This window comes from Triturus cristatus, chromosome 3_1 (genome assembly GCF_964204655.1).
Source record: "Triturus cristatus chromosome 3_1, aTriCri1.1, whole genome shotgun sequence".
Classification (NCBI taxonomy): Eukaryota; Metazoa; Chordata; class Amphibia; order Caudata; family Salamandridae; genus Triturus; species Triturus cristatus.
The window spans coordinates 758,994,415-759,138,593 of NC_140583.1; the positions used below are offsets into that span (position 1 = coordinate 758,994,415).

The 144,179-nt window shown below is 44.7% G+C and overlaps 1 protein-coding gene across 2 annotated transcripts; it reads right to left on the reverse strand.

Moving 5' to 3' along the window:
• Positions 1-25,265: 25,265 nt before the first annotated feature.
• On the reverse strand, positions 25,266-99,430 carry DUSP8 (dual specificity phosphatase 8). 2 transcript variants are annotated; one of them, XM_085644923.1, is made up of 7 exons: positions 99,179-99,430; positions 85,175-85,565; positions 73,115-73,253; positions 32,394-32,560; positions 30,410-30,569; positions 29,547-29,670; positions 25,266-27,572 (listed from the first exon to the last, which is right to left on the reverse strand). In XM_085644923.1, exons 2-7 carry the CDS (start codon positions 85,403-85,405, stop codon positions 26,534-26,536), a joined length of 1,860 nt encoding a protein of 619 aa, XP_085501049.1. In that variant the 5' UTR covers positions 85,406-85,565; positions 99,179-99,430; the 3' UTR covers positions 25,266-26,533. The 2 variants fall into 2 exon arrangements, with proteins under 2 accessions (XP_085501049.1, XP_085501050.1); XM_085644924.1 differs by lacking the exons at positions 73,115-73,253; positions 85,175-85,565; positions 99,179-99,430 and adding an exon at positions 38,627-39,137.
• Between the last annotated feature and the right edge of the window lie 44,749 nt (positions 99,431-144,179).

Sequence of the window (144,179 nt, forward strand, 5' to 3'; positions counted from 1 at the left end):
GTCTTTTGATGATCTTACAATGTTACTTCTGATACAAAGTGATCTGAACTCACATAAACTATATTTAAGACAAACTTGTCTGGGACCCAGGATAAAAGGATGCTCAGAGGAAAGACCCTCATTTTTCTGAGCATCATTGTTTCTCTAATATTGACATTTGTTTTTCTTAGGACAATTCTTTATAAAATGTGTGTCACAACCACATTGCAAACAGAGATTCTTAGACCTACAATATTTTTTTTCTTCTTTTAATTATTATCAGCCTATGGTTCCAAACTGCATGTAGTCTTGGGATAATGTTCTACTTTTCTCAGATGGCGGTTCAAAATGGGGTCTATTCTATTCCTGAATTAATTTAATTTTTTCACTATCCAATGGATCTATGATCCACTTATAATGCTAAATCTATCAATTCATCACAACCATTAGGTCTATGTGGCACCTGAGATAGCATATCCTTCAAATCCTCACTGAGTCCATTGTAAAAAGAGTACCTCTCTTTTCTTTGGGCCATCTTGTTTCTAAACCTAAGCATTGAAACTGTGCTAAATAAGTCAGCAAATCATTTTTACCCGTTTTTTTCCCAATAATTACACTTACATAAATTGGGCAACAGATTGTCTATCAAACATTCACTGGAGTTCTGCCTTAAATCATTACACATCATATAAAAATGGACTGTTGAAAGAAACTAAAGGTAATGACCAAGAAACAACACCCCTAGTCAAAATCGACAACATAAACTCCATTTTGAATTCAGGAGTAGTAAATGCCGCTGGGTGGGACAAAAAATGCAAACCACATTGATTAATAAATTACCTTAAACTTTAGGGTCTCCAGAAAAGCGTTCAAGAGCTGCTAATGGTTTTTGGGTCATACTGGACACCGCTGTTCTAACTGCAGTGGTCATAAGACAAACTTAAAATGCATTAGTTGGCGCTGAGGAAATATTCACAGACTGTGATACAGATGAATTGGATAAATTAACTCCCTCATTTGGTAGGGGATTTGGAACTGTTTGTAATTGATCTAAGATGGAGGAAAAATGTCTGATAACTGTTGACGTAAAGTTTGATTTCTGGTTCAAGGCTCAGCCACAGCATTTTGAAGAGTATTACTAGATATTCCAATTTTACTCAAGGAACAAGCATTTGGATTCTTGACACCCGGGAAGTGGTGTCCAGGATGGGTTTCCCAATCTGTCAGACTCACGGTTTCACAACAGGGATGCCTGGATTTCGATAATGCTCTGTCTTGCCCACCTTGTTCTCTAAAGAGGCTAAAAAGCCACTCTTGAGATCACAGGTGGAAAAGAGACTACAAGTCATTGTGTAACACCCTCTCTTGGACTTGGCATGGATTCCTCTCATGTGTTCAAGTCCTGAAGAAAGTAAACAAACAATATTTAATATCTAGTCTGCTGAACTCTCTTGGACTTGGCATGGATTCCTCTCATGTGTTCAAGTCCTGAAGAAAGTAAACAAACAATATTTAATATCTAGTCTGCTGAACTGAAATATCTAAAATACTGTGTATGATCTACCTTTTAGAGAAGGGTAACACACTCCAGCTACGTGAGCTTGTGAATAAAAATGGTTAGCCTGCAACATATAATATGAACTGTTAGTCTAAGGTCTAACTGTGGTGTGATAATATATGCATGTGGAAATTAATCAATCAACTACCCTGGATAATACTGAATGCAGTTCAAAATATGTTCAGAAACCAAATCAATTACATGATTCAATATCTATAGAAGGAATGGGTGATTACCACTCTGCAAATAAAAACGTATCTTTAGTTCAACAAAATCAGTTATGAAACAATAGCACCTTTGATGAAATGTCCTCAGCGAAAGCAAGATATAAGCAGAGAAAATGGGCTTTGGGAAGCAAGGATCATCATGGTAAGTGCCTTGTTATACTAGAGTTCAAACATGGCCGCCACATTCTAGTTCACATTTGTTATCGTTTGGAATGTAATTTCCACTATGTGGCCACATTTTTGGACAGATACATTAGACATTAACCATTTAGGCTTCTATCTTAGAGATACAGAAAGTTACTTAAATGTGCATTCAATATTAAACATGTGAATTCAATATTTACAATATAAAATTCCGAATGAATAAGTGTAAGAAACCTTAAATGTACCTGGATTGGCCTCCTTGATAAATCCTCTTCTATTCCGCCCCAAGTATTGTAAATAGCGTTGATGTCCTCATGTGTCCAGCAGAACTGACAAGTCAGCATGGTCCATTCTAATCTCTCTGGTTTCTCTTATCCCATTCTCCTGTCCCTATTTCTACCACTGGCCCTCACATTCTTGTGGATGGGGTCAATAGTGGAGGAGATGAGTGATGGAAGAGTGCATCACTCTCATTGGATCCAAAATACAATATTAATGCTTTCTGGCAGCTTCCAGGAGATATTGAAATCGATGATGGCACTTTGGGTGAGACTTCCAAGGGATAGAATAGGAGTGTGATAACTGTCACATTATGCAAACAACACCTAGTTTTGAGTTCAATGGAAGCTACAGCTTTGAACTACAGGGTCAGGGTTCTTTCTACATAAAAGGTACTGTACAAGGTGAGGGGGAGTCTGCGACACACATATAGTACATAAAGACAGTCCAATGATCGGAATGAATGCATCTCTGCTGCTAAGGAGGGATTTCACATGTAGGGTTCCACTGCCTTATTCATTTAAGATGGCAGTGTATCCGGTTGGGCTTGAGAGTCAGGCATCATAATCTCAATATAAGGTATGATATAGATGCAGATCTCTCCCACCGTGGGCCAGGCAGCAGTCTCTTCTGCTACAGCTAACCCCTGTGGCAGGGCCGGAAGATGGTTTTCCAATATGCAATCACCTTCCTTTATCTTGTGGGCAAAAGAGCCGTAGAATGCCATGGGTCCTGCCATCAAAGACCATGAGATCCACTTTACTCTCGGGGGACAAAGAGAGGCCGGGCAATGGAGCAGGACCGAGGGGGAAGAGTATATCCAAACTGAATGAATGGCCAGGGAAGCAAATTATCCTACATAAGGAAGGGATCCACTCAGTGTGTGGGAAGCTGGGGACGTAACAGGATAGAAACTCACTAAGCTCTTCTTTCCTGCAGCGTGAATGGGAGGTAACTTGCCAGGATTAAGACAAAAACAGTGAGACAACTCTTCTTTCCAGCAGCATGAATGGGAGGTATCTTGCCAGGATTAAGACAAAAACAGTGAGACAGAGACCAGTTGGTTGGAAGGTGTGAAGTACTTGTCAATTGGGGATGGGGCATTGTAGGCAAGGGTGGAACATTCAGGGCACAGGCAGGCTCCCCTGGAACCAGTTCAGGAAACATTCAATAAGGAATTGTTTTAAGCACTTAAAGGGGAGTCTAAGCGAAGAGGCTGTGGTAAGAGACAGACGCCTTGCACTTATTGTTGGTTGTTTGGTGCCTGCTGCCGCTAATACTCATTAACTATTTGGCATCCCTTGTTCTTTGTAGCTTTCTCTCTATCATCAGGGTCGGCTCCACTGCAATGGCAGAGGAATGTTGCCCCACTGGCTCAGAGCCAGCAGGTGAAAAATAAAACAATATTATACTATTGTTATATTTCTCATTTGCGGGCTCCGAGCCAGTGTGTGCAGGGAGCGGCGGGGCCAGGGCATGGAAGGAGGGAGTCTGGTGAATTATTAACGTCCTCCGTGCTACCCGTGTCCCTTCCACCCACCCCGCCACCTCTTCATTGTGTCGGCCACTATTGCCTTTCATCTATTTCAGTTTCCTTTGCACTTCTGTGATATTACCTGTCCTATTTCCATCCGGCATTCTTACAAGTAGATTTTTCTTCTGGGTGGTGACATGTGCTGTTACCTCAATGCTCACCTTTCCTGTATTAGAATTCCTGGTACAATCTGAGACAGCCAGAGAGGCCTAATGAAAGGGCACCTGTTCGCTAGGCCTGACCACCAGGAGCAAAATGAGCCAAAGATTATCAGAATTAGCCAAAGGTGTCAAAGATATGCCACTTTAAGCATATGCCCTGCTTGAAGAAAAGAAACTCAAAAAGTGAGGGTGGACCTGGATTGGGATGACACAAAAACACAAGAGAACTAAAAAATTGTGATCTATGTATGAAGGTATATTCATACTCGCAGCCCCACACAAGTGTCCATCAAGTAAGTGCATTAGTGTAATACACTCTTCGTTAAAAGCAATACAGAATGCAGGATGACTGGATGAAAACGAAAGTAAAAACAGTAAAAAAGATAATTGGATAAAGAGATGGTGGGATGCCTCACCTAGCTAGATGATAGCGCATGCTTCTTAAGGTTTCCTCTGCTCATGATACCTCAATTGATGGTATCCTGTGAAGTGGGGGATATAACAAACCGTAGTGACAAACGTAACCAGTGGACCCACCATAGTGACGTAAGGTTAAGTAGGTCCCAACCGGGGTAGTCAGGCGTCCACAGAATCACCCAAACTCCAGTGCAGTAAGCGCATGTATCTGAAGACCAGCGCTAGGGCACAGGTAACCAATGGCCAGGTTGGGACCTACTTAACCTTACGTCACTATGGTGGGTCCACTGGTTACTTTTGTCACTACGGAGGTATCATGAGCAGAGAAAACCTTATGAAGCATGCGCTATCATCTAGCTAGGTGAGGCATCCTACCATCTCATTAACCAATTGTCTTTTTTACTGTTTTTACTTTCGTTTTCATCCAGTCATCCTGCATTTTCATTGCTTTTAACGAAGTGTGCATTACACTAATGCACTTACTTGATGGACACTTGTGTGGGGCTGTGAGTATGAATGTACCTTCATACATAGATCACAATTTTTTAGTTCTCTTGTGTTTTTGTGTCATTCCAATCCAGGTTACCACTAGATCTGGCGGGACTACATGCTCGCACAAAAGAATAGTGGTAGGTAGGAACTCCTCCACCCACCACCATGTGTAGGTAGTTATTGTTTATTTGTCCTGATGAAATGCAGAGTATAAACTTTGAACTCATTGCGTGAAACATGTCGACCACTTGTCTAGAGTTGAGTATTGCTCCACTGGACCATTAAGCCAGCACGCAGCCACTCTTTTGTATTTTTAATTAAGGTGGATAACCATCCCATTAAAATTTGTTTTTTGGATGGTCCAACCTTTTTTAATATATCACTCACCCACGTCACATCTACACCTTCACCTAGGGCCCTCACACCCACGGCACCATACGGCAGGAACAGAAGATCTCCGCTAAAGAGCCTTTTTATGGGTGCCCGTCGGGTATTGCACCGACGAGCAGCGATTCCATATGATGAAGCAGGACACCTAGCTTGCTGGGAGTGTGAGGACTCTAGTTCCGACAAGGAGGATTCCCCTCCTGTGGCCTTTTCACTTGTTGTCCATCCACTTGGGGAACAGCGTACCTTTCTTTCTGTAAATTAACTCAGAGCATCTTCTCCCCAAAAGGAGCTATTACTAGCAACCAATGCTGAATGAATGAACAGTTCTTGTGCTACTCTGCAGTGACCCTCAGTGGTACCCTTAAACCACAGATACAAGAATGGTTGCAGATAAGAGTGGGAAGGCCTTTCACAAATTACCAGAAAGAAGGGAGAAAGATTGACATCCTAAACTAACTGAAACAGTGCCTGGCACTTTCAGGAGGTAACCTAAGGAGGATTACGGGTACAAGCAGTTGAGCACCTAGTGAAATAGGACTAGATAAAGACAGGGTCAGGTCCGTGAAGGGCACAGTAATAGAAAGTCCAAACAGTTCTTCCACTAGTGAAAATGAACCGGTATGGAGAAAAATGATCATGAATAATTGTTTGATTAGATTACTTGAATTTGTAGTAAAGAGATCTCTGAAGAAATCAGACAGTCTGAGAAGAGTGCTATTCCAGTGAGGTAGACTAAAGCTTAAACTAAAAGGCGTACGTACACCAAGAAAACATTGAAAGCACTCCACTGATTCCCTTCAACCTCCAAGATTAAGTTCAAGGCCATATGCACCACACAAAGGACATTCAAGAACACCGGCCAAAGATAGCCTCTTCTTGTTTTCTGTTTAAACTTATATTATGCCTTCATCGGTGTGAACATATAAACACTGATAAACATCTGCACAACCACAAACTAAAATTCAAAGAAAGAAAAGTGAGTGAGAATGAGTATTTTTTTCTCTTTCTGAAGGGGCCAACCCAATGCAGTTTTGTAATATAAGGTACCAACAAGAAGGAATAGTCAAAAATTGTTCTGCTTGAGTTGCGTTGTTTAGGGATGTCACTAAAATACTGTTTCTTCTTCCTTTTTTTCCTCCAGTTTTGTTTGCTTGGATTGAGGATGCAGGGTTTAGAATCATACTTTAAGTCTGAGATAATTAGTTTATACACTGCAGAGAATCTGGGAATATTAAAATCATATGTGATCTTTCGGCAATGTTTAATTCTGATTGGTGAACTGCCTGGCTCATAAGAATCCTGGCCAATACGAGCTATCAAATTGTACATCAAAAACAGAATGGGCAAAACCCTTTGACACATTAAATCCTTTTTCAACAAGCAAGTATTGATAGGAAGTCACCTGCCAAACCCCCCAGACTTTAATCATTTTATGTAAGGTAGCTGTAGTGACAGGTCCCTATAAAGAGTGCTGTCACCATGGACAACGGATAGTTGTGAAAACCTAAAAAAGACTTTACACATATCCACAAACTTAATAGCTAGAAGGGGTCCCATTGTTATGAGTGATACCTTTTTACTCAATTGCACTTTACTGCTGGGGTTTCAGAACCCATAGTTACAAAGTTAACAACAGAATTCCAAGTCCTAGAATACAATGTGATATCTGTTCAAATGTCAGTACTTACTTAAAGTGAGTCATTTGCCATAGGGGACTCTTGGCAGCCATGGATGTCCACAAAACACCGGCACCACCTTAATGTGGCCAGGCAAAGAGTGCAGAAAAGCAGTGTTGAGCATGCTTAAAGCATTACGTTTCAGGTGCCATAGAATGCAGGACTACAAACTAATCTGGTGTAATTTAAAATGTTTAAACATTTCATAAAGATATTATGCTGTTAGCAGGGTTGACACTCCTAAAATGTCATAATATTTAGTAAGAAGTAGGTGAAGGATTCAGGTGTGGGTCATGGAGCCCGGAGAGCTTAGCGCCCTCCAGGATCGGTGGACTGGACCGTACGACATTGTGGAGAAGAGAGGTCAGACCACTTAAGTTGTCGACCTCAAGACCCCCCCAACAACCCCATCGGGTGTTCCACATCAACCGCCTGAAGCCGCACCATGAGCGATCAGAGCTTGCTCTCCTTATGGTGACGGATGGGAGCGAGGAGGAAGAGAACGAGCCTCTTCCGGACCTTCTGGCAGCCCAAGAGAAGGATGGATCGGTGGAGGGAGTGGTCCTCTCCCCATCCTTGACCCCTGAGCAACAGAGGGACTGCCGTCAGGTCTTGGAGCAGTACGCTTCGTTGTTCTCCCTCACTCCTGGGATCACGCATCTGTGTACCCATGACGTGGACACAGGGGACAGCCCACCCGTGAAAACCAAGTCTTACCAGCTGTCCGACAAGATCAAGACCAGCATCCAGAGTGAGGTGGCCAAGATGTTGGAGCTGGGGGTGATTGAGCCTGCCTGCAGCCCTTGGGCTAGTCCGGTGGTGTTGGTGCTGAAAGCGGCCCCACCGGGAACCACACCGGAACTTTGGTTCTGTGTAGATTATCGTGGCTTGAACTCCGTGACCAAGACGGATGCTCAACCGATCCCTAGGGCGGATGAGCTTATTGACCGACTGGGAGCAGCTCGGTATCTGAGTACCATCGACCTGACGTCAGGATATTGCAGATTGCCATGGCGGACGGAGCCAAGGAGAAAACTGCGTTCTCCACCCCGAGGGCCACTTTCAATTTCATGTGATGCCCTTCGGGCTAAAGAATGCTCCGGCCACTTTCCAGCGGTTGGTCAACCAGGTGCTTTCTGGCCTACCTGGACGACATAGCTGTCTTCAGCAGCAGCTGGGAGGACCATCTGGAGCACCTCCAGGAAGTGCTACAGGCTCTACAACGGGCTGGCCTGACCATCAAGGCTAGCAAGTGCCAGATTGGACAGGCATCTGTCGTCTACCTGGGACACCTGGTGGGCGGGGGTAAGGTGCAACCCCTTCAGGCCAAAATTGAGACCATCTTGGCCTGGGAGCCCCCCAAAACCCAAACGGAGGTCCAGGCTTTTCTCGGCCTCACGGGTTTCTACCGCCGGTTTGTCAAGGGGTTTGGAACCATCGTGGCCCCCCTGACTGAGTTGACCTCTAAAAGCAACCCCGTAAAGTCATCTGGACGACTACCTGTCAAGAGGCATTTGACACCCTTAAGCATGCGTTGTGCACTGCTCCGGTGCTCAGAACTCCAGATTTCAACAAGGAATTCATCGTGCAGACAGACGCCTCTGAGCATGGCATTGGAGCTGTGCTCTCTCAACTGAATGAGGAAGGCCAAGACCAGCCAGTGGCCTTTATCTCCTGAAGGCTACTCCCCTGGGAACAGCGGTGGAGTACGATAGAAAGCGAAGCCTTCGCCGTGGTTTGGGCCCTGAAGAAGTTGAGGCCATATCTTTTTGGCTCTCACTTCCTCATTCAGACTGACCACCGACCCCTTCGCTGGCTCATGCAAATGAGAGGCGAAAACCCCAAATTGTTGAGGTGGTCCATTTCCCTCCAGGGGATGGACTTTCGGGTGGAACATCGACCCGGAGTAGACCACACCAACGGTCTCTCTCGGTTCTTCCGCCTTAGTGATGAGAACTCCCTAGAGGTTGCGTAGCTCTCCCCACTTTCGGCGGGGGGGGGGGGGGACGCATGTTAGACCTGTCAGCCCTAGGGTGGTCTTACCCCGGTTTTTTTGCCCTTGTCGCCTCATTTTTGCCGCCATCTTTTTGTTGGCCCTAGATCTCTGGGCGCCTTACCACTGCCAAACAGTGCTGAGGTGCAGGTGCTCTCTCCGAATAACATGGCTGCCACAGACCCCTGCTACTGCGGAATGGCCATTGCATACACACACTAGTGGTTAGGAGCAGGCTGGGACATCTTGATACAGTATCTTTACCATCCCGCCTTTTTGTCCCCTAGACAGTTATGTGGAAGCTCCTGGAACCTTCCAGCCCAGGGAGGGGTTATGCTTTGCCGCCTTTACAGGAGGGTCGCCTGACCTGGGGGTATAAGAGGAAAGGAGGGAAACTGAACTAGTTAGTTGGGGCACCACTGGACCTGGGGGAACCTCTGCCGGAACGTAGGTGGTTGGGCCTAGGGGAGAAACCTACACTACTGGGACTGACTGAGTCTAGGCCCTGCTGTACCAAAGTTAGATGAGGGACTCTGCCTGCCTGCTGATCTTGCCTGGTGAGGGGGAAACCCAGGGGACCATCTCCAGTGTGCTGCAGGGACCCACCCTGCCTCTGATGCCTGCCAACTCAACCCCCTTCCCCCCTTCAAAAGATGGCAACTGAGACCTGCCAACGCCCTGCCCCCTGAGAAGTGCTGTACTGAGGACGTGGTATGGTTGTGGGGAACTGCGGGAGAATCCACAGGTAAAGCGCTGTACTCACCTAGCGCTGCCCTGCCAGAACTGTGTCCTTGGGAAATAATTTGCCTGCTGTCGAGCGCTGTGCCACCTCACAGCGCTACTTCTCTGCCCCATCGCTGAATTGCCGCTGTGTCCCCATAGCGCTTTGGTAATGAGACTGTGCCCCCTCGGTGGTCTACACCACCTGTGCTGCCCCGTATTGTGCCCTACTAGCGCTAATCGCCATGATCACCGCCGCAGCGCAGGTACCTGCGATCCCGCGCCGTGACTGAAACGTGCCTTAATCGCCGGAATCACCGCCGTGGCCCAGGTGCCGTGAAGATCGGAGCGCGGCCCGCGCTTGAAGCCTGGGCGGGAAGCCCCCGAGGCGCTACCCCTGAACGCGCCGTAGGCCTAGGAGTCACCGCCACTGCGCCGGAGTAGGCCGTGCTGGGCCCCATCACGTGATGGGGTGCCGGCCCCATCACGTGATGGGGTGCCGGCCGCGTCACCGACCGCACCCCCTCTCGAGTCGCGCACCTATTGGCGGGTGTAGCCGTGCCCCCAGAAGGCCATGACCTGATTGTCCCCCGGGCTCTGAGGCGAGGAGGGAGCCCGGAGGCCGCAGCAACAGCGAGGGAAGGCCTGGAGCCAGTGGAGAACACCCGCGCGGGGGCTCCAAGGAGAGCGGGAGCCCCCGGTCTTCCCCCCAAGCCGGGACAGGACTGTGAGGGCCTGCCGAGGCCCAAAGCCCACAGGTAACCCCCCCTGGGAGGAGGAGGAAGGAGGGCGACGACCACCAGGGTCAGCGGGGCTGCTGAGGAGAGGCCTGCATGATAGTGGCAGCCCCGCGTCCGCCCCCCTCCCCTCCAGGGTATTGCAACCGGGCCTCGGGCCCCATTTAAGCCATACTATCCCACTGCTGGGGCTAGGGGGAATACGAGACTGCCAGGAGGGTGTAGTAAGGATTATTCCCGCGATGGTCATGTGAATGAGTTAACTGATACCTGGAAACCACCTACCATGGTCATTTGAATGAAGTAACTGTTACCCTGAAAATTACCTGTGATTACCTGTTGAACTACTCGAATGAATTTACGCCTGTTTTGAGCCACAATGAATTCTAAGTTGCCCTGAGATTTCCTGCACTATTCCCCTAAATGAAGTTACGCCCGTGTTGGGGCTAGGACGAGCTGCTTGTGGCCAAAAGGTTAATGGTGCTGTTCACTTGAATGAACTAATACCTGTTTTGATCTGAATAAATTAATTGTTGCCCTGCAATTCACTGATTCACGTATCTGAATGAATTGTTTGTTGCTCTATGATTATCTGATGTAGCTACCCGGATGAATTTACTGCTGCCTTGCAAAGTATCCGTATCATTCCTGAAATGAACTGGTTGGCAATGACATGTGATAGCTAAAAGATCTTGTTTTATCAAACCACTTGGTGTCGTGTCCTTCATTGTGTGCGCATGGCTGAATCCGTGTGAGTGAGTGCTGCACAACCGCTTTACACATTGCCTTCGGGTGCCTTCCTACCTCGCGCCAAGCTACCACGTCGGAATTGGTGACCCCAGTTCTAACAGATTCCAAACTGTGACTAGGAATTTATTTAAAAATTAGAATTTACCAGTCTTACCTATTTAATCCATTAATAGTCCTGTAAACCAGACATAGTCCTGACATGATAAGTCTGAGAGATAATGAAATGTCAGAGTGAACAATGAGATGTGAGTGAGAATTCAATGCACACATTTTCTATGATTAAATATGTGCTTTATAACAATTGCTGCAAAAAACAGCATGCTTCTGTAAACACTTGAAAAGAGTGTTTGCCTGTTTTGGGAGTTACAACACAAAAAGATGGTGGACAGGATGTTGAACATTGTCAAACATTCACCCTTAGTCACAGATCTGGGTTTAATCCATTGTTATTTTGTTCGCCACACCATTCCAGTTTGTACCCAGCCATATGCAAATCAGCTTTGACCACAGCCCGAACTGCCAGGCAAGGTCTTCCCTGGAGCGTAAAACAAGCATCCTGGGATTGGTTTCGGTCAGGCTATCTTGAAACCGGTGGTGTATGGTGTCTGGAGTTCCTGCATTTCATAAGTAATTGGAGCTAACGGTACCTTAGCAGCTACACAAACTGATGAGCTCTATGTAGCTCTGATACATGTCTGGAACAGTCAATCACAAAATAAACGCCTCCAAAATCTGGAATGTTATTCCCCCTGAGATAAGGAGTGACCCCTCAATAAGAAGTTTTAAAAAGTATGTGAAACATTTAGGGACGGACTAAGAAAGAAAATAGTCCTGGACACCAAAATAAAAGTGGCCCACATTAGTAAAGTAGATCGCTAATAAAAGTGGCCCACATATGCAAATTGGAGCAGTTTTGTACTTCTAAAGACATGCCATATAAGTGTTTTTTAAAGTATGGAAGACTGCATGGATTTGAGCTTGCTACAGGCAATGTTTGTTTTAATATCATGGGAAATAACAGTAAAAAGCTCATAATCCAGCAGACTATGAAATAAGCCAACAAACAGCCAGAAAACCACACTACATACCGACCTGTCTGGCCAGCCCCTCAGGCAGTGCATGATAGACCAATAGGACCATCTGACCTTGGAAACATCTGCTATACCATCACAATTTACAGTTGTAATTTGGTCCATCTCTCTGGAATCACCCTGATGACAACATTTATATCTAGCTGTAATATATATTCACCTACAGAAGCGATAGCGAAGCCCAGATCCGTGAAACACCAGCTTTATTTTAATTCAAGGTGGCAACATTTCCTTCTCTTTTCCCTGACACGTTTCGGCTGCCATGTTCACAGGTGAGCTAGATCATAGTGCATAATCTTGAGGGCCTTAAAGCCAAATTCACACGTGACCTTACTTAGCAGCATACATCATCCACAATGCACTTGTGGTGTAAGTATGTTATGTGAAATTGTAATGTTCATAAACATCCTGCTCAAATGGCATCAAAAACATCACAATAAAAAAAGACATTGTCTAAGTGCACGTAATTTCATTGTAAAAAACAGTCACGTGTTGCAAAGGAGGCTTCATTTTATAATTGCAGACTTGCTTATTCTGTTGTTAAAAGCATATTTTATTTAAAGCACAGGTTTCTCAGGAATGGCAAAAGGAGAAATTTCCCCTCTTGTCTCGCTTTCTCACCTCCGTGCTGCTGCTACCAGGAAGCTTCTATAGTGTTGCAAGCGGGGCGAACAGGACATGTTCCTCAAATTTAATCCATACACAAACTTTCCACATTTGATGGGAGCGCCCATCTCTGCAGGGCAGCTTTGTTTGAAAAGGCATGGAGCGTCCTGTCATTCAAATCACCAATAGAAGAGATATCGAAGCCCTAGACTGTAGTTAGTTATAGTGAGGACCAAAGTTTCCATAGGAAAAGCGTTTTTTGTTTTGCCCTTAACTTTGGCGGAACTTGACAAATTTCCACAGACTTTTCACAAAACTTCCCCTTTTTGGTTCAGCTGCTGTGTTGAAAGTTTCGGGGTGATCTGTCAAGCGGGTCCCAAAATGCGTTAATTCCTATGTTTTGTCTATGGGGATTTTTCATTTTTTGAACACGACTACAGTCTGTACTGCTGAATGGAATTACACCAAATGTGGCAGAAAGCTAGATTTTGGTTGAGAAAGCATGCTTTTTGTGATTTGGTGTAAATCCGTTCAGTAGTTTCAGAGAAATTAAAGTTAAAAAAATATAGAAATCTGGTGATGTGAGTCCCTCCAGTGGACTCGAGGATTCTAGTGAAATTTGATTGGCTGCCAACACTTTAACTTCAGCCAGCCATCTTGGCACTCGGCTTGAAGCCGAGTCCCAGAAAATAAGTAGAAAATAAAGAAAAGGGGGTAGGGTAGGAATACCCTGACCCCCAGATATGGCGTGGGGGTCACACAGGGACCCTGCCCTGCTTTAGAAGCGTGTTTGTTTTTTTAATTATGCCGTAGACTCAAGGGTACATGGGCGAATCTGGTACAAAATACATTTTTGTTTAATGACGTGCGGGCTCCCGCATCTTATTTTAAAGCCCCCGGGTGGGCCAAATCCTAGAGGAATGAAGGAGGGGAGCTCATAGGGCCCACCTCTTGGGTTTATGCAAAGCCGCGGGGTCCACCACCTCCTCAGAGTTGTAAACAATAAAAATGCGGGGGGCCCACTCGCTCCCGCCCCTGGGACCGACACCTCCCCGGGGCACAAACTATTTTTTTTAAAACAATGTGGGGGAGGCCCTGCTGCCAGCCCCGGGACCACCACATCACCGGGGCAAAAATAAATAATAATTTGTGGGGGGCTATAGACCCCACACAGACCCAGGGACTGCCACCTTCCTGGGGCACAAACACAATAATGAAGGAGGTCCGTTGCGGCCACCCACCTCCCTGGGGCTTGTGGAACTCTACATGGCCCTAGGGACCACCACTACCCAGGGCTGGCTGCAGCAATGTCCCGGGGTGCCCACCTCCGGGACATTGCAGTTTGCTATGGCTGGGCGGGAACACCGCTCCCACTAAGCCATAGCAAACAAGTGCTCTGTTTTCAGCAAGCAAGAGCACAAAATGCTCTTGCTTGCTGAAAGCAGAGCATATGTCTGCTTCCCTGCCTGCTGTGAAGTGAGCAGGGAAACAGACACATTGTTTTGGGATCCAGCAATCTGTATGTTAGCAGCTCCCTGGACCCTAAAGCAAGGCCGGATCCCGCAGCAGGCGGGGAGCAAGCAGGGACTGTGGGGGCCTTGAGGCCCCCGGCCTTTTAAATGTGGGTACCCACACTACAGGCAGAGCCCCAGGGAATGAGATTCCCAGTGACAAAAACTGGCCTGAGAGGGGGGCTCGCGCTGCCCTCCTCCCAATTCACTTATATATATATATATATATATATATTATCGGTACAGGACTCAGACGGTTGGATTGCCTGAGCCTAAAATGGCCCGGGAGGGTGAGCGCCGAGCTCCCCTCCCTTTGAAATATATATTGTTTTTGTAAAAGGCTGGACCCCGGGGGGATGAAGTCCCCTGGGCTGAAATCAGCTCTGGAGGCATCCCCCCAAACTTTTTTTCATTAAAAAAAAGGGAAGGCCGCGAGGACTGGGGTTCCCCGGGGCTCAAAATAGTCCAGGCAAAGGGGGCTATGCGGCCTCGTTCCTAAAAAAAAGAATGTTTTTAAAAAAAGAGGCCCCGCCCTTTGAAGCAGAACTCAGGTAGATCATCCTGCCACGTTGACCATAAGAAGCTGGGATAAGATGGCTTTTTCAGGTGGATGATATCTTATATAACTAGCACCTATATGATGGTTCAAAGGTAATCTATGGCAGGCATCTACAGGACTACCCACCTGCCATCTTGACCCTAAGCTAAGGATAAACCACACTCTCAATCAAGGGCTCTCTTCGATGATGTTGAACGTTATCTCATGTGTTTTTCATTCTAGTTCTCATTCTGCAGTGAATTATCTAAACTTGTGGTGCATCAGTGCTCCATATTGGTGTGGTTCACTGATGAATGGGGAGGCAATGCCTTTATTACCGACAATCTCCATTAGTTTGGATCTCTCACTATGTACACAGTATGTGGTATTTGTGCAGTGCAAAACGGGCAGAAGTGCAGTGGAGCGGTTTATATGGGCAAAAGGAAAGAAAATTGATTGGCGGGTTATCTGATCAGTGACAAAGGAAATGGACTATTAATTAGTTGCGATGTATGATAATATAAATAGGTAATTCAGCTTTACTAAACAGAAGCAGAGATACAGTGTACCTGATGGTTATGGGGATGCTGCTCCAGATCCTGGGTACATAAAAGGAAAAGGCCTGTGAGCATTTATTTATTTTTTTGCAGTTGTTTCTTGTCTGATGGTGTCCTAGCTGCATGTTAGCTTGTCAGCGAAGCAAGTGTGTATGCCGGCTGTGAAGACTTTGTAGATGATGAAATTGGTTTTGGTGTTTGTGCAGTGCAACAAGTGTCATTCCATCAGGGTGGCATGATGTGTATATATTTCTTCAAGCCCTTGAAGAGATGTACTGTGACATATAGGATGCCTTTAAGAGTGTCACTGTGGAGTCTTGGAGGTTGTGGAGCAGGGTGCTGCCACTATTCAGAGTACAAGTGAATAAACAGCAGTTCTGAAGTTTCCTTCTGGGAGAAAGTTTTACTTTTTTTAGTAGAGAAACGTGTAGCCGGGCTGTCTAGATTTACTTACCACTGTCCCATTAGGGCAATGTCAGCGTCTGGGTGACTTGGAATTCGGGAAAAGGTAGGTGCAGGACATCCAGGTCTGGAGGAGGAACAGTCGGTGTTTGAGGCACTTGAAGTCTGGAGTAGAGGAGACTTTCAAGTAGAGTTGAATGTCATTGGCATATAAATGAATTTTGATTAAGCCTAGGCAGAGCTCACGGAGTTGTACTACATAGAAATGCATGGAGTTACTGCAAAAACTCCATGAAATTCCACAGAGTTCCGTGCGCTGGCAGAGTAACTTGCATCAATAGAGGCCTTCCTTGCTTGGTCTCTTGGTGCATCTGTGCGTGCAACACTCCCCCCCCCTGCTTATTAAGGCCTCCTGACTTTACCTCCTTCACCTAGTGTGTAGAGACGGCTATCCACTGCGGTGCAGCCCGGCCGCCGGTCTCTCCTAGCCTCAACTGCCTTCCTGTTACTGCAGGCTGCATACACTCCGCTGAATATAGGGAGAAGCCTGAGCCTATGCTGCTCTGTCTCGGATTCAATGCGGGAGCCACAGCTAGCTTAGTGCAGCAGTTAACCCCAACTCTAAGGACAGCAAGAACTGCAGTGCGCATGTCGTATTGCATGATGGCATGCCTGACCCTATCATGGGATTTCATCAGGAAAGACTAGCCTTCACACAATACGACTTGCGCACAGCAGTTCTTGCTGTCCTTTGAGTTGGGGTTAGCTGCTGCACTAATCTCACTTCTGCATTGAATCCGGCCGGAGCAGCAGAGGCTCAGGCTTCTACCTATTCAGTGGAATGTGTGCAGCCAGCAGGAAGGCAGTGGTAGCTAGTATAGACTGGCGGACGGGCTGCGCCTCCGTGGATAGCCACCATGTGGGAGGTAAGTTCAAGACTCCTAGTCTGTGGCACTGGTAAACTCTGCTCTGCTGCGAGTGAGGAGTTTTTGCAAACTTCGCACTCCAAACGGAGTGCGGAGTTCTACACATACTCCGCTGGGGGAGCGGAGTTAACCGCCCAACCTTAATTTTGATGCTATTATCAATGAGTTGAGCCCCAATGGGCTCTATGTAGTGCCTGAAGATTAGAGTCAAGACATCACACCCTCCTTCCCTGTACTTTCTCTGTATAGGTTTGCCAAGAGGATCTTGAGAACATAAAGGAATGTATTTTTGGTAGGTGATCCTTCATGGATCCTAAGTAACACGGGGAGTGGTAGACCAAAATAGTTCTCCTGCCTGAGGAGGTAAACTCACCTTAAACCAGTAATGACCCCAACAAGAGAAGAGATGCCCTTCAAAGCTAAGCCATCGAGACTTACAAGAATGGCAGTGTGGATTTCTGGCCATTAACAGCAGAGCGATGTTTGTCTAAAAGGCTTGAAAGGGAGCTCCCTGATGAGAAAATTAAAGTCACACAGTCAATTCAAAGAGAAGTAGGAAAACACAGAGACTGCACACGTTGAAACTGGTGCGGGTCATTTTTATTTGTTTACAACACCTTGGTCTGAAATTCAAAAGGAAAGAGTGAAGAAGGGATAAAGGCCTATGGATTCCATAGGATACAGCTGATTCTAAGGGGAGAAGATTAAACAAGGGTAAATACCTATGGATTCCATAGGATGAATTTGGTTCTAATGCTGGAGAAAATGATGCTAAAAGAGAAAAATCTATGGATTCCATAGGATGCAGGAAGTTCTAGTGGAAAATAGGAAGAAATTCTGGATAAAAGCCTATGGATTCCATAGGAGGCAAATTGTTCTAAGGGAGGTAGAAAGGTTAAGTGAGGCTAAAAACCCATGGATTCCATAGGATTCAGGTGGTTTTATTGGAGGGGGGAGGGTGCAAGGATAAAAACCCATGGATTCCATAGGATTGGGTAGCTCGAAAGGTTCATATTGAAAGGTAATGGGAAGGTACAAATCTAAAGATTCCGTAGGTTCAGAGAGAATGATAAAGATGTGGTAAGAAATCAGTACTGATATGTTTGGGTCGGGATAATTTATGATGTGGAACAAACCGGGGCAGGATGTTAATCAAGGCTCGGCTGGCTGCAGGAGGCTGGATTTGCCTTCTTGGGATGTGTTCCCTGAAACACACCTTTTAAGGACTTAGAGTAGGCTCTCAAAGATGATGACTGGCAGGACCACCATTTGAGGTGAGCAGCTGGAGTGTCCCCAGAGACCTGAACTCGAGTACTCACAATCCTTACTGACGGGTATCTTACATAATGAGAAGTGCAGACTACCCACAGGCAGGTTTTCTCAGACACGCACTGTGGGGTTGGTTACGTGGCACAGGAATTTAGTGACTGAGAGCCAGAAGCTGCCTGCGGTAGAGAATTCTGAGGAGTGAGGAGAACACATTTCAAACAAATAAAGGGATTCCAATCATGCACTGCCGTTCCCCCTAACATGGATAAACATTCCAATAATTGGGGGTCAATTCAGAAGCATGGCTCCAGGTTCTCAGTTTTAGTGGGGGGCTCTGGTTCTGTGTGTTCCAGCACGTCACAAAGGGAAGTGGACACGTCTCCTTGTGTAAAAAACTGCTGTGCTCATAAGATACTGATGGTGTTCTAGTTCAGTGCATCGTTACAGCAAAAGAAGCACTAGAAACACCGCCGAGTTGTGATGGACATGCAAGGCTTGTCCAAGCTGTGCTTATTTCGCTGAAATTAGCTTGTGATGTTTTGATAGGGGTATTTCTTTTTGTCGGACGGAGTTAACTTTCAATAGTTCACATAGAGAACCAGCCTTTCAGCTTTAGTCCACAATCCCATGAGGACTCCATTGCCTTGCAGCCAGCCTGCACAAATGTTCAAGGGATGCACCAGGGGCCTGGGTAAGAGATCACCAAAGGAATGAGGGGGCGTGCAGCAAACAAAACAACAACAAAAACCGTACAAATAGGCATTTCACATCACAGGCATCAATAATTAACAATAAATAATTGAAGTTCATAGAATGACAATAAAACATAAAAATGTGCTTCGTCTTCTTGGATGCTAAAGGGAAAAGGCTGGAGCTGTCCTTCACTGCTGCCGTCACCTGGCTCCACAAGTAAGGTATCTGGGGTACATGCGAGGGTTCGCACTGCACGCTGGGGTGGCCCCTCTCATCCGAGCTCTGCGGGGCCTAGGGGTATGCTATTGTATCATGCTCATCATGGGGACGCTCCTTAGCCCAGCGAGCTGCTGGTCCTGGTTTTCAAACTGCTCTTATACAAATCAGATAGCTTAGGTGACATTAACATAGGCACCGCAGTCTATAAGATCATCAGAAGGCATTTTTGGATTGGGAACTTACTGGACTCATTCATAAAGTGGGCATGCCATGCCTAACTGAATTGAAGTGTTGATTTAAAAACCTGAGCTGCACCAGATACTCACACAGTAACTGGCGTCATAAGGACACTCTGCCAAATGCTATCTAGTAGCACATCCCAATATTATCCAGTTAGTGTCATTGGTAACACAAGCGGGCATGTGACAGGACAACAATGAGGCAGTGTGGATTTCCCTGCTCGAAACCGCAATGGCAGACCGGGGCAGGGAAAACAAACAGCGTAGGAGGAAACATCATGTACGTCACGGCCGTTGTGTGTTTTTTTTTTTTTTAAACAACGTCCGCTTTTGGCAGTTGTTTCAGAAAAACAAACACTGATGCTGAGCAAGACCATAGAAACATGGTGTAGGCTTAGAATTCTCCTCTGCCGTACATCTGTCGGTGGAAGCACTGTAGCCGGGCAGGTGTCGGTCTCTATGGCATGTGGTCCTCTACCAAGGGAGCAGAGGTCAAATCCTTTGCTGACTGGGTGGGCTGGCAGCTACCTTCCAAAGAATAAAAAAAGTACAAGCATTGGCAAAGCTAATAGGTCGGGCTTATGAATGCACAGTCAAGCCAGACCTAAAAGCCATGTATCTTAACGACTGCCTCCTTCCATCTGTGCTGCTGCCAGAGAAAAATACCAGAAATGATCACGTTTTCTAGATGCTTTATTAGCATTATAATGGCATGTGTGTGCCCCTGAAAGTTCAAGCTCACGCAGCTGGCTAAATAAACAGAATGATCACAACTATTTGGAGGGCAAGCACTTATGTGGAAGCACACAACTTCCGCCCAATCAAAATATGAACTCCTGGCTCTCAACATGTGGGGGGAGCCAAAGCCCCTCTATTGGCGGTTCTCACATTTTTGTCTGGTGTCAGCTGCACTGTCAAGCCAGAACATAATGAGGTTCGAGTACATTGGGTGTAAGTGGCTGGTTAGAATTAGTGAAGTGCGACACAATAGTATTGTAGCAATGTGACTGGAAGAGGTAGGACATTGGTGCAGGACAGGTTGAAGCACTGAGCTCATTTGGACTGAATTCGCTCTGAAAACAAATTTCGATAGATTCTAAATTATAACCATAGGAGACCTGGAAGTAAAAAAAAAAAAAAGGAATTATGGTCCGATGATTACGATCTCTAAAGTGTCTGCATTTACTTATATATGGCTCTAGTTGAATTGCAAACTGTCCTGGAAGATGCATATTAATCTAGCTACGATAAAACTTGTACCATGGTTGTACCTTTGCCTTCCCCAAAAGGAATGGATTTACTGAGGTACCATCAATGGGAAAGATCTAACATGTGAAGGCAATTCCAACCATCAGTTATGTCGAAGGAGTTTTGGGTTATAAAGCTGACCGAATCCAAATGGCTGCAAACAGACATTTAAAGAGAATTTTAGTTGTCTAGAACTCCGCTGCAAATTATATTATCTAACTACAAAAATGGGACTAACATTTAAATTAGATCTAGCACCGCTCCCCTCTACCTATGTCTTTCAGTATGAAAGAGTCCAACTGCTACTCTGATTAGGACTTTTTAATGGGACGTTTTTTGTCCTGGAAAACGTGCAGATCATTCCTTGGTGTGACCAGATTATTAGCGGTTTTAATAAAATAGACTGCTTAAGCATTTTTGTGTCCCTAGATAAACTCACGCTTCTTGTGGGCAACCTGTTTAGGTATGGAAGTCTGAAGAATCAAACGAGCTCACAAAACGCAAAGCAAAGGCTTACGTGCCCTTGGCTACTACAAGTAGTATGAACTATTATCGGTTGCAGGTGTAGTATCAGTAGAAATAAGCTATTGTGACTAGATTTTGATCGAGCCTCTTCACTGGAAAGCTGGTTTCACAAAATGTAGGGCACCCAGGAGCACGCTCCTTTACGTCTGTGTGATGACATACACAGCAAGACTAAGCTATATGATGCATTCTTCTGATATTTCTATACGACACTCGAAAAGGAAACAGTTACATCCAGGACGAATGGATGGGGAGATTCAAAGCTGTTGAGCTGCATTAATTTCTCTAAAATGCTACCTACGTTCCTGTCATGTGTTTGGAGAGCTCTTGGTAATGCTGTACTGAGAATAAGACAATGCCTGAAACCTGCCCTCTAGCTATGTGATCAATTGCATTTCATTAATATAATTTACTGTAGGTCTATTATAGGTCTATTTATTTATGCATGGTTATTTTCAGGATTCTTTTGACCAAAATAAACTATTTTATGATGGCGATAATAAAGTTGAAGCACTCTGACAGGGTGCGACGAGGCTGTATGACTGGTTGAAGCTCGGAAAGTCTGACTGGCTTTAGTCAGCACAGTGTGACTCTATGTTTATGGCAGTATGACTGGGTATGGATTGCAGATGGACTGGGTGGTTTTGGGCACCGTGACTGGGTAACAAAAGGAGGAAGTTTTCTGCTTTTTCAACCTCCAAAAAGTGAGACTTCAAACACTAATTGTTTCGATCCCACAAGAAAGCAGTCTTGGAATCTCATACCCCCACTTCTGTAGGGTGGTGTTGCTTAAGGAGCAAACTCCAGTTGTCAATGGGTGACCACCTGCTCTAAATCCATCTAGAAATTGGAGGGGAGGGCGATTGAACAGAGTGTAGGGCTAGAATCTGACATCAGTTACAAGTGAAACCCCTATAAGCAACTTAAAATCTGATCACCAATTTTTATACATTTTGAGTGCTCTTAATAGCACAAGATGTTGTTGGGATAAGAAGACTCCCAACAAGTGTGTAGTCGAACAGTAATTAGAGTCCCACTGGAAAACAAGATGCAAGGTATATCACGGGTAATTATTGAAGTAGCCGAATCCATCAGACAGCCGACACTGTGTGACGTACTAATGATGACAATGGGGATGAGAGACTTGTTAAGCTCCCTCCTAACAAGTATGATCTTAAAATGTCCTTCCCACTTGTTCCCTCAATATCATTACCCTTATATAGGCTATGTAGGGTGTGTGACTATATAATGCTGCACATCTCAAGAGTGGTGATAAAATCAAAACTGCATCAGTGTACAGCTACATATATTTGCAATGTTCATTTTTAGGTCTCGCCTGACCCAGCGCATGCGCTGGTCTGGCGAGACTTATTGAGAGGGCTCCAAAAACTGCTACCAGGCCAGCCTAGAGCTACAGTGCATGTGCGCGGGCGCCGCTTTTACCGCGATTACTTTCACTTTCGCGGCCGCACGGCCGCTTTGATGTTTGATCGCGATCACTTTTGCGGCCATACGGCCGCTTGGCATAGCCAATAGGTCTCGCTTTTGGGACCTTATAAGTATTTAGTTATGCAACTGTTGCATGGCTAAACACTTATAAGGTCCCAAAGGCGAGACCTATTGGCTATGCCAATGCTTGTTAATCTTGCGATGGGTTGGTATAGAAAAATAAATGCATGCTCAATCGCTCATAAATCGGTGGAGTCGAAGTGTTTCAGCTCTACAATGTGGGACTGTCTTGCGCTTTAGTGAGAAGTAGTAACAACTTTTGACATACATATTCTCAAAATACATATCAGGGAAGGTGTAATTTCAGAGAGACACACAGGTGAGGTCAGCCTCACCTCCAAAATCGGATTTAGCAAACTTTGTGTATCATATCCAAAATGCATCTCTCTTGAGACTTGGCCACTCCTCATTTACTATTTATTTCCACTGCCCACATTCGGCGCAACCCGGTTCGATAAAATCTCTATCTTGTAAGGGCACCTCACTGCACCAAAAGTCTGAGTGTGGGGACCGTTCTCACGTTAGTGCTGAAACAAGCGGACTCCGCCTCTCTGTCAGTGGGTGAACAGGCACTTGTATTTTTTTTTAGCAGTTCTGAGCTTCTCATAAGGCTATATTTCAACCCACTCAGCGACTATAAAGCCCGGCTGGGGTGTCGGGCAGTCAGCTGAGCTGAGAGAAGGTGGTGTGCTGGGATAGAGAGCAGCATGCAGAAAATCCAAGATAACTACTTCCGGTGGACGTGATCCTCTGTGGATCATAAATGTCTTAAATTTGAAATGATGAGTTTGACCTGTAATGACCAGGCATAGTTAATCATGACAAGGGAAGTTAGAATGGTCAGCAGCAATGTTTAAAACTCGGAGACTTCCTATGTAACACACTTCTAACACGATTTAAGAAGAGCGCAAAAAACAGGTCCAGGAGAGGAAGGTGCACCCATGCCACGTTTTCAGGATAGCCGTCTATGATATATTTACATACAATGATTCATACTGAAAACTATTCGCTTAATTAGTACCCATCCTTGAAATCAGGCATGGAACCAACCCTCTTGGACGTATGCTGGACACCCATAGTGACTTCTCAGCATGGTTTAACCTTGAGCAGGGACATCACAAAGAGGGAGCAGCCGGAACAATTGCCCCAAACTCGCTCTTTTCGAGGTCTCGTGCTGCTACTGCTAAATGTATTTATGAATTGAAAAAAGTCGACATAGCCCACTGTTGTAGTGTATTCTCTAATAGGCAGGTAATCATAGCTGCCACGGTCACCAAAGAATCAGGGAAGGGTCCCGCGTAATATCGGTGATCTACGTACCACGAAAACTTCTAGCAAGTCTTATCCTGAGTGCATCTTGCACCTTCTCTTGCCACCAGGAAAGCCGGATTCCTCTTTCTTTGGGTGATTGGTTTCTGCCGTTATCCCCACCAAGGTTTCATTTTAAGGGGGAGTCGCCTGTTTTGTAAACACTGTAAGAATTACCGCCATACCCCAACCACCTCTTTATGCCCCCACCACCTTGGTAACTTCTCCAGGGTCATCCCCAACTTCTTTACAGTTGTAATCTGCACAGCTCCCACTCCCTGAATGGAAACGTGCATTCCACAACCATGCCCTCTAGATTCCAAGGATACTTTCAGTATTCGTTTTAAAGTTACCAACCCCCAAAGCCACACTTGTTAGTGGTAATGAGATAAGAACCGCTATCATTCCCCCAGTCCAACCGGGCAGATATTCGAAAACCAGGGGTGGAACTGCAGCTTACTGGGCTTGGGAGCGCTCAGGAGCATAAAGGGTTCTTTGTGACATCAAAGGGTACAATATCACACACTTCTGTCATTCACAAACACACTATCAATAATGAATAATAATATCTTAAAAAGTGATTAATCCCTTGAAATAAATTCATCAAAGAACAAAGTATGGAATGGAGAGTTTGCTCCTGTTCTCTGATGTCTACCTTTTGAAAACTTACAACACGGCTAAATGAATCGTCCCCTCTGCAGTAAGGGAGAGCAACGGCATGGGACTTCATATCATTTTGTAGTTTTGGTGGCCAACTTAAAAAAAAAAAAAAAAACATCAGTGGGTGGTGTCAGCTAAGCAAAAGTGCGCCCATTGTGCTGGGAAAATGGACTTGGTGACAAATTGCCAGATGCATCAAAGGGTTTTACTCATTCTGTGTCTATGGGAAAATGTGTTCATACATATGGCCCAAAATCCTCTAGTGCGGTTTTCAAGACAGCGTTCACTCTAAAACGGCTTGATTTGGGAAATTACCAGAAAGATAGACCCTTCTACTGCTTGAAGAAAAAAACACACTGTTGGGTACAGCAGTCCCCATTACCTGACTCCAGCTCCATTTTTTGGTTTATTAAAACAATAATAATTTGGGTGTTGATGCCAGTGTCAGGTAGTTCCTGCCAACACACGAAACCTTTGGGATTATGGGGAGAGGCATTGCTCCAATCAGAGGATTCCTCCCGAGAGGGAGCCCAGTCGAGCCGTGTGCTAACACCTCTAAGCACACGGACGCAAAAACTTGCCTCATCATTGGTCACAAACTCCGCCCATATGCAAATTAATATTTGCCCTTTTTGTAATGGCCACACACTTATGACGATTGAGAAACCAAAGTAGGAACAGAGACAGCGGAACACTGAGAAAAATAATTGAGGGGGCTGGAGGTGAAAGAAACCTTAGGAAAAAGACACGTTTAGGGAGTGAGAGAACGAGGCGGGTGAGTGAGACAAAATAAAAGAGAAAGACATACTGGAAAAGGTAGAGCGAGACTGGAAAAAGACAGACAAGAAGAGAAAGCAGAAAGAACAAGAGCTGATCCAGGTCAAGGGCTACAAAAGACAAGTCCAAGTGAACATCTGGTATTGCTTTAGTGAGCAGCATTTCCGCCTTTAAATACTGTACAGTGCAAAGAGTGTCGAGAGAACCCCGCTGGGGCGGCCCTCCCGTTCATTGCCTGAATGAAGAGTTTAATAAATAGCACTGTGACACCGCAGGCTGGACAGTCTCACGGCACCGGCCAGCCGCCCATTGCCAGGCTGAAGAGTTCATTAAATAGCATGGTGGCGCCTCAGATTGGACAGTCTCCACGGCGCCATCTTGATCTTCATTGCCAGAATGAAGAGTTCAATAAATAGCAGGGTTACACCAAAGGCTGGACAGTCTCTTATCGGTGCCACCTTCCTGTTCATTGCCAAAATAAAAAGCTCTCAATAAATAGCGTGGTAACACTACAGGCTGGACAGTCCCATCGGTGCCACCTTCGGATTCATTGCCTGAATGAAGAGCACGCAATAAATAACAAAATGAACACAACAGAACAGAACACAAAGTCTCATTTTCTGGAAACGCCCAGGATAGTCCTTCACTTTTTCCATCTTCTGTTTGATATTTTAACCCTGATGAAAAAACAATGTTTGCACATGTTTAGGGCTCTTCAAAAGGGGATCTCGATAGTAGTAAAGCCAGAATAATACCATTATCCCTTTGACTCCAACCACTTTGATTCTCCCTGCCCCACGTCAAGTAGAGTTGAGGCTCATTACACAAGCAGCTCTCCCAGGGGCTGCCAGCTGAGGTGAACAGGAACCACAGGATCCCAGTTCTACCAAAGCACATGAGCTGCATCCAGTCTTTCATATATAATTTAGCAAGAGGACCCCTGTCAAGCCCAGCTCAGTCTCAACTCGCAGAAGGTTTCCCCGCTTCTTAGTACCAGTGCCTACAGCAGATTCTGCTGATGCATCTCATGCAGAACCAGGAGAAGCTTGAAGTGCCTTTACAGCCGTGGAAGCTTGAACACAGCTGTCGCTTGCCACTCCTCCGGACACGTGGATCCCACTACTGTCACAACACTAACTCATCAAACTTTTTGGGGCGAGCTACTCAATTAAAATGAGACTGAGAGACAGGAGCATTTCCCCAACACACTTGAGGCAATAGTAGCCGAGGTGAGGCTTTTGAGATTGGAGAAATTAAAATGCTTTGTAGTTTTTTTGGGACTCCCTAATAACACCTGCTATATACGGGTGACATGTTTAGATATCTTGCTCTCTGAGTATATAAGTGTACAAATAATATCCACCTAGTGAATCCCATACCTCCTCCATCTGGTCAGCGTCAGGACACCTCAATTACCTCCATACTACCAGAGAAACTGGACTGCTTGACCAGATCTTCCCGTGAGTGGGACTCTGACATACCCCCCTCAAACTCCATCTGACAGCTCCTCCTTTTGAACTGTATTTCAGCTGCACCCTCCTCATGCCAGCTCCGCCGGCTGTCTCTGGGCTCTGGCCGAGGCTTTTCCCTCAACCTTATCTCACAGCTTGTCTGGAGGGTACTGTGGCTGAATGTACTGTAGGAAGTGCTGAAAAGGGTCCCCGAAGTCAATGTAGGCTCTGTGCCAAAGTACCAAGGCGTATCAGTAGCGCATGGTTCGCTAGGTGACTCGACTTGTGCACTCCAACCGCCGAGGCGTGAGGGTTCTATGGGAACTGCCGGCTGTGGTGTCCCAGACAGGCTAAGCCGGAGTTTTTGTGTGAGGTTGTCCTGAGAGCTGGCACTCTTGTGTCCAGCACACAACGCACTAAAGTTCAGATTCAGGCCATGCACTGGTGATACCAGTGGTTGTTGGTGCTTTCTTCTCTGACACACATTTGCCTCCAGCAGCAGATCTGGCCCACTAGGCCACTCCGGGCAGTCCGGCAATGGAGAGAATGGCGACAAGCCACCAGATTCCAACCTGCTCAACTTGGGGGTCTCCTCTGCACCAGGCGTGTAGGCTGATTTGATGTCAAGGGAGAAGGAGCGCTTCAGGCGGTTGGTGTCCAGAACTTGCTCAGATGACAGGTGTAGGCCTCGGAGGCCTTGCTGCAGAGTGCTGGGAGAAATAAGATTGGGAGCTCCAGGGTGCCGCCTTTCCACCTCCGCTCTTGTGCTGTGAATTCCCCCATCTGGCATTTCTGAGGTAGATGTTGCAGTTGCAACAGTGCCATCAGGGGGTTCCACCAGGTCTGGCGGAGGAAGATGCTCTCCCGAGGTCTTCAGCACGCCTGCAGACCAGGCTTTGTGAACACTGAGACTCTGCTCATATTCCAGCAGCTGGCCCAGGAAGTTAAAGTTCGGAGATATTGATGGGCGTCTCTCCTTCACGAACCTGAGAAGTCAAACAAACAGTTAATTGAACACACTGAAGGACCAAAGAACAGCGCAGGAAGGAAAAACATTACAAGGAACAAACATTGCATGAAGAAGAACACTGCCTTACATCTTGCTTATCACTGCAGAGAGCAAAGAAGACCTCTTCAATTTCTGCGTATAACTACCCATAACAAGAAACCCTCATCCATTGCTCTGTAACACTGCAGTACCACACAGAACATCAGCTTCTATCTCACTTTATCACTGTATGGAGCAGAGATCAAGGGGTAGAACAAGGAGTACGGCCTTCTGTTTAAATATATCACATGAGCAAATTCAACACCTGAGCCTTTTTGCAAGGTAGGGATTGCTGCTAGGGTTTCCTGACCGCCGGCGCCCCCGGCCATTGCCTTCTGCAAAAGTGCATGTTTTGTTGCACAATTTCACTCAGAGCTGGTACAGCCCTCAGGAACATGCTGTTAAAATTTCCAAACTTCTTACAAGCACTTAGATGTGCCAGCATGCTGCCATATATTCCAATGTGTAGCGGACTCCTAATAGTAGAAGGTGAGAGAATGACTGTGGGTCAGAGCCTTCACAGCATATGGGGCTGAGGGCTATAGGATCATGTAGTTCCTGAAGCTTTCAGCTCAGCAGTATTCTGGAGGAAAAAAGAAACAGTGTGCATACAACTTGTTGACATGAACACTTCCTGTCCACTTTCACAGTATAAATTCATAGCCCAATTTTCTATGCTTGTGGATTCTCTACCTGCAACTGCCTTTGGTCATGCAGACCCCATGGAGCTGCAGCGCTGTACCAGTACCTTGAAGGGTTTGGCGGCTGCAAAGAGCCCTCATCATTTATAAAAGTGTAAGCTAAGAGGGCCACTGAGGGCAGTGCTTTTATGACATGACCACAACTCTTTCTTGAACTAGTCAGCAACCTGGAAGGGACCAGCAACTGGGAAATTGCTTCTGATGTTTAGAAATAAACACCAATAACAAAGGAAGTTCAGTCTTTTTGAGACCCAAAGAGGCCAGCCCACTTGTTGGAGAATTGTGCCCTCAGTAAGCATGCCCATCCTAGATTAATTGAAGGCTGAGTGACAGAGAGAAATCTGCACGGTTTAATGTTGCAAGGAAGCAGTCATCAGATTTGCAATAACTGATTGTTAGTTCGAATATTGGAACCCCCAATTCATTAACATATTTTTGATACTCTACGTACATATTTGTAGTATCATTTCATATGTAGTAGTCATAATTAATAGAAATTAATTTATTGATTTGAATGTATAGCCATTGTGCCTTTGTCTTGAAACACGACTGCAATTCCTCTCTCGGTGTTACTGCTAAAGCCCCTGTGCTAGGCCTTTGGGTGGGAAACTGGAATGGTGCTGGTGCTGGACTTTCACACGCAAGTGTGCAGATCGAACTCTTCGAACTGGTGCTCAGGCTGAACCTGAGTGTATGAGCAGTATACATCACTGAATGAAACAACATCGCCTTCACACTATGTGACAGCATATCACATGTGACGCATGGACAATGCAGTTCTCTCAAAGAAGCACAGAACACCCAAGCAGTTTGCATGTCTTCTTTGTCATGACCTTGTATCATTGTATAGACAGCACTACTATTGCTTGGAGCTGAATGTGTCAATGCACAAAACAGAACATCGCGCAGAACTGATTTTCTTTTAGCTGGCAGTATCACTCTATGGAATAAATAACTTTTTAGTGTTTTGTCCCTCTACCTCACTCTGCGTGGAAAGAAGTACATCTCTCGTACAACATCACTGCAGGAATCCATATCCTTCCCAGCCCCTGCTCTCCTTTACAGCAGAGAGCCCTACCTTGGGGGTGTCACTCAACTATTAACTCTGGACAGGAAGGGACATCCTCCTGCTGCAGCTTCATAAGATGTCTCTAAGATCGGTGTCACATTTTCTCATGGTTCCTTGGAAATGCAAGGTTGCCTTCACGTACCTGTAGGCCTCGTCAGAGGACATCCCCATGGTCTTCATGACGTATGCAATTGCAATGGTGGCAGACCTGGAAATCCCAGCAAGGCAGTGCACAATCACTCGAGAGCTGGACAGCCTGGCCTTCTCTGCAAAGAAATGAAAGGTCAGAGTACTGGGGTCCACGAGGTTCAGGAGACAGCCTGGCATTCACTGCAGCAGACGCACAGACATGTGAAAGTGATGTCTGAACTAGGGGACGCATTGCAGGAGACACACAGACAGGCGAAGGACCAGATCCAGATGGACTTCTGGAGATAGGTCATTCTATGCAGCAGATGCAGAAAAAATAGAAGCAGCTGGAGAACAGACTAGCCTACTCCGCCAGAAGTTAAAGTCAGTATGTTTCTGGGAAGCAGGGAAGAAGGGAACAACTTGGCAGTCTCTGAAGGAGACAGGCAAGTGAAGGTCTGTGAGGAACAGGGAAACCTCATGTTTCTGAAATAATGAAAGAAAAAGTCAGAGTGCTTTTGAGGGGGAAGGGAACTCACATTATTTTTGACGGAAGAATCATGGAGAAGAGAGAGTCTGGGAAACAAGGTGCTCTATATGAAAAGCAATGAGATAATGCAGTCTTCCCTTCAAAATTTAAAATGTCATTTGAAGTTTTGACTGAAGCAGGTGAACAACCTTATCTGTAAGAGACCAAAAAAGGGGGCTGAGAGTAGCTGTGTTCTGCTAAACAAATGTCCATGAGCCCTGTTTACTTGTTAACTTCCTAAGAAAGGCAAGACTGCCTCTGTGGGAAAGAAGTACAATGCATTTGAGATGGCTCTTCACAGATCTCTCATTCAGACCCACTCCACATACACGTCCCCTGAATCTTACCGATGAAGTCCACACTCTCGTCCAGCCAGGGCAGCAACTTCTCGCAGTAGTTGTCATTAACAGGGATGCGCATGAAGTGGCGGTCACAGACGAAGTCCGGCTTTGGGCAATTGTTGCTGGCGTTGAGCACATACGCAATGCCATTCTGAGCCATCAGGTCCTGGCGGGAAAGTGCCAGGTTAGAAACAATTCTTCAAATTCAGACACAGCTAGTCTAGAACTTTCTGCCTCTCGGGTCTTGTCGTCCTCCTTCCTTGTATCTAAAAAGTTGTTATCCAGCCCTTCTTAGGGATTGGTTAAAGACCCCACTGAGCTCAGTTTTTTTCGTGTCTCATTCTAAACCGATAAACTACACCATACTGACACAACATGTCAACATCTTCAGGGTTTAAATAAAAGTCCCGAATAAATATTTGGTGTAATTCAAAGGTTTAGTAGAGGCGTTCATACTGGCTGCATTAAGTAGTTTTAAAAAATGATCCACCGGACATTGCATTAAATATTTCTGTATGGCTGGGCTAAAATACTCATTTTAGGCATGCTTACGGGCAGGGCAAGTATAAAGATTGGACATCAGAACCACTCAACAAAATCAAGATCACTCAATCTGATCGCCTGCCACCCAATTTATCCGATCGCCTAAAGTCATTCGACACGTCCTTTAATTTCCATGTGGGGGGTGCTAACACCCACCACACAGAGCACAGCCAACTGTTGCCACTGACGTGTGTATTACAAAGCATCAGAGCACCGCTCACACAGGTACTGGCTAAGAACCCAAAGGCTGATCATGACACCCTACGGCTCTCTGCATATGCAGTGTGTTGTTAACGTGTGGCGGTGTGTATTTGACAAACACACTTTGTACAGACAGCATAAAAGGTAAAGGCTATCCTCAGGAGTTAGTGTGCAACTCTTCTAAAAATCAGCGACTCTCCTACAGGCTGCCTGTGCTCCCTATAAGTACAACAGCCTGCCCTTGTTCCTTGAGGTAGGCTGCTGAAGTTGGTACACCAGGGAGGCCACGGCATGGGTGCCCAATACCTTGAGCATCCAGCCACCCTGCAACAGATTAGAGCTAGTTTTGCGCCCTAATGATCTCCTATTCCAGTGACTCTGCCATGTGTACCTAACCAATGACTGCCAGACGTTTAGAAGCCCACTTGAACTGGACCTCAAGCATTTTATGTGAACTCGCGTTTGGCATCCTTTCTATATTTGGTCTTGGTGATTCCCTCTCCTGGTTTGGGATTTAAGTTTACTAATTTCAAAGAGTTTTTCAATCAAACTCAGTCATACAGGCGCAAACTAGCTAAACTGTCGCTGAATGCAACTAGGGCTACTAGGAAACTAGGGCCGACAGGCCAAACCAAACTTGATCCACTATTGCAATCTGTCTGGCACCTCTGCCTCAATGACTGACTGGGAGTAAATAGAGTGTTGAAAACTAAAAGACTTTAAATGCTGCACAGAATACCCAATGTTCAACCCGTATAATCATGTTGACAAAAGGGCCCATATTATAAACAAAAGAAGCGTGCATTAGCTAGAAGTAGTGGAATCATGGATTGGACAAGCTTGGAGTACCTTCTGAATTTGGATTTCAGGCCACAATGACACCTGTGCTTGGTTTTTCCCAGTGCCCTTTCCTGGCAATATGAAAGCATAAGCAAAGTCCGAGGAGCCGAAATGACGGCAGATCTATTTCAAATACTACTAATCGACAGAGGAAACACATTATGCAAGAAAACCAACATTACCCATGGTACACATCTAGAACTGCTTAAAGGAGGCCAAATTTTGTCAGTATCTAAAATAGTAAAAGTCCCAAACTTTGCCCTTGATGCACCTTCTCATACCAACAATGCCTCTTCATGCCCACCACAGATACAGATTCCTGAGACACACCAGCCAACTCAACCCTTTGGTACATGGTCTTTGTGGTGATAGGTCTCCCTCCTCATGGAACACACCAAGCCCTTACCTTATTGAGGACGTCTTTCTGGGAGCCCAGGTAGAGGTGTGGCAAGATGCGAGTGGGTCCCACGCTGGCCACTGGCAAACAAGGCTGCGAGATGCTGACGGGCAAGATGGCAGCTGGTTTCCCCTCACAGAGGCCTGGAAAGCAGGACGAGAAAGTAGCAAATCCACCTGCAGAGCACAAGGAGAGAGACATGTCAGTACACTCCACAGCAAACAGGAGCACCAAAGATTAGAGATTATGAGGGAGGGGCCTTGTGCTCCTTTCCACTTCCATATTGTGGGGGGGCTGCAGAATATCTTACCACCTCACTGTGTGACTTTCTACAAATAATAACATTAAGCAAACAAAAAAAAAACATTTTTTTTATATAAATAAACAGAAAACTTTCAAAATGTATTAAACAAAAAAACATTTTAAAGAATATGTCATTTTTGGATAGAGGATGTGATGCAGGCAAAAACAAGAGGCCACGACAAGGTTCACCTTTCAGCAAGTACATTTCATGGAAAAATGAATCTGGATAAAACTAAGAGACCCGAAAAAGTGCTGTTCAAACAGCTCATAAAAGGGGAATAAAACATCCTGATGGTACTGGCAGCATGATTCCTGCATGAACACTAACACACACAAGTTGGGAAAGGTGGAGGTGTCACCAAGGCAATATTTAAATGCATGAATTGTACATTCCAGTTCTTTTGGGTAACCACGCTAGCAACCTTAATTGTCAGGTGCTCTCTTTAGCTCTAAGCAGACTTTGAAAAACTACGACGTAAAAAATCTGACACTTGAAGTCCTCCGGGTCTCTTTGTTGTGGTTTCCAGTTTACAAAGGCCTCATACTCAGTAACTGCTTGTGTATAGTGGCTAGTGGAGCTATTTTTGTTAAGGGAAGGGTTTTTGTTTACCTATTCCTTTGCTCATTCCAAAAGGTTTTTTTAACAGTTACTATCACTGGAGTTGTAGTAAAAGAATCAATCAATCAACATCTGTATAGAGCACACTGTTACCCTAGTGCTGAGGGTCCTGTGTCTGTCGAAAAGCCAGGTCTTAAGTTTCTCTCTGAAGTCCGCCAGGGATGGTGCCGCACGGAGGTGGAGGGGCAGGTCGTCTCAAGACTTGACAACGGTGTAGGAGAAGGAGCTTCCACCACTCCGGGGGATGAGGAGGGGGGGTGTGAGGGTGAGTGAGGTTGCGCATAGCTGTCTTGGCGGGCAGGTGGAAGTTCAGTTGATGGTTGATGTAGGATTGTGTATGGCTTTGTATGCGTGCATGGGGATCTTGAACTTGCACCTCGTCTGGATGTGGAGCCATGGAGGTTTATGAGGTAGGTGGGGTGATGTGGGTCCATTTTGGGAGACCCAGGGTGAGTCTGGCTGTGGTGTTATGTATGGTCTGTAGTTTTCTGAGGTGCTGGGTGGAAATTCCAGCATAGAGGGTATAGCCCTATTTGAGGCGGCTGGTGACGAGAGCCTGTGTGATGGTCTTTCTGGTGCTGATTGGGATCCATCTGAAAATTATGTGGAGCATGCAGAGGGTGTAGAAGCAGGAGGAGGCGCCTGCGTTGACTTGTCGTTTCATGGTCAGTTGGCTGTCGAGGATGATGCAGAGGTTGCATGCACGGTCTATTGGTGTGGGTATTGGTCCGAGTTCTGCCAGCGGTGGTCCCATACAGAGGTGGTCCTCCCGAAGATCAGTACTTCTTTTTTGTCAGAGCTGAGTTTGAGGCAGTTGTCCCTCATCCAATTAGCTATGTTGGTCATGGAGTTGCAGAAGCTGGTTTTGGCGTTAGCGGGGTCCTCAGTGAGCGAGAGTATAAGTTGAATGTCATCTGGGTGGGGATTATGTCGAGTCTGTCAGGTTGGAGAATTGAAAAAAGATATATTAACTTGCAAATGTTCTTTAGGCTTGGGCCTGAGTTTAGTCTTTGAGACTAACTGCTTTTTGTACTAGCCCTCAGGATTCATGCCTGTGGCCTGCACAGTGTGTGGGAAGCGACCCTCAGCCAGCGCTTGAACTCTGGGGATTTCCCACAATAATCCCCCAAAAGGGTGACTAAGGGATGACAAGATATTGTGAGAGGGTGTGCTCATGATTTGATGGTTATCTACAAACAAGAGCTAATGTAGCAAGTTGCCAATATTAGCAGATTGCAAATATTTATAAGATGGAAGCACAAAGCTTGAATACTGTGCCCATGTTGAGATAGTCACATGGTAACCATAAGTATGAATGAGGCCCAGAACGTCGACCCAGAATCAAATTCTAGGTAGGATATTTTTTCAAACAATCATTCAAACAAGAACAGACATTTATTTGTCGGGGTGACACTTAAAAAGTCTGGATACTTTGTTACGAAGTAAGAAATTGAAGTTTAACAGTTTTAAATTGTTCCTACAGGATCTACCTGCAGCATAGGGTTTTTGAACATTGTATAATATATAGAACTGTCACGACATCAGTCCACAGCTGTGTATCAGCAGACAGTGGTGCTGACCTGAACCAAGACGAAATGAGTGACGGAAAAAGAAAAGGTGGCCTTCTGGGAAAGGAGTATGGGTCAGCCTCTGAAAGGAGCAGCACTTCACCGAAAGACTGTTTTCAGTAACATACCTCAACCTTTTCCTGTCCAAATATACCCAATGAGCAAGTATGTTCACCTCGCAGTATATTCGCCTTCTCTTCTCGACACGTTGTGGGTGAAAAAGGGGCAGCCCCATAACGTATGCCTATGTTTACTCAGAATGGAGCCTGTGCCATCGTGAGGTGGTTTGTTTATGCAAAATGGAGGCTGTCGGACGTCACGTATTTTTCTTTACGCGAAATGAGAAATGTCTTCCACAGAGTGTTTATGCAAATACAAAGTGACATGATAAACGGGGTTAACAAGGATCGAATGCACATGGCAGATAAGGAATAAATGGAGTACAGGTGAGAAAGGAAACGGCAGGGACCACCCTGCAGTGACAGGAAGACAAGAGGCCGACTGTGATAAACAGCTCACCCACCCTTTAGGAACCAAGAGAACAGAAGCCCCCTGCCGTGGCAAACACAGCAGCACGAGAACGTACTCTTTTTTATTTACTCAAGCACACAGAGAACAGAAATGTCTCAGTGGAAGCTGAAAATGGACGCGCTATGGGTACTACAGCAAAATCTGCTTCACACCACATGGTGGATGTTATTGCTGGTTTATGGCGGAACTACACAATTATGTGGTCATTTCGGTATTTCCCCTCCAACGGATACCGTATCTGCGTGCACTGGATTAATCTCCCTCAAATGCAATGTTCGTGACACCGCGCGCCCCCTCCCCTCGCCCCGACGTGCCTGACTGCAGCTTCTATTTAGAGAACGCGTCACGTGCTGTACGCTGGCAGAAACGAAGGGGAGGGCTAACAGCTCACTGGAATGCCCGAGGTACTCCAGCTCATCAGTGGCTTCCTCTGTGCTTCCCCGTGACATCACCCCCTCCACACGGAAATGAAGTAACGGAGCCTTGACAGGTGACTCAATGCGGGGTGGGGGTGGTAAGGCCACCACTTAGCCACAGACAGGACCCCCGCAACAGGGGAATACAAGTGCTAAGGCCGGCGCCTCCCTCCCAGGTCCTGACAAATGCCGAAATGCGTGAGGAAGGCTCTCTGGCAGGGAATGGCGGGCATATCTTAGAACAAAGAATATAATAAAGTTAACAGATGACGAAGTTATCAGTCCCAGCCAGTCGCGTTCCTTTCCTGTGCTACTGATTAATAATGGGGCATTCTGAAAGTTGTAGTCCTGGTTCATCCACCTGAACTGACAAGCGTGAAACAACTGTTTGCACGACATCCGTGTGACTTGGAGCTTTTGGTAAGTTTAGTTCACTGGCAGATATAGATGTGCGTGGTTGTCAGTACTGGAAGAGCAGGGGCGCAGTACGTCAGAACTGACGTGCACTGGGTGAAGTGCGTGCCTGTCTTAGTAACGGAATAGAAGGAGATGAGGACAGGACTGTCAGCGCTGTGTGTGTCCAGCAGCACTGGAATAACAGAGGTGTTTCAAGGGAGGGGCGAGCACTTCGGGCACAGCTCCACACATGGCATCAGTTCCACCTAGCTTTGAGGAAAGAGGAAGTCTTGGTAGGTGGGCACTGCTGAACTCACACGGCGGCCCTCGTGGTGAAGCTGACATCATACCCCTCTCCCCATACCCTTCTCCTTGGGTACACAGCGTCATGCAGGCTCGCCGCCAGCACCCTGCAGACACCTCATTGCGAATGTCTGCCCGTCCTACACTCAGCCAGGCCCTAAAAGCCCCTGTCCCTCAGGGCGAGATGACTTCATATGCTAAAACTAAACAGGCACTCGTCTCGGAGAGCTGTGGCCACGCTCCAGTGTACACAGAACTGAGTGACGCAAGTTTCACTCATAAAAGACGGTACAGCACGTGCAGTACAAAACATGTACAGCCGTACAGAAAAGTTAGGACACTGAACAGTGCATTCGTACCTCACACAAATGTAGTAAGGGCAGGTCGGGTAGTAACAGAGCACTTCCAACCGCAGTGCAATGTTCCTCCAGTAAAGCACCGAGCTGACACACAAACTTCACTCACTCACCGAACAGAGAGTATGGGAAGCTGACGTGCAAGCGTCCCACATACACAGAAGAGGTACTGCATGGAATTTCAGTGCAAGCTTCCCTCGCACACGTCAATAGATAAAGCTGCGACAGCATTCACAGTCGATCCATACATCGATCTTTACTGGGACAGGCCAGCCACTCATGAAGTGTGTATATGCTATTTTACCTCTATATCGACTTGGAAATTGAGGTACGTGGCAGGTGTTCGGCAGAAGACTAAAATACATATTTCTACTCTACGTCAGAACAGTTTAATAACACACCGAGGAGTGCGTAAAACACTAGGAGACCGAACCGCAATACCCTGGTTCTGACACAACCAGCGTTAGTCTGGCCCAGTCAGGTTTTACTATCGATACGATTACTGACCCGGTCCCATTTTGTGGGCACACACACGCTCCCACAAAAACGCAGCAACAGACACGCACTACATTGCTAGCAGTGGAGCAAGCTTGTATACCAACACGCAACACCAAAGGCAGAAGTCACTGCATTGGCCACACACATACACTCTCACTACAATGGCGACAGAGGCGCAAGTTTACACATAGCACAGCGAACACATAAGGAATGGACTCTAGCAAGCACGAATTTCCCTCAGACAGAATGGATACAGCAGCGACAGGCGACAACTCACTCGCCAGGGATGAGCACGGCAAACGCTCCTTCTTCACTCACACAGAAGGGTAGAGCTTCAGCGCCTGGGTGCAAAGTTCACTCAGGAACAGGCCCGGCAGTGCAGGCTTCCTGAACACACACACAGCACCCACATCAATGGCAACATTAGTGTAAGCTTTCCCCGTGTCCAAAATAAACTTTATATACAAAAACAAGCTTTCTCACATACAGGGGATAAGCACCCGGCAAGAGCCTTGGCAAAGCCAGCACCACTGACAGCACAGACCTCTGAGCAGCGGTATCGCACAGCACGCTTCCCTCAAGCACAGAACGTGTGCTAAAAAGGCAACAGGAACATTAGGTTCGCCTCCTTTATTTACAGAGCAAACACAGCACGTGCAGAAGTGCAATCGGTGCTTTGAATGGGTAGATACTGGCTGTTCTCAGTACTTCCACTTCTTTAAAATGGAAGGGACAGTACAGCATACTCTGCAGCAAAATGCTAATCTGGGACAGTGACATGGGGTACCTGAACTTCTATATTTCTGTTTCTAGCAAATCTTACTTTACATACGAAACACGCATTGGGAGGGGCAAGCTCACAGATACTTGGCCAAACGAGGCAAGCCTAGTGTATAAACGACTAGATGTGCAGCCGCATTGCAAGCTTCATTCACAAAAACTTGCCACTGCGAAGGCGGCAGAGCAAGCTTCGTTCAGAACTCTCTACGCAGAGACCCATTTATTTCAGGCAGGACACCAACTGGACAGGAGCGGTGTGTGCACCTCCAACAAAACCAGGTGCAACTCGGACTGTAGCAGTACAAGCCATGCTTCATTCAGGTACATAAACAACGGCAGCAGCAATGCAAGCGTCCCTCACACCGAGAATATATAACTAGCTTCCTTCACACTTTAATAAGGGTCGTCCCGAGAACTCAGATACATTTCATGGGCTGAATTTACCAATGTTCACAGTGCTGCCCCTACCAACCTCGCATGTCCCTTCTAGCGGCCTTCATCCTTTGTGTCCGGACCTTCAGCTTCATAGGCACCCGGTGGGCCCCCCGCCATAACCCCGCGTCAGCCGCCGGGTCAAGGGCCAGCTCCGAGGGCATTGTGGGTCGGTCGAGTTGCCCACAGTGGAAGAACTCGCCGTCTCCAAGTCAGAAGGTCACACGGTGCATCCACCTCTAGGCGCCGTCAGAGCTGCTGCTGCGTCTTCCACTATGCACCGGTTATCCTTGCACCTAGACCCCCGCGCCTGCTACGGGGGCTACCGCTTACGCCGTGCCTCCGACGCTTGTGACGTGGCCCATCTGCTTCCAATGTTTCTCCGCTTGCTAGTCAGTGCAGGCTAGTCAGTGCCCGTGCAGCGCCTCTTCGGTGTGGCTTGTGGTCTGCTGCTGTGCCTGAGCACCGAGTACTGCTCCTCTGCTGAGCTGTTCTCCTGAGCCTTGCTGCTAGCGTTCTCCCTTCTCAGCAGGCAGCGTGTCTCCACTCCCAAGCTGCGCCTCCTTAGCAGCCAGTGTTGTTCCTCCTCCCCTGCCTGCGCTGCTCCTCCACACCCGCCGAAGGCATGAATGAGCTCAGCGCAGCAGCTCTCAGAGGCTCATGTCATGGGCCAGGCACGCAGCGACATTCCTGGCCCATGACGCAGGCGGGCTGCTTAAAGGCGGACCCGCCCGGGGCACCTGCACCTCCCTCCCAGCTGCTCTCAGAGACCACCCCTCTCCATGGCCGCCCCGAGGGACAAAGTGCGTCTCCGGCGACAGGAGGCCGAAGTCCCACAGCACAAGGAGGGAACGCAGGCAGATAACGAGGCCCGTCTCCGCTCTCGCGCACACCACGGCGGCTCCTGCCTCCAGCACCAATCAGCGCCTCTCAATTCCAGGAACATTCTTAAAGATTTTCCTCATTCACTGACAGTTACTAGGGAAAACAGAGAGACAGTGAATGTGTCTTCTTGCGGTGCACCCCAGTACCTTCACACCACTACCTCAATCTGCCACTACACCGGATGACCAACATTGACATTACCACTGCTGAGAACATCACACCCTCAATTCTTAGAAGTAACAGTAGTACAGAAAACGTATTGTTATAATCACGTGAATTACAATAAAAATAGGCGTTTCGCAACCATCATAATGAACTTCTAAAAACAGAATTATAAAAAAGGTAACTGACGAATATAATTGCAGTCTCTTAATAGTGCATAAATGAAATAAAAAAAAGGTAATTTAATAAGAGAATAATTATTTTCAATAGTTAAACTACATAATCATCTCTGAAATCGAACTTATATTCACATCATTAAAAAGACTCCCAAATAAAATTTCCTTTGTGGCAACAGTTTGGACAAACGCATAATAAACGACTACGGGCCAGATGTACGACCCTATTCTGCATGAGCAAACGGGTTTGCGACCCGTTTGTGCATGCAAAATCTGATAGGGCAATGTACAATCCCTATTTAGTGAATCACAATATTTTTGCGACTTGCTATATAGGAATTGTGTGTCGCTATTAGGAAGGGTCGTTCCAAGGGCGTCCCTTCCTAATAGTGAGTCAGAGGCTTATGTAAGAATGTTTTGCGACCGCAATTGCTGTCACAACACACTCACAATTTACCGCCCTATTCAAGAGAGTGATAAAGCACTCGCAAATCCCTTTGCAAATGCACGGGCAAATATTTTTTAGGGACAGGCAGTGGTCCCAGGGACCCCTACCTGCATTTAAAAATAAAAAAAACTGCTTTATGTAAAAGCAGTCCCCAGACATGGAGGTCAGCTGAGCCCAGCAGGTCACCATACCTGGTAAGGCCAGCCATTCCTAATGGGGTCACAAATAGAGTGGGCCTCATTAATATGCATGAGGGATGCAATTTGCGACCCCATTAGGAATTGCTAACAGTGTCTCAGACACTGCTGTACATGGCATTTAGCGACTCACAAATTGCAACCCGCAATTGAGCACAATTTGCTAAATGACATGGTCGACAATCTGGCCCTAACGGTTTCCGCTTTGTAGTCACAGCCAGCATGTACTCTTCCTTTGAAGGAGCAGACTTCAAGGCCCCTGAAATTCATGGCTCTACTAAGCGCTGAGAAGAGTTCACCGCACAATTCTCCAAAAAATAATTAACATCGATTTTCTCACGAGACCCGTCCTTCTCCCCACCCGGTACCACAAATGCCCCCTTTAACAGAGAGAGCCCATCAAATGCCACACCACCAACTACCAACGGCCCTCCCACATTCAGTTCATCTACGGACAGCGCTCCCACATCCAGTCCCTCAGCAACCCAGAACACCAACCTCAACTGCTTGCCAATGAAAAACAAGGCTGCCTGGACCAAATTCAACATTATCCCCAAAGAAGAAGTCCTCACAATACTTGCTTGCATGAAGCCAGCTTCCCACCTCTCCGACACCCTACTATCCCCGCTTGTCAAAAACCTCAAGCACATCATCTCTTCTGCATGGACTAAAAAAACCTTTTCTTTATGCAGTGGCTCCATGCCGACCTCCCTCAAACTCAGCCAAGTCACCCCCCTCATCCAAAAGCCTGTAGCTGACCACCATGACCGTAGCAACTACAGACCGATAACCAACCTCCTTATCTTTAACAAAACTATTGAAAAATGTGTGCTTGCACAACTCAACAACCACATTGAAAAATACAACCTTCACAACACCGTCCATTCTGGGTTCAGGAAAGGCTGCAGTACAGAGATTGCAATATTTAACATCACAGATGACCTCCACAGATCTCTAGTTGATGGCCAGGCCTGCCTCCTAGTCCTCTTGGACCTCTCAGTGGTCTATGATACCATTAACCATGATATTCTCCTAAATACCCTCTGCCACGTGCAGGCATCAATGGCACAGTCCTTCAGTGGTTTGCTTATTTTCTGAGCCAACATGCACAACTAATTACACTAGAAAACTCCACCTCAACAGCAATGCCTGTCTCAAAGAGTTCCTCAAGGATCAATCCGATCTCCTGCCTTACTTAACCTCCACACGGAAACCTTACAATGATCCTGAAACAAGTCCAAACTGCCTACCATCTTTATGCAGAGGATACCCAACTCTACATAAAAATTATTAGCTAATGACATCCAGCACTTAAACAGTACTCTCCCCATAGTACAAGCTTGGTTGACCAGCAACCACCTTAAGCTCAACTCCAACAAAACCAAACTCCTCTTCCTCCAACCAAAAGTAAAGTCTTATTTTGTCCATATCAGACTTGATAACGTCGCTGCATTAAACTGTAAACTATCCATCTCGAACTCTGTAAAATTCCTAGGGATCACACTTGACAGAAACCTAAACGTGAAATAATATATATATTAATGCGTCTGCTAAAAGTGCTCTCTACTAGTTGAAAAGCCTTAAAAAAAAAAATCAAACCTTCATCCCCCGTGAAGACCTAAAGACTGTGCTGTAGGACTCATTCCTCTCCAAGCTGGACAACGGTAACGCAACAACCACGGGCTCCCCTAAATCACACCTCATCCCTATGAAAGCTAAACTTAATGCAGCGGCTAGGCTACTTTCCGGAGAGAGTCGCTTCAATCACATCACTCTCACACTCAAGAGACAACTGGCAACACATCGAAGCAAGATCTATATTCAAAACTACCTGCATAATCCACAAAGCCCTCTTTAATGAAAAAACAATCTTCCTCGCTAACAAACTATCAAAAACCGGCAAAAAGAGACCTCTTTGTAGCTCGAATACTCCACTCCTGATTCCGACCAAATAAAATTTAAGAGGCAAAAAGCACCTGTTCCTTCTCCGCGAATGCCAGAGAATCTGGAATTCGCTACCTCAGGATTTAGGTGACACTCATTCATTCCTTCACTTCAAGAAAAAACGTGAACTATTTCTTCTCAACAAATACCTAAACCCTCTCCCCTGAGCCAATTACCATCCTCCCTCACAACCCCCATTGAGTCTTAACACCTCTATTTCGGGAAGACACTGCCTTCAACCTCCCCCCGTCCCAGGCCTGAAACACGCTACCAAATGTACCTCCGATCTAAAGTGTACACATATCCTACCGCCTATTGACTTCTTCTCTTATATACTGTCACTTTGTATTTTTTTATTTTATTTCTTTATGTTCACTCCTTATACACCTCATGAAACTGCCGCTGTGCTACCTTAACTATCTCTGATCTACATCATTCACATATCCCATTGTTTACCGTATTCATCATTTAGTTACTGTCACTACGTATTTTGTATTCCTCTTATGTACTCCATATGCACCTCATGTACTTGCTGTTTGTGCTACCTCTGTAAAGCCATCTGATACACTCGGGTCAAGCTCACGCTATACAAAACTCGATAAATAAATAGGTATATAAAACAATCAGAATCTTAGATATTTTATTTTTATCGTGCCTTGCAAACTAGAGATCATATATTCCTGATGCAACGATAAATAAGATTCATATACCAAATCCATATATTTTTTTTTGTGAGGCTAGTTTTTTTTACCTCTAACCACTAAAAAGGGTGTTTCTTAAAATACTCTTTCGCGCTGCTCAACTTTATTTGGCCAGTCTCGAAGTCTGATAAATTACTTTATTACATCATATGTTTAATTCCAAATCATTATTTGACATTTTTTTTGGTTCATTGGACAAAACAAAGAACACCTCCCCCCCCCCTTACCCGACAAGGGTCTGGGGCCCCTTTGATCCAACCTGCGTCAATCCTGAGTACCCAAAACCAATATTTACCCATGATCCCCTTGCTCTCGCTCCCAGGCCACACATTGATAAACGGCCCCCAGGCAGCCCACAATGGCCTCCATCTAGTCTCCAGGTCTCGGAGTTCACCTCCACTGCTGATTCCCACTTGCCCAGTGTGAAGAGAAGGGAAAGTCTCAGTTTTCAAAAGTGGGTGTCCATGATTTTGAACAGGAAAACCTTCCTCTCCAAGGCGATGGCCTCTGCCGATGACTTGGCTCTATTGTGACGGCGTTGTACAGTGCGCCATTGGTTTATTCTAGGCCTCTGGCTGCCTCATCCTGGGTCTGCGGCTGTGGGATGCCCGGTTCTGCCTCCACTTTTCCCAGAATCCCTCAAGCATCTGTGACGGTATGCACTCAGTGCGGAGATCTCTCACATTTTAAAATGAGACAAAACAGGAAGCCTCAACAATATTTGATGTCTTTGTGTATCAGAAAGGAAGTGACCTGTTGTAGAAAATGTTGCTTCTGAAGAGTGATCAGCAATAAATTCTGGTAGATATGAACTGTGTTCCCTTCAAAAAGTATCAGGCCCTTCTTGCAAGTCACAGCCATAATGGTCTCTTTCTGTCAGTAGTAACACAGACAAGTGAGGATATCCAGGGGAAATGTATTTTGCCTGATAGTAGGTCCCATCGTATGTGTCTGGTAACGAATTATGTTGGACTTGTACCCTTCTGGCAGTATGTGCGTTAAGAGATGCTTGATGAACGATTGAATACTGTCCGACTCCGCCTGTGGTGAGTCCCCACCCCCCATTCCCCCCAGATCCTTCCTTATGTTCTACCTTCTGGAACGATTATACAGATCCTCCAGGTGTGTTTGTAAATCAAGGTTCTGCTCAAGCAGCAACACTATTTGTTTGCCCAGTGCCTCCAGCTCACCATATTAGGCATCTTTGGAATCCTCCAGGGATTCTACCCTGTGTCCCAAGGATGTGACATTTAGTTTAATCTCCTGTAAGTATTTTGAGACATCCTCCTGAAAGTGGGCTATAACATCTTAGCTGCCCCTGCATAGCTCCTCCATGAACAACTGGTGATCGGGCCTCCATTTCCCCCGGAGACACTCTTCGCGTGTGCCTCAGCTACCTACGAACTCCCAGCGTAGCACGTGCTCCTCATACTTGTCACTTCGGGGCTCAGCCTGCATCCCTCTCTGCCCCTCCTTCCCTAAGCCGAGTGCTGTACACCGCATGTCCCCAGTGATCAGCGCTCCACGACCCTCCCCAGGTCTGAGAGAAGGGCTGCTTTGTATGTCTGGGCGGCGAGCGCCCCACACATTGCTGGAATGTCCCACTCTGTGTGTGCTTTTCATTATTTGGCCTTGGTGGTTTTCTTTCATATTTCACATATTTCTGCGTGCAGGGAGGGGTCTTAATTTCCCACTCGCTCAAACCTCCCTTGTGCCTCACTCTCCTCCTGGCTTCATCCCTTAAAAGGGTGTGTGTGTGTGTGTGCGGGAGGAGGGGGGGGGGGGCAGCCTGTAAAGACAATCTGAAGTCAGTCACAAGGTAGGCTGGCACAAATTAAAGGCAGATGGTGCTTGGGAAGAATCAGTCATATGTCAGGCATATCTGAGGTGTGACTGATCCTATCTAAAGACTTTGCCCATGCATACACAAAAGATCCCCACAAAAAGCACGCCAGGGTACGGTGACCAGATTTTAAAAAGCAAAAACCTGGCCTGGCCAGGCCAGGCATAACAGCAAGATTAAAGCCTTCAGCATTACTTCTATATCTGGTGTGTTCTGTTTTTTTGCGTAGCCTTGTAAATATGTGCACAAATATACACACACACAAACACAAATATATACACACACACACACACACATATGCATATAAACACAAATATATATATATATATATATATATATATATATATATATATATATACACACACACACAGTCACACACAGCCTTCAAAGGTGCATGGGAAAAGGGAGCATATCTTTCAATTCTGCTTTGCAGGATGACCTGACCTTAGTCCCCAAAACCGGGACATGTATTTAAAATGAGGAAAAGTGTCGGGACACCATGACAGCCCACTGAAACCCGGGACTGTCCGGGGAAATCCAGGACGTCTGGCCCCCTACCCCAGGGCCACGTTCTGACAGCATTGGCAAGTAGAGCCTTTGAGTCGTTGGGGGAGTGGGAGGCAGCTGAATGAGTCCTTGGAAACTCCCATACATGGCGCCATTGCCTCAATGGAGACAAATAATTTTAAAAACTCTGTCAATGCCCCTGCTTCTCCGCCTGCATGCCTGCAGCAAAAGAAGGGATTTTCATGAACACGGAATGGTAGAATGATAATTTTGAACTAATACACTAAGTGAAGTGTAGACCAGGCTACAAAAAACCACATCTAAACAACTCCCTGAGCGTAAACAATGTAAACTTCACACAAGTAACCACGTGGTCCTGCGTCACTGACATTACTTTAAAATGAAAACCGTGTACCATCAAAACCCTTTTTCCAGATCAGCTTCATTACTTACAAAATAATCCATTAGTCTCTAGCTTATTGATCCTCTGTGCTAAAAATTCACATTCTCGCCGTCACAGATCTGCAGTCTCGCGCGCTCTGAGCGCCTTTGCATCAGAGTGCTTGCTGGACTGCCTGTTCAAAAGGTGAGACATAACCAAAGCAGACCTCGCCCAACAACAGCTGCCCGGCTATAACCCTCTAAAGCCTGGCGACTGGAAGTACATTACCTCACAGGAGGTCTGTAACAACCAACGCATTCATCCGGCGAGAAGCAGAGTTTCCCGCCCTCATTGCCCGGTAACACCCTGTATATTATCTCAAAGTAGCCTCGTCCGCCGTATGCATATTTGTACTTCCATAATGCCGTGGTCAGGCTTACAACGTTCATCAGTGCAAACTTTTACCTCAATGAGTGCTACATTTTATACTCTGAGAGACAGCGCATGGGGAACATTGTACTTGATCTGTAACTGGAAGCCCGACATCTAACTCCGGTGCAGGTCATGCACAGCATCACACCATCGGTCCCACCTGGGACGCGCTGGGGGCGGTCATCAGCAACTAACGGATTTGGGTGGAATGGTCCACAAGCAATTTTTAATCAGGGGGGTCGGATGGCCATTGATACGATCAGATCAAACGGCAGGAGGGCTGGAAGGACAGAGCTTTAAAGAGAGTTGGGCATTTTACACGTGCTCATAACCCTTTCTCAAACGTGTCTTCATTGATGGATCTGCACGAAACAAAGTAAAAGGCGTCTGCCAAATTTCATGCAGATTCATCAAATGGCATCAAAGTTATAAGCAAATAAAAAACACAATTTCAAAATAAACAGCAACGTAACCGTAATATTTGCAGTTTAAATTGTTAAGTTTGAGCTAAATTCACAAATTTGAGCATTCAGTATGTTGAACGTTGTGTCTACTTATAACAAAAAGAAATTTCCATGATCCTAGTGACGAGCTTCTCTCATTTTGTTGTCCAATTTCATCAAGTCCCCATCACTTCTAAGACGGATTTGCAAATTCAAGTAAAAGGATAAAAACATACATTTTTCATCAGCTAATTACATCTGTTAAAAAAATCTAATTTGGTTGAGAAAATATACAAGCTCTGAATCTGCAAATGTAACCATCAAGATAGATATATAAAATTAGCAATTTGATGTCTTTCCAAAACCTTTTTGTAATGCAAATATCTAATAAAAAAAACGACTTATCAGATTTACTCAGATCACAAAATGGGTCTAGTACGTGTAAAAATCTTATTGCATGCAAAATGTGCCGTAATTCCTTTCAGCATTTTCTGCTGTCGCATAGAGCATGAGTTTCTATTAGAACCAAAATGAAAAACATTTTTTTTTAAAACGTTTCACTCTTTAACTTTTTTCCTGGACAGACTAGCATGACACATAACATACTGAAATGTAGCCGAATGCAATGTGTTATAATTTCAAGCAAATACTTAATTTTTAAAAAATTTAGTTTGCAGAAGCGTACACGCGCAGGGTTGGTAGACTCCAATTAGGTCCCAAGGTTTGTGAACTTTGGCTGAGGGTCCGTGAACCTGAGGCAAGGGGGTCCTGAACCCCTGTTTGACCTTGCCCTGTGTTTGCAAACTCGATAGTGGGTTTGCAAATCATGCTAGAACACTGCAGCTTACATTCGAAGGAAGGATTGAGAGGGACAATGAATGCGTTTCTGCCCAACTGACTATCTAAAAGGAGAGATTGGCAAGAGGCTGGGACCCCCTCCCAGACTATTTGTTTATATACGATTGTATGACTATTTTGTCTGTCCTTACCAAGACAACCTGAATCACCTGCAAAAGAAAGAAGTGACAACGCGCCAAATACACAGCTCTGCAGATCTCTGCAATTCTAGGAGTTAAGCCTCTATTCTGGAAGCCACTTGCCCTGAACTGAGAGACTGTCTAAAGTCACCCCAGCACCCCAATTCGCTTACATCTGTAGTCAGATCTGGGGAGAGGGAAGGGATAATGGGAACCCCCTGCTAAGTGCAGAGGGCTCAACCACCACTGTATCATTTGTCAGATCTCGGGTGTCACGGGCACTATTTGCTCCAAGGTCTGAAATCCTGATTCCAATGCAACCAAAGATGCCGAAGCAGCAGGCCTAGCTGTAGTTGAGCCCAGGGTAGTAAGAACACACAGGATGCCTGCAAAGAAATATAGGAATGGTATAATATAAAAAAGAGAGAAAGCAATAAAAGCTGTTTTCTCATAGAGAAAAGAACATCATGACGTGTGACCCTGAAGGCGTAGTAACTCTCTTGCAGAAGCTTCTGACAGCTGCCCCAGAGAAAGCAATAGACTCCGTAAAGTATGTGCTTGGGATTGAGGTAGACTGACAATTTAAAAATCTTTCTGGAAATGGGCACCAATGAACTCCAGGTCCTGAGTGGGCTCGAGATTAGATTTTTCCCAATTTATGAGAATCCTAAAGTTCTTTGAAACCAGGCAGACAAGTTTTATCAGAGCTCGAAGAACAGTCTGTGATGGGGAATAAAGAAGCCAGCCGTCCAGATAAGGGTGGATCAGAATACCCAGCCTGTGGAGATAGACTACTGCTGGAGCCAGAACATTGGTGAAAACTCTCAGCGAGGTTGAGAAGCCGAAAGGATCGCCTTGAATTGCCAATGATAACCTACCATACAGATTGTTGATGCAGAGGATACATCGGAAAATAAAGATGAGCACCTCTTAAATCCATGGCCGACATACACTCTCCTGGAAATATAAGAGGAATTATCCTCTAAAGGGTATCCCTCTTGAAATGAGTATTTTTGCGAAACACATTCATTCTCTTTAAGTTGGTTATCAAACTGAACTTTCCTGAGACCTTTTAAACAAGAAAAACGGTGCCTTTCCCCTTTTGGTCCTCTGGAATTGGTGCAATTGCCTTTTTCTGCAACAGCTTAGCAGCCTCTTGAGCAAGGGCCGACCTCTTGGATTATCACCTAGAAATGAAGAATGAACTGGACCTGAGTGAGGAATATTTGCGAAGTATAAAGCATAGCCTCTTTCTATGATTCATAAGACCATGCATCTGAGCCTTTTTGTTGACATCTTTGTATAAAAAACAGAAAGGTATCCTCCCACAGGAAGCTCGGCATGGTCAGGAACGCTTCCTGTGCTTTGTTGGCAGGGGAGGCTGAGGCTTCGAATTCTGCCTATTTGGAAATGTTTGAGAAGGCATGTTTCTCCTCTGAAACGGGAACTTAAATTCCCATTGATGTCTTCGTCTTCCAAGGAGTGTTTCTATCTTTTGCTGCAACGTAAAGAGCTGGGCATGCTTCTGATTATTAAAAGCTTTATGAAGCATATCCTCCAAGTGGTCGCCAAACAACTTACGTGCAGTAAATGGCATGTGAAGTAATCCTGAGTTTTGAACACCTTCAGCCTTCCTGTCTAATAAGTATATATGATGCCGGGCAGCAACGGAAGAAGCAATAGAAGAAGCTGAATCTTTCAGAATATTGCAAGAGACATCTGCAAGAAATTTAGCCTGCATTTGCATATTTGACAACAACTCTGTACATTGCAGTTCATCTTGAATGGCTGAAGTTAAGGATTGGACGTCCTTGACAAGTGAATGAGGGGCATAAACAACAGCAGACCTTGCCAAATTTAAAGCTGAAAACCATTTCTTCAAAGAAGCCTCTATCTTACGATCTACAAAATCTAATACAGGAACTCCTTCAGCTATGACAGTTGAATGTCCTGCTAAATAAGCCATCACTGGGTCCATTTTAATGGCCGTTGGAATTTCCACATCACCCTTTGCCAGAGGATACAGATGGGAGAGAAATTTACGGAGGTCTACCTTCTCTGGATTTCTCCATTCCCTAATTAGAAGATCAAAAAATTTCTTGTTAATAGCCAAGCATGTCGGGGGCGAAATTTTAACTGTTGAAATAGGCCAGAACCAGTGCTGGATGTCTTATCCTCCATTAGAACATTAAGATTATCCCTAAAGTATCTACAAATAGTTAAAAGTTCAGATTTCTGAATAAACTTAGACTTGGGAGTAGACTTGGGAGCCTGAATCTCATCATCCTCATATCCAGAAGAAGCCCATTAAGAAGCAGAAGAAGGTGACACATTTACTGATGATAAAGAAGAAGTGAGAGAAGAAGGAGAATAGCGAGAACTGGTGTTAGCCCTTGATTTTTGAAGAGCCTCTAACACAGAAGCAATCGGAGCTGCAATTGATCTTCAGAAGGTCCAACCCCTCCCCGACACAGGAATAGAAGCACCCCCATCCTGTTTAAGCCTCTTTCCATCTTTCTGCTCATCTCAGGAACAATGATGCCTTTTGGCCCACTGCTTTCTATGCTTCATGGAGAGTAATCTGGTGAAAAGGCAGAGGGCCCTCTATAGAGAGAGAAACATTAGGACCCCAGTCCGTCTAACCCAATTGCTGCATGGAAGGAAAAAGAAAGATCCCCCATAAATGCTTTACTTATTATCTACAATTTATTTTTTCAAGGAAAAAGATATATATTTTCAATAACTGCCCTGTAATCTAGCTTCTAACATTGCCACTACTCGACTATGAAGTCAGGCAACAGATAGCTGCCACCATGATGGCCAAACAAGACTCACACGTCTCTACCGCAAGAAGGAAACAAAGCTGTGAAGCGAGGCCAATCTCCCAGAGGACACCTAAAACAGAAGATCACACTTACAGGCCACCAAGAGACTGCAAGACCATCTGAACGCAGCCGCTCAGGAAACAGGGCACCTCAGAGGTAACGTGCCCCCAGTATGCAGTGGGCTGACGTGCTACCAAAATAGTGACAGCAGCTCTCTGATAGCCTGGCGGCCTAGAAGCTGAATGCTTGGGTGGTCACAGAGAACAAAGTTTATGGCGTGAGAGGTGCCCGCGGGAGTCATTTGCTTAGGCCTATACATTTGTGAAAGCCAGCAAAAAATAACAAGCATTAGCATAGCCAATATGGCTTTCTTTTGGGACCTTATAAGCGATTATTAAAGAGATGTCCTTGCCAGTACTTAGAGGTGTTGTTTAAGCGTTAATATATGCCTGCGCACAGCACTCTAGCGTATGACGGCCTCTGCGCACTGTTTGTGACTGTTAATAATGAAGAGATATGAGTACAGGCAGTGTGGAAGGGTAAATACCATGGTGGATGGATAGTGGGTAAGGGAGGGTGACTGTGTATCAGAGATGGGTTAGTGCCATATAGTTGGATGAATGAGAGAATGATGGATGATGGACGACAGATGAGTAGTAAATGAATGGATAGAGGTTCACAAAAAGTTAAATATAATTCTTATTTAAATGACCATGTTAAGTTGTTTTACTGAGTATAATACAGACATTTTTTCTAAAGAATGGTATAACGTTAGAAAAGGGTACTACCCTACCACATATCTCTCAGTCCTGGTGGTTATGAGCACGCAAAACATCTTGAGAGCCAGCACTCAGCAGGGAGACCAGATTTTGAAAGCAAAAAATCAGGACATTGCACAAAAAAAATAGAAGGACTAATTCGACATCACACAAGGGGTACAGAATGACAGCTCTGATCAATATAGAAACACAGAGGAGGCATTATGGAAATAAATAAAAAGTCAGTTTTTAAAACAAATATCAAACATGTCGTTTAAACAACTTTCTAATAAGAGCTGCTAACTAGAACTACTTTGTAGCATATAAAAATGGGCCTCTAGTGTTTGCAGTCGACCCTCACTGAAAACTGAGACCTGACATAAAGATGCTTGGGCACCTTACCATTCAGTCCTATTTAGAATTTGTGCTTGCACTGTAGGGACCAACAAGCAGAAACATTGGTTTGCTACGAATTCTGCTAGTTTGTCTGGGAAGCTCATGCTAAAGGATTACCAGAAAATGCCTGGTTCTCATCTTCTAGTAACAGAAGACATGTTTTCATAATGGTGTACAGTGAAAATAAAGTCTGGGAACTAGATTATCTGACATTTTCCCTTCACCTAGTTAATAATTTGTCCATTGAATGGTTCACAATGTCAATCAGTATTACAAGGAAAGTCATTGTGTGTTTCACACGCTATTGTTTTAATGAGGTTGTGTACAACACTCAAGTATGAGCGGCACTGAAAGAAATAGTCCTTGTAGTACTTTCTCTTTTCAAACTCCAGCTTTGCTTTAAAAATGTATTATTGAACTTATATGTTTTAGCCAAAACAAAGTGTAACTGTTAATATCGTAGCGATAACTTGATTACTTCCAAGTCCATAGTGAAACTGGGACCATAATCACAGTTAATACAAAAATAATAATGAAAAAAAGAGCGCGTACAGAATTATTTCAGAAATGCAGCCAGACAAGGGAGTCCTGTGTAACATTTCTGTGAACTGTGAAGCAGGGTAAACAACCTTAAGAATGTTTCTGAATAGATATTTTTAGATAGACGGGTTTACAGGGTTGGCGTGGTGTTTACCATTCTGAATGCATCAGGAAATGACTATTTCGAATTCAAGACCACACGTTCGTTCAGCGTACGAGACATTTAGGTAGCATGTATCAACGTTATGTTAGCAGGAGCCAGAGGAGTCAGAGTTGTCATCCAGTGCACCTTGCTTCTCAAAAACGGTGCATCTGGCTTTCAGTGGAATGGTAAAATCTGGAAAGTGTGTGGCACTTTGGCTCAGTACTGTTTCAAGGAACACTGCTAAAGTAGTGGCGCTTTCAGAAAAGTCAACCACAATGGGCCTCCATATCGACCACCCTTCGTGCACTTTCCTACCCTGCATTTCTCAGAATTTTAGGTAGCTGTTTGCGAGCAGAATGAGAGTTTAAAACAGGCTTGAATGAGAGTTAGGGGTTATAACAGACTTCACTAAACGCACATCGCTCTGCTTGAAGCCAGTGCACATTGGTTAGCAGGTAGAGAATTAAGTCCTCGCACAAGTTCTACTCTGAGGAACACAAGCTGAACTTCTGTGGGAGAGAGGAAAGGCTGTCAGATAAATACATGGGACGGCAGGAGGCGATAGGCTTGATTTAGTGATTGCACTGGAGACACTGTCCTGCCTGCACTTCACCTTAACATTACGAAGAGCAGAAGGGAGGGGCAGGTGAGAGGGAGGAGTAAGTACCAGGCCGGGAAAGTAAGGTTTCGGCAACCTTCCTCTGTTAAAAAGCAATAAATCGTAGCTTTGGGATTGGTGTTCTAAGGCCAACCCCCGGAAAAATATGTCCATCTGTAATGCAACTAGTGCTCATGTACAACGTTTCAATTCCTTCGGGCTGCTAGTCTATGTCTTTGCATTTTGGAGTGGCGCGATTCACCTGTGGAAAAGGGCCTGAATGTTCCCCCTCTTCCAAATAATGATATGGATGGTCATATCCCTGCAGTTATTTTTACTAAACATAGAAGTGAAGAGTCCAACTCGATTACTTTAATTTATTGAATCATTTGGCCAAGTGGTGCAGTGGAGTAATTACCAAAATAACAATTGTTTTGTCGGTTGCCCTCAGATTTCACAAAGTACACCAGTAATAGTAACCTGGCGCCAGGCAGCTTTCCAAGATGCTTCTGTAAAACGAAAAACAAGCAGGAGGGAGGGGAAGGAGGCAGCTGCCGCCCGAGGAGAGGGAGTGAGCGTGGGCACACGTGGGTTCCTGAGCCTAAACAAGCAAAAATAAAAAGAGTGCATACAAAGTAATACATAACATGAATATTAAGAGTATATGTAACAGGGGCAATCCTCATGGGAGGTTTCAAAAGTAGAAAAGGAGGGACTACTGAGCATATTAACCAAAGAAAAGCAACCATTTACAAAGGGCAGTGAAAGAAGCCAATTAGAAAGATGGGCAGTACTTAAAGCCCGTATTCTAGATACAGCATGTCTTTAAAGAGACAGGGCATGCGCTGCCTAGGAGAGACCTAAAAAGCAGTCCTGCAAGTTAATTAATGCTGAAGGCCCTGCCTTTATATTTAAAACATAAATAATGGGAGCAGCCCTGCAAGTTAATTAATGCTGAAGGCCCTGCCTTTATATTTAAAACAGAAATAATGGGAGCATAAACTCAACTCACTCAAACGCCAGATACTGTAACTTACACAATATCCAATTATTAGGAGTAAAATAAGGGGATGCCTGGCACACCATTCCCCAAGAAGCCCTGACTCCCAGGGCTTACCCGCAGTGGGGTCTTACAGGCTTGAAAGGCCTACTGTTGTGCAACAGATCAAATAAAGAAACAGGAAGTGTTTTCGACTCAGACCTTTATCACCAGCATTGTAGTAGGGGTGTGGAGAGGGACGGGTCGGAGAGGAGGGTAGTTTTTTTCTGTGAACCTTCCAATTGGTTCCAGCTAGGTCATGCGGTCCCTGGGTGGAAGTTAGTAGTGGTACGAGAAAATGGGTTGAGGACATGGTGGTTCTTTCTCCGTTCCATGGGTATTGTGAAAGCAGATAGGGCTAAGGCTAATTCAGGGGAGGGACAGGGCTCTCAGACAATTTTGGACATTGTGCTAGTGACAGATTGCCAGGATGCATGAACACACACACACAAAGAGGAACAGATAAGCAGTTTAAATATACAATAAATAGTGTAAACAACGTAAATGAAGGTGCGCAGAAGTAGAACATAGACATAAACAAGAAAAATAAAGCTACAAACAAAGCTGTAAGAATGCTGAATAAAAATTCAAATTAACACATTAAAGCTAAAGCAGAAGTTCAAGCAGGTACAAGGTGAATGTCAGTACACACAAGCATAAGGATGCTATGCAACAACAGAAAACCAGTGTGAGCAGAAATAATACAGATGCAAGAATGGAGAATGCAGGTTGTAACACTGAAATAACGTATGTAAAACAGAGTTGCTATTAAGCAGGAAAAAGGTAAAATAAATTATCAATCCCAGGGGAGAAAATTATGAAGATGCAAAATGACGTTGGCAACAAGGTAAATGCAATCTACGAAGACACAACATAAAGGTATGCACATGCAGAATAATAGTACTAACAGGGAAAATATAGGTAAAAACAAGCAAAATAAGGCAAACAGATTGTAAAGGCACAAACATACAAAATAAAAGTATAAAACTTGGAAAAGAGAAGTACTGATATACAAAATAAAGGTACCAACATGCAGAACAAAGGTACAGCCAATGAGAGGTTCCTTAGCCTGGGAACTCTTCAGCAGCACCAGGGAGTCGGACGTGATGCCAATCCCCGAGGGAGTTGGGTTTTACTGAAGAGAATCTCATTGACGACAATCACACATTCCTTCCCAAACCAAGACTCTAAATTTAGAAAAGTGAAAGGCTGGGAACTTCGTGCTTGTAAAGAAGCAAATAATTTGACTGAAGGAGTGACGTTGGGGCTTGTGGGTGTTGGCAACCAGATTCACAGAAAGCATGATAACACCTTTTCTCGCACCAAGGAAGACTGTTATGCAGAGATGCCATAGCACGGTACATGACATGACATTACCACATCAATATCCGTCAGGCCTTCTTACACAAAGGTACCGCAATCGTATCCTCAAACACTGCCTTCATCCGCGCAGTCCCAACCATCCACTTACGATCCTCACCACACATGGCCACACCCACTCGCTTAGCCAATCACCACTGCCGTCCATGGCTACAAGTATTTTTTCTTTTCTTGTGCCATTGTAAAACCTGCTCGATTGTAGGTCTGGCTGCCGGCGAGACTTGGGGCCTCATTTATGAATCCCGGATCGCAACCAAGATGTGCAAATTGCACACTGACTTGTTTGCCTACAGGGAAGCAATTTGCAATGCAACTGATGTACTGATAGGTTGCATCTAAAATTGACTAGTCGTAGAGCATCACAAAATCACATACCTAATTAATATTAATTTGGCAGTCATGATTTCTGATCCCCTGGGAACATAGGGATTGGAGCCTGCAATGGACAGCAGACTTCCAATGCTAATTTACATTCCAAACAGTATTTTGTTTTTTTAAAAGAGCCTATGCCCAATAAAGGGCCAGTGCTGCTATAAAAATGTGATCCATTTGGAAAGACACTGGGGGAGAGCAGCCAGTAATGAAGCTTTCCCTTTGTAAATCAGATACTACCCCAACTTGGGAGTCAATAATTTTCAATGTTTTGCCAAAGCAGTTACAAATCATAGTACTTTTAAATTGAGAATCTCAATAAGGAGGGAGTTTGTTCCTTTCACGCCCCTTCCTTTTTGTGTAGCTATAGGTATTTTGTGAGTTAGAGAAATATTTCATACTCAAACTACCTTTACTACATTGCGAATTACTGTTTTGAGGGTGCAAAGCCAATGATTTTTCAAATCGTAGGATTTTCAACTGCAAAACTGTGCTGTACATAATTCTCTTGATTCTCTTAACACCTGAGTTAATTGGACACAACATAGTGTAATATATGGGGGGATCGCATCTTCTTTTGCAAACACATCATCTTACTACCCTCACGGGCGATTAGCAGCACTCTACAAATACTGATTGACTGACCACCTACATAGGCTCAAAAACTATTTGATCACAATAAATGGTGTGTCTGTTGAGGAGTCCTAGCCACGAGTATAATAGGAAAATTAACTTTACAAGGGAGGCAGAAGTCCAACCCGGGAGCAAAATATAGTCACTACTTGAAGAACATTAGCAAAGTAGGGGCAGAGAACAAAATTGTGTAGACACAGCTAGGAGTTAAGCATGGCATTGTCAAACTCGCAGTGCTCTTGTTCAGTGACTTGCACTCCTCACATAAAGTCAATGCACCTGAAATAATCAGAGTGATAAAAAAAATGGATTTGGATGTCGTGCCCTATTCAGCACTTGCAGGTCAAAAGACATTAGAGGACTACCTAAGATTTTATTGGTAGAACTGCACCCTCAAGATATCCCCCATCCATTAGGGCTTTCGCTCACCAACACATGCTGCAGGCAATGTAAACCCAGAGTGGTATGACCACCCCCCCCTTGTCTTCATGGTTCTGTTATACCTGGAAGGTAGAAAACATCATACCCTGAAGTGTAAAAGGAGTATGACGCAGATATGGTAGGGAGAAAAACACAAAAAGTGGTGGGCATAATGTTTGAAGTAATCTCAGCTACTGGTAATTACTTGGGCTTGCGTCCCAGTATAGCCTTTTTTGGCTACCATGCTACCACAGACAAAAACTAGCCACATGAAACTGAGACTTGATCCTGTTTCAACAGAAACAGTCCAGCTAGAGCTGCCAGGCTAAGTCCCCTCTGAAGGGGAACACACACAACGGCAGACCAGTTTTGGCCTATTTGGGCCATGTCAATAAGATGTAGCTTGAGTCGTCCTCTGGCACCGGAGCATGGAACACTGGCTACAGTGTACTGCAAAGAGGAACATACATGGGGAATGTGAGATCAGATATCAATGTGGAAGGAACCTCCATCTTGAGGTTTATTCACTGTGTCACCATGAAATACACCATGTACATCGCTGAAAATAAATACAACATACTCTACGCCCATGCCACTTGGCACAACCCACAGTAATTATGCAGGCGGAAGTGAAAGGCACCAGTTATGAGCGGATGTCATTTTTTTGATGAAGGGTGCCAAATCCATCCCTTGGGCACAGTTGAAAATTATATGCAAACCACTAGAATTTTAGCTTCCAAACACATACTAAAACTCCACTGGGTTTCTTTTGTTTCAAATTCTTTTTATTAGAATTTCTTAGAGAGCGAAACAGAAGCATGACAAAGGCAACATTAGTCAAGTACAACAAAAGAAAAAAGCAGCCCAGAGTTACAGATCTCACAAGTCAGTTACAGCTTCTTCACTAGGTCAGTGGCGAATAAGCTCTTAAAATCCACACAATCACTACATGTTGCATCAGTCTATTTTTTTAATAACGTCCGTGAACTCTCGTGGGAGAGAAACCTGAAAAGGAAACTTACATATAATTAAAAAAAGAACAAAACTATGATGTCATGGTGCAAATCATAATACTGTGGTCAGGAGTATGGGGAAGCCGGGGTACCACTCAGGTGGCTTTGCACTGCAGAGTGCCACTATAGCTGTGGAGTGATTAGATATGGAACAAGTTGAGTGCCCTGAGGCATGGGGCGCAGGCCATCAGTGGAAGCCCCTCTGAAAGGTAGCTCACCAACGGAGACCAAATATAACCGAAGCCTTTTCTGGCATAGTAAATAATGGCAGCCATGCGCTCCAACGCCAGCGCCATCCACAGCCTCGCATGCCATTGGGCTAGAGATGGTGCGTCCTGTTTTTCCCATGCAGCAGCCACTGCCATTTTTGCTGCCCCCAGACAAAGCCACATGACAGATCTAACACCTTGTGTTTGCCGTTTCAAGGAAGGATCCCATAGCCCCAACAACGTGTGTTCCAGAGAGCTGGGAATCGGGTAGCCCAGAATAAGTTTAATGTGGGATAGGACTTCCTTCCAGAAAGGCTGAATGGAGGGGCAGTCCCACCAAATATGCCTTAAGTCGTCTAGCATGCCACAACCCCGCCAGCACTGATCTGAGGTGCAACAAAAAGGCGACCTCTCTTGTAACCATCTCCATTCTTCTTTGGGGAGGGTCAAATTCAGTAGGAAGGACTTAGATAGATTAATCCTAAATCCTGAAATCTGCTTGAACTTCACCAGTTCGTCTTGAATAGCCGACAGAGAGATCCGGGGCATTGAGACTGGGAGAAGCACGTCATCAGCATATAGCCAACTCTTATGATCGTCCGTGCCAAAACGTATCCCTCTTATGTCTGGATTTCCTCTAATCCTGTGTGCCAGGAGTTCTATGCTCAAAGCAAAAAGGAGGGGGGATAATGGGCAACCTTGCCTCGTCCCACGAGCCAAGCGTAAGGGAAGGGAAGCAACTCCATTGACCAGGACCCGGGAGCTAGGAAAATGATAATTGGCTCGAATCATCCCTATTAAAGCTTCATTGAAGCCAAAGCGCTGAAGTACTTTAAACAGAAAAGACCACTCCACGCGATCGAAAGCTTTCTCTGCGTCTAGCGAGAGAAGCACTACTGGGATGTTTTTTCTTTGGGCCTTTTCAATTAAATGGATAATGCGACGCAGATTATCATGGGTCTGTCCGCCCTTAATAAATCCCCCTTGGTCAGGGTCTATAAGGCCAGGAAGGATTGATTCGAGACGGGAGGCCAACATTTTTTAGTAGATTTTAGCATCAAGATTTAGGAGCGCTATCGGGAGATAAGAGGAGCAGGCTGTGGGGTCCTTGCCTGGCTTGGGGATCACTGCCACGATTGCCTCACCCATGGAGGGGGTGATCTGTTGCGTAGAGGCAATGACATTAAACAGAAGAGTTAAAAAGGGGACTAATTCCGGCGCAAAAGTGCGATAAAAATGAGCTGAAAAACGGCCAGGCCCTGGCGCTTTCTGGAGTATAAGTGAGTCAATCGCCTTCTGCACTTCCGCCCTAGTTATGGGTTGCGCCAAGTCATCATTGGAACTAGCGGCGACTTGAGGGAGGTCCAAGGACTCTAAATACTCTTCTTGGTCTTGCAATCCGGGAAGCTCTGAGGTGTAAAGAGTCCAGTAACATTTCTCAAAAGCCTGCGCCTTCCCCATCTCCGTCGTGTAGGAAATGCCATCCCTATCTACAATAAGTTTGATATATTCCCTTTCCTGTTTAGCCCTTAGTTGACGGGCTAGTAAGGACCCTACTTTGTTCCCTCCCTCATATCCCCTGGTCTGTAGGCGTAAGATGGTTTTCTCTACTCTGTTGGTGTAAATGGTCTGAAGTTTCTCCTTTAGAGCCGTAACTTTCCGCATTATCGGAACTGAGGGGCTGGCCTTATGGGCCTGTTCTGCGGCTACTAAATCCCGTTCTAATTGGAGGCGTTCCGTGCATTGTTGGGAACGCAAGGTGGTGGCCATCTCGATGCATTTACCCCGGACCACAGCTTTGAGAGCGTCCCAGGTGATTGCATGGGAAGTAACCTTCGGGTCATTTTGAGAAAAAAGTCCTTAATAGTTTTGCGGAGATCATCACAAAGAAGTCTATCCCTGCAGAGGAAGTTGGGGAAGTACCAGCACACATGTTTTGGACGCGGATTCGGCTAGGTGATCGCCATCTCCAAAGGGGCATGGTCTGGCAGACAAATCGGATGAAAATGTGTTTGCAACACTGAGGGGAGCAGGGATTGGCTCAAAAAAATGTGGTCAATGCGGGAGTAGGTTCTTTGGGAATGGGAGAAGAAAGAATAGTCCCGGACCGTGGGATTGGCCTCTCTCCATGCATCCACCAACCCCATGAGGTGAAGCTGTGACTTAAGTGCCTTACCGAACACCCCACCCAGAGCTCTCTGTGAATGTGACGAGTCCAACACCTGGTCCCAAACAAGATTAAAGTCCCCCAGTATCAAAATATCCCCCTGAGTGAAATTCTCCAAAGACAAAAGGAAGGAGAGAACAAAATCCTGCTGGCCCGTGTTAGGTGCATAGAGGACTGCAAAGGTGCACTGACGGCCCCTGAGATCGCCCAGAACCATAAGAAACCGCCCATGTTTGTCCGTTTTGGTGTCTTGTGCTTGGAACAGGACCCCCTTGTGAAACAGTAGCGCCACCTCGTTCTGTTTTGTGGGAAGATCGAAACACAAGAGGAAAGGCTCTATGATGCAGCCTATGTCCCTCGGATCGTTCGAGGTGCGTCTCTTGAAGAGCCGCCACCTGGACATTGTGATCTAGAAGGTATTTCCAGAAGTGGTGGCGCTTGTTAGGGGAGTTCAAGCCCTGGGCATTCCAGGTTAAAACCTTGACCGCCATTAATAACTGGGTGGGATGTTACCTCCTGGACGAGGGCCTCTGCCCAAGGGAAGCTCTTGTATCCCCCCCCCTCCCCCCCCATGGTCCCATAAACAAAAACAAAAAAAAGGGCACCATGACATCGGATTAACTTAACTAACCAGAACAGGGGGGCGGAGCTTGCCGGCATCAATGGCGGACGCGTGAGCGCAGCGCTCTCCGTCTCGGCCCTCACAACATCCGCTTACCGATCCTGAACTGCTGAGCTGCCCGGCGCACCTGACGGGGGAGACCCCCTGGACACAGGTGGTGTGAGCTGCGACCCTCTGCCGCCGCCGAGGGAGCCGAACGGATCGCTCGAAGGGAGCGGAGGCGAGTGCGCCGGACAGGGCCGTCATCCCCGGGCCGTGGTGAAGTGGCTACCTGGAGAGCGTGCGTCGACGTGCGGCCCTGCCAGGAGACGCTGACCCGGTTTCCCGGCGCTTCTGGCAAGGGGGCGGCGGCCTGAATCGGCAGTGGTAGGGGACGGCTCTGGGGAGCGCTGGAGGTCCCGGAGCCCCCACCCGAGTAGCGGTGTGCCTGTTATGCCCTGACCCTGGCCCGGACAGCGTCCGATGGTGGTAGCGGCGCCTACTTCGGCCCCAGAGACTACGACGGCACGTGGCCCCTGAGAGTTGGGAACAACAAGCGGCGGAGCCATCTGCTGTGGGCCCCGTGCATGGTCGCCGGGCGCGACGGGGCTGCGGAGACTGACGGAGCGAAGTGGAACCCCGGCCACACAGGCGGTGCCCATCGGGGAGCCCCCCAGCGCCTGAAGGGATCCGAAGGAGGTGCTCGGGCGCATTAAGCCGGGACTTCGCCTGGGTGAGTGTTGCTTGCCTCGTTGGCCCCGGGGACGCGACGCCCAACTTGGACCAGTGGCGCCGGGGAGGCCTGTAAGTGGAGAGAGGGGGCCCCGGGTGCTGTCCGGAGCAGCGTGAGGCGGGTCCGCGGTCCCTCGAAGTGCCACGACTCCGGACACGGGTGTGCGTTGGGCGGTCGCCCTAGAAAAGAGTCCGGTGTTGCTATCCTGGTGCCCCCTTGCTTCCCTGAGACCCCGGGGGTTCCGGTACTTGCCACGACACACTGACCGTGACGCTCAGACCTGGCGGCGCGGCGGCAGGGAGCCACCGACATGGGGAAAGGAGATAAAACGCAGCCCAAACTCACGTTAGACCCGCGCAAGCCTAAGGGATCCGCCAGCACGGGGCAGGAGGCACCCGTTGGCGGCGCGGGCACGGAGGGCTCGGCAGGAGCGGACATCAGGGAAATGCTGGTGGCGATGGAGAAGGGCCTGCAGGGCAGCTTAACCGCAATCGATGCCAAATTGGATGCACTCACATACCGCATGGACCGCATGTCGGAGCGCGTTGATAAAAATTCGGAGACTGGACATGGCCGAGAGGAGGGTCTCGCAGGTGGAGGCAGCCCAGACGGAGTGGGACGCGGACCGCAAACAATTCAGCAAGCTGCTGCAGGTCATTCAGGATAAGTCAGAGGACCTGGAGGCTCGTTCCCGAAGATCGAACATTCGTATCACGGGGGTGGCGGAATCGACCTCGACCGGGAGGATGGAACTTTTTGTTGAAAAATTACTGCGTACCCTGCTAGGGGAGGATGTGTTCTCGCCCATGTTTGTGGTTGAACGAGCCCATAGATCGCTGGGCCCGCGCCCAAGGCCGGGAGCGCCGGCGAGGCCCATCATCGCGAAGCTCCTGAATTACAGGGACAGAGACGTGGCGCTGCGGATGGCCAGGGAAAAAGGCAAGCTGCAGTACGAGGTCATGGACATTACGATCTATCCAGACTTCACGGCAAAAGTCCAGGAGGAGAGACGTCAGTTCGCACCGTATAAACAACAGCTGCGTGATCTCGGCCTGGACTATGCCATGCTCTACCCGGCGAGGCTAAGGATCAACCGGCAAGGACACTCGCACTTCTTCACGGACCCGAGGGAACTCCAGAAATCGCTGAAGGTATGGTCTCGGGAACGGCAGGGTAGCCCCAAGGGTCCGGGGGACACTCCGGAGACGGCCTCGGGCCTGGATGGGCAGGACTAGTTACTGGTGGGAGGCCGGGCGTAACATGCAAGCAGACTGTAGGCCTCATAGGCTGTTCGCGGGACATGTACTGCCCTAGCGGTGATTGGGACTCTTGGAACTGTACAGACAATTGCTGCTTATACACCGGCAGTTCGGGACTACGGGGTGCCCCTCCGGATGGGACTCTCCCTTTAGTGCCATTGACTGTGGTCTACTCTTCAGTCCCTTCGGATCTGTACTCATGGGACTCTGAGCATTGTGTTAGGCATGATGCGGGCTGGCCTGCCTGCTGTGAGTAATAGCGCGGGAGCCCTCATGGGGCTCGCGTTAGAAGTTTGCCTGCTAGGGCTTGGGTCTGTGAAAGCCTGGGTGAGGGTGGGCCCGTGGTGCGGGCCTTTCGGGGCCACGTGCGCTGATCTCCCCGATAGTGTGGTTTACCTCGGGAGGGGGTGGTGGGGTGCCCACTGACATCCTTGCAGGAGATGGGACGGCAGCTCGAGAAGCAGCAAGGCTACACGAGGGCGAGGCGGCTGAGGTGCGCTATTGTCTGGCTCGTTGCCAGGTTGTGATTGTTGCAGTGCTTGGTAACCTCGGCCCCAGCGCTATTGACTAGTAGGGCCCTTGCGGGGTCTGGTTCGGGGGATGTTTGAGGGGTGTGTTTGTTTGTTTGCGGGGTGGGAGGGTGGATGGGGGACCTGTCTGGCCAGGTTGGGGGAGGTCAGCTGTGGGCGGGGGGGCGAGTTGGGGACCGGGGCGGGGGGTTCGCACGCACTGTGGAGTGGTAGGTCGTTTGTTTTGTTGTTCTGTGTCTGGCTTGAGTCGTCTGCTCATTGTAGGTGGGTGGCACTTTGCACTGGGACGATTGGGACGCAACCGCCGTAATGCAGAGTATGTGTGATGGGAGACCCTAGTGAACTGTCTGGTGATAATGACAAAGCGTCCCTTAGGGCGCTGACGTGGAATGTGCGGGGGTTGAATGATTTTCGAAAATTGAGGAAAGTGCTGAATTTCCTGCGTAGGCACCACATCGATCTGGCGCTTCTCCAGGAGACGCACCTCCCCCTCACGAGCCACATGCTTAATGCGCGAGGTTTGGCGGGTAACAGCGCTGCGGCAGGTTTCACCTCGCACTCCAGGGGTGTGATTACCTGGGTGAATCCTCGATCCCATTTGGCGCTGACGGTCCTAGAAGCAGACTCGGACGGGCGTTATCTGATAGTCCGGTGCAAAGGGAAGGGCCATGATTTAGTGGTGGTCAATGTGTATGGCCCCAACTACGACAACCCTGAGTTCTATGCGGCCTTGGCTGTCACTTGCCGCCGCTATACACACGCCCGCATGGTGTGGGGGGGTGACTTTAACTTCACGTTTGACCCAGCCTTGGACCGCTTCTCTGGGCCGTCGCGTCGCGCGGCGGCTGCTGCCTTATGCATGCAGGCGGAGCTCACCAGACTCGATTTGGTGGACGCCTGGAGACAAGGACACCCAGGGAAGGGGGGGATTTACGCACTACTCTGCATACCACGAAGTCCACACTAGAATAGATTATTGGCTGATGTCGCGGTCGCTGCTGGCCCTAGTCAGGGGCTGTGTGGTCCTCCCGCGCACGCTCTCGGATCACTCCCCGCTACTACTAATATTAGATACCTCGGTTAAACGTATCCCACCATACACATGGAGATTCCCGCCATACTCGCTCCTAGATGAGGTGTTCCGGGGTGACCTGGCAGAGGACATAGAGACCTTCTTCGATAATAACTTGGGCTCGGTCCAGAGTTTCCACACGATCTGGGACTCGTTCAAAGCCTACATCAGAGGCATGGCCATGGCCAAGCATTCTGGTGTCCTAAAATCTATACGGGGGAGCCTTAAGTCTATAGAGACTCAGCTAGCAACACTGGAGGAGAGCCAGCAGTCATCTGCGGACCCTGCGGTGGGGGCCCAGATTCAAGCGTTGGTCGCGGAATATCATAGGGAGGCGGACAGGGAGGTGCAACATATGGGCAAGTATGCCACGGCCCGAGCGTACGGGGAGAGCGAGCGCCCAGGCTCACTGCTAGCGAGGATTCTGAGCAATAGCAGGAAGCCCCTGGTCATCGACGAGTTGGTAACGGGGGCCGGCACAGTGGTCACTGGGGAGGAGGCGATCTGCGCCGAGTTTAGGGACTACTACGCGGGGCTTTATACAGCCAAGTCTGCCCAGATGGAAGAGGAAATAGAGGATTACCTCAGTTATATCAAAATGCCCTTTTTATCCGACTCTCAGAGGGAGTTCCTGGCGCTCCCCATACAGCAGGACGAAATTTTGGAGGCACTAGAGGGAATGAGGTCTGGCAGCGCCCCCGGGGCTGATGGACTGACGGTGGCATTTTATAAAGCATTCAAAGATAAGCTTCTCCCCCATCTGATCACCTTATTCGACGGCATATGCCAAGATGGCTACATGCCAGAAACTATGCGCGAAGCGCTTCTAGTCACTATTTTGAAACCGGGGAAGCCCCCTAACGTGTGTGGATCATACCGGCCGCTCTCCCTCATCAATGTGGACACAAAGCTGTACGCTAAGAAGGTGCTGGCCACGCTTCTGGCGTTGCTGGTGCCGGAACTTGTGGCGCCAGAACAGGCGGGATTTATACCTGCCAGAAACCTTACATACAATATTCGCACGGTTCTGGGGACCATGCAACATGTGCGCCCAGAAAACAAGGCCTTGGCCATTTTCCTGGATATGGAAAAAGCGTTTGACTCGGTGGAGTGGTCCTTTATGGTACGGGTGTTACGTAAGATCGGATTGGGGGAGCCCTTTTTGCAGATGCTGGGAGCACTATATTATCAGCCCACAGCCAGGCTACGATTGGGCGACCGGGTCACGGACGCCTTCAGGATCAGCAGAGGGACCAGGCAAGGCTGCCCTCTCTCCCCTCTCCTTTACGCCCTGGTGGCGGAACCCTTGGCGTGCGCTATCAGAGAGTACCACCACTACGAGGGCATTAATTTTCCCACCTATCAAATTGGCATCTCCACGTATGCAGACAACATGCTGCTTTATGTCCGGGACCCGGAGACGAATCTCTCGTCAATACTACGGGAAGTGGTTAGGTTCGGAGCGCTGTCCGGCCTCAAGGTGAACTGGAGCAAGTCACTGGCGTTCCCGTTGACGCCCGTTACTGTGCCTTTTCCAATGGACTACCCACTGCAGTGGACTACGGACTCGGTTAGGTACCTGGGGATCCGGCTACATAAAGACCCTGAGGTGCTACTCAGAGAAAATTATGGAGTCGCATACGCCAAGCTGGTTGAGGATGTGGAGTCGTGGAATCGACTGCCCCTATCCCTGCTGGGCAGAATAGCCATTATGAAAATGGTCATTTTACCGAGATTCTTGTTCCTCTTCACCAACATCCCCATCGTATTGTCTAAGGCCTTCTTTAAGCAGCTGACCCAAACTCTAATTCAGTTGGCCTGGGGTGGCAAACAGCCTAGAGTACAATGGAAGGTGTTAACTCTTCCGTACGAAATGGGAGGGCTGGGGGCTCCTGACATGGAGAGATATTACAGGGTGGCACAGGCGGCGCACCTGCACGCGTGGATACATGCCAGCGCTGATGTCCCACATGTCATCTTGGAGCATCTGTTCGCGGATCCGCTCCCATTGCCTGCGGTCGTTTTTCAAACGGCGAGCCGCTCGGTGGGGCGACTGGACTCCCTCCAAGCCACGACTCATGCATGGCAGGCATTAATGAGGGCGCACGATTGTGCTCTTCTGTATTCCCCTCTGCTGCCGGTGGAATGGGTGCTTTGGCTCCCCCCGCTGAGGGAGAGAGGAGTGGTCCAGGCATTGGGCGCCTTGGGCATTACGCGGATGGAGGACTTATTCGCGGATGGGGTTGTCAAGACATGGGACCGACTTGGGCTGGCGCATTCTGCCCACACGCTTCTGCAGCACTTTCAGTTCCACAGGGTTCGCAGAGCTCTATCGGTCGCGCTAGGCCCGGGCATGGCAGAGCCCCCGTAGGTTCCGGAACTCACCTACATTATCAAAACGGTAGCGCCGCCTAAATTGATCTCGAATCTTAAAAGAATGGGAGACCGGCAAACGGCGCGTATATACACCATGGCGCGGCTAGCCTGGCAGGGTGACCTGCAATTAGAGTTCACAGACGAGATGTGGAGGTACTGCTGCGTCAGCACCAAGACGATATCTCTCAACGGCCGGCACAGATTAGTGCATTTTAAGTACCTACAGAGGGTGTACTATACCCCGGAAAGATTGCATAGGTACGGGCTCAGAGCGTCTGCAGAGTGCAAACGATGCCATTTCCCGGTGGCGGACTTTATGCATATGGCTTAGCGCTGTCCTGGAGTCGCTAAGTTTTGGGCTGAGGTGTTCCTTGAGTTGAGCCGGGTCTTGGGCACTGAGATCACCCTCGACCCAGCCTTGGCGCTGCTGGGGTACTCCCGGCCTCTCCCGGTGGCGTTGCGACGTTTAGTGGATATGGTGTTGCTCATTGCTAGAAGGGTCGTTGCCACCTGCTGGATGAGGGGGCCCCTCCCCACCAAGAAACGGTGGGCCAGGGATATGCTGTAGTGCAGTACGCAGGCGGAGACGTATAGCGAACTGCTGCCGCCGAAAAGTCGGCTGCCGGAGAGGCTGCCCAGGGGGAGGAGCTTGATGTACATGCTATTGCTGAGTGCGCCCCGACCCTTGATCCGGACTTGGAGTGACCGTGAGGAAGAGTGGCGCTGGCTTGCGAGTTGGCAAGGACGATTGTCTGAGGGGCCGGCGAGAAGGCCTATAGTAGGACCCACAGGGTCATTGGGGCGGGGGCAACGTGAGAGTGACTGCGCGGTATAGATTGGAAAACTGACTGTTAGTGGCGGAGTGTGGTGACTGGCAGAGCTGGGCTGACGTGACGGTGGACACACACAGACTGGGAAGGATAACCGGAGGAGACAGTGAACGTGCATGGGAGTGTGGCTGGGTTCGCCAGTTCAGGCTGACAGTCTCTGATTCCCCGAGATCTCTACAGGCTTTTACATAGGCTGGCAGTGGCATAGTTGCAATAAGCAGTCAGTCACAGCAGGATGTACTTGTCACACGTTGGGCAACTGAGACGCCACCGGTCCCCCGGGATGTCGGCTGAAAGGCTGTGTTAAATGTCAGTGGGGTGACCCACCCGTTTGGGCGGAGCCCAGTTATTGTCATGCGAACTGTGGGCAGCTGGCCCTGTGTATCTCCTACTTGCAAATAAAGGTTTTGGAAAAATAAAAAATAAAAATTAAAAAAAAAAAAAAAACAGAACAATCAATGAAAATGAGTGTGAAGAATCTCCCTCCCAGAGGGAAATCCCCCAAGTAAGACACACTCGAGGAACGTTACCATTCCCGTTTCCCTAGCCCCTCGTATGAACAAAAAGCAAGGCATATAGTTTGTAACAATATACAGCCAGTTACCAAACAAAGAAAAATAGTCCAGCAAAAGAGTCCCGGCGGCACCGCAGGCGGTAGGGAGAAAAAGCAAAGTCCTACGCATCCACTACCCTCCCCCAGGACCCCCTTACTGCAGGGGAGACAGGACAGTCCCACCATACTCTCACAACTGACATCATGCAATCAATTGGTCCCAAGGACAGGGTCTGGGAGCGGATTGTCTTGTGAGGCCCATGGGAACAACTCTTGCAAGTCCTCCGCTCCATCCAGCTCTCCACGGTAACTCCTGGACGTTCCCAGGGGAGGAGGCCCCGCGCGAGTCTCTCAGCTAAAATGTATGCAAGTCCTTCGCTCCAACCAACCTCTAAACGTCCACATAGCAGTTCGGGTCCGCTAAATCCACCGAAATTTATGAAGAACCACCCAAGGGTCATCAGCAGGCGCTTTATTCTGTGGATGTCTTACCCCCATAGTATGCCACTGACCTCCGCCTTGTCGCCGACGCCGCCGTTCGCCTTCCATATCTTGTGAAGAGGACTTGCCACTGGTGGAGGAGAGCTCAATTCCCAGGAGCTCCACAGCTTCCTTGAGCTCCGTGCAATGATGGGGCTTATTGTCCCATTGGAAGGTTATACCAAAGGGGTAAGTCCATTGGTATCTGTTTTTTTTTGTCTCTCAGGAACTCGGTGATCGGGCGGAACTGTTGGTGCCGTAAGAGTGTGGCTTGTGCCACGTCCTGGTAGAGTGCACATGAAGCATTTTGGAAGGTGACCTTGTCAGCTGCTCTCGCCTTTTGGAGGACCATTTCTTTGATTTTGAATGAGCTAATCTTCGCCAGCACGTCACGGGGCCGACGATTTTCTACCGGCAGCCGCGGTGCAACCCTGTGGACTCTTTCCAGCCGGATCTCAGGACCCGTTTCTCCCAGCACGGAGGAGAACAAGCCCACCATGAAAGCCTCTAGATCTGTGCCCTCACAATCTTCTTCTATGCCTCTGGCTCAGATTTTATCGCGTCGAGAGCGATTTTCTAAGTCCTCGCACTTAAGCATGGTAGCTTGCAGTTGGCTACGTAGATCTGCCACGCCTTCTTCCAAGGGTGTGAGGGGATCGGTCAGTTCTTGATGTTTTGCTTCAAGATCCAGCGTGCAGGTGCCCACCGAGTCCACATCTGCCTGCAAGGATACCATTCTCTCCCTCATCTCTGCTCGGAATGACGCAAAGGAAGCATCCATGTCAGCCTTGATTTCTGTCCGGAGTTCCGTTTTAAATTCCCGCAGCCATAGCCCCTGACGATGATGTCGCCTCGTCGCCTGCCCCTCCTGTGCCTGCAGTGGCAAAATAGTTGGAGACCTTGTTGTTGAGGGTCTTTTTGGGTGGCATAAGCGGATCCGTGTCGAGGTCAGCTCCAGGCCGCCCCCTCCGTCTCGCAAAAGCAGTGTGGAGCGTCTGAACTTATAGAAGAGACCCAAACCGCTTATCCTCCCTCGTCAGACTTCGTCTCTGTGGTCACGCAGGCTACCCCCCCCCCCCCCCAAGGCTCTCCTCAACGTTCGTGTGGTGTACCTTGGCCTAGGAGAGCTCTGGGGCAAGCGGGGGCACCCACCTAGCCTCCCACGCGGTGCATTTGTTGACCTTTAGAGTGTTTCTCTCTCCAATTTGGCGCCCATGTTAGGGTCAGGCAACCGGCCTCCTCAGTTCCTTCGGGATCGGGGCCCCAGAGCAACGCTGTGTCTGCCTCTTGGTCGGTAGATCCCCGCTGTCGACATGCATCTGCCCCCCTCCCCCCCCCCCCTTGCGCTGCACTTGCCTTCTGGGGGTTATTGGTGCTGTGTCTCCGAGGTGGTCACACTGTCAGCAATGGCAGACAGGAGTTTCAGGCTTTCTTTGTGGACTGTCATCAGTGTGCTTATTAATAGCGCCTGGAAGGGGATGTATGGCCCGCGTTGGAAGAGCCAGCGCAGCCTCAGGCACGGGCTCAGCGTGTCGCCGGTTGCTTCTTCTTTATCGCACCAAGACCGCCATTTTGTAATTTCAGGGCTCCCACAGCAGTGCTTCCTCCGGCTGCAGCAGCTCCGAGGTGGGTTCGGTGCAATGTTTATTCAGTGCCCTCACCTTGTGCTATGGGCCAGGCTGGACATCCGATGCCCCAACAGGAGTCCCGGGGATCTAGGCGGAGCGCCATCGGGGGTCCGCCGTGATGCGAGGCGCCATTTTCACCGGGGAAGCGCCGATCACCTTCAACTCACCAAAGCGTTTTCCTATGCTCCAAGGTACACTACGCATTCCCTCCAGCATTCCTGCGCATCCCGCAAACCGTTGCGTGCAAATAATTCTTCAGGATGCCGCAATAATGCCTTAGTTGTAGATTTATAACGGGGCCAGAGACGGAGCCGATCAGGAACCGGTCTGACCAGCCATGTTAGTTGGCTACCCACCCAGAGCTTCTTTTGATGGGGTACTAGCCACCGTGTAGTATGGTTGTGGGTAAGTGCTGGCAATGAGAGTTGTGCTTTGACAGTGAAAAGTAAAAAAAAACATGGAGCACCCTTAGTGGGCTCATAGATTGCTGAGCACAATTAAAGATGAATGCAGGTCAGACCTGATAACAACAAACAGGCATAGGGTGGCACACCATGAGAGGATATTCACCCCCAAAACGTATACCAGTCAGGTGCCTGTTAAGGACTTTGGGTTTATCTGCTGAGCCACAGTGGAAAGTAAGCACTACATAGATATTTCCAATCTCACAGTAGGTTCAGGAGTCCTGGCTGGTTGTCGTCCAACGATAAGTTAGTGGAGGGCACATGACCTGGAGTAGAGGATTCCATTTCTAGGTCTGACGCCAAAACATTTATTGCCTAAAAGCACAACTTATTGTTTAGAGGAAGGATAAAATGTTCCAGCAAAACAGCAGGTGCCTTCTTATTCTTCCCATTTCTCAAGAAGAGGGATGTTCCAGGACAGGAATGTTGCTCTGCAGAAGGCCCTAGTCAGTGAAATGTGTTTGCGCTCCTGTTGTGAAGCAGCCTCTGTCCTGAACATCTCAGAAAAAGACGCAATCCAGGCATACTGATGATATGGAAATAACATTTTTTTCCAGGCGGCGGTGAATTCAATCTTGGGCAAACGAGCATCGGTCATAGTATTATGAGTTTATATAATCAAATTCTCCTCCATTCTTTCCAAAAGCACTGCACAAGGAAGAGAATCCCACCTTTTCTCAAGAACGGCGCAGTTATTATTGTGATACCTACATGTTGAGAAAGTATTTGAAATCTTTACACTAGCACTTGACCTCTACTTGTGAAAACACGCATTGAGATCAGCCACTTCAAGTGGCGCTAATTTCCGCATATCCACTCCCTGACCCACGCGAGAGAAATGCTGGCATACAAGGATCTCCAGGGTGCTTCCATACTAATTTTTGTTACAAAGATTCATCAATGGCTTTCCAGGCATTCAATCCTTATATGCATGATCTGTTTGTGCATTAAAAATATTGACTCCTGGATTGGTGAAATGAGGGTTGATTCTGCACCCTTAAGGGACGTATGCCTAGCCCATGCTCTTCCTCTGGAACACGTGCTGAGGGGCAATGGGTTGGTGTGAAAAGGCCTCAGCAATGTTAAAACGTGCAGTAAATCAGGAGATTGCACCTGATTTCATACATAAACATGAACATTATAGATGCTTGCTTAACAGCCATCATGGTTTGGTATTTTTCCCAGGTTCCATTTACAAAAGTGAAGATCTCAGTTCTAACTCCTTTCATCATTAGTCTTGGATTGGCATAGTGTCTGGTAGAAATGTCAGCTGGTGTTTTGCATTCAATAGGACAGGCTTCATGTAGTGGGAAATCAACACTTTTTCCGGTGCCCCAGTTTCTAGGAATTCAGAGTTCCTACCATGGGGCAGAACAGGAAACTCAAATTCTCACTCAATATATGAAAACGTGTGCAAAGATTTCAACTAAACCATTGGCTACCTACTATTTTTGACTATTAGTACCGATGGAAGGGGATAAGACTGCTGATTGGCATCTGAACAAGAGGGATCACTAAACTGGAAGAAACTAGTAGCAATCATTTTGGACTAAGCTGCTCTTTTCTGTAGCAGCTATTTTAGACCCAGGCTATGTTTGTCTTTTGTGGGTCATATGTACAACATCACTGCAAACTAGGGCCAGGTGACACTAATCTGGTGGTAGCCCCAATCGGCTTGGGGCGGTACCTTATTAGCTGTGTTCAGTGGGCAGTCTATCAAAGGATGCACCAACTGCAAACCAGGACCATGTACTCAATTGCACAAAAAGGGTGTCCTCGTAAGGGAGGCATTCAGACGAAATTAATGAATCACACAAGATCTTACAGACATACAAAAATTATTTGTCGAAATCTGGCAGTAATTCTTAGATCTAGAGAAGTTAACATATTGTCTGTTCTAGGATGTAAAATCAAAACAAAACACCCAGGGTTAAAAAACACATACTCCAATTCACAAATTTTCCTGAAATAAAGGTGATCCGAAAATTATGTAAATCCGAATAACAATGTAAATACATAATAAGAATGTGAATAAATAAACCAATAATGATGGGGGGTTAGTTTTTGTTGCGGACCAGAGGAAAGCTTTGCTTCCCCGCTTATGTAGCCGCTTCCTGCAGGAAAAGACATCGGAGAAATCTGTGTCCCACCTTGTGATGGCCACCCTCATAGTAACACCCCTCTAACGGAGAGCCGCCACCACTGCACAAGGCAATCATACGGAAACTCAACTGTTCTTGCCTGCTCTGGCCAAGCTACCTGCCTTTACCTACCTGAAACTACACTTGCACGTCCGTGCACCATCAAATAGCACTGCATTCTGTCCCGATCAGCAATGGAAGATTGAAGCATAAAAATGGTACATAACGCTATTTCAAAGTGAACAGACATGATCCGAAGCACTTCCTACCTGTGAGGACGTAGACACGTTGGTAGCAGCTGTCTAGCTTGCCCACAAGGATGGAGAGGAAGGTGTTTGAGGACAGGCAGCTCACATCCCGGGTATTCTGATCGTACACCACCATATCCCGGCCTTCTTGCAAATCCAGCTATAAGCAAACAATAATTTAGGCATTTTAGACATCTAGTGCCAGACGTACGCAGTTTATGGTTTGTGATTATCAAATAGCGATTTTTTGCAATTCGATATTTGGTAATCGCAAACACCAATGTACAGATCTGTCTTTGACACATTTAGCGATTCCCAGTGGGTCGCAAATTGACCTACCTCATTAATATTCATGAGGTAAGTCTTAGTTCGGGACCCAATGGGAATCCCAAAAATACCAGGGATGGTGTCCTGCTGGACTCAGCAGACCACCATGTTAAATGCAGACCATTTTCCTTCAAGGAAAACTGGAAGGGTTTTGAAAAGAAAAATGAAAAGGTTTCTTTTCTTCTTTTTAGAGCAGGCAGTGGTCCTTGAGACCACTGCCTACTCTAAAAAAATATTTTTACATTACCACCTACTTGAAGTAGGTGGTAAAATGCGAATGTTTTGCGTCTGCATTTCGACCGCAAAACATTCACACATACTACCGCGATTCAGTATTAGCAAGGGGCACCATAAACAAACCCCTTCCAAATACTGGACCGCAAACCCAATTTGCGATTCTGTAATAGGTTATTAAATCACAAATTGGGCCTTTGTAAACTGAAAAAGGCATTTTTTCATTCGCAAACTGTCCGATTCTGGGAATCGGATCGTTTGCGAGTGAAAACAATCTTTGTGCATCAGGCCCCAAGTTCTGGCTCTTTAGACAAAGGGTCTGCTATATAATTTCCCATTTTGCACTGAATTCATTGTACACTTGGCTAGTAGACATGCATCCTTAGTGAATCGAGTATCCTTTTCACTGCACAATCCGCTTTTTCCAGGATTACAGATACCCAAGGTATTGCACTCGCACCAACATGGAACTGGTACACTACTGTATTTTGCTGCTATATAAGAAACTTAAACAAAAAAATGTATATGTTTAGGTTGAACTAGCAGGCACACTCGAGACGGTTTGGAATGCGAGGGAAGGGATAAGAAAACAGATGTCACATTAAATGGGAGAGTGTAGCACAGCAAAATGTATTGGGTGAGAGTTTCGCGACACTGACTATGCAAAGGGTGAGGGGGGTGGCACATGATGTGCTTTGGATCCGGTACTGGCCTGCAGGTATGTTTTCTGTTTTGGATGGTAGAGGCTGGGCTGGGAGTGTGTTCTTGGATGGTGGGTATAGGAGTTAAAGGAGGTGGGTCACTAAGCAAGTTTTGAATGAGTGACAGGTCTACTGAGCAGGGCTAAGTTACTTGCTATGTTTTAAATAAAGGGGCTGGTCGCCGAGTATGGAAGAAGGGTAGGTCAGTTTGCATGTTTTAGATTTAGCTCATAGGCGGGGATTAGGACAGTGGATATGTTTTGGATGAAGGGGTAGTTCACCTGGAAGGCTTTGGATGATGAGGTAGGACACTGGCTTAGTTTTGGATTATAGGTAGGCCAAAGCGTATGTTTTTGATGATGTTAGAGTAGGATATTTAGTATGTTTTGGATACGGGGCGAGTAGTTTTTGGAACAGAGGTAGTTCACAGATATGTTTTGTATGAGAACAACAAAACACCAGGTATGCACTGCATTGAAGCAAAGCAGCAGTGCAGCATTAATACTTTGGTTTTTTGAGTAAACGTAGTCAAATCACTGATAACAGTGGAGACGTATTCAATATTAGATATTTCTTTCAGTGTAGGATTACCTAATCATCGACACATTTCAGTGTCCTTGTAGCCTGCTGTACGTAGGCAGTACACTACATCAACTCAGAATATGTATTGTGGAATAGATGAGCACTATTAGACGGGAAGACCAAAAATATTCTATAGTGATACATTATAAAACAGTACCACAACAGGGACTGTTCCAACTTCAAACTTGCTAGCTGAAAATACACTCCATGGTATGCAATCTCATATTACATGAGATGTAATCTCATTATCACTAGCAATAGGAGCCAATACTGTAATCTTGGATGAGGGATTGTCCTACTTTCTCAATAAACAAATAGAGAGTGGAGTTATGGCTACATATGCATGTATAAGACTGAATCTCAACTTTTTTTTTTTTTCCACAAATTAATCATATGTCCCTGATTATCGTGTTTATGTATTTAGAATTGTGGTCCAGTGTGTTTGACTCTACGGATTTCTGCTATTTGAAGCATCATATGTGTGCATTTGTAGATAAGTCATTCTTCCGTTTCTGACGTAAATGATGTTATTCCATCTGTAAAATGTATTGTATTGTGTGATGTGGTACCTACATTGGAAACTGTGAATTGCCTGCTGAAGTTGCAGTAGGACATTAAGTCCACTTACCAAGTGTGTCATTGGGCCTTATATAAGGCTGGTGTTTATTTTATTTAAATTGATGATTGGTGGACAGTCTCATATGGTAAATGGGTAATTGTATTGGACTATGGTGGAATAACACTGGTGTGTTTGTGGTTGTCTGACTTTACAAATTCTGCAATGTACTCTTTATTGCACTTTACATTTTGCCCTTTAAAAATGTACATGTTTGCACTGCGGAATCCTTGTGAAATGTTTGCTGGCTATGGCTAAATAACAGAGCTGTGATAGTACTTGATATTGAATTGGCCTGCCTTGGTGAAGCGCTGTGGTATTGTCCTCCTGGAACGTTTTGGCAGAGGGGACATGGCACCAGGTATGTACTACATGAGGAGGGCATGACGTTCAGGATGAAATTGACGAGGGAGCACAACATCATGTGCGATTTGGATGAGGGAGACTGGATGCTGAATAGGATTTGGATTAGAGGGAAGACAGCAGCCATGTCTTAAATGAGTATACATGTAAATTTAAAATGAAGGTCGTACATGTACATTTATGGGGAAGGACAAAAGAAGGTACCATCGCCTCCATACAAAATTCAATTAGTTATTACTCTCTTCCCTTTAGCGTATTATTTTAGAGAGGGGGAATAATGTATCATAGTTTTAATGAAGGAGAGTTAGTTATAATCATTTTGAAATAGGTTTGGAGATCAATAACTGTACTTCTTCACCAAAATATTGTGATGTATCAATTGTACTCATTAAATAACTTAAGACACTAATCTGCATTTAGGGCCACATGTACTGAAGGTTTTAGAGGTAGCAAAAGGAGAATCAGCCGTTTGCAACTGCTAAAAAGTCTTTTGACATGTACAAACCCTATTTTGCAAGTCGGTAACCTATTACTGACTCGCAAAATAGGGTTTGCAAGTCGGTATTAGGAAGGGGTGTGTTAAAGGCATCCCTTCCTAATAGCGAGTCGGATGGGAATGTATGAATGTTTTGTGACCGGCATGCGGTGGCAAAACATTTGCATTTACTGCCCACTTCAAGTAGCTCGTAAGCCAGTCAAAACTGGGAAGGGGTCCCTATGGAACACCTTCCCCTTTTGTGGAATGGGTTCTATGAGCAGGCAGGGGTCCCTAAGAGCACTGCCTACTCCTAAAAATTAAAACAAACGTTTAATTTTTCTTTTTGAAACGCATCCCGCTTTCCTTTAAAAAAAAAAAAAAAAAGAAAAGTTGTCTAATTTAAAAGTAAACACAGACATGGTAGTCTGCTGTCCCCAGCAGGCCACCATTACTGTGGTATTTGCGATTTCCCAATGGGTCGCATATTGCGACCTACCTCAAATATTGATTAGGTAGGTCAATTGCAAGCCCATTTTGGAACGCTAAATGTGTCTGAGACACATTAGTACATCACATTTTGCGACTTCTTAATTGTGATTTGCAAAAGTTCGCAGTTAGGAACTCGCAAAATGATGGTCGCACACGTGGCCCTTAGTTCCTTTTAATATTGTGATTGTAACATAATACTTAATAACAAAATCATAATCTAGGGCAAATCCAAGGAAGAATACTTAAGTGTGCTAGCAGTAACCGTTATAAAATCACGGTGCTGCTTCAAAAGGCACAGTCACAATAATACTATCCAACAACAGAAGCAAAAGTGTCAGATTTCCAATGGCGAGAATGAGGCACGGGAAAACGTAGAAAGCGCTTTTTATATAAAAAGTTTCTTATTAAGGAAGTGAGGGCTGGGGACAAACAGTGTGTTGTAGATTCAGGTATATATCTAAACCCGATTGCTCAAAGATGATATTGGGATGCTCATAGAATCACAGAAGCCAACAATAACAGTAATTAAAAAGGAAAAACGTGATTTTGGAAAAAAAATCAAATCATCCCTGTACATTTTCTGTTATAGAACTGGGGAGTGTGTGTGTGTGTGTGTGCCTGCACTTCTTTTCACACTTGGGTATGCGGGTCAAAGGAGCGCGGGGTAGAATTCAGAGGCACAGTTGGAGGTGAACTAGCATGCGTCGTGGGCTATATTTCCCGGCTTGTACCCATGTAGTCACTGTGATAGCCCACCTATAACACCCAAAGCAGAGGGCATCTGCCTTCCCACCACGGATACTCCAATGCGATACTTTATTGCAGAATGGCTTTCTTTTTAGCTTGTCCTTTATTTGGTGACTTTGTTTCACAATCTGCGGCCAGGAAATAACCATTGGTATTGAAAACCTTGACTGTTGAGCCTAGATCCGTCACTGAAGGACCGAGATGATGTTGTTGGTCATAGGTTTTCAAGAACCTCAACTTGACTATTGGACGCCTTTTGCTTGGTTTTGCAGGCTGATGAAAGTCTTTTATTATTATTGCACCAACATTACTCCTTGAACTGTTTCATTTCTTTGTTCTTGTGGACATCTTGAAAATGAGATTGAAGGACATCCAGATTCCACAAAGTCTCTCTGTTTCCTTTCCTCGTGTGACCAGGTCCTGGTACGTCACATAACACTGTTCCAGAAGGGTTATGGGACTGGCTGACAAGAAAAAAAAAAGCTACCCACTCTGCCCTTCTTGGGCCCTCATCCACATGTTCAACAGCACCAGTCCTACAAGCAGTCATACACATTCTATTTCTGCCCATACGCACCCCTACTCTCTTCCCAGCAGTTCACGTTGCCCGAATCTATGAACCCATGGACCTACCTACGCACCTTCTTTATCGGAGGACAGCTGTGGTGTTCCAATTCCTCCATTCTCGAATGTACAGCAGATATTTAGCTTGCTCTAGTTAAGCTGACAACAGGCTCCGAAGAATGGACAGCCTGAAACACTTAAAGCATCTCGCTGTAGAACAGGGGAGGCTCCTACGCTATGGTGGAGGAGCGTCGCCCCACTGCCGCAGAGGCAAACAAAAACGAAAATGATCTTGATGCAGATAATTTTATTTTTGAGTCCGGCGGCTGAGTCTTGGGGGGCGGCAGGGCCACCGTACTGCAGCAGGGGGAGGAGGAGTGGTGGGCACTGCTGTCAGTGCGTATGACAATTTGACTGGCCGTCTTAGGACAGTCAAACCATCAACCACACGGACATCTCTCCAACCCAGTTGTGTTGCTGGGCGGAGAGATCAGCATGCACTGGCTCCCAGCCCCCTATGGAGCGCAAACCCAGCCTGCTCCACTCAGTCTCGACACTTCTCTCATGGTGAGAGCAGCCTCGAGATTGGCCACAGGGAAAGCTGGGAGCTTCAGCCTGTGCCCAGAGCAGAAGTCCGTGAGCAGAAGACCAGCAGGTAAGTCTTTTTTTATTGTTTCAACCCCCAACACATTTCCCTTACACCAGCCGCTACTGCTGTAGATGTGGCTGAGGATAAATGGTGAACACTGAACCATTATGCGGAGTCACACTGTGCTGACCACCTATTTTAATGACACAGAGCCTTATCTTTAGCTGGTGTCAAACTACAATGGCTCTGATCAATCCCTTATGTTCCTATGCAACGGTTGAAGTGCCCTCTCTAACTTGTCAGTCTCTGATAACCTCTCCTCGACTTCCAATGAACTGAAATGTTTATTGTGAAGAAAGAATCCCTGGAGAGAAGGTTAGGAAACCATATGAGAGAACCACGCTTCATGAGGTATTAGGGTTCTGCATTATTGAAGGAGCATGACAGGTACCAGTTTGGCAAATGCAGTGGGAGATGCTTTTCTGCAACTTCCAAAGATGTAAAAGAACTGTGAACTGCAACCATAAGAATGAACTTGTATCACACTAGAACCCAACACCTGATGAATATTGTGTGAGGTGTCTTCATTCAATGTAGTGTTAGGCACCCAGTACGATGCAAGGGCAGTCTCTCCATAGTATGGACCCTCTCCTTAGTGGAACTAGCAAAAGATACAGTCAACATAATCAGTTATCCAATGGGCAGCTAGTAGGTGCAGTCGCAATGCATCTTTAAGTCCACTGAATAGTTGGCAGGTTGTACGCATAGGCTACCCGACACTCCAAAGGGGAATAAGGAATACTTATATGGCACCTAGGCAGCAGCACATATTAGGCCCTTATGTCAACATGTGAAAGAACCCCCTAATGCTATCTACAAGAGTTGACATCGTCACCTGATTTACATAAAGATTCAAAAAATTACGCGAGTCCACAGATTTCATGGTCATATGGGATGATAGAAGCCTTTTTTTATTGACTGTCAGACTAATCCTGGTGCACGACATAGGACCTGGTGTCATCTGCTTCATGAGTGACTGTCTAGGAATTAAGGCACGAAATATTTGCATTGAGAAAAACAAGGTGGTGACAAAAGATCTGAAGCTAGCCATACGTCTTCTGTGATCTTCAGAGGATGTGCACCAAAGTTTCACTGTTGGAACAGTGGATGACACCATGGCTTTAAGATTTCAGTGATTTTCATTTTCATAGTCTCAAGTGTACCAGAAAGGCTAGGACGATTCACCCATGATGTGGGCTTTGTGTTAGAGACCTAATGCTCTTTGGCTTGCTCCATTCTACTGAATGCTTGGCAAACAATCCGGCTAGAATAGATGAAATACTCACATCAGATTTCATTCAGTCATCAGAAAGACAGCTATTTTGCTGGTGTTGGAGGCATCAGACTTGGCTTGCCCAATGGGAGTTTTTGTGCACACTAGTAAATGTCTTTTGTTCTACCTAGAAATATGACGTTCTTTCAATGCATTTTGAATTAGGTGCCGAGTAGGACTGACACCTACTGTTTGTGGTACCGAAGGAAGGGTGGCTTGCTGAGTCCAAACCGACTCCCTTGTAATGATCTCCAGCTATGGTGCTGGGTAGAACATATGATTCTGGCACCTCCTACAGAAGGCAGAGATTGTCACCTTACTGTCAGGTATGGAGGATGTCCTACAAAGGGGGGGTAGAAGGCTAATGGCGCTACCAACGCGGTCAAGAAGGCTAACAGAGACAAGTCACTATCAACGAAGATGGCTGTGAGGCTGTCCTGTTCTCTACAGACTTAGGATAAACGTCTCACGGACAGCTAACTACAGGCTTTAACAGCAGGCTGAATATAACGCTAAAGCTGGAAATCAGGTCAGGGTTCTCGATCTCAGCTTTCAAAGAGATGAAGGCAGCCAGCTAGAGCTTGCAGCAACCACTCTCACCAGCCGAACAATATTTGCAGCACTTGCACTGACCACTGCATTGTGTAGCTGGTCAGGACCGTTGATGGTAATGTGTGTGCTGAAGGGCTGTGGCATCACATTATATACCCAAGACATAACCCACAACAGGATTATGTATCATTCATGAAAAGGTGCAGCGTTATAGTTTGAGCCCTACATAGCACTCTTGAAGGCAGGGTTCAAGGTATACACCAACTACGCTGCAAAGTATCGGGAAAAACAATCAGTTGTGATACCAGGGCTGATATTGCTAAACTATGATGTGGAGGTACTACTGATGCTATTAGAAGAGGGTGACATGGATGTACTATGTATGAGTACTATCAGTGTTAGAGTATAGCATACGGGTTGTATGTGCACTATTACAGGTAGCATAGGTACAATCAGTCAAATAGTATGACGGAGATAGAATGGGAGCTTGTATTGGCAGGGTATGGATGGTATGGGTGCTGATAAAGGAAGGTGCTAATACTGGAACAGGGGCAACATGGGTTAATACGGGTGCCAAATTGGAATAGTTCGATATGTACAAGGCCCATGACATAGAGTAACTTCTTTGCAGATGCTGAGAATTCCGCCTCGGGCTAAGTGTAGAGTAATATCCTGGCAATCGTTAGAGAGCACAGCTAAATATTTAGTTCTTGGATTTCTGGTATTCAGATTTTTTTCTTTTCTCTAATCACTTTTAACTTGGTTTCCAGTATCAAAGACACTGAATGAGTTGAATGAAAACGAGTGAATCCAGGAGCTGAAAGGCTGTCTGCTAGACAATTTCTGAACAGGAAACATTCATCGGCGGTATCAGACATGTTGAGAGAACTTACATCAACCCCCTGTCTCTCACTTCCCCGCTTCTGTGACTCCCGCCGTCCTGTAACCGGATTCCCTCGGTTTTGCCTCTGTCGTCTTTTACATCATCTACATTTCTCCTGCCTCCTCTCATCTACCCTGTTTTCCACTACCGCTCTCTAGCCTGTCTTGTATTCTCCCAGTGTACCATGTTAACACTCTGGCCTCCAGTTTCCTGTCCCGTGCTCTTTCTGAAGAAGAACCCACTCCTGACCCACTGCCTCTTGCAATCTTTGTCCTTCCACAGGACTTGTTTTTTCACCCTCCTCATGACTCTTCGCCCCCTCTACCTGCCACAGTATGCACTTCCATTTCTTTTACGCTCGATATGTACTCTCTCCATGCACCTAGTTTTTTCCTGTGCTGCTTTCAAAAACGTGCTGACTCTATCCCACTGCCCTCTCCTTAACACATTGCTATTGCTTCTACCCATCTATGTTGCCATCCCCCATCTACTGCCCTCTCTTTTCAGCCTCACCCTATGCAGTGCACAAGCCCCAGCCCATGACTGTCCTCCGAGTCCTCTTCATACACAACAGATTATACTCATCCTACGCGTCCAGCTTACGTGTAGCAACCGACCACACTACCCATACGGCCCTTTCTGACTCCCCTCATTCCTAACTCCCACATGCAAACCATTTTAGTTAATCATCTCTTTTTGCAACTGTTGTGATGTGTTAGCCAGGAAAGTCACTTAAACATGGCTCGAGACTAAGTGTCTCTTTGGGATACTTTAGTTAAACAGCAGTTAAATACAAGTAGAAGAGTTTGACCATGTTGAAGAATGGAAATATTGCTGGTGGGGGGAGCTGGAGAGCTACAGTGAAGAACAGAGGTCATCGAGGCCACGGAAAGCATAGGGGGATCAACAGGCCCAGAACCACAAATAATGCACATGTCCCACGCGACTGGGAAGCACTGAAAGTACCACAAAAGAAGTATGCCAGTACAGAATAGAAGAATGACTCACTCAGAGCACAGGATACATTACTACCTCACCAAAGGAGACTTTAGTAAAGAATGGTTCTAACCACAGGTGATAGCATTAGAAAAGAGATGCATTCGACTGCGGAGGAGACTCCCTCTGAACCCCTGAAAGTCTCTCTCCTGACTGTACTGGAGTCTTCCGAGGATCATACAACGAAAACAGGAACAACTGCAGGGGTGAATACTACTGGCCAAAAGGGAAATGGTCCTTGTCCGCTTTAAAGACTGCTTATATGCTTCATCTCTGACCAGAGGAAAAAATATCTGGTACAACAAGGGGGGACCCATTGAGAGACTGCCTGATCATGAGACTGCCTTGACCAGAGTTGACACTGCAGGAGACTTCCTCACCACAGGAAACACTGCAAATGGCATTGCTCCCAGGCTACAAGGGACACACCTCGAGAGATTGCCTTCTGGGCCCAGGATGACTACCATTCGATCAAGAGAATGCCCATGGCCAGCAGTAAGGCTGGATAAGAGACTACTCACCCATCACGAAAGGCTGCAAGTAGCATGGATTGCCATCACAACAGACTACAGGAGAGACTTGAGCTCCTCATATAGGAGGCACCTGCCCGCAGACTGTCATCATATCATCAGTTAAATGATGAGGTGGGAAAGAGACAGGCTCTGCAAGGACATGTGATAAATGGGTGCAAAGTGACCCGCTGAGTGTACAAGGATAGCTATATGGTCCAGCCCAGCAATCCCTGCACTCCCTCTACGGGTCAACCACAAATTAATGCAGGGCTCAGAGAGTGAGATGTTCCAACTGTCGACAGCGAGAATGGTTCACATAATTTTGTCTATACATCAGAAACTGACACCAAAATCTGAATTGAGCGCTCATAAAAAAGCTGTATGGTACTTGTCACTAATGTGGTTGTCTTAAGATAGCAATTAGTAATTGGGGTGTACAGTGCCACAGAGCTGAGAAGAGAGATTTCTGCCTGTTATGTCTTGCGTTGAAACCTTTGAATATAATTTATTTCTGTTAATTTGGCCCAATATTTAAAAATGTCACTCATTTTTTTCAGACTCGTTTCTTGTGGCCTAGTGAAGAACAGGCTACATGAAGCTATCTCAGCTGTAACAGGTATTTCTAGTTGCAACAATGGAGTGACAAAAAAGGAAGGTACAATTTTGAGGGAAACCTAATGAGAATGAGGACAATAGCCAATGAGGTGCTATCCTCTTCCCCAACACCACTAACTACCTATTTTGGAAGCTAGGAAACAGCCTCAGTAAGGATGCAAAAAACACCCTGGACTGTGACTATACAATGGGAAACAATAAGGTAACCTAGAGACATGGGGTGTCTTCAGTGCGGAACTCAGCAACAACGTTTCTGCAGCTCTGCACAGAAATATTGATTGTTTCTTCAACTGATTGTAAAGCTGTGTGATGGCTTTACTGGATTTGTACTAACTCTACTAAAGAAGCAGGGTAAGCATTATTCTGTGCTTGCAACGATTACTGATGTTTGGTTTAGAGCCTCACCAGCCTGGAGTAACCAATATACATACAGACAGACGGAGAAGAGTCATTGGCCAGCCTTCTTGAACCAATGGTCTGTTCAACTGTCAGACACATTTTCTTCCACCCACCACATCATACAGTATGAGGCAGTGGATCAGCTCTCCACAGCCACGGTCTCGTTTGCACTGGGAGTGATGGCATGCTTTCTGATCAACTGTTGCACATCCTCCTGAAAAGTAGAGCACTTCACCGGCCGATGAGCTTTGGCCGGAGGATCGGTCCTTAAGTTTTCCTTTTTTTAATCCGCCATGCTTTTTTATTTTCCATGTATTTTTGTAAGAGTGCACTGCAGCTTTAAGGTGCTACTTTCCGCTCATTTCATAAACATTTTCCAAAGCAACTTAACTGTCTCAAAAGCTTTCTACGCTTATTAGCTTTGTCATGTTTGTTTATTACTGAGTTACTGTCAACCTCTCGGTAACCCTTATAATTTGAGCAACAAGTCTGTGACTATGGAGAGTTATTGCACAAAAGGGCCTCTATTTTGCCTCTACTCAGAAAAGTGATAGGCCACTGGATCTTCCACACAGCCTATTGCGGAAACAAAACTGTTTGTGAATGCAGTATCCACAACACTTCAGCTGAAAATGTGTTCAGAGTGAAGAATCACAAATGCAGACATGTAGTAAACACACATGCTTTTAGAACATAGAGTTAAAAGGAAATCAGTAAAGAGAGACCATGAGCTACAGAAAACAAGTAAATAATCATCTATTACAGAGTCCATGACCACAGCACTGTTACTTAAACAGGCCAACACAGGCACATCCTAGACTTAAAGAAATCAAATAATAGCAGATGCAGGGCCAGCGGCCACATAATGTAGGCGAACAGACTGATAAGGGATACGAATACCAATCAGATGCAAATATAGCTCAGGTATAAAGTAAGTGATCTCAGGAGACTTAAACAAAGGCAGGCATGGGGTCCCTAGACTGATTACAAAATCTGTCTGATCCTGGAATAGGCACTGAGCCAATAAGATTCAAGCATACTTGAGCCAACCATGAACAGGCATAACATTACTGATCACAAGCTAGAGGGTGGCATCCTTACCTTGCACTGCATTCCAGCCTGCAGGAGATCTGCCACTGCCACCTTGTCGTGCTGCAGCCTCCTCTTCATCAGCTTTGAGCAGCCAATGTTGATGGCGCCCAAAACGTGCCATGAGTTGTACTCTGAGAAGGAACGGCAGTCAATGACCAGGGCCGCTGCTGGGCTCCTCCGCAGGAGACATGCCAAGGCATGGGCCTCCATTTCCTTGGGTGGCAGCAGCCCCCCGGCCATGGCAGAGCCCTCCGGAGGGCCGCCGGGTGACACCGTGGCAGGTCCAATCTGGCGCCACCAAGGTACACCACTGAGTCTGATGTAACACCACACAAACGCACAGCTGTGAGTCCAATCTATTACCACCTTCTAATGTCCGGAACCTGTCATCATGTCAGCCCTGCAAGTTAAAGGAAAAAAACTGTGCATTTAGGATGAGAAGACAGTTCTACGCTCATACAAGTACCCTACACTAGTGTGCAGATCGCGTCTTACCTGCAACATTAAGGTCAAGCTACCCTCAGTATTGCTGGTAAGGCCAAAGGTTAGTGTGCTTAACAGTATGTTCAAATCGAGCACAGTTACGTGTGAGAGCACATTACAAGTATATGTCCTAATACCAAGGGCACTTGCGACTTTTTGTCCACAATCTACCTTTAAGAAACTTTTCTTGTATAACCATAATTAAGCTAGGGAACGCGTTTTGAAGTAACCCTTATGGTTACATGGCAGATGCCGTACTTGCATTTGTCCTCAATGCTCTATCCATTCTGCATACATGATATCTTTGAAGTTTAATAGTAACAATTTACAAAGATGGCTATGGTTGTTATAGCACATTTCATATTTCTACCATATGTACATCAACTGGTGCCCACCTCAACAAGCCAGCCACCACAAAAACTCGTGAATAATTAATAAACATACAATGGGAGAGGCACAGTCAACAAGAGTAATCAACATAGCTCAGACAGTCTTTATATGGTCCATAGCCTTAGGTGTTGCTTTAGATTTTCAGATGTTTATTCATTATTTTCCAAATAAATGTGACTTTCTTAAAAACGAATTTTATTAAATTTTTCCGAAAGACCTATTTCTTTCCTCTTCATGGAATTTCTTCAGGGCTGTTGACCAAAACGATACACGTTTACAACTTTAAAAGCAAACAGGCTGCACGTATGAATTTTTTAAAGAAAAAACACAAAGAGCATTTCATAAAGAAATACAACTTGCCATTAACGATGGTAACTGAAGACAGGGATCAAAACCATATTGTATGGTGTGCGATTTAAGAAGAGAGAAGTCAGAAAAATTCAAAGGGATGTCAGAGACTATTAACATATTGTAATTTCCTGAATGCCTCCAAAAAAATGCTATGAGCTAAGAAGTCAGTGGAAGTAGCAGTTCTGAGCTCTCCCGAACCGATGAACAGGTTCCAGGCATGAGCAATCCTGTGGATCCTCCTCCTTTTTACTTCTCACCTAAGAAAGCACATCCCCTGTCTCTTGTGCGAACTTCTGTTGTATTACAAGGGGCTTCGATGCCTCACATTGCTTTCCATTGGTTGGCTTCACTCTCACTCTGATTTGCTTGCTTGTAATTGGTCAGCTTTCATAGCTTCCTTTCTCTACGTGTGTGTCCTTCCCCTGGATCATGGATTACTTGTGTCCTTCCATGGTGCATTTTTCAGGTACTAATTTTTAATTTTGTTTAAGCACTCTAGAAAAATGCATGTTGTTCAACTGTCTCCTTAGTGTACCACCCCCCCCAACCGTGTTCCTCATCCAGCCCCTCTAACCTGGCGACCCTTTGTGCCTGCATGCCCCAGCCCCTCCCTACCACCTTCCCTCCATTCTCTTTCTGCTTGCTCCCAGCCCTCGCACACACATTCTGTTGTCAGAATGGTCCCTTACCCATGTCCTTGCTGCCTTCCAGCCATGTTGTGTCTCTCCCTTCATCCCACTGTGTTGCCATCCTCATTCCCTCCATCAATGTTGCCTCTGGTAGCAATAAAAAAGCGCTATTGCGCAGCCAACAGTGGAAGAGCCATAGCGCTTTCTTTTTTGTTACGTCCCCCATCTGCCTCCGTGTCTCCCACCCTCTCTCCCTCCATGTTGCCTTGCAGGAGCAATAAAATAAAGTGCTATGTCACAGCCAGCAGTGGTCGTGGCACAGCGCTTTTTTGAAATAGCTTTTAGCCATGTTGCACAGCAGACGAGCTGGGTACAAAACATTGGCAAAGCCGATAGGTCTTGTAGGCAAGACCGATTGGCTTTGCCAATGCTTGGTTAGAAGAACTAGCATGTTCCATATAGGTACAACACAAACTCTAGAAAGCACTAAACCAGGAAAGGCTGGGGGTGGAGGGCAGGATGCGTAGCACAAGCCCCCCCCCAGGGGTCGCTCAAAAAAAGGTTCCACAAGGGCCTGCCGGCACCATCCCAGTTCTGCGAAGTAGGGGAGCGAGGGAGGGGAGGGTCACACAGTCTCTTGACCCACTTCAAATTGCTCTCGGAAGCGATTGTTCAGCCCAGTTAATCACTTCCACTGGCCAAACCGGACAATACAACCTGGCAACATGATGTCATCAAGGGCCGGGTAAGGAGAGGGCAGTTGGTTCCCTGCACTGAGGGCCAAAAAGGCAACAATCGATGAATGGGGAATGAAGCAAGGGAGCTTCTCAGAAGACAGAGGCATCCCGTCAGGTACACATAAATCAGAGTCGCACCCAGGCCATCCGGCACAACGTCTGGTGCGTGGTTATACGAGTCACACCATAAAATTCTGGATCCTCACAATGAAGAGTCGCACTCTCAGTATCTCACTGAACAAGAGACACTGCGCATGATACGTGGTGATATGGGTCGCACCAGACTGTTCATTCTAGTCACACACAAAGAGTTGCAAATTCCGTACCTCCCTGGAAATGAGGCACAACGTCCGGTGCGCGTTGATATGGGTTGCACCAGACAATCCCGGCCACACACAACAAAGAGTCGCAAAGTGTGCATCTCCCTTGAAATTCACATATTCAGTCTCCGGTGACAAATCACATGCAAATTGGATAAAACATGCTTATCTAGCCGTAATTTGTCCTCTGATTAAATAGGTCTCTTAAGGATTGAAAAGGACATTAATAAACAGCTTACAAGTTTTACCCTTATCTATAATGTTTTTTTTGCTATATCTATATATTTTCAAAATTAATTTAATGAGGGTATGCTAAACCTTGTTATTTGTGTGTATGTATATAATATATATTCACTGAAAAAAACAAAGGTTACAGGGACATTATAGTTAGGCTCAGATTTCACTCAAACAAAATCACAGAAATTCAGCAGGCATAGTTGCATGAGCTAACTTTAACTTGCACCCCGCAATGCACTGCTTATGACCTCACATATTACATCACTCATGACATGGTCAGTGACATCACTGATGTCATTTGAGATGTCATCATTGATAACATCATCCTGTATGTGTGTTTCGTAAACATATCTGAAACTTAAAGATATACACTAAGCTACATCATAAGCTAAATTACAATTCTTTCTGTACTAGTAATTAGTCACACCATTTCTAACATATCTCATTTGAGGGGCTGTGTGACTGTCTGTATCAGTGTGTGAGTGGTATGTGAGTGGCTGTATGTATGTGTTAGTGGATACGTGAGTAGCTGTATTGGTTAGTGACTATTGGTGAGTGTGTGAGTTGCTGTATGGGTGAGTTAGAGGCTATGTGAGTGGCTGTATGGGTGAATGAGTGGCTCTGTGAGTGGCTGTATTGGTAAAGGAATGGGGTGCAGGTGGCTGAATGGGTGGGCGAGTAGCTGTTTGAGTGAGTGTATAGGTAAATGAGTGGGTGTGAATGGCTGTATTGGAGAGTGAATGTCTGTGTGAGTGGATGTAAGGGTGAATGAGTGGGTGTGTAAGTGATTGTATGGATGTGTGAATCGGTATGTAAATGGTTCTGTGGGTGTGTGAGTGGTTGCATAGGTGAGTGAGTTGCTGTGTCAGTGGCTGTTTGGGTAAGTAAGTGGTTGTGTGAGTACCTGTATGGGGGAGTGAGTGGCTGAATGAGTTTCTGTATGGGTGATTGAGTGGATGTGTGAGTGGATGTAAGGGTGTATGAGTGGAGTGTGTCTCTATGACTGGATGTGTGAGTGGCTATATTGGTGAGTGAGTGGGTGCATGAGTTGCTGTATGGGTGTGTGTGGCTGTATGAGCAAGTGGCTTTATGGATGAGTGATTGGTTGTGAGAGTACTGCTATGGGTCTGTGAATGAATGTGTGAGGAGTGGGTGTATAAGAGGTTCTTTGGGGTGTGAGGGGTTCTGTGGATGATGTCATCAGTGATGTAATTTGAGATGGCATCAGTGATATAACCGACTATGTCTTGAGCGATGTAATATGTGAGGTCATAAGCAGTGCTTTGCGGGGCATACGCTATAGATAGCTTAGATAACTATACCTGATGAATTTCACTGATAATTTTGTACGAGTGAAATCTTAGCCTAACTATAACGTACCTGTAACCTTTGCTTTCTAACGTGAATTTCTAAGGTTTTTTCAATTCTATTTCCTAACTATAAAGTCCCTGTAATCTTTGTTTTTTTAAGTGAATTTCTGAGTTTTTTAAAATTTTATTTCCTAACTGTAACCTTTTAGAGTGAGTGTGTGACTGAGTGCATGAGCATCTCAGTGGGTGTGAGTGAGTGTGTGAGTGCCTCAAAGTATGTGAGTGGGTGTGAGTGTCTGAGTGGGCCTGGGAGTGGCTGCATTAGTGTCTCACTGGGTGTTTGAGTGGGTGCATGAGTGTTTGAGTGGGTGCATGAGTGTCTGAGTGGGTGCATGAGTGTCTGAGTGGGTGCATGAGTGTCTGAGTGGGTCTGTGAGTGGGTGTGAGAGTGTGAGTGTGTTTGCGAGTGCCTCCATGTGTGTGTGTCAGTCTGCAAGCAAATGCATCAGTGTCTAAATTGGTGTGCGAGTGTCTCACTGACTGGGTTTGCGAGTGCCTCATTGAATGTGTCCAGGCCAGTCTGTGAGTGCATGAGTGGGTCTCTGAGTGGATGCATGAGTCTTTGAGTGGGTCTGGGAGTGGGAGTTGGACAGGAGTCTGAGTAGATTTGTGAGTGGGTGATAGAGTACGAGTGATTCCGTAAGTGGGTATATGGATGTCTGACTGGGTTTGTGAGTGGGTGTGAGAGTGTCTGCATTGTTCTGTGGGTGGGTGCATGAGTGCCTGAGTGGGTTCTACTTGTTTTCTGTCTTTTTCTGCTCACTTCTGACCTTTATCTTGCCTCTTTCTGCTCGTTGCTGACATTTATCTTGCCTCTTTCTGCTCGTTGCTGACCTTTATTTTGTCTTTTTCTACTCGTTTCTGACCTCTATTTTACCTCTTTCTGCTCGCTCCTGATCCCTATTTTGCCTTTTTCTGCCAGTTGCTGATCACTATTTGGCCTCTTTCTGCTCGTTGCTGGCATTTACTTTGCCTCTTTCTACTTGTTGCTGGCCTTTATTTTTCTTCTTTCTGCTGGTTTCTGACCTTTATTTTGCCTCCTTCTGCTCGTTTTTGATGTCTATTTTGCCTCTTTCTGCTCATTGCGGACCTTTATTTTGCCTTTCTGCTCATTCTGACCTTTTTTGCCTCTTTTTGCTTGTTTTTTACCTTTATTTTACCTCTTTCCTGCTCGTTTCTGATCTCTATTTTGCCTCTTTCTGCTCTTTGCTGGCCTTTATTTTGCCTCTTACTGCTCGCTTCTGACCTTTATTTTGCCTCTTTCTGCTCATTGCTGATGTTTATTTTTCCTCTTTCTGCTCATTGCTAACTTCTAGTTCGCCTCTTTCTGCTCGTAGTAGGTCTTTATTTTGAAACCGGTCCCAGGATGCTTGTTTCCGGTCCAGGGAACATGTGGCTTGGCAGTTCGGGCTGGAATGTTGACAAGAGGACGGGGTTGGCGAAGTGAGCTACAGAATAATGATGGATTCAATCCAGATCTGTGACTGAGGGTGAGTGACTGGAAAGTTTCAGTGCTCCATCCATAATTCTCTTTGCGTTTCCTTCTGCTCATTTCTGATCTCCATTTTGCCTCTTTCTGCTTGTTGCTGACCTTTATTCTACCTCTTTCTGCTCGTTTCTGACCTTTATTCTGCCTCTTTCTGAACTTTATTTTGCCTTTTTCTGCTTGTTGCTGACCTTTATTCTGCCTCTTCCTGCCTGTCTCATCTTTTACCTTGACTCTTTCTGGTTGTTGCTGACCTTTAATCTGCTTCTTTCTACTCATTTATGACCTTTATTCTGCATCTTTCTACTAGTTTCTGACCTTTATTTTCCCTCTTTCTCCTCTTCCCTCAAGGCCCTCGCGGCCCCAGCCGGCTCCAGACTCCTGCGGGAGTCAGCACTGGTGCTACAAGAAGGGAGATGCTTGAAATAGCAGGGAGTAATGTTTTCATCTGTTTCACTGCACACATATTTGCGTGCAGAGAAACAGATGGAAACTCCGCTTTCTGCAACCTAGAGCTTTTTGACAGCTCCAGCTTGCAGAAAGCGGAGTTATGTTAGCTTTTGCTTGGTGGGATCAGTCACCTCCCACCAAGCCCAAGCAAAAAGCTACCTCCCGAACATGGGCACCTCAGGAGGTAGCAAGAGCTGGCCCTGGGGGGGTGAGGGTGGGGAGGAAGGGTATGGCAGTCCCCAGGGCAATCCATGGCTCCATGAGGGGGGCAACGCAGCCCCCTTCCAATGTTTATTCAAGCCCCGGGAAGGTGGTGATCCTCAGTGTCGGAGGGCCACGATGGACCCCCTTCATCAGTTTCTTTGAGCCCCCGGGAGGTGGCAGTTCCCGGGGCAGCAGGGGGGGGGGGTGCGGGCTCCCCTGTATTTATTTTACATTGTTTGTCCCGCACCGCACGCATACATATTGTGCCCCGTGGAGATGCGGTCCCCAGTGCTGCAGGGGGGCTGTGCGGGCTCCCCCGCATTAACTTTACATTGTTTGCCCTGGGAGGTGTTGGTTCCCAAGGGCATGGGCGGACCCAGTGGGCCCGCCAGCATACATATTATACAGTGCCTCTGGGAGGTGGCAATCCCCGAGGTTGCGCAGAACCCCAGCTTTTATTTTACATTGTTTGCCCCGAGGAGGTGGTGGTCTCCGAAGATGCAGGGGGTGGGATTGTGTGGGCCCCCTGAATTTCTTTTAATTGTTTGCCCTGGCCCAGGGAGATGGGGGTCCTCTGGGCTAAAATATGTCCTTGGAGCGGGGCCCTGTGCACCCCTCTCCTTTTTTACTATTATAAAAAAACTCACACCCCCCCCCCCTAGTATTTGGCCCACCCAGTTGCTCAATTATTAAGAAGTGCAGGATTCTGCGCTTTTTTTTTCTTTTTAATTTTTGATGATTTTCACAACGTGGTTGTGACTTGGCAGCAAAAACAAATTTGTGTTTTTTTGCCGTGGAGGGGTTCCAAGGGGCACCCCAAATCCAAGGCTTGGGGGTCAGGGTATTCCTACCCTTATGTTTTTTTGGGGGGGGGCTCAGTTGGAGCAGAGTCCCATGATGGCTGCCACCATATCCTAGTTGAGTGTTAGCAGCCAATTAGCCAATCAGAGCTCTGGATTTCCCTGCACAAGCTCGTTATTATTTGTGAAGTCCCCGTGGCCAGAGATACCACTAACTGCATTTTTTAAAAATTTCTCAACTACTGGATGGATTCACACCAATTAAGAAAAAGCAGCATCTGCGTAACCAAATCTACCTTTCTCCTAAATTTGGTGTCATTCCGTCCAGCGGTTCGGGCTGTAGGCGTGTTGACAAGTCCTATTGGAATTAACATGGGAAAACACACTTTTTTTTAACCCCCTTTTATTTGGCCACCCGCTTGACAGATCACCCCAAAACTTTCCATGCGCAACATGATGATTCACTGGCACTCTTTTTTGGGAACACTGCGTGAAGATTCATCAACCGGTGCCAAAGTTATAGGCAAATCAAACAATGCTTTTCCTATAGAAATATGGTCCTAACTATAACTACCTAATGACAGTAGGTAATAGATATATATATATATATATATATATGTATTTATATATAAAGAAACACAGGAATCACCGCCGCCGCACCACTTGTCCTGGGTGCAATCAGCGCGGTGGTGAGCCGTGATATGTAGTTCCACAGCGGCGCGATACCGCCACAAAGAGATGCACTCACGGGTATCTTCTTGAGCAGTTTCTTTAATGTGTGGACCCCCCCCCCGCACCGACAGATGCGTTTCGGTGTAAAGCCTTTCTCGATGTCGCAGCTGTAGATGTGTGTGTGTCGTTTCAAACAGTTTCAGACATATCTCGACCTCACTCTTGGAGACACCTAACTAGGTATGATGGTACTTCTTTTTTACTCTGGGCTGAAAATAGGCCCCCTTTTGCTTTTCTTCACTCTTTTTCCTTTGTGTTATTTTTTTTATTTGGTACTTTTGCCTTTTTCCTTTCTGTTTCTTCTCCTTTCTTAAAGGGCAGCAATAGTTGATTGGATAAATTAAACTATGGATGTACTAACTATACAAGAAGAGCTTTAAATGTCAAAGATCATAAGAATGCTATGGAGAACTTCCCCTCAAACTACTTGTAAAAACTGCTCAGTGCTAATTCAGTATGATGCTGACACTTTTCTTCAGTTGCCATTGTTTATGGCAAGTTGTATTTCATTATTATATGAACTTTTTTTTTTTTAATGGAGATGTTTAGCCTGATTGTTTTTAATGGTTGTAATTATGTATTGTTGTGGTCAATAGCTCTCAAGAGGTAATGTGAGGAGGAGCGAAATAGGTTGGCTGTTTTTGTATTTTTATGCACAAAATCCCTCGGAAAATTGAATAAAAAGTTTTTTTTTTAAACTACATGTATTTGAAGAAACTGAATAGACATCTTCCATTCTGAAGCAAAAAACAATGCTATGCATCAAAAACTCTTTATATACAAGGATGTCTGAGGTCCGTTGATTACAGATATTGAAAGTGTCTCTCCCATTATAGGTTTTTAATGGCATCCGTATTGGCATCAGACACACATGGTACAAGTTCAAGTAAGTAACAGGTATCCACCACATAACCTTTCTTTTGCAGCACTTACCTATGTATGTGTGTGCACTACACGTGATGAGTACACATTATGCCCTACACCTTCGAAGTGCACTACATCTGGTGACTGTTTACACTGTGTGCTATTCCTTGTGAACATTTGCAATGTGTACTACTCTTGAGAAGTACGCACAATGCACTACTCCAATTATTGTATGCTTTATAAACTACACTTGAGGATGGCACAACAGGTGACCGACTCAAAACTGCACTAGGAAAAGTTGAGACGTCTTCCAAACACAATGACAATCTCCAGTAAATGCAAATTGAGAAATTAACACACACAACAATCAAACCTGGAGCTGTCCAGCAATCCCACTATTGACACCACATCAGAAACTAATGAATTACTCATCTACAACACACTAGATCAACACTGACTACTACCATTTAAGCATAACACTGACAGACTCCATTAGACACACACTGAGTAAAACGCACCGTAAAACAATCCCAAACTTACTTTGTCTCATGTTCAACATACCAGTCAAATATTCCCATCTGTACAGAATTACAACTCAGGTGAATCTTGTGGCTATCTACACTTCCCCACATTTTTAATCCATGGGGTGCTTTCCCTTGCAACATGATACGTCTCCCACATCACAGCAGTAGGGTACTCTCCCATGCAACGTATTATGACTAGTTACCAATCTTCCACATCTTAACACATTATTGGGTACTCCTCCATTCAATTATTCGTGACATCTTTGCATACCACAAGGTACTCCCTGATACAACCTCTAACGACAGGGTATCTGCTCTTTCCCCGGTTCACTACACCCGGATCTATATCGCGACAGGGCACTACTCTACCCTAAAACCATGAAACTTGTGACAGGCATAATCAGCATGTATCTATCTATACAATACAGAGATGGCCACAAACAGCTAACAAGACTGTAGATTCTTAAACATTTAGAATAAAAACAAAAATGCTCACATTGTACTCCGAAAACACCATATTGGTGGATAATTTAAATTTCCCAACCTCTCTTGCAGAACTAAGCATTCAGCACGCCACAACCATTTATATAAATTTAAATTCCCAAACAAAAGAAGTCAACTTACACAGAGACGCACTAACCCAACACATGCATACCAGTCAGATGTATATGGCACACGTCAAAACACAAGAATCACCAATTAAACTGTACCCCAACCTAATGGACCATGCAGTTGATGGGAAACAAGGCACTTTTTTTTTTAAACGTGCTAATAAAACGCACGCCATGAATGCACATAACCCTGCTGATTATTTAACCGAATGTCATATTTTAACACTGTACTTAAACAAATGCCAGGCAAATTACGTTTTGACTTCCCATTACTTCAGGATCCAATATACCCTCGATAAACAGTCTCATTTCTATCTCCAACGTCCTTAGAGATAGTCCTTCTTCGGTTACTAAATTAAATGGGTGGCCATGGATAATCATGCTTTAATGCCTCCAGGCCTAGTCCTACTTCTCTTTCTAACTTGGTGGGCCATGAGTAGACTTTCTTTAATGTCTCCAGACCTGTCCAGATCAAACAGCAGCTTGCTACCCTTTTTCAGGATGCCAAAGTCTACATAATCAGCGCCTCCACTCCAACACCCAGGTAAGGATATAAGACACTGGCAAGTCTCTCCCACCAGCAAGGTGTGAGGCAATGCCCTCAAGCACCACAGTCTCTTCATCCACTGCTGACTGACTTACGCCGGGGAAGAATGTGCCAATATACCTGATGGTGCACAATGTCACAGGACCACTGGGTAAACAGCGTTTAGTTTGCAAGTAGAACAACGAATGCCATAATAACACGGTTGTTACAACGACTGCATTGTTATTTCGCATACCGATACAACGCAAGTGGGAAAAACGACTTGCGTTAAGGGGGAAGAAGGTGTTGGATTTAAAATCCAACAACTTCCCTAGTGTCCAAACAGACTGGAGTCGGAACAGTAAATTATACTATTCCAACATCCAGCGCCCCCTACAGCAAGTTGTTCTTCAGACTTGCGTTGTAACGGTATGCGAAATAACAACGTGGTCGTTGTAACGACCGCGTTGTTATGGCATGCGTTGTAAACGCATGCGAAAAAAAAGGTATATATTCGACCACTGTCCATCGCATTGGACACAATGACAGCGGGAGGTGCGCCATCTTCTCTGGTTACTCTGTGCCATAAAATATGCTGAATGCACATAGGACCGGCCAACGGCATGGGCACCGACTGTCCCTGTCTCTGAGCTTCCACAACACACCAAAATTCTATTACATCATTCAATATCAGCATTCCAGACAGCAGCTCAGACATACAGGAAATGGGAACACAAGACACCACACTATGAACTTCACCTGACTATATGCACTTGCTAACTATACATTATGTACTACACTTCATAACTATGCAGAAGGTGACTCCTAGTGCAAAACTCATTGCTACGCTAGACAATTAGTGCGACTCAATTGTGTATGGTCTGGGACATTCTATAGCATCAGCACAATGGAGGCAATTGCATATTCCAAATTATCTGATCTGATGGCCTGGGTGGAGGTTTGCCATACAGATGGAGACTGGTCTCCAATGTGGATAGAGTGCACAGTAACTCCACAATGGGTAACTTTACCTCTGCATCTGTTCACAATGCGCATGTGCAGCAGCACAAGCTTCACCATAATAGACTGGTGTGTTACGTCCCCTCATACCATACCCTTATAGTGTAATGCAATCAGTTAAAAACCCATGTGCAGGGTTGGAATGGTACTATGGGAACTCAGGCATTGGCCGAAGGGCCGGTGTCTCAGTGCCCTCTGTAGGCTGTTTTTTTTTCCCTTTCCCAGTTTAAAGAGGGCACAGGACAGGGAGAGTAAAGCAGCCTCGCTGGGCAGCCATGTGATATGGCAGTTCAGCGATTATCAGCTGTGGCCTCTCCTTGACGCCCTGCCCTTCCAAGCAATCACGCTGATGGTGGGTTGAGGAGTGGGTGATTGTGTGCCAGAATCAGCCTCCCTGGGGGCCAGGTTTTGCTCAGGTCATTGAGCCATTTTCACCTCTGCCCCCCTGGGGCCCACGCAGCCCAGAAACAGTGTTTGAATTGGACACCTCGCCCACAGCCCTTCTCAGTCAGGGCACAGTGGGCGAGGAAGAATGGGTCTCGCTCTGGGGGCCAGGTGATGTGAACTCACATCACACCATCTTCACCTCGAATGTGGGACACTTTTTTCGGCAGTGCCAGGACCAACTTGTGATCCCAATCCGACCCTGCCCATGTGTGATGAAATAAGTGAGATGATTCTTTTATGATATCTGCCAGCTGTGAAGTAAAGTGTCTCCATGACGATTCGGGTAGTCCTTTCTCTCTTTCTCTGGCATTCAGTTGTGAGGGAGGGAGAGCAGGATGACAGATCACGATAGTCTGGAAATTCCAGTGTTGTAACGTTATCCCTGTATGTGCTAACACAACGCGTTTTCTTTGGTTTCACGACCTATTTTAAATAAACCAAATGTTCTTTAAGTTTTGGCCTGTTTTTTTTATAATATCTTATTGAGTGACACATTGTGAGAGAACATTCTCTGCCTGTGGGATGGAATAGCCACAATCCTCAACCCTGTGGTTTTCAAGGCCGTGAGAGCCCTGGGCATGGCTGAGTTTTAAGAACTGCTGGCCTGAGCAGAACTAATGCAGAAAATAGCTAAATTGGTTAATTCCAGGTCCTTGTGGTGGGTAAGAGGTGGCCCCACCGGAAACCCCTCACGCAGCTCCTTTCCCCTGACCTGATCCGACCTCTCTAAAATCCCATTCGGGATTCTGGCCCAGGACGCGGGAAAGGTTTGAATTTAGGCTTATGCTTAATTGAATGGTCTTGGACTGCTGGGATATACACTTGAGTTTTGTGTACATAGTGAATTAAAAGACAACGTTCCTCTATGTATTCGAGTAATAAGGCTAAACGAATGTTAAATATATTGATTGATAATAACTGTAGGCTGAGATGAGAAGGGCGTTAAAAAGAGGGAGGGGGTTTACAGTGGTAACATTAGTGTAGTCGTGACAATTAGCACCTCCTCCCACCCAACTGGACAATAGGCTGGGTTTCCATTGTATGTTCAATTTTCTACTATAGTACCGAACCCCATGGATATCCAGTGGTGTGTGAGATCCTAGATGAGTCCAACTATATTTGGGTGGGCTCACATGGATTTGGTAGAAATGTACGCCTCTGGGTGACTCTCACAAGCCACGACCCTCTCCCCTTAGGACCGCAACACAACGAGGTTCTACGAACCACTCACAAAATGCGATGCGGTGAAGGACCCTCCAGTCTCATTATGTGTGCTCTTCACCCTATCTTTAAAAAAAAAAATTACCACTATGTAACAGCGTTCTTCTTTGGGGAATTGATTATTTGTCACTCTTAGGAGGTGGGGTGACAAAGCCACACCTGGCGAAAAAACGAGGCAGGTATGCCACTACTAGTTAGGGGCTCCTTACCTTGCGCCAAGCACGGAGTGCACAGCTCAGCAGGGTTAGTGGTGGGGGACTGATTGTTATCTGTCTGCTGTACATGGCCCTGCCACACTTAGTGGTTGAAAACTCGGAGCTGTGGGTGGCAGTGTTCCACTGACGACAGCGGCCTTACATAACACACAGGCGTGCCCTGGCGCTTTTGTGGTAGCGTTCCCGTGGATGATGGCTAGCAGCTGTAGGTGACAAAGGGTACGGTCTGGAGGTGTCCCTGTAGTGGCATTGAATTTACCTCCCACGGACGGGTGCCCTGGTGTTGATTTAGTGGCCTCTTAGTGCGGCTGAAGGCCAGGAGCTGTAGGTGGTGAGCCTCTGGCGGGCTCGGGGTGGGGGGGATAGCCGTGTCCCAGCAGCAGCCCGTGGGCTTACCTGGCATCGGTGCGTGCCCCTGTCGCTGCTGTAGCTAGGGGGTACTGCTACTCGGGCCCCCCAGTGTCGGCTGCCTGGGCAGGTGCGTGATGTAGGAAGGCGGAGGTGGTCCGTTCCCCTAGCCGTGACGCGCGTATGCCCTCCTCTGCTATTAATGGCTGACGTGGGGTGCCCGTTCCGAGGGGGCACGCGTCCACGACAAGCGCGCTCGCGACACGCAGGGCTGTGAGTCCGTAGGGGATCCAGGAAGCCAGGCTCGGGATTGTTAAAAATAAAACTGCCCCAGGGAGGGAGGGTGAGGAGTGAGGTCATCCCCAGGAATAATATTAATGCCAGAGGAAAGTAGAGCCACTGACGTCAACGCCAGCCAATCAGAAGGCCGAGCTCCTGGAGCTGGGATGTCAGAGCACAAGGCTGTCAGCTGCGGATTAAAGCAAAGCCTCTTAAAAGGGCCAACGCTGCGCGGGCCCACAGACAATTTAAAGGGGCGATGCTTAGGGGGCGTGTCAGCAAAATGTGCTGAACGCACAAAGCACCACTGACTAGGAGAAGTGTTGCTTTGCGTGGGGGATAGTGAGCTGCACAAAGGGGTGTCTTTCACCACAGTAGACAGGGAAATTATAGAGATGTACAAAAAGGGATTTGCTGGGGGCAGTGAAGGGGGGGGGGGGGGGGGGTGGCGTGTGGAAGAAGGATGTCAAAAGAACATGTAAAATGGAAAATCTTAATTATGATAATGCAGGGAAAGTGCGTATCGAGGGTAAAGAGGCATTCGGAGAATAGAGGCGAGCGAAAGGAAACAAATACATTGATTGCAATTTGCTCACAATTATAAACGATTAGGGGTGTTAAGCAAAATATACAATATAAAACCACGGCGAAAAAGGCAACATTTTAGTGATACAGTAAAAATCTTAACGTACACATAAGCGAAGAAAAACGCACATCAACATGAAAACAACACAATTGTAACGAAATAGAAATATCTTGTCTAGGTGTAAATAATACACTGGTAAGGCAAATCTCCACGGATGGTATAAAGAGGTGCTTTGTGGTGCTCTGCTGGTCTGCATTTTTATCGTTTATTTACTTGATCCAATGGCGTGATTAATATACTTTGATCGAGACCGTTATTGTACCCAGCATATGCCATGCACCTAGACCCAGACTCGCATTTGTGTGTATGAGATGGGCGATCTACAGAAAGTTTTTTTATGTAATATATATATATATATATATATATATAACATCCACAGTCCGGCAAATTTCTGATGTATTTTGTATGCATCACGCATGTTGGATCACAAAACTATTTATATATTACCTTAAATATGTATCCCCTCCCTCTCATGAACACGTTTGTTTCAGACAAGAGGTACTACCCATTTTTGGTGATGGTTCATATAATTTGTATACTGGGTGCTGAGAATTTTAAATTCCTCTTGGGCTTGCAGCTAGGCTTTTTTCCGCATCCGACCCTGTGACCATGACTTTGTATAGTATTCTGCTTAATTTGAGCCAATGGGTTCCGGTGCTCAGCACCGGCAACTAATTGCCAGCACCGGGGCATATGACAGTTTGCCACTTGGTGACACTGTCTGGCTAATTTAGGTATTAGAACAACAACCGCGGTGTGTGAGGGTTAGTAGCTGTGTTTGTACTGTCATTACCAGCTGACAGGGGCAATGTGTAATGCAATCTGCAGTGGCCTTCCGACGAGAGCCCTGGCACTTATTGGTTTGCAAATTAAGCACTGATGTATTTAATGTATTATCTATATAATTTGCAATATTTGCTTGCTATAATGGATTGTTTTTTGGATGCATGTGGCTATTTGAATATGTAAAACGCTTCTGAACTCATATTTTGCCTAGACAAGGTGTTTTCTTTGCTGTGGTATTAGATGGGCACTTGCCCGGGAATTTTTGTTGTGATATAATATGGGCATTTGCCTGGGATATATATATATATTTGCCCCTGTAGTGAGTTGGAACTTTACTAATTTTCAAACCACATACAATATTATCACTTACCCTCTGAATGTGGAGTTTGTACTTTTTCACAAAATTGATGATCTGTTCGATGTGATCATTTATCATTTATTGTTTTTTCTATATAATTATTGGATCTTCATGTAATTGTTAACTTGTTAAAATGTGTTGCAGTAATTTACAACAATCTTATGTAAGAAAAGAAGTTTGCAAATTTCTACTGATAACTCTTCTATGCCCATGGCAACACTGACCGAGCCCTTCTTTGTTTGTCATGTAAAGGTGGTTGGGCACAACTGTGTATGTTTTGTTGGCCGTGAAGAAGCCTGGCATTGGGTGAAACTTGTTGCCGTGAATACATTTTCATGCTCTTATACCTCATTGTGTAGTGCAAGGCTTCTTTGGGATTTATTGCTTCGCTCGTTTGTTTGTGTATATATGTATATATAAATATACCTGACTCTTAGATATGCATTATTTATGCATATATATACTAATACATATATATATATATTCAGTACACACAAATCTGAGATAACCACATTATCGTATTCTTAAACATTAATAATAATAAAATGAGTCTTCTTCTTTCTTTTTTAGGTGTTTATTCTCATTTTCTTTGCAGTCAAAATTACACAGAAGTGTCACAGAAATGCCAATGCCAACACGTGTTTCGCGCACACTGCGCTTCTTCAGGGCTGTCATACAAACAAAATTAATACACTTTAGAGTCACAGACACAATAGAACAACTTCCTATAGCTACACATATAAACACTACTACTGTAATATTTTCAGATTTGGTCTCCTAATAGCCAATATAGGTAAGATCATTAATCATCATATTCAACAAAAGAAACAACATTATTAACAACATTTCATTAACAAAAGTTTTCCTTTCTTGTTTATACATTACCACATTAATCACTCTATAACCCGCATGGAGGGATGGGTTGCATTATTATAATACATAGAATAATTAGTTTGTGTACCCCTTCTATTAATCCACACTAATGGCTCAAATTAAACATCACAATCCTTAGTAATGCTGGAGCGTTTATTACCTCTAATCTGTAGCTCTTCCCAAATCTTGATATATATATCTTAGAGAAAAGTCATCCGTAGATTTGTTGAATCTCCTTTGTAGGTATAGGTTCCTAAAACAACATATACTAATTTTTAACCTAATTACTATTGCTTTTTAAAGGTTTCCACTATTAGTATTTGAAATGTATCCTCACCTTGACAATAAATGTAAATATATTCCTCAATATTAAGCAAATCTTCAAAGTATATGTTTATTCAGAGTCAGTCCTTAGTCTAGCGCTCCTTGATAAGATCTAAAGGCAGAACAACAAAAGAACAAAGCCCTAAATGTTTACTAAATACTTGTCAAAGATTTAATGTTCTTATCACCAATATTTAGATTTAGCACATAAGTACTTCAAGCTGTCTCACATCATGAAAGTTACTAGTTTTTCAAAATTAAAATCGAGTGCCTAAATAGACTTTTCTAACAATACATGCAGCAAATTGAAAGACCTATTCTAAATAGGTTCTAGCAAAATCACAACCCTCGTTCTAAAGCAGTCTCCTTACCGCTAGGCATGTCAGCGTCCGTCCGACTGTTTCTCCTGAAAAGTATGGCGGGTAGTGCACTGATACCTCCTTCCGCTTTATATACTCCGCCCTTAGTTAATCTATTTCGGGTTTGGCGGGAAATATAATTAGTGGGTTATAGAGTGATTAATGTGGTAATGTATAAACAAGAAAGGAAAACTTTTGTTAATGAAATGTTGCTAAGAATGTTGTTTCTTTTGTTGAATATGATGATTAATGATCTTACCTATATTGGCTATTAGGAGACCAAATCTGAAAATATTACAGTAGTAGTGTTTATATGTGTAGCTATAGGAAGTTGTTCTATTGTGTCAGTGACTCTAAAGTGTATTAATTTTGTTTGTATGACAGCCCTGAAGAAGCGCAGTGTGCGCGAAACACGTGTTGGCATTGGCATTTCTGTGACACTTCTGTGTAATTTTGACTGCAAAGAAAATGAGAATAAACACCTAAAAAAGAAAGAAGAAGAAGACTCATTTTACTATTATTAATGTTTAAGAATACGATAATCTGGTTATCTCAGATATGTGTGTGCTGAATATAAGAAGAATACTGGTGGGGACCAGTGGCTGAGATTGTTGGGCACCGGGCAATAAACTTGTAACACATTTTGGATTATAATATATATATATATATATATATATATATATATATATATATATATATATATATATATATATATATTATATATATGCACACAGAAACTTCTAATAGAAGGACTCGCACTCGGAAGGATAAACTCAAAGTTTAATTAACACTCGTAACGCGTTTCGTCAGTGAAACTGACTTGATCACACGAAGTGCAACAGGAAACAGGAAGTATAAATACTTCCTGTTTCCTGTTGCACTTCGTGTGATCAAGTCAGTTTCACTGACGAAACGCGTTACGAGTGTTAATTAAACTTTGAGTTTATCCTTCCGAGTGCGAGTCCTTCTATTAGAGGTTTCTGTATGCATATTGACTGCCGGGAGACCTGCTCGGTATTTACTCGCCACCTGCCTACGGGACACGGATTTCAGGAATCTGGGTCATTTGTGTGCAATATATATATATATATATATATATATATATATATATGACGAAAAAGACCACTTCGCTTGAAGTAGACCAAGGACACAACGGGGATTCCATCAGAAACCATTTATTCACTTTGTGGCACAGCGTAATGCATTTCAGCTAGATTCGCCTTCCTCAGACGCCGTATACCACCAGAATGCACCTTCTCCCTCCTCAGTTAGTTCGTCGGGCCTCCCATTAATATGGGAGCAGCTGACCCTGTTAATTCACAGCAGCTGTGCTCCGGTGTAAGACCACAGCTACCAGCATGCAGCAAGATGGAAATTTCCTAACAGGGTAAGTTTATGCATCAAATGAGCGCTTAAGATGCCTTATGAGGGGGGGGGGGCATTTAGTGGCAGGTGCCGTCCGTACTTGTGTGTTCAGGGTTTCCTCAGGTCCCCTTCGCCCAAGCCACAATCACAGTTCAGGCCGGGCCGTGGAGAGCAACTGTAGTGAGCACTACCCCCCGTGAAGTCACAGGCTGCCTCCTGGCAGCAGCCGCTTGCATGGCCTGTTTTCGTGGCGGTCTCGGGGTAATCAATCACTTGATTTGTGCAAAGTTCGTTGCCAGCTAAAACCCCGGACTCTTCACTGGACGGGTCCTTGAAACGTGCTCCTGGCAGGCACGGAAATATGACGAAAAAGACAACTTTGCTTGAAGTATATATATATATTTACAAATGCCCACTTGGGCTGGACCTGCTTATCTTACTCTGTATAACATCAGGAGTTATGTTCATATTTGGATATGAAACAAACAAGAGCCTTTGGTATTTTACCATAATGAGTGATCTGCAGTAAGGATGGGCGGAATTAGCGAAAGTGCCTTTCGCAAAATATCGCGAAACGGCAAAAAATCTCCGAGATCACGCAAAAGTTTGCGTGATCGCGGAGATTTTGTGCTGATTAATGCGTTACTGAATTTGACCTTCAACTCGGGCACCTGCTTTATTTATATCTGTAAGACTTACAGATATAAATAAAGCAGGTGACCGAGTTGAAGGTCAAATTCAGTATAAGTGCTTCCTGTTGAGGTTTAATTTTTGTGACAGGAGCATCGTGCCAGAATGAATTCTGCCCTGCATATTTATTCAAGAAGATGCCACCGTTTTGTGCAATACCTCTACTTTTAGTAAAACTGTATGATTGAAGAACTTTCTTTCTAGCAAAGATAAGCACTGTTCAGGACATTGACTTTGTTTTATCCGTGAGTTGACTGTTGAGCTCAGACCTGGAAACCCACCACATCACCTCCATGCGAAGCCTGTGATTGCTTACCGTTGCTACCCTGAGAGTTAGAGGCAGAATAAGTTGTACTAGGCCTTATTTGCACAGCTATAATAGGGTAGGCCTCGCTCAGGACACCAGTGCCAAATGACCCCAAACCACATGGTTGCAGCCCAGTTGCCACTGCCTGCCCTGTACCTCGAAATCCATGGTTGAAGCCCAGTCATTGCAAGCTCCAAGGCACCCCGTCCTGACGAGGGAAAAGCAGATTTTTTTTATTAATAATATGAGGTAAATCAGAGTCAGACTACAGTTGTGAGTTTTAGACGTCTATTTGTAGGGGCAGCAAGAGATTACCTGTCTGAGTACGAAACTGGTACAAAAAGTGTACGTCAGAATATCAAGGGATGGTAGAAATCTAAGGGATGAGTCTACCTCTTTCAGTTATTTCAATCTTTCCGATTACAAATCCTGAGCTGCCACTAACAGGTTTGTGAGAAGTCAATCCAAGTGTGTGAATGTTGAGTATTTTATAGAGTTAGCTCTTTGCTTTCTTACTTGTAGTAAACCAGTGGGCTGCCATGTTAATGTCAGGTGTACGGTTCAAGGGCTAACGAATGTTGCCAACAAGTACGTAAATGTTCCCGTCGTAGATAGGACTGGTATGCCTGACCGTGGCATGGCTGCTCTGCCAATACGCAAGAGCGAAACAAAAGTCTGACACCGACCCACTCTTGGTCATCTCCGTTCGTGCCATCTGTCACCCTTAAGCTCTGCCCCATGAATTGTGCTACCCTGGAAGGACACCACAGCCAATCTTTTTTTAGCTGAACCCGCCGGGCTAAAAGTAACAAATCAGGGGCCGCGCTGCCCAAGACGTTGTTTTGTTTAGGGAGTTTGCTATTGGTTGAGAAGGGTGCGAGGTAGTGCTAGATAAGTTTGGGCGACAAATTAATTTCCGTTCCCTCGCGGATCGCGGAAGTTTTGACATTTTCGCGTTCCGCGCAGAAAGCGAAAATGTCGAATTTTCACAATTTCCACGAGCGGAACGGAAATTGTCGCCCACCCTTAATCTGCAGATGAGCTATGGTGACCACAGAAATATGACATGTCTCTGGAAGGATATTAATGTTTTAAAGATATATTGTTTATATTTTTATGCAGTGTCTTATGTCATTTTATCCAGTCTTACCTGTTTTAGCTCGATCTGAGGAGTGATAACACATGTTTTTTAAGGGATACAAACGTATTGCATTTTACCCGATATTAACTATGTGTCTCTTGTGTCAAATATTGATACTATTATGAATATTTATTAACAGCACATTCCGCTCTTTTTGCACATATTTATTGTACCCTATTTAAGAATTGTATTCATGTTACACAGAGACAAGTTTTCAACAATATAATTGAATATTTTGTCCATTACTATTAGGTGGTAATCACGTGTGTTCCCTTGCACTTGCACTTTAAAAATGAAAAAATGTCTCCATTTCGTGTCGTGATCAAGGCCTCGTTGCAGGCTGAAACTCGTAATGGCGGAGGTGCGGGAGTTTCCTGAATAAACCAACTTTGCACTAATCCTGGTTCTGCATTTTCGTCCTTTCGATTGTTTGTGTGGCGGAATCCTTTGGATATATGTATATATATATATATATATATATATATATATATATATATATATATATATATATAGCACTCTACCAGTATGCACCAAAAAGCCAAGGCACTCCCAGGTGGGTGCTTTTACGTGGTGGTGCCCCACATGTAATTTTAGCGCCTCCCCAACTTTGTCATCACTTGAAACAAAGTATAGCAATCCCAGGGCGTCGTTTCAGCTTGTCTTTCTTCAGCAAACAAAACAGACGCGTTTCGGAGATTCCTTCATCAGTGTCTAGTTTCGAACGCGCAAGGAGGCATTTAAATTCATTTACGTCACTCATACAACAACACAAATGACGGTGTATCGGGCTTGCTTTTGCATTTCACATAGCGGCCATCTTAGAACAGTAAACTTTTCAAAATGAAAATGAAGGGCCTTTGCCAATAGCAAAAGAGTCCTCAATTACAACATCCAAGGAGTACTAATTATTCTATGTATTATAATAATGCAACCCATCCCTCCATGCGGGTTATAGAGTGATTAATGTGGTAATGTATAAACAAGAAAGGAAAACTTTTGTTAATGAAATGTTGCTAAGAATGTTGTTTCTTTTGTTGAATATGATGATTAATGATCTTACCTATATTGGCTATTAGGAGACCAAATCTGAAAATATTACAGTAGTAGTGTTTATATGTGTAGCTATAGGAAGTTGTTCTATTGTGTCAGTGACTCTAAAGTGTATTAATTTTGTTTGTATGACAGCCCTGAAGAAGCGCAGTGTGCGCAAAACACGTGTTGGCATTGGCATTTCTGTGACACTTCTGTGTAATTTTGACTGCAAAGAAAATGAGAATAAACACCTAAAAAAGAAAGAAGAAGAAGACTCATTTTACTATTATTAATGTTTAAGAATACGATAATCTGGTTATCTCAGATATGTGTGTGCTGAATATAAGAAGAATACTGGTGGGGACCAGTGGCTGAGATTGTTGGGCACCGGGCAATAAACTTGTAACACATTTTGGATTATAATATATATATATATATATATATATATATATATATATATATATATATATATATTATATATATGCACACAGAAACTTCTAATAGAAGGACTCGCACTCGGAAGGATAAACTCAAAGTTTAATTAACACTCGTAACGCGTTTCGTCAGTGAAACTGACTTGATCACACGAAGTGCAACAGGAAACAGGAAGTATAAATACTTCCTGTTTCCTGTTGCACTTCGTGTGATCAAGTCAGTTTCACTGACGAAACGCGTTACGAGTGTTAATTAAACTTTGAGTTTATCCTTCCGAGTGCGAGTCCTTCTATTAGAGGTTTCTGTATGCATATTGACTGCCGGGAGACCTGCTCGGTATTTACTCGCCACCTGCCTACGGGACACGGATTTCAGGAATCTGGGTCATTTGTGTGCAATATATATATATATATATATATATATATATATATGACGAAAAAGACCACTTCGCTTGAAGTAGACCAAGGACACAACGGGGATTCCATCAGAAACCATTTATTCACTTTGTGGCACAGCGTAATGCATTTCAGCTAGATTCGCCTTCCTCAGACGCCGTATACCACCAGAATGCACCTTCTCCCTCCTCAGTTAGTTCGTCGGGCCTCCCATTAATATGGGAGCAGCTGACCCTGTTAATTCACAGCAGCTGTGCTCCGGTGTAAGACCACAGCTACCAGCATGCAGCAAGATGGAAATTTCCTAACAGGGTAAGTTTATGCATCAAATGAGCGCTTAAGATGCCTTATGAGGGGGGGGGCATTTAGTGGCAGGTGCCGTCCGTACTTGTGTGTTCAGGGTTTCCTCAGGTCCCCTTCGCCCAAGCCACAATCACAGTTCAGGCCGGGCCGTGGAGAGCAACTGTAGTGAGCACTACCCCCCGTGAAGTCACAGGCTGCCTCCTGGCAGCAGCCGCTTGCATGGCCTGTTTTCGTGGCGGTCTCGGGGTAATCAATCACTTGATTTGTGCAAAGTTCGTTGCCAGCTAAAACCCCGGACTCTTCACTGGACGGGTCCTTGAAACGTGCTCCTGGCAGGCACGGAAATATGACGAAAAAGACAACTTTGCTTGAAGTATATATATATATTTACAAATGCCCACTTGGGCTGGACCTGCTTATCTTACTCTGTATAACATCAGGAGTTATGTTCATATTTGGATATGAAACAAACAAGAGCCTTTGGTATTTTACCATAATGAGTGATCTGCAGTAAGGATGGGCGGAATTAGCGAAAGTGCCTTTCGCAAAATATCGCGAAACGGCAAAAAATCTCCGAGATCACGCAAAAGTTTGCGTGATCGCGGAGATTTTGTGCTGATTAATGCGTTACTGAATTTGACCTTCAACTCGGGCACCTGCTTTATTTATATCTGTAAGACTTACAGATATAAATAAAGCAGGTGACCGAGTTGAAGGTCAAATTCAGTATAAGTGCTTCCTGTTGAGGTTTAATTTTTGTGACAGGAGCATCGTGCCAGAATGAATTCTGCCCTGCATATTTATTCAAGAAGATGCCACCGTTTTGTGCAATACCTCTACTTTTAGTAAAACTGTATGATTGAAGAACTTTCTTTCTAGCAAAGATAAGCACTGTTCAGGACATTGACTTTGTTTTATCCGTGAGTTGACTGTTGAGCTCAGACCTGGAAACCCACCACATCACCTCCATGCGAAGCCTGTGATTGCTTACCGTTGCTACCCTGAGAGTTAGAGGCAGAATAAGTTGTACTAGGCCTTATTTGCACAGCTATAATAGGGTAGGCCTCGCTCAGGACACCAGTGCCAAATGACCCCAAACCACATGGTTGCAGCCCAGTTGCCACTGCCTGCCCTGTACCTCGAAATCCATGGTTGAAGCCCAGTCATTGCAAGCTCCAAGGCACCCCGTCCTGACGAGGGAAAAGCAGATTTTTTTTATTAATAATATGAGGTAAATCAGAGTCAGACTACAGTTGTGAGTTTTAGACGTCTATTTGTAGGGGCAGCAAGAGATTACCTGTCTGAGTACGAAACTGGTACAAAAAGTGTACGTCAGAATATCAAGGGATGGTAGAAATCTAAGGGATGAGTCTACCTCTTTCAGTTATTTCAATCTTTCCGATTACAAATCCTGAGCTGCCACTAACAGGTTTGTGAGAAGTCAATCCAAGTGTGTGAATGTTGAGTATTTTATAGAGTTAGCTCTTTGCTTTCTTACTTGTAGTAAACCAGTGGGCTGCCATGTTAATGTCAGGTGTACGGTTCAAGGGCTAACGAATGTTGCCAACAAGTACGTAAATGTTCCCGTCGTAGATAGGACTGGTATGCCTGACCGTGGCATGGCTGCTCTGCCAATACGCAAGAGCGAAACAAAAGTCTGACACCGACCCACTCTTGGTCATCTCCGTTCGTGCCATCTGTCACCCTTAAGCTCTGCCCCATGAATTGTGCTACCCTGGAAGGACACCACAGCCAATCTTTTTTTAGCTGAACCCGCCGGGCTAAAAGTAACAAATCAGGGGCCGCGCTGCCCAAGACGTTGTTTTGTTTAGGGAGTTTGCTATTGGTTGAGAAGGGTGCGAGGTAGTGCTAGATAAGTTTGGGCGACAAATTAATTTCCGTTCCCTCGCGGATCGCGGAAGTTTTGACATTTTCGCGTTCCGCGCAGAAAGCGAAAATGTCGAATTTTCACAATTTCCACGAGCGGAACGGAAATTGTCGCCCACCCTTAATCTGCAGATGAGCTATGGTGACCACAGAAATATGACATGTCTCTGGAAGGATATTAATGTTTTAAAGATATATTGTTTATATTTTTATGCAGTGTCTTATGTCATTTTATCCAGTCTTACCTGTTTTAGCTCGATCTGAGGAGTGATAACACATGTTTTTTAAGGGATACAAACGTATTGCATTTTACCCGATATTAACTATGTGTCTCTTGTGTCAAATATTGATACTATTATGAATATTTATTAACAGCACATTCCGCTCTTTTTGCACATATTTATTGTACCCTATTTAAGAATTGTATTCATGTTACACAGAGACAAGTTTTCAACAATATAATTGAATATTTTGTCCATTACTATTAGGTGGTAATCACGTGTGTTCCCTTGCACTTGCACTTTAAAAATGAAAAAATGTCTCCATTTCGTGTCGTGATCAAGGCCTCGTTGCAGGCTGAAACTCGTAATGGCGGAGGTGCGGGAGTTTCCTGAATAAACCAACTTTGCACTAATCCTGGTTCTGCATTTTCGTCCTTTCGATTGTTTGTGTGGCGGAATCCTTTGGATATATGTATATATATATATATATATATATATATATATATATATATATAGCACTCTACCAGTATGCACCAAAAAGCCAAGGCACTCCCAGGTGGGTGCTTTTACGTGGTGGTGCCCCACATGTAATTTTAGCGCCTCCCCAACTTTGTCATCACTTGAAACAAAGTATAGCAATCCCAGGGCGTCGTTTCAGCTTGTCTTTCTTCAGCAAACAAAACAGACGCGTTTCGGAGATTCCTTCATCAGTGTCTAGTTTCGAACGCGCAAGGAGGCATTTAAATTCATTTACGTCACTCATACAACAACACAAATGACGGTGTATCGGGCTTGCTTTTGCATTTCACATAGCGGCCATCTTAGAACAGTAAACTTTTCAAAATGAAAATGAAGGGCCTTTGCCAATAGCAAAAGAGTCCTCAATTACAACATCCAAGGAGTACTAATTATTCTATGTATTATAATAATGCAACCCATCCCTCCATGCGGGTTATAGAGTGATTAATGTGGTAATGTATAAACAAGAAAGGAAAACTTTTGTTAATGAAATGTTGCTAAGAATGTTGTTTCTTTTGTTGAATATGATGATTAATGATCTTACCTATATTGGCTATTAGGAGACCAAATCTGAAAATATTACAGTAGTAGTGTTTATATGTGTAGCTATAGGAAGTTGTTCTATTGTGTCAGTGACTCTAAAGTGTATTAATTTTGTTTGTATGACAGCCCTGAAGAAGCGCAGTGTGCGCAAAACACGTGTTGGCATTGGCATTTCTGTGACACTTCTGTGTAATTTTGACTGCAAAGAAAATGAGAATAAACACCTAAAAAAGAAAGAAGAAGAAGACTCATTTTACTATTATTAATGTTTAAGAATACGATAATCTGGTTATCTCAGATATGTGTGTGCTGAATATAAGAAGAATACTGGTGGGGACCAGTGGCTGAGATTGTTGGGCACCGGGCAATAAACTTGTAACACATTTTGGATTATAATATATATATATATATATATATATATATATATATATATATATATATATATATATATATATATATATATATATATATATATATATATATATATATATAATATATGCACACAGAAACTTCTAATAGAAGGACTCGCACTCGGAAGGATAAACTCAAAGTTTAATTAACACTCGTAACGCGTTTCGTCAGTGAAACTGACTTGATCACACGAAGTGCAACAGGAAACAGGAAGTATAAATACTTCCTGTTTCCTGTTGCACTTCGTGTGATCAAGTCAGTTTCACTGACGAAACGCGTTACGAGTGTTAATTAAACTTTGAGTTTATCCTTCCGAGTGCGAGTCCTTCTATTAGAGGTTTCTGTATGCATATTGACTGCCGGGAGACCTGCTCGGTATTTACTCGCCACCTGCCTACGGGACACGGATTTCAGGAATCTGGGTCATTTGTGTGCAATATATATATATATATATATATATGACGAAAAAGACCACTTCGCTTGAAGTAGACCAAGGACACAACGGGGATTCCATCAGAAACCATTTATTCACTTTGTGGCACAGCGTAATGCATTTCAGCTAGATTCGCCTTCCTCAGACGCCGTATACCACCAGAATGCACCTTCTCCCTCCTCAGTTAGTTCGTCGGGCCTCCCATTAATATGGGAGCAGCTGACCCTGTTAACTCACAGCAGCTGTGCTCCGGTGTAAGACCACAGCTACCAGCATGCAGCAAGATGGAAATTTCCTAACAGGGTAAGTTTATGCATCAAATGAGCGCTTAAGATGCCTTATGAGGGGGGGGGGGGGGCATTTAGTGGCAGGTGCCGTCCGTACTTGTGTGTTCAGGGTTTCCTCAGGTCCCCTTCGCCCAAGCCACAATCACAGTTCAGGCCGGGCCGTGGAGAGCAACTGTAGTGAGCACTACCCCCCGTGAAGTCACAGGCTGCCTCCTGGCAGCAGCCGCTTGCATGGCCTGTTTTCGTGGCGGTCTCGGGGTAATCAATCACTTGATTTGTGCAAAGTTCGTTGCCAGCTAAAACCCCGGACTCTTCACTGGACGGGTCCTTGAAACGTGCTCCTGGCAGGCACGGAAATATGACGAAAAAGACAACTTTGCTTGAAGTATATATATATATTTACAAATGCCCACTTGGGCTGGACCTGCTTATCTTACTCTGTATAACATCAGGAGTTATGTTCATATTTGGATATGAAACAAACAAGAGCCTTTGGTATTTTACCATAATGAGTGATCTGCAGTAAGGATGGGCGGAATTAGCGAAAGTGCCTTTCGCAAAATATCGCGAAACGGCAAAAAATCTCCGAGATCACGCAAAATTTTGCGTGATCGCGGAGATTTTGTGCTGATTAATGCGTTACTGAATTTGACCTTCAACTCGGGCACCTGCTTTATTTATATCTGTAAGACTTACAGATATAAATAAAGCAGGTGACCGAGTTGAAGGTCAAATTCAGTATAAGTGCTTCCTGTTGAGGTTTAATTTTTGTGACAGGAGCATCGTGCCAGAATGAATTCTGCCCTGCATATTTATTCAAGAAGATGCCACCGTTTTGTGCAATACCTCTACTTTTAGTAAAACTGTATGATTGAAGAACTTTCTTTCTAGCAAAGATAAGCACTGTTCAGGACATTGACTTTGTTTTATCCGTGAGTTGACTGTTGAGCTCAGACCTGGAAACCCACCACATCACCTCCATGCGAAGCCTGTGATTGCTTACCGTTGCTACCCTGAGAGTTAGAGGCAGAATAAGTTGTACTAGGCCTTATTTGCACAGCTATAATAGGGTAGGCCTCGCTCAGGACACCAGTGCCAAATGACCCCAAACCACATGGTTGCAGCCCAGTTGCCACTGCCTGCCCTGTACCTCGAAATCCATGGTTGAAGCCCAGTCATTGCAAGCTCCAAGGCACCCCGTCCTGACGAGGGAAAAGCAGATTTTTTTTATTAATAATATGAGGTAAATCAGAGTCAGACTACAGTTGTGAGTTTTAGACGTCTATTTGTAGGGGCAGCAAGAGATTACCTGTCCAGGCTCTCAGATCTGGAGTACGAAACTGGTACAAAAAGTGTACGTCAGAATATCAAGGGATGGTAGAAATCTAAGGGATGAGTCTACCTCTTTCAGTTATTTCAATCTTTCCGATTACAAATCCTGAGCTGCCACTAACAGGTTTGTGAGAAGTCAATCCAAGTGTGTGAATGTTGAGTATTTTATAGAGTTAGCTCTTTGCTTTCTTACTTGTAGTAAACCAGTGGGCTGCCATGTTAATGTCAGGTGTACGGTTCAAGGGCTAACGAATGTTGCCAACAAGTACGTAAATGTTCCCGTCGTAGATAGGACTGGTATGCCTGACCGTGGCATGGCTGCTCTGCCAATACGCAAGAGCGAAACAAAAGTCTGACACCGACCCACTCTTGGTCATCTCCGTTCGTGCCATCTGTCACCCTTAAGCTCTGCCCCATGAATTGTGCTACCCTGGAAGGACACCACAGCCAATCTTTTTTTAGCTGAACCCGCCGGGCTAAAAGTAACAAATCAGGGGACGCGCTGCCCAAGACGTTGTTTTGTTTAGGGAGTTTGCTATTGGTTGAGAAGGGTGCGAGGTAGTGCTAGATAAGTTTGGGCGACAAATTAATTTCCGTTCCCTCGCGGATCGCGGAAGTTTTGACATTTTCGCGTTCCGCGCAGAAAGCGAAAATGTCGAATTTTCACAATTTCCACGAGCGGAACGGAAATTGTCGCCCACCCTTAATCTGCAGATGAGCTATGGTGACCACAGAAATATGACATGTCTCTGGAAGGATATTAATGTTTTAAAGATATATTGTTTATATTTTTATGCAGTGTCTTATGTCATTTTATCCAGTCTTACCTGTTTTAGCTCGATCTGAGGAGTGATAACACATGTTTTTTAAGGGATACAAACGTATTGCATTTTACCCGATATTAACTATGTGTCTCTTGTGTCAAATATTGATACTATTATGAATATTTATTAACAGCACATTCCGCTCTTTTTGCACATATTTATTGTACCCTATTTAAGAATTGTATTCATGTTACACAGAGACAAGTTTTCAACAATATAATTGAATATTTTGTCCATTACTATTAGGTGGTAATCACGTGTGTTCCCTTGCACTTGCACTTTAAAAATGAAAAAATGTCTCCATTTCGTGTCGTGATCAAGGCCTCGTTGCAGGCTGAAACTCGTAATGGCGGAGGTGCGGGAGTTTCCTGAATAAACCAACTTTGCACTAATCCTGGTTCTGCATTTTCGTCCTTTCGATTGTTTGTGTGGCGGAATCCTTTGGATATATGTATATATATATATATATATATATATATATATATATATATATATATATATATATATATAGCACTCTACCAGTATGCACCAAAAAGCCAAGGCACTCCCAGGTGGGTGCTTTTACGTGGTGGTGCCCCACATGTAATTTTAGCGCCTCCCCAACTTTGTCATCACTTGAAACAAAGTATAGCAATCCCAGGGCGTCGTTTCAGCTTGTCTTTCTTCAGCAAACAAAACAGACGCGTTTCGGAGATTCCTTCATCAGTGTCTAGTTTCGAACGCGCAAGGAGGCATTTAAATTCATTTACGTCACTCATACAACAACACAAATGACGGTGTATCGGGCTTGCTTTTGCATTTCACATAGCGGCCATCTTAGAACAGTAAACTTTTCAAAATGAAAATGAAGGGCCTTTGCCAATAGCAAAAGAGTCCTCAATTACAACATCCAAGGAGTACTAATTATTCTATGTATTATAATAATGCAACCCATCCCTCCATGCGGGTTATAGAGTGATTAATGTGGTAATGTATAAACAAGAAAGGAAAACTTTTGTTAATGAAATGTTGCTAAGAATGTTGTTTCTTTTGTTGAATATGATGATTAATGATCTTACCTATATTGGCTATTAGGAGACCAAATCTGAAAATATTACAGTAGTAGTGTTTATATGTGTAGCTATAGGAAGTTGTTCTATTGTGTCAGTGACTCTAAAGTGTATTAATTTTGTTTGTATGACAGCCCTGAAGAAGCGCAGTGTGCGCGAAACACGTGTTGGCATTGGCATTTCTGTGACACTTCTGTGTAATTTTGACTGCAAAGAAAATGAGAATAAACACCTAAAAAAGAAAGAAGAAGAAGACTCATTTTACTATTATTAATGTTTAAGAATACGATAATCTGGTTATCTCAGATATGTGTGTGCTGAATATAAGAAGAATACTGGTGGGGACCAGTGGCTGAGATTGTTGGGCACCGGGCAATAAACTTGTAACACATTTTGGATTATAATATATATATATATATATATATATATATATATATATATATATATATTATATATATGCACACAGAAACTTCTAATAGAAGGACTCGCACTCGGAAGGATAAACTCAAAGTTTAATTAACACTCGTAACGCGTTTCGTCAGTGAAACTGACTTGATCACACGAAGTGCAACAGGAAACAGGAAGTATAAATACTTCCTGTTTCCTGTTGCACTTCGTGTGATCAAGTCAGTTTCACTGACGAAACGCGTTACGAGTGTTAATTAAACTTTGAGTTTATCCTTCCGAGTGCGAGTCCTTCTATTAGAGGTTTCTGTATGCATATTGACTGCCGGGAGACCTGCTCGGTATTTACTCGCCACCTGCCTACGGGACACGGATTTCAGGAATCTGGGTCATTTGTGTGCAATATATATATATATATATATATATGACGAAAAAGACCACTTCGCTTGAAGTAGACCAAGGACACAACGGGGATTCCATCAGAAACCATTTATTCACTTTGTGGCACAGCGTAATGCATTTCAGCTAGATTCGCCTTCCTCAGACGCCGTATACCACCAGAATGCACCTTCTCCCTCCTCAGTTAGTTCGTCGGGCCTCCCATTAATATGGGAGCAGCTGACCCTGTTAACTCACAGCAGCTGTGCTCCGGTGTAAGACCACAGCTACCAGCATGCAGCAAGATGGAAATTTCCTAACAGGGTAAGTTTATGCATCAAATGAGCGCTTAAGATGCCTTATGAGGGGGGGGGGGGCATTTAGTGGCAGGTGCCGTCCGTACTTGTGTGTTCAGGGTTTCCTCAGGTCTCCTTCGCCCAAGCCACAATCACAGTTCAGGCCGGGCCGTGGAGAGCAACTGTAGTGAGCACTACCCCCCGTGAAGTCACAGGCTGCCTCCTGGCAGCAGCCGCTTGCATGGCCTGTTTTCGTGGCGGTCTCGGGGTAATCAATCACTTGATTTGTGCAAAGTTCGTTGCCAGCTAAAACCCCGGACTCTTCACTGGACGGGTCCTTGAAACGTGCTCCTGGCAGGCACGGAAATATGACGAAAAAGACAACTTTGCTTGAAGTATATATATATATTTACAAATGCCCACTTGGGCTGGACCTGCTTATCTTACTCTGTATAACATCAGGAGTTATGTTCATATTTGGATATGAAACAAACAAGAGCCTTTGGTATTTTACCATAATGAGTGATCTGCAGTAAGGATGGGCGGAATTAGCGAAAGTGCCTTTCGCAAAATATCGCGAAACGGCAAAAAATCTCCGAGATCACGCAAAATTTTGCGTGATCGCGGAGATTTTGTGCTGATTAATGCGTTACTGAATTTGACCTTCAACTCGGGCACCTGCTTTATTTATATCTGTAAGACTTACAGATATAAATAAAGCAGGTGACCGAGTTGAAGGTCAAATTCAGTATAAGTGCTTCCTGTTGAGGTTTAATTTTTGTGACAGGAGCATCGTGCCAGAATGAATTCTGCCCTGCATATTTATTCAAGAAGATGCCACCGTTTTGTGCAATACCTCTACTTTTAGTAAAACTGTATGATTGAAGAACTTTCTTTCTAGCAAAGATAAGCACTGTTCAGGACATTGACTTTGTTTTATCCGTGAGTTGACTGTTGAGCTCAGACCTGGAAACCCACCACATCACCTCCATGCGAAGCCTGTGATTGCTTACCGTTGCTACCCTGAGAGTTAGAGGCAGAATAAGTTGTACTAGGCCTTATTTGCACAGCTATAATAGGGTAGGCCTCGCTCAGGACACCAGTGCCAAATGACCCCAAACCACATGGTTGCAGCCCAGTTGCCACTGCCTGCCCTGTACCTCGAAATCCATGGTTGAAGCCCAGTCATTGCAAGCTCCAAGGCACCCCGTCCTGACGAGGGAAAAGCAGATTTTTTTTATTAATAATATGAGGTAAATCAGAGTCAGACTACAGTTGTGAGTTTTAGACGTCTATTTGTAGAGGCAGCAAGAGATTACCTGTCCAGGCTCTCAGATCTGGAGTACGAAACTGGTACAAAAAGTGTACGTCAGAATATCAAGGGATGGTAGAAATCTAAGGGATGAGTCTACCTCTTTCAGTTATTTCAATCTTTCCGATTACAAATCCTGAGCTGCCACTAACAGGTTTGTGAGAAGTCAATCCAAGTGTGTGAATGTTGAGTATTTTATAGAGTTAGCTCTTTGCTTTCTTACTTGTAGTAAACCAGTGGGCTGCCATGTTAATGTCAGGTGTACGGTTCAAGGGCTAACGAATGTTGCCAACAAGTACGTAAATGTTCCCGTCGTAGATAGGACTGGTATGCCTGACCGTGGCATGGCTGCTCTGCCAATACGCAAGAGCGAAACAAAAGTCTGACACCGACCCACTCTTGGTCATCTCCGTTCGTGCCATCTGTCACCCTTAAGCTCTGCCCCATGAATTGTGCTACCCTGGAAGGACACCACAGCCAATCTTTTTTTAGCTGAACCCGCCGGGCTAAAAGTAACAAATCAGGGGCCGCGCTGCCCAAGACGTTGTTTTGTTTAGGGAGTTTGCTATTGGTTGAGAAGGGTGCGAGGTAGTGCTAGATAAGTTTGGGCGACAAATTAATTTCCGTTCCCTCGCGGATCGCGGAAGTTTTGACATTTTCGCGTTCCGCGCAGAAAGCGAAAATGTCGAATTTTCACAATTTCCACGAGCGGAACGGAAATTGTCGCCCACCCTTAATCTGCAGATGAGCTATGGTGACCACAGAAATATGACATGTCTCTGGAAGGATATTAATGTTTTAAAGATATATTGTTTATATTTTTATGCAGTGTCTTATGTCATTTTATCCAGTCTTACCTGTTTTAGCTCGATCTGAGGAGTGATAACACATGTTTTTTAAGGGATACAAACGTATTGCATTTTACCCGATATTAACTATGTGTCTCTTGTGTCAAATATTGATACTATTATGAATATTTATTAACAGCACATTCCGCTCTTTTTGCACATATTTATTGTACCCTATTTAAGAATTGTATTCATGTTACACAGAGACAAGTTTTCAACAATATAATTGAATATTTTGTCCATTACTATTAGGTGGTAATCACGTGTGTTCCCTTGCACTTGCACTTTAAAAATGAAAAAATGTCTCCATTTCGTGTCGTGATCAAGGCCTCGTTGCAGGCTGAAACTCGTAATGGCGGAGGTGCGGGAGTTTCCTGAATAAACCAACTTTGCACTAATCCTGGTTCTGCATTTTCGTCCTTTCGATTGTTTGTGTGGCGGAATCCTTTGGATATATGTATATATATATATATATATATATATATATATATATATATATAGCACTCTACCAGTATGCACCAAAAAGCCAAGGCACTCCCAGGTGGGTGCTTTTACGTGGTGGTGCCCCACATGTAATTTTAGCGCCTCCCCAACTTTGTCATCACTTGAAACAAAGTATAGCAATCCCAGGGCGTCGTTTCAGCTTGTCTTTCTTCAGCAAACAAAACAGACGCGTTTCGGAGATTCCTTCAACAGTGTCTAGTTTCGAACGCGCAAGGAGGCATTTAAATTCATTTACGTCACTCATACAACAACACAAATGACGGTGTATCGGGCTTGCTTTTGCATTTCACATAGCGGCCATCTTAGAACAGTAAACTTTTCAAAATGAAAATGAAGGGCCTTTGCCAATAGCAAAAGAGTCCTCAATTACAACATCCAAGGAGTACTAATTATTCTATGTATTATAATAATGCAACCCATCCCTCCATGCGGGTTATAGAGTGATTAATGTGGTAATGTATAAACAAGAAAGGAAAACTTTTGTTAATGAAATGTTGCTAAGAATGTTGTTTCTTTTGTTGAATATGATGATTAATGATCTTACCTATATTGGCTATTAGGAGACCAAATCTGAAAATATTACAGTAGTAGTGTTTATATGTGTAGCTATAGGAAGTTGTTCTATTGTGTCAGTGACTCTAAAGTGTATTAATTTTGTTTGTATGACAGCCCTGAAGAAGCGCAGTGTGCGCAAAACACGTGTTGGCATTGGCATTTCTGTGACACTTCTGTGTAATTTTGACTGCAAAGAAAATGAGAATAAACACCTAAAAAAGAAAGAAGAAGAAGACTCATTTTACTATTATTAATGTTTAAGAATACGATAATCTGGTTATCTCAGATATGTGTGTGCTGAATATAAGAAGAATACTGGTGGGGACCAGTGGCTGAGATTGTTGGGCACCGGGCAATAAACTTGTAACACATTTTGGATTATAATATATATATATATATATATATATATATATATATATATATATATATATATATATATATATATATATATATATATATTATATATATGCACACAGAAACTTCTAATAGAAGGACTCGCACTCGGAAGGATAAACTCAAAGTTTAATTAACACTCGTAACGCGTTTCGTCAGTGAAACTGACTTGATCACACGAAGTGCAACAGGAAACAGGAAGTATAAATACTTCCTGTTTCCTGTTGCACTTCGTGTGATCAAGTCAGTTTCACTGACGAAACGCGTTACGAGTGTTAATTAAACTTTGAGTTTATCCTTCCGAGTGCGAGTCCTTCTATTAGAGGTTTCTGTATGCATATTGACTGCCGGGAGACCTGCTCGGTATTTACTCGCCACCTGCCTACGGGACACGGATTTCAGGAATCTGGGTCATTTGTGTGCAATATATATATATATATATATATATGACGAAAAAGACCACTTCGCTTGAAGTAGACCAAGGACACAACGGGGATTCCATCAGAAACCATTTATTCACTTTGTGGCACAGCGTAATGCATTTCAGCTAGATTCGCCTTCCTCAGACGCCGTATACCACCAGAATGCACCTTCTCCCTCCTCAGTTAGTTCGTCGGGCCTCCCATTAATATGGGAGCAGCTGACCCTGTTAACTCACAGCAGCTGTGCTCCGGTGTAAGACCACAGCTACCAGCATGCAGCAAGATGGAAATTTCCTAACAGGGTAAGTTTATGCATCAAATGAGCGCTTAAGATGCCTTATGAGGGGGGGGGGGGCATTTAGTGGCAGGTGCCGTCCGTACTTGTGTGTTCAGGGTTTCCTCAGGTCCCCTTCGCCCAAGCCACAATCACAGTTCAGGCCGGGCCGTGGAGAGCAACTGTAGTGAGCACTACCCCCCGTGAAGTCACAGGCTGCCTCCTGGCAGCAGCCGCTTGCATGGCCTGTTTTCGTGGCGGTCTCGGGGTAATCAATCACTTGATTTGTGCAAAGTTCGTTGCCAGCTAAAACCCCGGACTCTTCACTGGACGGGTCCTTGAAACGTGCTCCTGGCAGGCACGGAAATATGACGAAAAAGACAACTTTGCTTGAAGTATATATATATATTTACAAATGCCCACTTGGGCTGGACCTGCTTATCTTACTCTGTATAACATCAGGAGTTATGTTCATATTTGGATATGAAACAAACAAGAGCCTTTGGTATTTTACCATAATGAGTGATCTGCAGTAAGGATGGGCGGAATTAGCGAAAGTGCCTTTCGCAAAATATCGCGAAACGGCAAAAAATCTCCGAGATCACGCAAAAGTTTGCGTGATCGCGGAGATTTTGTGCTGATTAATGCGTTACTGAATTTGACCTTCAACTCGGGCACCTGCTTTATTTATATCTGTAAGACTTACAGATATAAATAAAGCAGGTGACCGAGTTGAAGGTCAAATTCAGTATAAGTGCTTCCTGTTGAGGTTTAATTTTTGTGACAGGAGCATCGTGCCAGAATGAATTCTGCCCTGCATATTTATTCAAGAAGATGCCACCGTTTTGTGCAATACCTCTACTTTTAGTAAAACTGTATGATTGAAGAACTTTCTTTCTAGCAAAGATAAGCACTGTTCAGGACATTGACTTTGTTTTATCCGTGAGTTGACTGTTGAGCTCAGACCTGGAAACCCACCACATCACCTCCATGCGAAGCCTGTGATTGCTTACCGTTGCTACCCTGAGAGTTAGAGGCAGAATAAGTTGTACTAGGCCTTATTTGCACAGCTATAATAGGGTAGGCCTCGCTCAGGACACCAGTGCCAAATGACCCCAAACCACATGGTTGCAGCCCAGTTGCCACTGCCTGCCCTGTACCTCGAAATCCATGGTTGAAGCCCAGTCATTGCAAGCTCCAAGGCACCCCGTCCTGACGAGGGAAAAGCAGATTTTTTTTATTAATAATATGAGGTAAATCAGAGTCAGACTACAGTTGTGAGTTTTAGACGTCTATTTGTAGGGGCAGCAAGAGATTACCTGTCTGAGTACGAAACTGGTACAAAAAGTGTACGTCAGAATATCAAGGGATGGTAGAAATCTAAGGGATGAGTCTACCTCTTTCAGTTATTTCAATCTTTCCGATTACAAATCCTGAGCTGCCACTAACAGGTTTGTGAGAAGTCAATCCAAGTGTGTGAATGTTGAGTATTTTATAGAGTTAGCTCTTTGCTTTCTTACTTGTAGTAAACCAGTGGGCTGCCATGTTAATGTCAGGTGTACGGTTCAAGGGCTAACGAATGTTGCCAACAAGTACGTAAATGTTCCCGTCGTAGATAGGACTGGTATGCCTGACCGTGGCATGGCTGCTCTGCCAATACGCAAGAGCGAAACAAAAGTCTGACACCGACCCACTCTTGGTCATCTCCGTTCGTGCCATCTGTCACCCTTCAGCTCTGCCCCATGAATTGTGCTACCCTGGAAGGACACCACAGCCAATCTTTTTTTAGCTGAACCCGCCGGGCTAAAAGTAACAAATCAGGGGCCGCGCTGCCCAAGACGTTGTTTTGTTTAGGGAGTTTGCTATTGGTTGAGAAGGGTGCGAGGTAGTGCTAGATAAGTTTGGGCGACAAATTAATTTCCGTTCCCTCGCGGATCGCGGAAGTTTTGACATTTTCGCGTTCCGCGCAGAAAGCGAAAATGTCGAATTTTCACAATTTCCACGAGCGGAACGGAAATTGTCGCCCACCCTTAATCTGCAGATGAGCTATGGTGACCACAGAAATATGACATGTCTCTGGAAGGATATTAATGTTTTAAAGATATATTGTTTATATTTTTATGCAGTGTCTTATGTCATTTTATCCAGTCTTACCTGTTTTAGCTCGATCTGAGGAGTGATAACACATGTTTTTTAAGGGATACAAACGTATTGCATTTTACCCGATATTAACTATGTGTCTCTTGTGTCAAATATTGATACTATTATGAATATTTATTAACAGCACATTCCGCTCTTTTTGCACATATTTATTGTACCCTATTTAAGAATTGTATTCATGTTACACAGAGACAAGTTTTCAACAATATAATTGAATATTTTGTCCATTACTATTAGGTGGTAATCACGTGTGTTCCCTTGCACTTGCACTTTAAAAATGAAAAAATGTCTCCATTTCGTGTCGTGATCAAGGCCTCGTTGCAGGCTGAAACTCGTAATGGCGGAGGTGCGGGAGTTTCCTGAATAAACCAACTTTGCACTAATCCTGGTTCTGCATTTTCGTCCTTTCGATTGTTTGTGTGGCGGAATCCTTTGGATATATGTATATATATATATATATATATATATATATATATATATATATATATAGCACTCTACCAGTATGCACCAAAAAGCCAAGGCACTCCCAGGTGGGTGCTTTTACGTGGTGGTGCCCCACATGTAATTTTAGCGCCTCCCCAACTTTGTCATCACTTGAAACAAAGTATAGCAATCCCAGGGCGTCGTTTCAGCTTGTCTTTCTTCAGCAAACAAAACAGACGCGTTTCGGAGATTCCTTCATCAGTGTCTAGTTTCGAACGCGCAAGGAGGCATTTAAATTCATTTACGTCACTCATACAACAACACAAATGACGGTGTATCGGGCTTGCTTTTGCATTTCACATAGCGGCCATCTTAGAACAGTAAACTTTTCAAAATGAAAATGAAGGGCCTTTGCCAATAGCAAAAGAGTCCTCAATTACAACATCCAAGGAGTACTAATTATTCTATGTATTATAATAATGCAACCCATCCCTCCATGCGGGTTATAGAGTGATTAATGTGGTAATGTATAAACAAGAAAGGAAAACTTTTGTTAATGAAATGTTGCTAAGAATGTTGTTTCTTTTGTTGAATATGATGATTAATGATCTTACCTATATTGGCTATTAGGAGACCAAATCTGAAAATATTACAGTAGTAGTGTTTATATGTGTAGCTATAGGAAGTTGTTCTATTGTGTCAGTGACTCTAAAGTGTATTAATTTTGTTTGTATGACAGCCCTGAAGAAGCGCAGTGTGCGCAAAACACGTGTTGGCATTGGCATTTCTGTGACACTTCTGTGTAATTTTGACTGCAAAGAAAATGAGAATAAACACCTAAAAAAGAAAGAAGAAGAAGACTCATTTTACTATTATTAATGTTTAAGAATACGATAATCTGGTTATCTCAGATATGTGTGTGCTGAATATAAGAAGAATACTGGTGGGGACCCAGTGGCTGAGATTGTTGGGCACCGGGCAATAAACTTGTAACACATTTTGGATTATAATATATATATATATATATATATATATATATATATTATATATATGCACACAGAAACTTCTAATAGAAGGACTCGCACTCGGAAGGATAAACTCAAAGTTTAATTAACACTCGTAACGCGTTTCGTCAGTGAAACTGACTTGATCACACGAAGTGCAACAGGAAACAGGAAGTATAAATACTTCCTGTTTCCTGTTGCACTTCGTGTGATCAAGTCAGTTTCACTGACGAAACGCGTTACGAGTGTTAATTAAACTTTGAGTTTATCCTTCCGAGTGCGAGTCCTTCTATTAGAGGTTTCTGTATGCATATTGACTGCCGGGAGACCTGCTCGGTATTTACTCGCCACCTGCCTACGGGACACGGATTTCAGGAATCTGGGTCATTTGTGTGCAATATATATATATATATATATATATGACGAAAAAGACCACTTCGCTTGAAGTAGACCAAGGACACAACGGGGATTCCATCAGAAACCATTTATTCACTTTGTGGCACAGCGTAATGCATTTCAGCTAGATTCGCCTTCCTCAGACGCCGTATACCACCAGAATGCACCTTCTCCCTCCTCAGTTAGTTCGTCGGGCCTCCCATTAATATGGGAGCAGCTGACCCTGTTAACTCACAGCAGCTGTGCTCCGGTGTAAGACCACAGCTACCAGCATGCAGCAAGATGGAAATTTCCTAACAGGGTAAGTTTATGCATCAAATGAGCGCTTAAGATGCCTTATGAGGGGGGGGGGGCATTTAGTGGCAGGTGCCGTCCGTACTTGTGTGTTCAGGGTTTCCTCAGGTCCCCTTCGCCCAAGCCACAATCACAGTTCAGGCCGGGCCGTGGAGAGCAACTGTAGTGAGCACTACCCCCCGTGAAGTCACAGGCTGCCTCCTGGCAGCAGCCGCTTGCATGGCCTGTTTTCGTGGCGGTCTCGGGGTAATCAATCACTTGATTTGTGCAAAGTTCGTTGCCAGCTAAAACCCCGGACTCTTCACTGGACGGGTCCTTGAAACGTGCTCCTGGCAGGCACGGAAATATGACGAAAAAGACAACTTTGCTTGAAGTATATATATATATTTACAAATGCCCACTTGGGCTGGACCTGCTTATCTTACTCTGTATAACATCAGGAGTTATGTTCATATTTGGATATGAAACAAACAAGAGCCTTTGGTATTTTACCATAATGAGTGATCTGCAGTAAGGATGGGCGGAATTAGCGAAAGTGCCTTTCGCAAAATATCGCGAAACGGCAAAAAATCTCCGAGATCACGCAAAATTTTGCGTGATCGCGGAGATTTTGTGCTGATTAATGCGTTACTGAATTTGACCTTCAACTCGGGCACCTGCTTTATTTATATCTGTAAGACTTACAGATATAAATAAAGCAGGTGACCGAGTTGAAGGTCAAATTCAGTATAAGTGCTTCCTGTTGAGGTTTAATTTTTGTGACAGGAGCATCGTGCCAGAATGAATTCTGCCCTGCATATTTATTCAAGAAGATGCCACCGTTTTGTGCAATACCTCTACTTTTAGTAAAACTGTATGATTGAAGAACTTTCTTTCTAGCAAAGATAAGCACTGTTCAGGACATTGACTTTGTTTTATCCGTGAGTTGACTGTTGAGCTCAGACCTGGAAACCCACCACATCACCTCCATGCGAAGCCTGTGATTGCTTACCGTTGCTACCCTGAGAGTTAGAGGCAGAATAAGTTGTACTAGGCCTTATTTGCACAGCTATAATAGGGTAGGCCTCGCTCAGGACACCAGTGCCAAATGACCCCAAACCACATGGTTGCAGCCCAGTTGCCACTGCCTGCCCTGTACCTCGAAATCCATGGTTGAAGCCCAGTCATTGCAAGCTCCAAGGCACCCCGTCCTGACGAGGGAAAAGCAGATTTTTTTAATTAATAATATGAGGTAAATCAGAGTCAGACTACAGTTGTGAGTTTTAGACGTCTATTTGTAGGGGCAGCAAGACATTACCTGTCCAGGCTCTCAGATCTGGAGTACGAAACTGGTACAAAAAGTGTACGTCAGAATATCAAGGGATGGTAGAAATCTAAGGGATGAGTCTACCTCTTTCAGTTATTTCAATCTTTCCGATTACAAATCCTGAGCTGCCACTAACAGGTTTGTGAGAAGTCAATCCAAGTGTGTGAATGTTGAGTATTTTATAGAGTTAGCTCTTTGCTTTCTTACTTGTAGTAAACCAGTGGGCTGCCATGTTAATGTCAGGTGTACGGTTCAAGGGCTAACGAATGTTGCCAACAAGTACGTAAATGTTCCCGTCGTAGATAGGACTGGTATGCCTGACCGTGGCATGGCTGCTCTGCCAATACGCAAGAGCGAAACAAAAGTCTGACACCGACCCACTCTTGGTCATCTCCGTTCGTGCCATCTGTCACCCTTAAGCTCTGCCCCATGAATTGTGCTACCCTGGAAGGACACCACAGCCAATCTTTTTTTAGCTGAACCCGCCGGGCTAAAAGTAACAAATCAGGGGCCGCGCTGCCCAAGACGTTGTTTTGTTTAGGGAGTTTGCTATTGGTTGAGAAGGGTGCGAGGTAGTGCTAGATAAGTTTGGGCGACAAATTAATTTCCGTTCCCTCGCGGATCGCGGAAGTTTTGACATTTTCGCGTTCCGCGCAGAAAGCGAAAATGTCGAATTTTCACAATTTCCACGAGCGGAACGGAAATTGTCGCCCACCCTTAATCTGCAGATGAGCTATGGTGACCACAGAAATATGACATGTCTCTGGAAGGATATTAATGTTTTAAAGATATATTGTTTATATTTTTATGCAGTGTCTTATGTCATTTTATCCAGTCTTACCTGTTTTAGCTCGATCTGAGGAGTGATAACACATGTTTTTTAAGGGATACAAACGTATTGCATTTTACCCGATATTAACTATGTGTCTCTTGTGTCAAATATTGATACTATTATGAATATTTATTAACAGCACATTCCGCTCTTTTTGCACATATTTATTGTACCCTATTTAAGAATTGTATTCATGTTACACAGAGACAAGTTTTCAACAATATAATTGAATATTTTGTCCATTACTATTAGGTGGTAATCACGTGTGTTCCCTTGCACTTGCACTTTAAAAATGAAAAAATGTCTCCATTTCGTGTCGTGATCAAGGCCTCGTTGCAGGCTGAAACTCGTAATGGCGGAGGTGCGGGAGTTTCCTGAATAAACCAACTTTGCACTAATCCTGGTTCTGCATTTTCGTCCTTTCGATTGTTTGTGTGGCGGAATCCTTTGGATATATGTATATATATATATATATATATATATATATATATATATATATATATAGCACTCTACCAGTATGCACCAAAAAGCCAAGGCACTCCCAGGTGGGTGCTTTTACGTGGTGGTGCCCCACATGTAATTTTAGCGCCTCCCCAACTTTGTCATCACTTGAAACAAAGTATAGCAATCCCAGGGCGTCGTTTCAGCTTGTCTTTCTTCAGCAAACAAAACAGACGCGTTTCGGAGATTCCTTCATCAGTGTCTAGTTTCGAACGCGCAAGGAGGCATTTAAATTCATTTACGTCACTCATACAACAACACAAATGACGGTGTATCGGGCTTGCTTTTGCATTTCACATAGCGGCCATCTTAGAACAGTAAACTTTTCAAAATGAAAATGAAGGGCCTTTGCCAATAGCAAAAGAGTCCTCAATTACAACATCCAAGGAGTACTAATTATTCTATGTATTATAATAATGCAACCCATCCCTCCATGCGGGTTATAGAGTGATTAATGTGGTAATGTATAAACAAGAAAGGAAAACTTTTGTTAATGAAATGTTGCTAAGAATGTTGTTTCTTTTGTTGAATATGATGATTAATGATCTTACCTATATTGGCTATTAGGAGACCAAATCTGAAAATATTACAGTAGTAGTGTTTATATGTGTAGCTATAGGAAGTTGTTCTATTGTGTCAGTGACTCTAAAGTGTATTAATTTTGTTTGTATGACAGCCCTGAAGAAGCGCAGTGTGCGCGAAACACGTGTTGGCATTGGCATTTCTGTGACACTTCTGTGTAATTTTGACTGCAAAGAAAATGAGAATAAACACCTAAAAAAGAAAGAAGAAGAAGACTCATTTTACTATTATTAATGTTTAAGAATACGATAATCTGGTTATCTCAGATATGTGTGTGCTGAATATAAGAAGAATACTGGTGGGGACCAGTGGCTGAGATTGTTGGGCACCGGGCAATAAACTTGTAACACATTTTGGATTATAATATATATATATATATATATATATATATATATATATATATATATATATATATATATATATATATTATATATATGCACACAGAAACTTCTAATAGAAGGACTCGCACTCGGAAGGATAAACTCAAAGTTTAATTAACACTCGTAACGCGTTTCGTCAGTGAAACTGACTTGATCACACGAAGTGCAACAGGAAACAGGAAGTATAAATACTTCCTGTTTCCTGTTGCACTTCGTGTGATCAAGTCAGTTTCACTGACGAAACGCGTTACGAGTGTTAATTAAACTTTGAGTTTATCCTTCCGAGTGCGAGTCCTTCTATTAGAGGTTTCTGTGTGCATATTGACTGCCGGGAGACCTGCTCGGTATTTACTCGCCACCTGCCTACGGGACACGGATTTCAGGAATCTGGGTCGTTTGTGTGCAATATATATATATATATATATATATATATATGACGAAAAAGACCACTTCGCTTGAAGTAGACCAAGGACACAACGGGGATTCCATCAGAAACCATTTATTCACTTTGTGGCACAGCGTAATGCATTTCAGCTAGATTCGCCTTCCTCAGACGCCGTATACCACCAGAATGCACCTTCTCCCTCCTCAGTTAGTTCGTCGGGCCTCCCATTAATATGGGAGCAGCTGACCCTGTTAACTCACAGCAGCTGTGCTCCGGTGTAAGACCACAGCTACCAGCATGCAGCAAGATGGAAATTTCCTAACAGGGTAAGTTTATGCATCAAATGAGCGCTTAAGATGCCTTATGAGGGGGGGGGGGCATTTAGTGGCAGGTGCCGTCCGTACTTGTGTGTTCAGGGTTTCCTCAGGTCCCCTTCGCCCAAGCCACAATCACAGTTCAGGCCGGGCCGTGGAGAGCAACTGTAGTGAGCACTACCCCCCGTGAAGTCACAGGCTGCCTCCTGGCAGCAGCCGCTTGCATGGCCTGTTTTCGTGGCGGTCTCGGGGTAATCAATCACTTGATTTGTGCAAAGTTCGTTGCCAGCTAAAACCCCGGACTCTTCACTGGACGGGTCCTTGAAACGTGCTCCTGGCAGGCACGGAAATATGACGAAAAAGACAACTTTGCTTGAAGTATATATATATATTTACAAATGCCCACTTGGGCTGGACCTGCTTATCGTACTCTGTATAACATCAGGAGTTATGTTCATATTTGGATATGAAACAAACAAGAGCCTTTGGTATTTTACCATAATGAGTGATCTGCAGTAAGGATGGGTGGAATTAGCGAAAGTGCCTTTCGCAAAATATCGCGAAACGGCAAAAAATCTCCGAGATCACGCAAAATTTTGCGTGATCGCGGAGATTTTGTGCTGATTAATGCGTTACTGAATTTGACCTTCAACTCGGGCACCTGCTTTATTTATATCTGTAAGACTTACAGATATAAATAAAGCAGGTGACCGAGTTGAAGGTCAAATTCAGTATAAGTGCTTCCTGTTGAGGTTTAATTTTTGTGACAGGAGCATCGTGCCAGAATGAATTCTGCCCTGCATATTTATTCAAGAAGATGCCACCGTTTTGTGCAATACCTCTACTTTTAGTAAAACTGTATGATTGAAGAACTTTCTTTCTAGCAAAGATAAGCACTGTTCAGGACATTGACTTTGTTTTATCCGTGAGTTGACTGTTGAGCTCAGACCTGGAAACCCACCACATCACCTCCATGCGAAGCCTGTGATTGCTTACCGTTGCTACCCTGAGAGTTAGAGGCAGAATAAGTTGTACTAGGCCTTATTTGCACAGCTATAATAGGGTAGGCCTCGCTCAGGACACCAGTGCCAAATGACCCCAAACCACATGGTTGCAGCCCAGTTGCCACTGCCTGCCCTGTACCTCGAAATCCATGGTTGAAGCCCAGTCATTGCAAGCTCCAAGGCACCCCGTCCTGACGAGGGAAAAGCAGATTTTTTTTATTAATAATATGAGGTAAATCAGAGTCAGACTACAGTTGTGAGTTTTAGACGTCTATTTGTAGGGGCAGCAAGAGATTACCTGTCCAGGCTCTCAGATCTGGAGTACGAAACTGGTACAAAAAGTGTACGTCAGAATATCAAGGGATGGTAGAAATCTAAGGGATGAGTCTACCTCTTTCAGTTATTTCAATCTTTCCGATTACAAATCCTGAGCTGCCACTAACAGGTTTGTGAGAAGTCAATCCAAGTGTGTGAATGTTGAGTATTTTATAGAGTTAGCTCTTTGCTTTCTTACTTGTAGTAAACCAGTGGGCTGCCATGTTAATGTCAGGTGTACGGTTCAAGGGCTAACGAATGTTGCCAACAAGTACGTAAATGTTCCCGTCGTAGATAGGACTGGTATGCCTGACCGTGGCATGGCTGCTCTGCCAATACGCAAGAGCGAAACAAAAGTCTGACACCGACCCACTCTTGGTCATCTCCGTTCGTGCCATCTGTCACCCTTAAGCTCTGCCCCATGAATTGTGCTACCCTGGAAGGACACCACAGCCAATCTTTTTTTAGCTGAACCCGCCGGGCTAAAAGTAACAAATCAGGGGACGCGCTGCCCAAGACGTTGTTTTGTTTAGGGAGTTTGCTATTGGTTGAGAAGGGTGCGAGGTAGTGCTAGATAAGTTTGGGCGACAAATTAATTTCCGTTCCCTCGCGGATCGCGGAAGTTTTGACATTTTCGCGTTCCGCGCAGAAAGCGAAAATGTCGAATTTTCACAATTTCCACGAGCGGAACGGAAATTGTCGCCCACCCTTAATCTGCAGATGAGCTATGGTGACCACAGAAATATGACATGTCTCTGGAAGGATATTAATGTTTTAAAGATATATTGTTTATATTTTTATGCAGTGTCTTATGTCATTTTATCCAGTCTTACCTGTTTTAGCTCGATCTGAGGAGTGATAACACATGTTTTTTAAGGGATACAAACGTATTGCATTTTACCCGATATTAACTATGTGTCTCTTGTGTCAAATATTGATACTATTATGAATATTTATTAACAGCACATTCCGCTCTTTTTGCACATATTTATTGTACCCTATTTAAGAATTGTATTCATGTTACACAGAGACAAGTTTTCAACAATATAATTGAATATTTTGTCCATTACTATTAGGTGGTAATCACGTGTGTTCCCTTGCACTTGCACTTTAAAAATGAAAAAATGTCTCCATTTCGTGTCGTGATCAAGGCCTCGTTGCAGGCTGAAACTCGTAATGGCGGAGGTGCGGGAGTTTCCTGAATAAACCAACTTTGCACTAATCCTGGTTCTGCATTTTCGTCCTTTCGATTGTTTGTGTGGCGGAATCCTTTGGATATATGTATATATATATATATATATATATATATATATATATATATAGCACTCTACCAGTATGCACCAAAAAGCCAAGGCACTCCCAGGTGGGTGCTTTTACGTGGTGGTGCCCCACATGTAATTTTAGCGCCTCCCCAACTTTGTCATCACTTGAAACAAAGTATAGCAATCCCAGGGCGTCGTTTCAGCTTGTCTTTCTTCAGCAAACAAAACAGACGCGTTTCGGAGATTCCTTCATCAGTGTCTAGTTTCGAACGCGCAAGGAGGCATTTAAATTCATTTACGTCACTCATACAACAACACAAATGACGGTGTATCGGGCTTGCTTTTGCATTTCACATAGCGGCCATCTTAGAACAGTAAACTTTTCAAAATGAAAATGAAGGGCCTTTGCCAATAGCAAAAGAGTCCTCAATTACAACATCCAAGGAGTACTAATTATTCTATGTATTATAATAATGCAACCCATCCCTCCATGCGGGTTATAGAGTGATTAATGTGGTAATGTATAAACAAGAAAGGAAAACTTTTGTTAATGAAATGTTGCTAAGAATGTTGTTTCTTTTGTTGAATATGATGATTAATGATCTTACCTATATTGGCTATTAGGAGACCAAATCTGAAAATATTACAGTAGTAGTGTTTATATGTGTAGCTATAGGAAGTTGTTCTATTGTGTCAGTGACTCTAAAGTGTATTAATTTTGTTTGTATGACAGCCCTGAAGAAGCGCAGTGTGCGCGAAACACGTGTTGGCATTGGCATTTCTGTGACACTTCTGTGTAATTTTGACTGCAAAGAAAATGAGAATAAACACCTAAAAAAGAAAGAAGAAGAAGACTCATTTTACTATTATTAATGTTTAAGAATACGATAATCTGGTTATCTCAGATATGTGTGTGCTGAATATAAGAAGAATACTGGTGGGGACCAGTGGCTGAGATTGTTGGGCACCGGGCAATAAACTTGTAACACATTTTGGATTATAATATATATATATATATATATATATATATATATATATATATATATATATATATATATATATATATTATATATATGCACACAGAAACTTCTAATAGAAGGACTCGCACTCGGAAGGATAAACTCAAAGTTTAATTAACACTCGTAACGCGTTTCGTCAGTGAAACTGACTTGATCACACGAAGTGCAACAGGAAACAGGAAGTATAAATACTTCCTGTTTCCTGTTGCACTTCGTGTGATCAAGTCAGTTTCACTGACGAAACGCGTTACGAGTGTTAATTAAACTTTGAGTTTATCCTTCCGAGTGCGAGTCCTTCTATTAGAGGTTTCTGTATGCATATTGACTGCCGGGAGACCTGCTCGGTATTTACTCGCCACCTGCCTACGGGACACGGATTTCAGGAATCTGGGTCATTTGTGTGCAATATATATATATATATATATATATGACGAAAAAGACCACTTCGCTTGAAGTAGACCAAGGACACAACGGGGATTCCATCAGAAACCATTTATTCACTTTGTGGCACAGCGTAATGCATTTCAGCTAGATTCGCCTTCCTCAGACGCCGTATACCACCAGAATGCACCTTCTCCCTCCTCAGTTAGTTCGTCGGGCCTCCCATTAATATGGGAGCAGCTGACCCTGTTAACTCACAGCAGCTGTGCTCCGGTGTAAGACCACAGCTACCAGCATGCAGCAAGATGGAAATTTCCTAACAGGGTAAGTTTATGCATCAAATGAGCGCTTAAGATGCCTTATGAGGGGGGGGGGGCATTTAGTGGCAGGTGCCGTCCGTACTTGTGTGTTCAGGGTTTCCTCAGGTCTCCTTCGCCCAAGCCACAATCACAGTTCAGGCCGGGCCGTGGAGAGCAACTGTAGTGAGCACTACCCCCCGTGAAGTCACAGGCTGCCTCCTGGCAGCAGCCGCTTGCATGGCCTGTTTTCGTGGCGGTCTCGGGGTAATCAATCACTTGATTTGTGCAAAGTTCGTTGCCAGCTAAAACCCCGGACTCTTCACTGGACGGGTCCTTGAAACGTGCTCCTGGCAGGCACGGAAATATGACGAAAAAGACAACTTTGCTTGAAGTATATATATATATTTACAAATGCCCACTTGGGCTGGACCTGCTTATCTTACTCTGTATAACATCAGGAGTTATGTTCATATTTGGATATGAAACAAACAAGAGCCTTTGGTATTTTACCATAATGAGTGATCTGCAGTAAGGATGGGCGGAATTAGCGAAAGTGCCTTTCGCAAAATATCGCGAAACGGCAAAAAATCTCCGAGATCACGCAAAATTTTGCGTGATCGCGGAGATTTTGTGCTGATTAATGCGTTACTGAATTTGACCTTCAACTCGGGCACCTGCTTTATTTATATCTGTAAGACTTACAGATATAAATAAAGCAGGTGACCGAGTTGAAGGTCAAATTCAGTATAAGTGCTTCCTGTTGAGGTTTAATTTTTGTGACAGGAGCATCGTGCCAGAATGAATTCTGCCCTGCATATTTATTCAAGAAGATGCCACCGTTTTGTGCAATACCTCTACTTTTAGTAAAACTGTATGATTGAAGAACTTTCTTTCTAGCAAAGATAAGCACTGTTCAGGACATTGACTTTGTTTTATCCGTGAGTTGACTGTTGAGCTCAGACCTGGAAACCCACCACATCACCTCCATGCGAAGCCTGTGATTGCTTACCGTTGCTACCCTGAGAGTTAGAGGCAGAATAAGTTGTACTAGGCCTTATTTGCACAGCTATAATAGGGTAGGCCTCGCTCAGGACACCAGTGCCAAATGACCCCAAACCACATGGTTGCAGCCCAGTTGCCACTGCCTGCCCTGTACCTCGAAATCCATGGTTGAAGCCCAGTCATTGCAAGCTCCAAGGCACCCCGTCCTGACGAGGGAAAAGCAGATTTTTTTTATTAATAATATGAGGTAAATCAGAGTCAGACTACAGTTGTGAGTTTTAGACGTCTATTTGTAGAGGCAGCAAGAGATTACCTGTCCAGGCTCTCAGATCTGGAGTACGAAACTGGTACAAAAAGTGTACGTCAGAATATCAAGGGATGGTAGAAATCTAAGGGATGAGTCTACCTCTTTCAGTTATTTCAATCTTTCCGATTACAAATCCTGAGCTGCCACTAACAGGTTTGTGAGAAGTCAATCCAAGTGTGTGAATGTTGAGTATTTTATAGAGTTAGCTCTTTGCTTTCTTACTTGTAGTAAACCAGTGGGCTGCCATGTTAATGTCAGGTGTACGGTTCAAGGGCTAACGAATGTTGCCAACAAGTACGTAAATGTTCCCGTCGTAGATAGGACTGGTATGCCTGACCGTGGCATGGCTGCTCTGCCAATACGCAAGAGCGAAACAAAAGTCTGACACCGACCCACTCTTGGTCATCTCCGTTCGTGCCATCTGTCACCCTTAAGCTCTGCCCCATGAATTGTGCTACCCTGGAAGGACACCACAGCCAATCTTTTTTTAGCTGAACCCGCCGGGCTAAAAGTAACAAATCAGGGGCCGCGCTGCCCAAGACGTTGTTTTGTTTAGGGAGTTTGCTATTGGTTGAGAAGGGTGCGAGGTAGTGCTAGATAAGTTTGGGCGACAAATTAATTTCCGTTCCCTCGCGGATCGCGGAAGTTTTGACATTTTCGCGTTCCGCGCAGAAAGCGAAAATGTCGAATTTTCACAATTTCCACGAGCGGAACGGAAATTGTCGCCCACCCTTAATCTGCAGATGAGCTATGGTGACCACAGAAATATGACATGTCTCTGGAAGGATATTAATGTTTTAAAGATATATTGTTTATATTTTTATGCAGTGTCTTATGTCATTTTATCCAGTCTTACCTGTTTTAGCTCGATCTGAGGAGTGATAACACATGTTTTTTAAGGGATACAAACGTATTGCATTTTACCCGATATTAACTATGTGTCTCTTGTGTCAAATATTGATACTATTATGAATATTTATTAACAGCACATTCCGCTCTTTTTGCACATATTTATTGTACCCTATTTAAGAATTGTATTCATGTTACACAGAGACAAGTTTTCAACAATATAATTGAATATTTTGTCCATTACTATTAGGTGGTAATCACGTGTGTTCCCTTGCACTTGCACTTTAAAAATGAAAAAATGTCTCCATTTCGTGTCGTGATCAAGGCCTCGTTGCAGGCTGAAACTCGTAATGGCGGAGGTGCGGGAGTTTCCTGAATAAACCAACTTTGCACTAATCCTGGTTCTGCATTTTCGTCCTTTCGATTGTTTGTGTGGCGGAATCCTTTGGATATATGTATATATATATATATATATATATATATATATATATATATATATATATATAGCACTCTACCAGTATGCACCAAAAAGCCAAGGCACTCCCAGGTGGGTGCTTTTACGTGGTGGTGCCCCACATGTAATTTTAGCGCCTCCCCAACTTTGTCATCACTTGAAACAAAGTATAGCAATCCCAGGGCGTCGTTTCAGCTTGTCTTTCTTCAGCAAACAAAACAGACGCGTTTCGGAGATTCCTTCAACAGTGTCTAGTTTCGAACGCGCAAGGAGGCATTTAAATTCATTTACGTCACTCATACAACAACACAAATCACGGTGTATCGGGCTTGCTTTTGCATTTCACATAGCGGCCATCTTAGAACAGTAAACTTTTCAAAATGAAAATGAAGGGCCTTTGCCAATAGCAAAAGAGTCCTCAATTACAACATCCAAGGAGTACTAATTATTCTATGTATTATAATAATGCAACCCATCCCTCCATGCGGGTTATAGAGTGATTAATGTGGTAATGTATAAACAAGAAAGGAAAACTTTTGTTAATGAAATGTTGCTAAGAATGTTGTTTCTTTTGTTGAATATGATGATTAATGATCTTACCTATATTGGCTATTAGGAGACCAAATCTGAAAATATTACAGTAGTAGTGTTTATATGTGTAGCTATAGGAAGTTGTTCTATTGTGTCAGTGACTCTAAAGTGTATTAATTTTGTTTGTATGACAGCCCTGAAGAAGCGCAGTGTGCGCAAAATACGTGTTGGCATTGGCATTTCTGTGACACTTCTGTGTAATTTTGACTGCAAAGAAAATGAGAATAAACACCTAAAAAAGAAAGAAGAAGAAGACTCATTTTACTATTATTAATGTTTAAGAATACGATAATCTGGTTATCTCAGATATGTGTGTGCTGAATATAAGAAGAATACTGGTGGGGACCAGTGGCTGAGATTGTTGGGCACCGGGCAATAAACTTGTAACACATTTTGGATTATAATATATATATATATATATATATATATATATATATATATATATATATATATATATATATTATATATATGCACACAGAAACTTCTAATAGAAGGACTCGCACTCGGAAGGATAAACTCAAAGTTTAATTAACACTCGTAACGCGTTTCGTCAGTGAAACTGACTTGATCACACGAAGTGCAACAGGAAACAGGAAGTATAAATACTTCCTGTTTCCTGTTGCACTTCGTGTGATCAAGTCAGTTTCACTGACGAAACGCGTTACGAGTGTTAATTAAACTTTGAGTTTATCCTTCCGAGTGCGAGTCCTTCTATTAGAGGTTTCTGTATGCATATTGACTGCCGGGAGACCTGCTCGGTATTTACTCGCCACCTGCCTACGGGACACGGATTTCAGGAATCTGGGTCATTTGTGTGCAATATATATATATATATATATATATGACGAAAAAGACCACTTCGCTTGAAGTAGACCAAGGACACAACGGGGATTCCATCAGAAACCATTTATTCACTTTGTAGCACAGCGTAATGCATTTCAGCTAGATTCGCCTTCCTCAGACGCCGTATACCACCAGAATGCACCTTCTCCCTCCTCAGTTAGTTCGTCGGGCCTCCCATTAATATGGGAGCAGCTGACCCTGTTAACTCACAGCAGCTGTGCTCCGGTGTAAGACCACAGCTACCAGCATGCAGCAAGATGGAAATTTCCTAACAGGGTAAGTTTATGCATCAAATGAGCGCTTAAGATGCCTTATGAGGGGGGGGGGGGCATTTAGTGGCAGGTGCCGTCCGTACTTGTGTGTTCAGGGTTTCCTCAGGTCCCCTTCGCCCAAGCCACAATCACAGTTCAGGCCGGGCCGTGGAGAGCAACTGTAGTGAGCACTACCCCCCGTGAAGTCACAGGCTGCCTCCTGGCAGCAGCCGCTTGCATGGCCTGTTTTCGTGGCGGTCTCGGGGTAATCAATCACTTGATTTGTGCAAAGTTCGTTGCCAGCTAAAACCCCGGACTCTTCACTGGACGGGTCCTTGAAACGTGCTCCTGGCAGGCACGGAAATATGACGAAAAAGACAACTTTGCTTGAAGTATATATATATATTTACAAATGCCCACTTGGGCTGGACCTGCTTATCTTACTCTGTATAACATCAGGAGTTATGTTCATATTTGGATATGAAACAAACAAGAGCCTTTGGTATTTTACCATAATGAGTGATCTGCAGTAAGGATGGGCGGAATTAGCGAAAGTGCCTTTCGCAAAATATCGCGAAACGGCAAAAAATCTCCGAGATCACGCAAAAGTTTGCGTGATCGCGGAGATTTTGTGCTGATTAATGCGTTACTGAATTTGACCTTCAACTCGGGCACCTGCTTTATTTATATCTGTAAGACTTACAGATATAAATAAAGCAGGTGACCGAGTTGAAGGTCAAATTCAGTATAAGTGCTTCCTGTTGAGGTTTAATTTTTGTGACAGGAGCATCGTGCCAGAATGAATTCTGCCCTGCATATTTATTCAAGAAGATGCCACCGTTTTGTGCAATACCTCTACTTTTAGTAAAACTGTATGATTGAAGAACTTTCTTTCTAGCAAAGATAAGCACTGTTCAGGACATTGACTTTGTTTTATCCGTGAGTTGACTGTTGAGCTCAGACCTGGAAACCCACCACATCACCTCCATGCGAAGCCTGTGATTGCTTACCGTTGCTACCCTGAGAGTTAGAGGCAGAATAAGTTGTACTAGGCCTTATTTGCACAGCTATAATAGGGTAGGCCTCGCTCAGGACACCAGTGCCAAATGACCCCAAACCACATGGTTGCAGCCCAGTTGCCACTGCCTGCCCTGTACCTCGAAATCCATGGTTGAAGCCCAGTCATTGCAAGCTCCAAGGCACCCCGTCCTGACGAGGGAAAAGCAGATTTTTTTTATTAATAATATGAGGTAAATCAGAGTCAGACTACAGTTGTGAGTTTTAGACGTCTATTTGTAGGGGCAGCAAGAGATTACCTGTCTGAGTACGAAACTGGTACAAAAAGTGTACGTCAGAATATCAAGGGATGGTAGAAATCTAAGGGATGAGTCTACCTCTTTCAGTTATTTCAATCTTTCCGATTACAAATCCTGAGCTGCCACTAACAGGTTTGTGAGAAGTCAATCCAAGTGTGTGAATGTTGAGTATTTTATAGAGTTAGCTCTTTGCTTTCTTACTTGTAGTAAACCAGTGGGCTGCCATGTTAATGTCAGGTGTACGGTTCAAGGGCTAACGAATGTTGCCAACAAGTACGTAAATGTTCCCGTCGTAGATAGGACTGGTATGCCTGACCGTGGCATGGCTGCTCTGCCAATACGCAAGAGCGAAACAAAAGTCTGACACCGACCCACTCTTGGTCATCTCCGTTCGTGCCATCTGTCACCCTTCAGCTCTGCCCCATGAATTGTGCTACCCTGGAAGGACACCACAGCCAATCTTTTTTTAGCTGAACCCGCCGGGCTAAAAGTAACAAATCAGGGGCCGCGCTGCCCAAGACGTTGTTTTGTTTAGGGAGTTTGCTATTGGTTGAGAAGGGTGCGAGGTAGTGCTAGATAAGTTTGGGCGACAAATTAATTTCCGTTCCCTCGCGGATCGCGGAAGTTTTGACATTTTCGCGTTCCGCGCAGAAAGCGAAAATGTCGAATTTTCACAATTTCCACGAGCGGAACGGAAATTGTCGCCCACCCTTAATCTGCAGATGAGCTATGGTGACCACAGAAATATGACATGTCTCTGGAAGGATATTAATGTTTTAAAGATATATTGTTTATATTTTTATGCAGTGTCTTATGTCATTTTATCCAGTCTTACCTGTTTTAGCTCGATCTGAGGAGTGATAACACATGTTTTTTAAGGGATACAAACGTATTTGATTTTACCCGATATTAACTATGTGTCTCTTGTGTCAAATATTGATACTATTATGAATATTTATTAACAGCACATTCCGCTCTTTTTGCACATATTTATTGTACCCTATTTAAGAATTGTATTCATGTTACACAGAGACAAGTTTTCAACAATATAATTGAATATTTTGTCCATTACTATTAGGTGGTAATCACGTGTGTTCCCTTGCACTTGCACTTTAAAAATGAAAAAATGTCTCCATTTCGTGTCGTGATCAAGGCCTCGTTGCAGGCTGAAACTCGTAATGGCGGAGGTGCGGGAGTTTCCTGAATAAACCAACTTTGCACTAATCCTGGTTCTGCATTTTCGTCCTTTCGATTGTTTGTGTGGCGGAATCCTTTGGATATATGTATATATATATATATATATATATATATATATATATATATATATATATATATAGCACTCTACCAGTATGCACCAAAAAGCCAAGGCACTCCCAGGTGGGTGCTTTTACGTGGTGGTGCCCCACATGTAATTTTAGCGCCTCCCCAACTTTGTCATCACTTGAAACAAAGTATAGCAATCCCAGGGCGTCGTTTCAGCTTGTCTTTCTTCAGCAAACAAAACAGACGCGTTTCGGAGATTCCTTCATCAGTGTCTAGTTTCGAACGCGCAAGGAGGCATTTAAATTCATTTACGTCACTCATACAACAACACAAATGACGGTGTATCGGGCTTGCTTTTGCATTTCACATAGCGGCCATCTTAGAACAGTAAACTTTTCAAAATGAAAATGAAGGGCCTTTGCCAATAGCAAAAGAGTCCTCAATTACAACATCCAAGGAGTACTAATTATTCTATGTATTATAATAATGCAACCCATCCCTCCATGCGGGTTATAGAGTGATTAATGTGGTAATGTATAAACAAGAAAGGAAAACTTTTGTTAATGAAATGTTGCTAAGAATGTTGTTTCTTTTGTTGAATATGATGATTAATGATCTTACCTATATTGGCTATTAGGAGACCAAATCTGAAAATATTACAGTAGTAGTGTTTATATGTGTAGCTATAGGAAGTTGTTCTATTGTGTCAGTGACTCTAAAGTGTATTAATTTTGTTTGTATGACAGCCCTGAAGAAGCGCAGTGTGCGCAAAACACGTGTTGGCATTGGCATTTCTGTGACACTTCTGTGTAATTTTGACTGCAAAGAAAATGAGAATAAACACCTAAAAAAGAAAGAAGAAGAAGACTCATTTTACTATTATTAATGTTTAAGAATACGATAATCTGGTTATCTCAGATATGTGTGTGCTGAATATAAGAAGAATACTGGTGGGGACCAGTGGCTGAGATTGTTGGGCACCGGGCAATAAACTTGTAACACATTTTGGATTATAATATATATATATATATATATATATATATATATATATATTATATATATGCACACAGAAACTTCTAATAGAAGGACTCGCACTCGGAAGGATAAACTCAAAGTTTAATTAACACTCGTAACGCGTTTCGTCAGTGAAACTGACTTGATCACACGAAGTGCAACAGGAAACAGGAAGTATAAATACTTCCTGTTTCCTGTTGCACTTCGTGTGATCAAGTCAGTTTCACTGACGAAACGCGTTACGAGTGTTAATTAAACTTTGAGTTTATCCTTCCGAGTGCGAGTCCTTCTATTAGAGGTTTCTGTATGCATATTGACTGCCGGGAGACCTGCTCGGTATTTACTCGCCACCTGCCTACGGGACACGGATTTCAGGAATCTGGGTCATTTGTGTGCAATATATATATATATATATATATATATATGACGAAAAAGACCACTTCGCTTGAAGTAGACCAAGGACACAACGGGGATTCCATCAGAAACCATTTATTCACTTTGTGGCACAGCGTAATGCATTTCAGCTAGATTCGCCTTCCTCAGACGCCGTATACCACCAGAATGCACCTTCTCCCTCCTCAGTTAGTTCGTCGGGCCTCCCATTAATATGGGAGCAGCTGACCCTGTTAACTCACAGCAGCTGTGCTCCGGTGTAAGACCACAGCTACCAGCATGCAGCAAGATGGAAATTTCCTAACAGGGTAAGTTTATGCATCAAATGAGCGCTTAAGATGCCTTATGAGGGGGGGGGGGCATTTAGTGGCAGGTGCCGTCCGTACTTGTGTGTTCAGGGTTTCCTCAGGTCCCCTTCGCCCAAGCCACAATCACAGTTCAGGCCGGGCCGTGGAGAGCAACTGTAGTGAGCACTACCCCCCGTGAAGTCACAGGCTGCCTCCTGGCAGCAGCCGCTTGCATGGCCTGTTTTCGTGGCGGTCTCGGGGTAATCAATCACTTGATTTGTGCAAAGTTCGTTGCCAGCTAAAACCCCGGACTCTTCACTGGACGGGTCCTTGAAACGTGCTCCTGGCAGGCACGGAAATATGACGAAAAAGACAACTTTGCTTGAAGTATATATATATATTTACAAATGCCCACTTGGGCTGGACCTGCTTATCTTACTCTGTATAACATCAGGAGTTATGTTCATATTTGGATATGAAACAAACAAGAGCCTTTGGTATTTTACCATAATGAGTGATCTGCAGTAAGGATGGGCGGAATTAGCGAAAGTGCCTTTCGCAAAATATCGCGAAACGGCAAAAAATCTCCGAGATCACGCAAAATTTTGCGTGATCGCGGAGATTTTGTGCTGATTAATGCGTTACTGAATTTGACCTTCAACTCGGGCACCTGCTTTATTTATATCTGTAAGACTTACAGATATAAATAAAGCAGGTGACCGAGTTGAAGGTCAAATTCAGTATAAGTGCTTCCTGTTGAGGTTTAATTTTTGTGACAGGAGCATCGTGCCAGAATGAATTCTGCCCTGCATATTTATTCAAGAAGATGCCACCGTTTTGTGCAATACCTCTACTTTTAGTAAAACTGTATGATTGAAGAACTTTCTTTCTAGCAAAGATAAGCACTGTTCAGGACATTGACTTTGTTTTATCCGTGAGTTGACTGTTGAGCTCAGACCTGGAAACCCACCACATCACCTCCATGCGAAGCCTGTGATTGCTTACCGTTGCTACCCTGAGAGTTAGAGGCAGAATAAGTTGTACTAGGCCTTATTTGCACAGCTATAATAGGGTAGGCCTCGCTCAGGACACCAGTGCCAAATGACCCCAAACCACATGGTTGCAGCCCAGTTGCCACTGCCTGCCCTGTACCTCGAAATCCATGGTTGAAGCCCAGTCATTGCAAGCTCCAAGGCACCCCGTCCTGACGAGGGAAAAGCAGATTTTTTTAATTAATAATATGAGGTAAATCAGAGTCAGACTACAGTTGTGAGTTTTAGACGTCTATTTGTAGGGGCAGCAAGACATTACCTGTCCAGGCTCTCAGATCTGGAGTACGAAACTGGTACAAAAAGTGTACGTCAGAATATCAAGGGATGGTAGAAATCTAAGGGATGAGTCTACCTCTTTCAGTTATTTCAATCTTTCCGATTACA

What these genes read in the sequence shown, in the direction of transcription:
- DUSP8 (XM_085644923.1), bottom strand. Translation starts at nt 85,405, where the DNA reads ATGGCCGGGGGGCTGCTGCCACCCAAGGAAATGGAGGCCCATGCCTTG. An exon ending in AGGCTGGAATGCAGTGCAAG is followed by an intron (nt 73,254 to 85,174) that starts GTAAGGATGCCA and finishes GTTTGCTTATAG; the next exon opens with CTGGATTTGCAAGAAGGCCG. An exon ending in ACGTGTCTACGTCCTCACAG is followed by an intron (nt 32,561 to 73,114) that starts GTAGGAAGTGCT and finishes TGTGCTCTGCAG; the next exon opens with GTGGATTTGCTACTTTCTCG.